Source organism: Porites lutea, chromosome 12 (genome assembly GCF_958299795.1).
Source record: "Porites lutea chromosome 12, jaPorLute2.1, whole genome shotgun sequence".
NCBI lineage: Eukaryota > Metazoa > Cnidaria > Anthozoa > Scleractinia > Poritidae > Porites > Porites lutea.
In genome coordinates this window covers 12,377,241-12,519,344 of record NC_133212.1, presented here as the reverse complement: position 1 = coordinate 12,519,344, position 142,104 = coordinate 12,377,241, and the positions used below count along the sequence as shown (strand labels likewise).

General features: G+C 39.3%; 10 protein-coding genes, 2 long non-coding RNA genes and 1 pseudogene across 14 annotated transcripts in view; 8 read left to right on the top strand and 5 right to left on the bottom strand.

Moving 5' to 3' along the window:
• Window positions 1-1,789: 1,789 nt before the first annotated feature.
• Window positions 1,790-13,217, bottom strand: LOC140921437 (ubiquitin-conjugating enzyme E2 U-like). Of its 2 annotated transcripts, none has more exons than XM_073371431.1 (8): window positions 13,104-13,217; window positions 12,851-12,937; window positions 11,497-11,581; window positions 9,891-9,983; window positions 9,220-9,317; window positions 7,711-7,837; window positions 6,221-6,622; window positions 1,790-3,283 (listed from the first exon to the last, which is right to left on the bottom strand). In XM_073371431.1, exons 2-8 carry the CDS (start codon window positions 12,917-12,919, stop codon window positions 3,147-3,149), a joined length of 1,011 nt encoding a protein of 336 aa, XP_073227532.1. In that variant the 5' UTR covers window positions 12,920-12,937; window positions 13,104-13,217; the 3' UTR covers window positions 1,790-3,146. The 2 variants fall into 2 exon arrangements, with proteins under 2 accessions (XP_073227532.1, XP_073227533.1); XM_073371432.1 differs by having other exon boundaries at window positions 12,851-12,934.
• A 2,029-nt stretch (window positions 13,218-15,246) lies between these two features.
• LOC140921499 (uncharacterized) lies at window positions 15,247-21,992 on the top strand. 2 transcript variants are annotated; one of them, XM_073371502.1, is made up of 7 exons: window positions 15,247-15,402; window positions 18,307-18,385; window positions 18,769-18,866; window positions 19,476-19,578; window positions 20,069-20,138; window positions 20,608-20,725; window positions 21,200-21,992. In XM_073371502.1, exons 2-7 carry the CDS (start codon window positions 18,310-18,312, stop codon window positions 21,320-21,322), a joined length of 588 nt encoding a protein of 195 aa, XP_073227603.1. In that variant the 5' UTR covers window positions 15,247-15,402; window positions 18,307-18,309; the 3' UTR covers window positions 21,323-21,992. The 2 variants fall into 2 exon arrangements, with proteins under 2 accessions (XP_073227603.1, XP_073227604.1); XM_073371503.1 differs by lacking the exon at window positions 15,247-15,402 and adding an exon at window positions 18,062-18,086.
• Window positions 21,993-24,244: 2,252 nt separating this feature from the next.
• On the top strand, window positions 24,245-37,970 carry LOC140921500 (uncharacterized). The gene is made up of 7 exons (XM_073371504.1): window positions 24,245-24,315; window positions 25,017-25,099; window positions 26,101-26,198; window positions 31,756-31,858; window positions 32,194-32,263; window positions 37,344-37,461; window positions 37,678-37,970. The coding sequence occupies exons 2-7, from the start codon at window positions 25,024-25,026 to the stop codon at window positions 37,831-37,833; spliced, it is 621 nt and encodes a 206-aa protein (XP_073227605.1). The 5' UTR covers window positions 24,245-24,315; window positions 25,017-25,023; the 3' UTR covers window positions 37,834-37,970.
• A 5,226-nt stretch (window positions 37,971-43,196) lies between these two features.
• LOC140953718 (uncharacterized) lies at window positions 43,197-45,863 on the bottom strand. The gene is made up of 3 exons (XM_073403120.1): window positions 45,714-45,863; window positions 44,903-44,977; window positions 43,197-43,393 (listed from the first exon to the last, which is right to left on the bottom strand). Exons 1-3 carry the CDS (start codon window positions 45,861-45,863, stop codon window positions 43,301-43,303), a joined length of 318 nt encoding a protein of 105 aa, XP_073259221.1. The 3' UTR covers window positions 43,197-43,300.
• A 531-nt stretch (window positions 45,864-46,394) lies between these two features.
• LOC140953716 (uncharacterized) lies at window positions 46,395-67,902 on the bottom strand. Its single transcript, XM_073403119.1, has 7 exons — window positions 67,611-67,902; window positions 57,462-57,763; window positions 55,001-55,204; window positions 54,348-54,445; window positions 51,195-51,237; window positions 47,819-47,938; window positions 46,395-46,539 (listed from the first exon to the last, which is right to left on the bottom strand). The coding sequence occupies exons 2-7, from the start codon at window positions 57,674-57,676 to the stop codon at window positions 46,395-46,397; spliced, it is 825 nt and encodes a 274-aa protein (XP_073259220.1). The 5' UTR covers window positions 57,677-57,763; window positions 67,611-67,902.
• On the top strand, window positions 64,188-65,420 carry LOC140922096 (uncharacterized). The gene is made up of 3 exons (XR_012164070.1): window positions 64,188-64,314; window positions 64,466-64,524; window positions 64,704-65,420. It is a non-coding gene; the product is annotated as an uncharacterized lncRNA (long non-coding RNA).
• Window positions 67,903-68,421: 519 nt separating the features above from the next.
• On the bottom strand, window positions 68,422-70,812 carry LOC140954005 (uncharacterized). Its single transcript, XR_012167478.1, has 3 exons — window positions 70,696-70,812; window positions 69,507-69,674; window positions 68,422-68,609 (listed from the first exon to the last, which is right to left on the bottom strand). It is a non-coding gene; the product is annotated as an uncharacterized lncRNA (long non-coding RNA).
• An 8,119-nt stretch (window positions 70,813-78,931) lies between these two features.
• On the top strand, window positions 78,932-79,735 carry LOC140953969 (uncharacterized; annotated as a pseudogene).
• Window positions 79,736-82,176: 2,441 nt separating this feature from the next.
• LOC140953715 (uncharacterized) lies at window positions 82,177-83,457 on the top strand. Its single transcript, XM_073403118.1, has 3 exons — window positions 82,177-82,272; window positions 82,324-82,437; window positions 83,143-83,457. The coding sequence occupies exons 1-3, from the start codon at window positions 82,177-82,179 to the stop codon at window positions 83,455-83,457; spliced, it is 525 nt and encodes a 174-aa protein (XP_073259219.1).
• Window positions 83,458-91,481: 8,024 nt separating this feature from the next.
• Window positions 91,482-104,497, top strand: LOC140921615 (beta-1,4-galactosyltransferase 6-like). The gene is made up of 7 exons (XM_073371620.1): window positions 91,482-91,983; window positions 93,540-93,652; window positions 96,990-97,106; window positions 99,904-100,091; window positions 101,859-101,981; window positions 102,201-102,302; window positions 103,922-104,497. The coding sequence occupies exons 1-7, from the start codon at window positions 91,515-91,517 to the stop codon at window positions 104,043-104,045; spliced, it is 1,236 nt and encodes a 411-aa protein (XP_073227721.1). The 5' UTR covers window positions 91,482-91,514; the 3' UTR covers window positions 104,046-104,497.
• Window positions 104,498-108,798: 4,301 nt separating this feature from the next.
• Window positions 108,799-112,085, top strand: LOC140921616 (radial spoke head 1 homolog). The gene is made up of 2 exons (XM_073371621.1): window positions 108,799-109,041; window positions 110,278-112,085. The coding sequence occupies exons 1-2, from the start codon at window positions 108,866-108,868 to the stop codon at window positions 110,756-110,758; spliced, it is 657 nt and encodes a 218-aa protein (XP_073227722.1). The 5' UTR covers window positions 108,799-108,865; the 3' UTR covers window positions 110,759-112,085.
• Window positions 112,086-116,683: 4,598 nt separating this feature from the next.
• On the top strand, window positions 116,684-117,754 carry LOC140921619 (uncharacterized). The gene has a single exon (XM_073371627.1). It carries the CDS (start codon window positions 116,684-116,686, stop codon window positions 117,752-117,754), a length of 1,071 nt encoding a protein of 356 aa, XP_073227728.1.
• Window positions 117,755-123,496: 5,742 nt separating this feature from the next.
• The window catches only part of LOC140953572 (dimethyladenosine transferase-like), a 25,504-nt gene continuing 6,896 nt past the window's right edge, over window positions 123,497-142,104 (bottom strand). Inside the window, exons 4-13 of the mRNA XM_073402986.1 lie at window positions 141,323-141,384; window positions 140,163-140,256; window positions 138,681-138,730; window positions 132,841-132,964; window positions 132,367-132,459; window positions 130,355-130,419; window positions 127,490-127,553; window positions 126,729-126,835; window positions 125,537-126,140; window positions 123,497-123,820 (exon numbers count right to left, since the gene is read on the bottom strand). Coding sequence (XP_073259087.1) covers window positions 126,098-126,140; window positions 126,729-126,835; window positions 127,490-127,553; window positions 130,355-130,419; window positions 132,367-132,459; window positions 132,841-132,964; window positions 138,681-138,730; window positions 140,163-140,256; window positions 141,323-141,384 — 702 coding nt within the window. The 3' untranslated portion in view covers window positions 123,497-123,820; window positions 125,537-126,097. The remainder of the gene's footprint in view (window positions 123,821-125,536; window positions 126,141-126,728; window positions 126,836-127,489; window positions 127,554-130,354; window positions 130,420-132,366; window positions 132,460-132,840; window positions 132,965-138,680; window positions 138,731-140,162; window positions 140,257-141,322; window positions 141,385-142,104) is intronic.

Here is a 142,104-nt window from a genome sequence, read left to right as displayed (position 1 = left end):
TATTCCAGTTTAATGGCCCTCTTGAAAAAGCTTTCAAACTAATCATCTCTGAAGTTAATTATTCTGTTGAATATAATACAAAACTAATTTTCGACGTCTTTAAGATTGTTTGTTTAAGGTTTAAGGCGTTAAAAGTTTCGCCGTTCATAAACAAGGCTCTGTACCTAACATGCAGGTGATATTTGTACTTTACCCCTGGCGCGCCCGTCTCAGTTCACGGTATTCTACCCTACTTTCTGCTGCCTCCAGTTCCACTGTGAAAAATGAGTTTCATGTTTTTCTATTCTCCTTTTCACCGGGCCTTCTTTTTTTAACCGGTGGGAAGACGGTTGATACATTTAACAGCCATTAAAGAAATACACTTTTTACAATTCTATTTCACGATCTAGTCATACTCTTTAACTCCTTATCACAGGAATTTAACATCCAAATAAGTTAGAACCTGCTATGCGCATAGCACGTTACCATAGTACATTACCAAACTCGAACGCCTGCAAAAACCTATAAAAAATCTATCTCTACATAAATCTGTTCTTTCACGTGTCTTTTTTCATGGTAATCAGTTCGACTCGACTTCCCTTGCAACTAACGCCTTTAGAGGGCATAGTTATGCCTCAGAGATCCTTCTTTACAACATAGTTTTGGTCCAAGCTTCAGTTCATTTCTAGTTATAATCTCACTTGGTTATGTCCCTTTTATTTCTGGACCTTTCATATATTGGCGGACATATTTTTGCAATCAAGCAAATGATATATCATAGCAGTTTCATATAAAGTGCATGTACGGTTTCAATCACTTACTTGAAAAAGCTGAAATGCCTCTCTATATACTCACCATTTCCACTCTGTGACACATTAACAAAACAGACGGCCGAAAATAGAAGAAATGGAATTGAAGTCGGCCAAACTTGCTGGAAACTTTGCAGCGCTATTAATAGTTACTGCTGTCATGACCATCTGTACGCACACATAGAACTGAAAACTCCTGCGCACTTTGTTCTAATATTAAATTCTGCCTAAAGTTTAATAATAGCTAAGAGTCCTCATCAACAACATCCTCAAAATGAGCGCCCCAGGATACTTGTTAAGTATTTTGTTTATTCCTGCTTTTTAACAAAAAGGAACAAAACATCTAATCACCAAGCCCAGGATGGAGATAATACAGCAAACTACAGCCAAAGTGAAAAATGACGACGTGTCATCAAAATTTTCATAGTTTTTTCGAATCACAGGGACGTGGGTATCTACCCAGTGTAATTCCGTAGATAATAAGCTCTGACATCAACAAAAAGAACAATTTAAGATTAGCCTGCATTGCAGGGCGCTTTGAGCCAAGCGAGGCGAAAGCGTCATTTGCGCGAAGCGTTAATTCTCCTAACCTACTTACACCTGAGGGGTCCGCTGTTAAAAGACAGGTTCAACAGATAATAAACACTTGCAAATGTCTTTCTTCAATTTGCCCTATTTTCGTTAACGATGAGTCCCCTTTCCTAACTAAGCTTTATGAAAATAATTGCAATAAGAAACTGGATCCCATTCTCTGATAAGCCTGTGATACTGACTGAGTCCGGATAGGGAGTAGGACAAACGCATTTATTTTATTGACTTAGTTAATAAGACGAATTTACCATAATGAAAGTACTTGTTCTTCTTCTTACTTCTGAGCGGATCCATTGCTAAACCCAAACCATTCTTTTCACTCACTCTTTTGGGTTATCTTAAATTAGACCACTCGTGAATGGTTTCACTAAAAGTGCCACAAATTTACAGTTATCACACGGGGGCGAACCTACGAAAAACGTGGTATTCAGTTTTAATTAAACTTGTAGAGATCAGAGTGATAAAACAGAACGTTAACGCGTATTGTCGCGTGGTGCTTTTCAACGTAAAGTAGTCCAGATCAAATAAGTGACTATTTTTGGTGCACATGCATCTCAAGTGCGTACTACATTAACTTAGGAAAGGAAAAATATAGTACTATAATCACAAATACTAAGGTACATATACTTTGCGGTTTATTTTCATGGGTATGACAACAGCATAGTAGGGGGGTCTTACAAGGAGGAAATTTCTTTTAAGTTTATCTTATGCTTTTACGTGCTAAGCTCAATTAGTTTATTATTATAATGCCAATGAACGTCAGAATTTCAAAGTTTTCTGCTAAATTTTAAATATTGTGTGAATATGTCGAGATTTGCTAATTGAAAAAGAAAAATACTCGACACTTTTATCCAGCGGGTGCTTTTTAACCATTTTTAACGATTTAAACTAATTGACTTCCTAGAAACAAAATGGCGAGTACCATTCTCACCTTTCAATGGTTTATGTGTTAACACAATTTGAAATTCAGTAAATTTAGATTTAATTGAAACTCATGCTGAGTTTCTTACGTTTGTTATGCAAAGAATTATTCTGCTTTATCCAAAATTGAAGGTAGGGGTAATGCCAATTTGCTCAATGGAAAAACTGGAATTGTTACAGGTGCTCGAAACAGAAAACTATTGAAGACCATAACATGCTGTTTAGCAAACATGGCCGAACGCTATCAACAAAATAACAGTTTCTCGCGATTTCACTGAACTCAAAGGCTGGTTAATTATTTTAAAAGAGAATGACCTTTCTGTTTCACGACCACCGCCAATTAAAAATAAAAGTCACATTTTTTACAGATTTTTGACATTATTTACCGCTGTATTTGAGTGGCTACAAATTTACTTTCCACGACTGAGTACATTGGAGAAAAATTCAACCGCAGCGCTGTAGCCTTCGAATGTTGAGTTAGTAAAATTGTTCTACTTAAAATAATCTTCTCTTATCTACACTTGACTGGAGACAAAAATACATATATATTACAATTTGCATCTATCGCTGTATGGTAAACACATTGCAATTCCAAGTACGGTGCATTGTGAGTGATAACCACAACGTATTTTAAAATACTTTACATTTTGTTGCTCTTTCTGAGTTGCTTGTGCGCCTGCCAGAAGAAACATCACTACAAGTGAAGTTTTTACGGTCTTTCTGTGGGTGGCGTGAGTGCGTTCATAGCCTCAACCAAGGCAATTGACTGAAAAGTGTGTTCAGCTGTACGCGCGCGTACAAAATGTTGTCTAACTAGTTACAATGTAAAGTTCACAACTGCTGTAGCTAAGGCAGGGTATTTGTCCACGCTAATAACTCTTCCACTTCGCGATCATGGGGTTCCAAATCTCTCGCGATTGTAGTTGACGGTGAGGGCGCATTGGTAATTGTTCTTGGTGTCGGGGAATCTACACTTGACAGGCCTGCAAAGTAACGCCAGAAAGATCAGGCGAAAAAAAATGAAGGAAAACACAACAACAACAATAGTAAACGATCTGAGCACAACAGAGACCGCACAATAAATCTCTCCCCAAAACGGGTACCTTAAGTTAATTGCTGAACTGTCATTGCTCGACTCAATACAAGACCGACTTGATGCAGGATAGAGCAGAGTCACTTAACTTTGAGGCAACATCACCGACTTTTGGTTTCTTAGTTTTCAAGAAAATCAGAATTTCTGCCTGAAGCATGTTTTAAATGTAAAGATCATCGCAATTATGGGTGCAACATTTGCAGTTGGCAAAATAAACCCTGATGGCTCCGATGAACTCGTAGAAATAACAGACTTGTCTTCAGTAAGGGAAGTAAACACACTGTGAATTGCTAAAGTGCGTTTTTGCGAAAAGTGCATTCATTAGAGAAAATCGCTAATCATAAACCCAGGAAGTCCGCTATATGGGTCGGCGATAAAACTGATCAATAAAGGGCGGGAGAAGCAAAGCAAAAAGGGACTACAACATCAACCGTACTAAGCAAAACAAAGATAAGTGGAGACCCTGAATTATGACCAACTGTAAACAAAAAGATACAAGAGCAAGATCTTTCCCTAGTAGAGAAATTTTGAAACCGGCGAGTTTGTATGTGTAATCCAATGGTAACGAGTGAAATAAGGAAATAATTTCACGCGCGTTTTGTCCAAATCCTAATAACTTTTCGAGCCTTTATGATTACCTATTAGTATCGTGGGTGACGAATTAAGTTAGCAGTCGTGAATTTTTGACATGTTTATCCTGGATCGTATCGATCGAGATAAGAACTCCACTCTCTCAAATGTTTAGACCTTAAATTTGGCTTAAGTTCAGAATTTTCAAAATTTTTCGACAAAATACCTGTTGGAATCCTTCTTGATGTACTCTTTCGTGTGTTGAGGTTTTCTGAAGCTTGTTTTTGTGCCCTGACATGTTCATTCACGGCATTTTAAAACTTCCTCGCCATCTTGACACTGAGACGTACGGAAGGTTGCCATTGCAATTTTTTTTAATTTCACAAGTGAAATTACAAATTAACGCTGTTATACTACTACATGAAAAATTTCTGCAACTTGATTGGCTTAGAGCAGTGGTATTTCAGCTTAATTTGAAATACCTACATGTGAAAATTACAAACCTTTTGCGGGTAGTAGTATAAAGAAATAATAGCATGATTTGTACGTGATATTTGGCATAAATACCACTTGTGATATTTCAAAATTGTCTCAAATTTCACTCGCCTAACGGCTCGTGAAATTTCGTATAACAATTTTGAAATCTCACTCATGGTATTTATGCCAAATATCACTACAAATCTCGCGCCAAAATTAAGGAGTAATTCGTCACCTATGATAATAGGCAAGCAATTGCCTGCGGTGTCGTTTGCAAGCCAATCGAACACAGGCAGTTAATAAAATTATGATCACAAAATGAGCTAGACTGCAAAACAGTCCGTATTTTTGCGTATTCATGTACGCGCGAGCAGTCAAACAAAAGGTCTGGAACGAGGCTGAAAACAGAGAGCGAGACCTGGGGAGAGACGCTTTTTTCCCCTCGCCTCACACGTTCGCGCTCGACGCTCGGCGCGCTTGGCGCACGCAAGACTCTTACGGCACGTTTTATCGATTTCTTTACTGATTTTGAGAAAAAAAGCTACTGCTTTGCAGTTTAAAAATGAGCCGGCATTCCGAATAAGGTCCATTCTTGTAGAAAAGCAGCACAATTAATTCTTTTCAGGTTGGTGTCACTCGTCCGTCGCTAGTGATAATATTCTGCATATTCATCTCAAATTTTGGCTTGATGATTGATAGTTGGAACCACACTGCAGGAGGCAATGGGTATCCCATTTCTCGACAACTTAGGTTGCAAGTAACTTCAATGCCTGACATTCGCTTTTAGTGCCAGGAACTTTTGAGGAATCTGCATGAAATAAACACGTTTTTGCCAGGTAGAGGCAGCCTCCTTTGGAGTAACCCAGAGGTTAGTGGTAGATAATTCATACTTGATAAACGAGAGAACGACATTGTACATTACGGAACGTTTTTAAAATAATAAAGCACTTTTTAACTCTAGAAATCCGCAACACTACAGGGTAACATTGTAACAGGAGGTGAGTGGCAATCCCCTGACAGGCAGCACTCCAACATAGTCACACGCCCAATAATATGATACCTCTACTAAGGGACGGACCATCAAAAAAGTTATGGGGGGGGGGAAGGGGAATTTTCGAGCTGCAGGAATTTTTTTGTATCAAATTCCTTGTATGATTTTTTTACGCCATAGCATGAATATTTCTTAGGGTTAATAGGCGTGCATGAATTTTTTTCCGTTTAATTTTCCCTTGCGCGAATATTTTTTTGTACTTCGCCCGCCCCCCCCCCCCCCCCATAAGTTTTCTAATGATCCGTCCCTAAAGAAATATAGCTTACACAATATTAACAATATTTCAATAACGTTCACAAGTACTTACAGTACCGCTTCAAGGTAAGTTAGCAGTCTGTTGCAAGTCTCGATTCTTTACATGATTCTCGATTCCTACGAGAGTTGAGAATCGAGAATCGAGTCAAGAACGAGTTTCCGGAGACAGAGAGGACAAAAGATTCACCCCTGACTGGTTTCTTGGCAACTTTACATTGACACCCAGCAACACTAGTGTCGCCCGAGCGGATTTATTTGTTACAAATGTAAAATTGAAGTTTTTCGAAATGTGTCTTCAAATATCAAGCTTGATTTGTACAGTGACTGTTACAGCTCGGTCATCGATTCATACAGGAATCAAGAATCGACTGCAGTACGGTAACTTACTTTTGAGCGGTACTGTAAAAGATACTAGAGATGCATGACAGTGCATACACCTGTACATTGACAAGAACGTAAAGACTCTAGCTTCACCTTGCTGTTTCGGAAGATAAATCTGCTTAAGTAGCTGAATTTTGGTGGACTTGAGCTCGGCTAGATCCTGCCCTGTTTTTCCACTGTCGAATTTGCCGTACATAATAGCGTTATGTTCACTAAGCTGTTTATGTATTTCTTCCTGAAGCTCTTGTTGTGGTAATCCAAAGTGTGTAGCTTGTAACTTTGAATCAGCTTTTAACACCTCACTCAGCGGATTAAACGCATCAGACACTGGTTTTGTTGTTGCAATTCCACTCCACATGGCATGATAGTCATCAAACGAGACTTGTCCAACTCCAGACACCTTTTTCCTCTCAGTTCTCTCGGGCCGCAGTTCATTAAGTTTGGGTGATATTCGAGTCACATCGATTTCATCCGCCGTGTGGGGTTTTAGGCCAGCTAGACAGGCGTAAAGTACAAACAAAACATAACGGCTGAATTAACAAATAGCCTCATTTTTGAAATTAAGACAGAAGGTACCTGTTGACCGATGCCAAATATAATTTTTATCAGAGTTTATCAACAACGCCTAACATTTTGCCTCCACTACCCGACCGAACACACACAAAACGCTTAGAGGAACGAATCGGTCAGTCTGCAGACAGGCCCATGATACACTTTCATCATAACATTATTTTATTTATAATAACATTTATTTATACCGCGCAAACCAACTATACAGTTTTCAAATGTAGAATTAGCATCGTTATGGTGAATATGAAAACACCACAGTCGGACGCGTAAACACGAAAAAAGCAACTACTGGAAAAAAAAGGGACCGTGTACCCCCAACCTATGCTATGGCCTCGTAACAATACCCTAGAACCGCGCAAAACTCGAACTCAGTTGCCGTTCCTTGCCGGCAAAATATTATTTATTTCATACAACACAAATCACTAGCCTCACCATCCCAGCGTTTCATTTGATCTGTTTAAACAAGCCTCTGAAATTGCACTAACTGGCACCTGGCAGCATTCAGATTCAAGAATATGTGCTAGGAGAGAAATCTGTTGTAAACTCCACATGGATTTTGCAATAGGGCTCGTGAATTCTATTCTTAACTTGCCCAAATAGCCTGTGAACAGGCTTTCTGTATGGGGAAAGGGTGAAAAAATCGCCAGGAGAGACAAGGGAAGGGTACCACCCTTTTTCTTCTCTCTCCTCGCGATTTTTCCACCCTATCCCAAAACAGAGAGCCTGTTCACAGGCTATGCCCAAAGGGCAAGTGAATTTTTGTGGCAAATTCAAATTACAGAAGAACTGTAATCAATGCTGCTTATCAAAATTTTTGGGGGGCTAGTTAAAGACTCTTGGGCTAGTACATACTACAGCCCGAATGGCAAGCTAAAACTGACTTTCTTTGCACCCTGCTGCACTTTTATTTTCTAACAATTCGTCTGCACTTATAATTATAGTTATATATATTGTACATCACACAAAAGAGTTCTACATATACTAAAATGTATCTTAAATTAATTATGTATTACCTTCCAGCCTCTTACTGGCAAGAACACAGTCCAACACTGTCTGTCTAAATCCACTGGGCGACGAGGCAAAAATACGAGCAGCACTGGCATTTACAGCATTCTCAAGAACGGGGTTTGGAAGAAGCATCTGAAACAAAGTTAAATTGAAAGTATACCGTGAAATGCATTTAAAAATATACATTGTTAAGGTTTCATATGACGTATGGCGTAAGATAAACAAGAAACAAGCTTCTACTACTATACACCAATTCTACTACTATACACCAGATCCGTTAGTAAATTAACAATACGATTAAAATGGTGATTTTCAAATGGCTTCATTTTACCCAGTCAAAATGACCAACTCTTTTTATATACTGTAGTTAATAAATGGATGTGATCAACCTACTTTACAATTGTTTGTACAAGTATAACAATATTATTATCATTACATTCATCATTGTAAGTCAGAAAGATCTGTTTTAGCCCTAAAAATGGGGCCGTTTCAGTGCTTAAAATACAGTCCTATTTTTGAGTCTCATTTGGCTCCCTGAGGGAGGGAGCTGATTTGGACCCAAGGGCTGAAATAGGCAGCAGCGTGGGCTGGAATAGGCTTTTGATAGGGCTGTTTGGCTTAAATTGTGTTCAAATGGCTCCAGGAGGGCCTGAATCAGACTTTGGCCTGCCAGGCTGAATTGGCACTATAGGGGCTGAAACAGATCTTTTTAATATTCAGTGCATTGATTTTCTTTCTGCAGTGCAATGAGGTATCCCATGATAAACACAATCACACTGATTAATTTTTCTACTGTGCAGTGCATTTATAAAGAGCAAATATAAACTATTTAACATGTACATATGGATTTCAAAGCAGTGGCATTGCTAGGAGATTCAAATTTACATACATAAATTTATAAGTGAAAAAATTTACTAGAATCAGATGTATATGTTACAGGTCAAAATTAAATTCAGGTTTAAATTTTTTACCCTGGGTTTGATTCTCAATTTTCTTTGTCTCCTAGCTCTACTTCATTAATAATTAGGGCTAGAGGAGACAAAGGAAATTTAGAGTCAAACTTGGTTGAAAAATTTTAACCTGAATTTAGATTTGACCTGTAACATAATATTTATGATACAAAACAGCCAAAAATACTGTTAGAGTTATACAGTGTACTCATCCATTTCCTCAAAATATCACAAATCTTACGTGCTCCCAAAATACACGCTTTGTAGCTCAAAAATCATTCAATAATTATATCTGAATCCTTATTTGTAATGCAACATTAAGTGACTTTCTTGTGGAAACACAATAAAGACAGACTGACTGACCAGATGGACAACTCAAATAATTTTATATGTATGTTTTGCTAACTAAGCTAAACATTATTTTCAGCACCAATACAGATTAACATTGATACTAATTTTCTCCCACAACATTGATAAAATTTGTCAGCATTTACATGTAAATATGCTAGAAATTTTACCCACTTTAGAAAACAAACTGCAGTAACAACATTCATGTCTGCCTACCTGGAGACTGAGTAGCATGTAGGGAATTGAGTAACATTCTTTCCAACAACTCAAGTCATCCAAAAAATCTGCACAAACCTGGCCTGTGTCTGGGTCAACTAAAAATTAAAAGACTGATATGAATGATAGAACAGCACTGAAAACTTACAGAATCACAAGTGTTACTATGGACATTGGTTCAAACAGATAGTTGAGGTGGGAATGTGCTGTAAAAGAGGCACCCATTAGTACAGGCACCATATGCATAATATTATTATTGTGGCAAACTCATGGGAATAAATAAAAATAGGTCAAAATGCCGTGTTTTGGAAAGAATCAAGATGAACCCGACCAACATTCTGTTTCAGTTGTGAGCACTTTTTAAGTTTATCCTAAAGTGTTTTTTGAGTAACTATAACAAAACAGAAAACATGTCCTTCATTTTGGAAGATCTTTGCAATTCTTGTATTGTACACTTCTTTTACCTTAAACAATACAAGCATGTACCAGCATATATAAATTTGCACAGTTGAAGCACTGCATGAACTTATACACAAAAGAACAAAATAAATTACCCTCACAACATGAATAATATTTATTATTATCTTTATGATACTGGATTAAAATAATTATTTTCAGGCATAAAACACTGCTTTGGTTTTTTTACATCAGAAACAAGCACATTAGCTCACCATTTGGATGGAAAGGGATTGTGTGAAAGAATATTTCTGGTGGCTGGCCATTATAATGCTCACTAAACTGAAGATACAACTTGAAAACACCACCTGTCAAACAGATCAGACACAGAGGCATTACATGTACTCTGGAGGGAAGCGGGACACTCTCATACAAATATACTTTAAGTACATTTTAAAGCACAAATTTATAAAGTATACTTTTAATTGTCTTTAAAAGTATACTTTAAATATACCGAATTCCTGTAAGGGTGGGTTATAGATACCTGTAGCCTGGTCTGCCCAATTTAATAAAATAATAATTACCACTTTATTTAAGTGTCAAAATGCCTAGCTTACACACAGTGTAAACTGATTGTGGGCACCTACCACCCCGGGCAAATTAGTTGGAACATTCAGTCAATTCCCCCCACTTCCCCCTTCACAAAGTTGAAAATCTCTCAAGCTTTCCAAAACTGCGCTTTTCAACAACACTGCATGGGGATGAGGGAACTGAATGTGCATGCCCCAGAACTGAAAGTGTTCCAAGTTTTTTTGACTGGATAGTAGTTACTTAACTACCCAAAAAAAACACGCACACAAACTCAGAAACCCTGCCCACCCCATTAATCAAGAGTTGCACAGGTGACAGTTCTTAGGAGGTTCTCAATGTCCACTTTTCTCACCTGGTTCTTAAAAGAAGCAAGTGTTTCAGAACTCTTAATATGTGCATACTTAGTTTGGATCATATTACAGGACCAATATGCAATGTACATGTACAGTACAGGCCACGGGCATTGCAGCATTACACGTGTGTTTCATGCGTGGAAATCTGCCATGTTGCACACAAATTCCAAATACACATGCAAAGATACACAAGAAAATACATGCAAATTAGGAAAATTTGCGTGAAAAACTTGTGTCCTACAGGTGGTTGTATTTATCCTGGGAATCCGAAAATTGTTTGAATTTCTCAGGTTATAACTTTGGTTGTTTAAGTTTAAAATTATTATTAGATGTATATACATTGTAGTAACTAAGGCATAAATTATTCTTGACTTTGTACATCATTATTGCTATCTCCTACAGCCTTCAGTTTTGCAGTGAGGGAGTTTAGCCCTATCAAGAAGTCCAATATGGTATGGTTTTTAAGGGTCTTGATCCTTAATCAGGGTATCATTAATGCCTTTGTTGCCAATTAGTGCCCGATGCGATCCTTACAAGAGTACACAATTGTATCAGGTAAAATTCAAGTGCCTACAGTGTTAACGCCCAGAGACACAAAAACAATTCATCTGTTCAAACTGAACTATCCCTTTAAAAGTGTATTAGGAAAGCAAATTTATGAAGGTTTATGTGTTGCCAATAAATTGGTAGTTTTTGCTTTTTTTCCTCAAAGAGGGTGTCACTTTTTGGAAGAGTAAAGGGTATCAACTTTAATTTGTCTCATCCCTAAATAAGGTCAGGGTTTAAGACCCTGGGCAGCACACAACTATTTGAAATAAAAATATTTATACCACCCCGGGCATGTACTTCACATGACTCTTTCAATCATGCTTTTATTTTTTCTGACTGATGACTGATGGAAATGAAAGCAAACCCAAAACTGTCACACACTACTCACCTTCCCACATTGTGTCCTTTGGACCCTTTATGGTACCTTCCCAAGTAAACATATTGTCCTCATTTAAAGGCCTTGCCTGTATCCCCTGATAATGTCAAAGGAAATAACTGTCATTCAGAGGACTCCAAACCTACCCTGTAATAACTCAAAGAACAGTGCTGATCAAGCAGTGGCATAACTGACAATGAAATACCAATAATCAGGGCTTCTGATAGGTCGCGGAAGATGAAGTCAAATTTCGCGGGATTTTTAGACACAAATTCGCAGAAAAATTGGCCAATTTTGCGGAAATTTTTTTTTCTCAAATCTGTGAATGTTTAACAACATTTTCTCAGCAGCTGCTAGTAAGTGCCTTAAGTATGGCACCTGAAACTTCTTTAAAAGCTTTATTTCTTTAGTTCTACAACTTAATTTCAAAAGAGCACAATGCTCCACAAAACGAGACAAAGAAGGATAAGAGGGCACCCTTGAAGTAAAGAGTTTTGACTCTGGACAGAAGAACATGTGCTATGAGGTCCATTTACATGGACAAGAGCACAGACAGCTTATGCATTGAGTCAGAATATTGTATATGGAATGGGGTTGAGGATGATCTGCATATATATCCCTTACAGTTAGTGTTCTGGATATATACCTTGATGCTTTGCATCTTGGTATATCCATCAATATTTACCTCCACTTCAGGGGATAGTTGCATGCTATCAGAAACTACATATGTATCATTGGTTAACTTCCCTTCCATTCAAATAATTTTGCTGTCCGTCAGCCTTGTCACAGACCAAGGATTTATGGCCAGGTTGGCATCTGAGTGTTCTGTGGATGCCCAGTTTTAGAAAAAAAAAAAAAAAACTTGACTTTTGAACCACTGGCCTTGGGAGTTGAGGTGGTTTAAGGTCAAGTCGCTCAAAGTTATACTTACACATATAGTTTCCTGGCTAAAACCCATATGGGTTTTTAAAGCCAGGAAGCTATTTAAAACTTTAATTGGATAACTTGACCGTAAACCACCTCACCTTCCACGGCCAGTACCCTGCGAGCAGAGTCTCCTTTGCTCTTCCTAGATAAGTCGGGAGACTCTGCTTGCAGGGTAACGACCAGCAGTTCAAAAGTCAAGTTATAAGTTCACAGTACATGAACATTACTTATTGCTTTCTTACAAGTGTTGGGTTAGTTTATTGTTGTAGGATAGATATCTTTACTTTTAGTTAATGAATATATTTAGAGGGTAACAATGAAATCCAGCTTAAAATTTTGGGATTCAAAATAAAGCTTTCGTTAATTTTAGGGGATTGGCTCTAAGTAAGGGACAAAATTAAGTGAAATGCACCGATACCTACACACACGATCAACTTACCCACGGAAGGTCTTCCCTTTGAAGCTTAAACCACTCTTTCTCCAGTAATAAATAAGCTCTTGAATGCATTCTTTTCAACTTTATCTACTGAAACGGATAAAATTAAAGTAAACTTTAAACAAACGAACAAAAATAACAGAGCTGAAGAGTCTGTCACAACGCGGCCATTATAGCTTAGAAATACAAAGCTTAAGCTTATTTAAAAATAATTGTCACCAAAATGATTTTCTAGTGTAAAATTAAAAGCTCTTACAAAATGAATTTAACTAATCTTGGCTCCTTTTGTCTTATTTTCCTCTATGAAAAAAAACATGCGAGTAAAAGTGTTCAAAACGGGCAACTCTTCCGCCATGTTGAATTTTTGCCTGACAGGCGCGGCTGCTCAATGTTCGTTGCCTAGCAACTGTAATCCAAAAATAGCTTGGACTCAAAGGAACACGATCATTGATTATGAAAACAAAAAAGTATAAACTTTAACTTTTATTCCACAAATAAATGAAGAAAAGAAAAGAAAAGAAAAGACTGCGAGCTGTCTCTCTTTTTCTTCAGATTTAGCAAGGAGAGTGCACGCGCGCGCGAGCGTTGAGCGCCCTCCCGTCTCCCGCCTTCAGTCACGCGCGTGGTCATTTACGGGTCTTGGGCGTTTTGCTTGACGGACCAAGAAAAAGAGAGACTGCTCGTAGTATATGTCCAATGTGAAAGGGTATTCTTACGCAAAGCTTTATTGCAAGAAACTAAGTAATCATTGCAGAAACCTACTGTGAAAACAGTTAGCACTACAAGAAGAACCTTGAATGAATGCGGGGTGACCGGGGTGATCTCAGCACAGCAAAATATAGTATCCACGGAAATCTCCTACCAGTTTTTAGCACCGAACGTTCCCGTTTTGAGGAGAAATAGAGCTACCGACTCCAGTACGTCTAACCTCCATTTTCCAGCTGCAATGAAAACTCTTGTATTTGGTAATTTATTCAAGCTTTTTTAGACTGCGAGCAGTCCGTCTTTTCTCAAGATCCGTCGAGTTCTCAGACATGGTGCGTTTAGCAAGGAGAACGCTTTAAGCCAAAAAGGGACTGGGACGAGACGAGAAATACTTTTCTTTTCTGATTGGTCAATTACGTCGCGATGTTATTGGTCGTCTGTCAGTTAAGCCATGATGTTATTGGCTATGAAGACTCGTAATCAGTAATTGTTCTCCAGTAGTTCTCTTGTAGTTAGTTTTGCTTGATCTCGTCAATAAGTCGTTTGTACGGTGCTGGTAACTGTTGGCTACGATTCAGTGACGTTTGTTTTAAGTTAGTAAGCCAGCTTTGATAGTAGGTCTGTAGATTACGTTATACATGTCGCAGAGTCCCAGTCAATTTGATATTTCGTCTTTAAATGGTGCTCAGCAATGTGATTGTTAGACTGTTCACAGTCCTCTTCGTAAGATCATCGAGATCGAGCACTTTGCGTTACAGGCTGCCATCTTGCATGAGTGTCAAAACTACTTAGGAGGCGGGGGCAGTTTAGGAGGAGGCGAGAAAAATAGCCAGAGCTATAATCCTCGACGTCCGCCCCCTCGGGGCATTTGAAAATCAAGATAGCCGTCACGGTAAGACGCTGTATATCTAAACGATCTCACGAAAAAATAGGGGACTGTGAACGGTCTATGTGATTGTTGGCGTCACCATTCCTCGTCGCTCGTTTGTGTGCTTAGGTTTCTGCCGGTTTCACCAATGTAAGAAGCCTGGCAGTCGCAGCATTTGATCTTGTACCGTCTTTGTCAATGGAACTTGGATTCTGGGTTCCAGACTTTAGTAGTAGGATTCCTGATTCCTCGAGCTGTATTCCGGATTCCAAAGTCCGGGATTCTGGATTCTTTCCCGGATTCCGGATTCCACAAGCAAACATTTCCGTAATTACGGATCCCAATTCATTTACATGGGGTGAAGAGTTGTTCATGAGCTGTAGTTTCAATCACGAAATAAACCAAAATCCTATATACAGAGAGATACCTTCCAGAGACAGAAAACTCGAGTAGACTGTCACGGTAGCTTCTCGGGGCTCTTTAAGACCAAAAGACCCTCTTAACGGTGTAAGGCCAAATAATGATAAATCTTGTACTACTCGTCGCTCGACTGATTTTGGGACACCTCTGAGACGTTTACCTGAATTCGAGCCACGCTCATTTACCTTAAAGGGGTGCCAGGTTTTAAAATTTGACAGCGGACACCCCAGAAATATTGAGGAGTTTTCCGCCGGATGAAAAGTAACGTTACTGTCCCTTAACTTTTGCTTCAAATCTTGGAATATTTTTCAGAGAATTTTACGACATCGTTTACCGGCCAGTCTGCACTTGTCACACAGTAGAATCTTTTCAATGCGTTCTTTCTTCAGAGTGGTACACTGTATTGCATGTTGTGCTCCCCCCGGGCGTTAAGACTTTCCACTGAAAAAACATCACGTGTTAAATGATCCTTTAATATCACTTTACATACAGGTCTGTACAGTTTTCATCGTTCATCACGAGCGAGCATTTCTTTACAGTTTTTTCCTGTCTTTATAACAAGGTAAGAAGCTCTTCTTTTGTTTTGTTTCGATACAATACTCACTGCATTTTGTGTGACACAGAATCTTCAACACACGACGATCGTGTTAACTAGATCTTTTCTTTGGTAGACTTTCAGTATATAATTACTTGGCATTTTTTAATTAACCACACAAAAGATATCCAGTGCAACCCACTCAGGGAAAAAAAAATCTCAACACCGGTATCTCACTGTGTAGGGCAGTTTTATGACTTTTCAGTTTTATCAGATATAGATTATGGACCTTGAATTATTTGACGCCACATGAAAGGCATTCAATACACAGGTCAGATGCATGGTCACGTACACGGGTTTGATTCCACGTAATGTAATGAACACGAACCTCCAGACGAGACAAAGACGAGACTAACTTCTCAGAAATACACGAAAAAACAACAAATTTTACATTGAATCATCGTTCTATGGGAACACTGTCCTTCCAGTGAGCCACCATAAAGAGCTTTTAAAAAGGCTTTTGATATACAGTTCAAATAAACCAGTCATTCATTAACGATAAGTAATTAACATTTTCATATAAGATAAATTCAAGAAATAAATAGGAGATTTGGGTTTGAAAAGAAGCCTTTTAAATTGAAATTACACTATGTCAAATTTATAGAAGAGCCTCTGAGCGCGCACGAGCGGAACCCCATACCTAACAGAAAAATAATGGAAACCCAGACGACGATCGAATAGTATCCCATAATGCACCTCGTTTCATGTTATATTATCACTTCGTACGTGACATCATGATCACTACTCTTCAGCACGGGCGTAATGAACATCGCAGTGCTCGATGTGTATGGTTTCCAAACATGTTTCGGTTCAGCAGCTTCTGCTTTTGAGAATATTGAATTAGCTGATATTCATTGTGCTTTAAAGAAGAATTTCAGGGTTACTTTGAAGGGTTACATATGTTTCACTGATGTGCCGACAACTACTTGTGCGCTCGGTCGCAACTACAAACACACTCCGGATTTCAAGAGACAGGGATTATCGAAGGATTTTCTTAGGTATGAAATGTTCGATTTCGGGATTTTTTTGGGTGGGAAAATTTTGGCAGTAATTTTTTGGGTAGCTTGCAGATTTAAGTAGGGATTTTTTTAGTATTAGAAACTAAAACTTTTGGTGCAGAGATTTTTTGGGGGTTTTGTTTGAAGCCCAAGCGATTTTTAGGGATTTTGTTTTTTGGCTTTTCCCCCATTCGAACATCCTTGTCACTTGAAATCCGGAGTCCTTTCCCCCCCCCCCCCCCCCTCCCCTTCCTTGGGCATTGCTTTCAGCCCTGACTAAATCAGCATATTAACATTTGAGCAAATATCTATATACTTTGACATTTTGGATGAGGGTTTGTGTGTCACCGCAATTGACCACTACGGAAAATACCATAACATACCATAATTTTCAGTTTATCTTGGGGCCATTCAGCCCAAGAGAAACTAAAGAAAATGCTTATGGAAAGTTTTGGGGGTGACAAACAAAGAACATTATGGTATGTTATGGTATTTTCTGTAGTGGTCAATTGTTTCAGTAAATGTATATCTTAACATTGAATTGAACAGCTGTTTCTTTCCTAATCATCCTCAGGAACCGGTGTCACTTGAGAGGGTGTTTAAGCAACGAAGACGGCGACGGCAACGAGAACGGCAAAAATGCAATTGGTTTGATATGCAAACTTTGCACGTGCTTCACGCCTTTTTTGTATTTTCTCTCACAAAAGGTGACAGCAAATTTTTCTCTGATGGTTATGTAACTAATTCTCTCCCCTCGTGTGAAAAGTCTCTCCTCAGGAGAAAGGAAGTGTTTTTTAGCTTTATTTTTAGATCAGTCCCGTCAAATGAAAACATCTGAAACATATTCACCTGGATAATCAGAAGGGCTAAAATGCAATATCAGACAGAAACAAAATTAAAACTTTATTAGAAAATTACTGCTATATAACAGCATTTTAAAATGCCAAAAGTTGACCCTGTCACTTTTTATAAAGGCAGAACGACATATTTTCTGGAATTTCCGGTTAGATCAAACTAGTCACGTTATAGTTTCTTCTTTCAAAAGCCTACCTTGGCTATTTTTGTTCACTGGTAGAAGTTACTATGCAGCCCCGACTAACAAATTGTCAGGTACCCCGTCGGACCAATGCACCGCCATTATGGGGTGTTGTTGACTATTGGACTGGACATCGTTTCTACACTAGTCCAATTCATACACGAAGTCACTCACAAAAAGAGCCTTTGATTAAGTAACGTTTTTGCTGCCGCCGCTGTCGTTGTTGCTTAAGCTCCCTGGCTGCAGGACTTACCAATGAGCAGGTTAAAAACTTTAAAATGGGCAAGGAATCACCAAAACCATAGTTAATTGTGTGGAATGGTTATGAAACCCGTCAGACTCCTTTGTTATATGTTTTTGTGGACCTGAAAGTGCACGACGTTCAAAAGAATTCCTATCATTTTGGTTGTATTGACCAATAAAAACGTTGCATTAATTTTTTCCGTAACAATTTGCCAACAGAAAACAAACGATTGTGCACTTTCAGGGTGCTTCCAACATAAACTGCAGCACTGTTGTTTTTATCATTGATGTTTGCCGCTTTTCATAACCAGTCTCCTCTAATAACTATGCCGAAACGCCGGGTATGAGTTAAAGAACGCTCAACGTCTTCCCATGTGAGAAGCATTTCAAATTAAGCTAAGAATACTTGCCTTTGAAAAACGGATTTTCGATCTTAAAACGGATTTTGATTTCCTTTCGGCAAATCCAGATTGTTGATGGGCTTATGGAAATTTTGACACCTGAAACTGGCCTTAATTTTTAGTTAAGAATGTCTGTGTATAAATGGGATGGGTTTTAAATTTATTTAAAGCATTTCGAAATTGTTTCCTAAAGGCCATGAACGTGATGATGCTGTGGGCTTTCTGCGGTTTGTTGGCTTTAACGAAGGCTCAGGAAATCTGTTACAATAGAGGTAATTACTCTTACTGGTATATTTTACTTACATTAGGCACGTCAAGTTTTGAATAAGGACACTTGTCAAATAAAAGTTTGCTGGTGTATTCAAAAACTGGGCACTAGTCAAGAAAAAAAATTCGAAATTTACCCCACCAAAGAAAGAATTTATTTAAGGAGGACGTTCTAGGTTAAATACAGCTTCAAAGTAACTGAGCATTTAAAATAAATAATGTATAATTATATGATAATATTCTACCCTAGTTTGTTTATTTTTCTTCGAAATTTCTGATCTCACGTTTATTTCATTCCTGCTAATGAAGGTTATTAAAGACATTTTATTATCACTGCTTCTTAGCATTTGTTCGATGACGTGATGCTACTCATGTTATTTCTCTTCAGATGGAGCGACGGTGATCGCAGTCAGTTTAATCAGGCCTAACACCAAACCTCCACCAGGGACAGAGACACCGATTAAAGGCACGATCAAGATGATTCAGGTTGAAAACTCAGTTTTTTCTTCTTAGCCTGCGTTTTCCTTGTCCTTTTCCTTTCCTCATAATGGAACGAGTGCCTTTCACCGTCTGTATCAGTTCAATGCGCGTCCTTTTAATCACTTTTCACCTGCATTCGCTACAAATGAAGTGCATTTTGTTTACAAAAAATATATGGAGACCGTACGCAATCCACACAAGAATTGCATACTACTTGGTCAAGTATTATTATTATTATCATCGTTATCAACGTCATCAACATCATCGTCAACGACCGCTTAGGTTGTTTATTCAACTGCGAGGATCATTTCCTCTTTCATCATCATCACCATCATTATCATCATCAACGTAATCACCATCATCAACATCAACCTCTACATCATCATGAACAACAACAACAACAACAACATCCTAATCAACAGAAACATCATCACCATTATCATCAACAATCATCAACAGCAGCAGCAATAGCGTAAACATCAACATCAACAACATCATAATCAGTATCATGTCTATCAGTTTATTGTCATCAAAATCAAAAACATCATCATGATCATTATCATTTCGGTGCTGTTGTCATAATCATCATTGTGGATTAATTCCTTTCCTTTGCAGAACTATGGTCGTCCTACCTCTATGCTAGTGCAGATAACAGGCCTTCCTCCCAATACGCCTCACGGTTTCCACATCCACGAGTTTGGAGACACTGTCACTGATGGTAGGCTTGAGTGATATTTCCAGCTAAATTTTGCTGCCCCAACATTACAACCTGCTTTACTTCGCTTTACTTTACTTGGTAACTTCAAGGTCACATCACATTTGACAATAAAGACGTTTCCCGACAAAAGTCTCTAAGGCTAAGAGTGTACCGTTGACCGTTCACTCAGATTTAATGACTGGTCCGTTGGGATCCACCTCGAAACACATTGACAATCTCTAAAATGTATGTTTTGGGTAATGTGTCCAGGCAACTTGATCAACATGTGAAATATGGTATTTCTGAACCAACAAATTACGGCTAGCATATAATATTTCTTTCGAAAACTGCCCAAGGCGGCAGTGCGAAAGATTAAAACTGGAATAATGACGAAATGCTTTAACTGGATGCAAGGGTAAAAATATAATTTCTTCATACAATAGAAACGCATTATCCCGTAGTCACATTTGAGTATAATAATTTGTATATATACATATATATATTTTTTCAGGATGTCAGAGTACCGGAGGTCATTACACTCCGTTTAACCACACCCACGGCTCGCCCACTGACCAAGTACGGTAAGGATTTTTAATGACAAGATTAACAGTAGGATATTTTAAATCCCAGTACTTTATGGCTTAGAAAGCAGAGAATACGCAAGGTTAAGCGCGAATAAAGATGATAAAGACGCTTCGGATCTGGAAAGGCAATCACTTCTTTCCTGGCTTGTTCTGCAAGTCCTACGTTTGCGATGCAAATTTAGGTAAGCCCTTACATGCTTCAAATTCACCAGTGTAAGTTCAATAAAAAAAACAATTCACCACTATTATTTCAACGAAAAAAACATAGCTGTTTGTAAACATCGCCTTGCTGTGTCTCTCTCCCTTCAATCGTAAGATGATGCCTAGCCTAGGTACCAACTCAGCAAACATAATACTGGGGCGTGTTAAATCAGGGAACAGATAAAGAAGGAGCATTTCTCTTTTTTCTATGTACGTAACTAAATAAAAGAAAGTGGAATTTTTAGGACATCTTCTTTTTTTGCAGCCATGTTGGTGACTTAGGAAACTTATACACAGACGAAGATGGTCGAATCGATGACGAAGTTGAGGACAATGTGGTTTCCCTCTTTGGACCTTATTCTGTCATTGGAAGAGCATTTGTGGTAAAGTAAAGAGTGCAACGGGACTCTGCAAAATGAAGATGTGGACGGCGGATAATAATAAATGAATAAATAATGAATAAGTGAATATATAAGATAAATAAATAAGAACGATATATAAATAAGATAAATATGAATAAAACTTAAGAAGTAAAGCATTTACATAACTTGATTAATACATTGAAGTCATTGAAGACATCTTCGGATTACAGACAGAAATCTTCGGAGACAGAGACAAACAGACCGGAAGGACATGTCGCCGACTGATATATTTATTTTTATTATTTTTAAATTTCTCAATTTCTCTTCAATTATGTTAATTTTTCATCGTATACAGTACATTTATTTATATTTATTTATTATTTCCCGCCGTCCGCATCCGCGTCTTACAGAGTCCCGAGTGTAACAGCACTTAGAATGTTTATTATCTTTGCCTTGTGTTACAGAATTTTAGACTTTCTGTCTTTTAATTTGTAGATTCACCAAAAAATAGACGACCTTGGGCGAGGAGAAGGGACAGCCAAGGCGGGGAGCTTAAAGACAGGAAACGCGGGAGCACGGCTAGGTTGCGGCGTTATTTTCCACGGAACGTTGAATTAGCCAATCAGAATAATTAAGCACTGAGATAACAGTGCGCTAACTTGTTACAAAATAACATCATTAAAGATAAACAAAGCATAACCGATGCAAATTAGGAATTTGGTAATTTGTACTTCACTTTTACAGTTTTGCTCAATGTTGCAACATTGTATGAAGCAATTGTTTAGAAATACCAATGGCCAACTGTTTGCAGTCTGTTTAGTGGTGTCCAGCGAAGCCGTTGTCAGTGTTAAGGTGGTGGATTTCCACTTTCGCGTAGATTTAGAGTCATGCACGTTTACGGCAAACAGCAAACCTGAGATTTCTCAAAATGGAAAATCAGCTGATAAAATCAGCTCAAAACATTTCTTATGGATAAAATTAACGTGAAACTACCAATGTTTTTGTAGAAGTAATTAACAGTAAACGACAAGCAAAAGGAAAACTTGGTTGCGTGACTCTAAATCTTTCTGATATAGAGGAAATCAAGGAAGTCTGGTCTCAACGTGAGATTTGACTTGGAATTTTTATTACTACTTAGTTTCGTACAGTACGGCATGTACGGCACTCCTCAGATAAAATTGCCAATTAGCAATTTTATGTGAGGAGTGCCGTACAGCAGCTGTTACTTATTTTGATGAATTTAGCGAATGCTGAATCGTAAAAACAATAAATGAATTGCATGAATCGACTGAGTCCAGGTGATGGAATGTTTATAGAGTGGTGGTGTTAAAGCGCCATCCAGATATCCGGAGCAAAATGTTAAGCTAATGAAAAAGGGAGGAATTCCTGCTCTCACCAATCAAGAATAAGTTCTACCGACAACGTACGTCCGGTTAGGTCAGTTGGAGAGCACCGGTCTGCCGACCGGCAGCCTCGCCCGGGGGGGGGGGGGGGGGGGGTGGCACTTGGGTATTTTTTGAGTGGCTATGTGCCGCCCGGGACTCCAAATTGGCACCCCGTTCTAAAAAAAATTTCCCCTTAAATTGATACCCCGTTCTAGAAATGGGCTAATTTTTTATACCCCGTTCTAGAATTCGCCCTAAAACTGATAGCCCGTTCTAGAAATGGGCTCGAGCCAAAATAGGCCCGCCCTCGCGGCGCTAAAACATAGGGTGCAACAAGAGTACAACAGTTTCCTTATTAACGCATTGAACCGTATTTTTAAAAGCAATCTGTCCTTGAATAATTCAAATGGCTGCTTACAAAACTGGAGCTTTCGTGCGTTCTAAATATTATACCCCGTTCTAGAAAACGTCTCTGATAGATACCCCGTTCTAAATCAGGAGCTTCAAAATCACGACCCCGTTGGGCGGCACATACCCGTATAGGTAAGTATGGGAGTAGCCTGGTGAGTTCAAACCCCGGCCTGACCAAAAACTAGGGTCATAAATAAAATAAATAAATAAACTGGTAAGATCTTGCTAGCTATGATTCAAGATCTTGTCTTAGTTGAGATGATCGCGCGTTATTAGCAGGTGACATTCAGCCGTCGGTCTTGTCTCCTGCATCCTTCTTTTATTAGTCAAATCGAAGGGGAAAAACAATTAAGAACCCACACTACTGAACAAAATGGGTCGGGGACGTTTCCGCGGTGGTGTGGTCTACCTTTCAAGCATCATGTTGCTGAACGGGTTACACAGTGGACTGAGGGCGGCTGTGCTGCTGACGTCCGAGCTATATATAACGTAAAGAGGACAGTCCTTTTGTCCTCTCCATGCACGACATTACATTTCATTCATTCATTCAAAATGAAGCTGATTTGGGAAAAGTTGCCATATGATTTGGGTCTGTAAAAGGTCCCCAAATTGCTGACAGATTAATTTTTTGGCTTTAAAAAGTCGAGAAAACGTTCTATTTTTGTGATTGATTCCTATTTAAAAGACAGTGCATTTACAGCAGTTAAAAGGGATGCAAAGTTCTAAACAAGATATGAGAAAGGGGTACCATTTGTCATAGAAGGTATACTCAAAGCCCATTATTACCCTGCGTACTTGATGGCGGATTGACCTGACTAAACAGTCCCGTCTAATGGTGAATTCTCTATATAGATCGTCCTGAATATTGAATGGGTGCAGTTTGTCTTGTAAGATTATTCTTTAACAAACTGCAGAATTATAATTAAAATAGGGCCGGAAAAAATAACATATATTCTGTCCGACGTCTGAAAACAAATAACGCCTGATAGTTCTGTTTACCTCAAACATAGTGTAAAAAGGCTGGTTTACGCGCTACCAGACTTGTAACGAGCTACACACACGAAAAATCAGGCCTGATTTTTATTTTGGGCTTTCCTTTAGACAGAGAGATAACACCGATAAATTATAACGGGTAAATTGGCTGCCACCGGGGACTATCGTGTTTTTACGGCCTTTATAGCATAAAATTATGAAATAAAAAAAGTGATTTTGCCTGGGAAGAATTTGTTTTCCACACCTTATCTACTGTGGCCAAAGGTGATTTCTTTTTATTAGGTGTACAAATAAAACTATTAACTCGATGTAAGATTTCAGATGTTGCTTCATTCTTGCGCTGTTTGCAAACTATTTTTTCTCTTAACTTCACCCAGCCCCACCCTTAAACGTCATATGGATCTCCCCAGTTTGATATAAATTATAAATTTATTAAATACAGCTACGCTTTTAGCCCTGGCTAAATCTTAATATCATTAGCTCGTAATAGCCAATGAAAGAAGCGGCGGCGTTTCGCCAAAACAGTCCGGCCCATACTGCAATTCGTCACTACGTACACCGACCCAGCCTCAAAATGTCCAATACGTCTGGGAAGTAAACTCTTTCGTCAATTATGTAGGCACTTTGCGTACCTAATTCCAATTGTTATGGAAATTTTTTGGGATTACCTTGCTTGTGGCATGTCATTATGTCTCTGTTTACTGGTCATTTTGTATTGTTTCATGCGTGTGAATAACTCAGCTGCGCGTGCAAACTATATGTCTGATTTCCCACTCTGGTCAAGAAACAGACATTCGTTTCTTGAGCTTCTGCTGTTTTGAAGTGAGTATTTCTTCGTTTGATGTATTTCACGGTCTGTTGGTGCCTTTTTTAAACGATTTAATTTTTACTTTAAAGTTGTATTCACCATTCAAGGAATGGCGTTATAAAGTGTTGTGCAAACCGGCCTTTAATTGATCGTGATCTTGGAACTCAAGCGTTTGTGAATGAACAAGGAAGAAAGAGCTCTAATGCCTCCAAACTTTTGTCTAGAAACGGATAGAGTGGTCGCTTCTCATTAGAACAAGCGAACGAAGTTGCAAGTCATAGTAAACTTCATTATTTTCTTGGTTAACATAACGTGTGACCGAATAACCGATTCTAATTTTGCCAGAGCGTTTTTGAAATGGCTCTAGAATTCAGCTACAAGCAAAACAAATGACACAATATTTCAGGATATAAAGTACTCCAAAAATAAAGTATTTCAAATTATAGCCTTCCAAATTAATTCCCTCGACTCGCATAAAATCTGGGCGGGCTGTGACAATATTCTTTTTTTAGTGCATTTTTATTTGCAAAGGTGGCCTATCCTGCAACTAGCATCTGACATTCTTCGACTTACTGAGCCTGCTAAGCAAACTACTTGACACATCCAATAGTGTTGACTATAAGCTGTTCCCTCTGAATGTCTGTTTTAAAAAGGAGTGTCAAAAAACAGAGATACTGGTTTTCACAGCTTATGATCAAACTTTATCATGTTTTAGATACAATATGCTATTGTTGTTGCTGTGTGCTTCGCTGACGGTAACAGCAGCTCGTTACGAGGAGACAATGTGGCGTAAAAGAGGTAACTCAGCTACAATTAATACATTTTGTTACTGTTGTAAAATAAGGGCCTGATTACATGGCGGGGGGGGGACCCCAGGTAGGTGAGGTAACCCGCTTTGCATGGCGGGTAACCCGTCTGTCCACATGATCTCTCATTTTATTTTGATTACGTTTACATGATAGGTGCAGGGTAACCCGCCGCATGTTACCTCACCTATCTGGGGTTCCCCACCTCCATATAAACAGGCCGTAAGTCATTTTGCATGGATTTGATTGCAGCATATGCATATAGCCACTGCATTTGCTCGGTGGAATTTTCTATCTTTGTCAAGCCTAAAAACAATTAAAATGCAGCGGCTACATGGGTATGCTGCAAATGAATACACAGTTCCTAGTTTCCTGGTCAACTTTTTTTACCAAACGCGTTAAGTCGTTAAAGAAAAACTATTTTGAAGATTGATCACTCCTTTCCTGGTCTGTTCACATTTAAATTTATGCTTTGTTCGTATCAAGAAATTGTCTATTGTACCGCAGCAAATATCTCAAAACGTAAGCCTTTTGTCCTAGGTGTTGCTGCCGAAACCACATCGAACAGTCTGTACCAGAAGCATATATATGTAGATTTAGCCACGGCTAAAAGCGTAGCTCTAGTTTATAAATTTATAGTTTAAATCAAACAATAAACTTGTAATCCACAAATCGGTTGACCAAGTATATGTATAGACGGAATACCATATAGAATGCTATTACAATAATCGATACATCATATTATTAGTGTATGAACTAATGTTTGTGTTGCTTAATTAAGTACTTTCTTATACCCCTGACATTTATAAGATGGTATTAAGCGAAGCGGCTTTACATGTATTATTCATGTGAACCTGTAGGCTGAGAGTAGTGTCAATCCAAGTTCCTAATTTCTAACGGCGGAAACAATGGGAACACGAGCCTTTCCAACTGTAAGACAGATTGTTTTCGAATTTGATTCTCCGCTTGTCTTGATACGTGTTGTTTGTTAAGATGTAGTCATGGCGACTGCAGTGAGTGCAATAATGCCTAACACCAAACCTCCTCCTGGTACTAAAACTCCCGTGGTGGGAACAGTCCGGATGAAGCAGGTATTTTTTTTTAAAGTCTACAAAAATAGTTTAGCTCATTTTCTGTGTATAGCCAAACCTGCATAATATAAAATTTTTACGTGGAACCCCATGTTGTACCCCTTTTGTCAATCTTCTATCTCTTGCATCTCAATGGAACGGGATCTGGAAGGAGGATCCAGATCCCGCATTCTCGCTCCTTTGTCAAGACAATCCCGCATGCCCAACATCTGTCATATGTATCCCAAAAACCGTTAAACACAAAATTCTTCCAAATTTGGTCATTAGTCACTGGTTTTGGTGAATTATGCGTGTGCTTTTAGCCAATCAGAATTGGGAAAAAATTTTGAATGAATAATAACATCTTTTAACTTTCCAAGTGCTTAATATAATATCTCGATACACAATGCATCCCCAGCCGTGGAAGAATGAGCCAATGTTACATAAACATTATTACAAATACGTTTATCGCATAAAAAAGGAAAAGAAAACGAAAAAATATATACAACAGAGAAAATAAAACAGCTAAGCCGAGAGTCGAACCTGGACCATCTGCACGGAAGGTCGGCTCCAGGACAGCAGCGCCACGCTGCCAAGGATAACAATGGATTTCGACCCCTTGTCCCTTCGAGCCTATCTTGTATAGCAAACACATCGCAGGGTCCGCCTTCTTGAAAATTTGTTGAATCAGCAGAAGGTAAGAAATTGCCTATTTTTTCGCAAATACCCTCATATTATCTTTTTATCGGTTTCTAGTATTAGTAGTTTGTCTTACAACGACCTATTTTAAAGATCTTTATAGACCATTTGACATAAACATGTTTTTAAACAAACTAAGTTAAAAAAAAAAACAAACTCATAATGATCAAGTACTATTAAAAGTGAATACGTAATGCGCTTTGAAAGAGAAAATCGCATACGTTACAGCAGCATGAAACTTGTGTTATTTTGCTGAAGAGATTTGAAAAGTAGAATATTGCCTCTTTTACTATATACTGTTTATGATGCTCATTCTTGCCATGGTTGATGTACAGGCCAGGCAATGGAAGAAAAAGCAATATTTTCTGTTCAGTACTGTGCAATCATCCCATCTAAGAAAACGACAGCGCCGACAACTTCCAAACTGGGGTAAATGTTTCTGTCATGTACAAGATGAGCCAGGGACGTTAACTGACTTTTCAGAAAAAAAAGTTGGCTGAGATTTCAATCATGAGCGAACAGAGAGATGTTATGTGGGCCGAGACGAAGGGTTTCTGGAGGAAGGGCCGAAGAGCAAGTATCACAGACGATGTTATGAAGTATACAATGATAAGGAGTGCTTAGGGGCAGCGTCGAAGTGTTTTCATCGAAGACCTTCTCGAAGATAATGACAGTTATGATTCTAACACCAAGCTTCGCCCAGCGAAACGTATTTTGATCTATTTTAAGGTCCCAGGCTATTTGCCAATGACACAAAACAATGCTTACGAAGAAAAAAGGAGCAAGTTTAAAAACGACAGCCACCGGGAGTGCTTCCTACTAAATTTTAAACTTAAAACAGTAAACTGATCCTTACGGCTGGAAGAGTGATAGAAAAAATAAAGAAAACAAAAACAAAGTAGTGAATTATATTTGGCCGATATTTCGGTTTACAGTACAAACCTTCAACGGGGGCTATAAAAGGAAAATGAATACAGATAAAAGATGAACGTTATGTAAGGACACCGAGATTCGAGATGACAGACGCCTTTTATTACCACTACAAGGCCGGTTAATGGCAATTAAAATTATCACAAATCATGTTGCGTTCACGGCCAGGGGCACTTGCAAAGTTGGAAGAGCAAAATTGTGAAGTCGAGGACGTAGCTAGCAAAGCTACAACAGGGCAATATTAGAGAATATGTTTACGATACATATACAGTCCTCAAAGAGGTACAGGCCCCTCGTAGGCTATCACAAGAAGGAGTGAATGCACCCAGTTACAGGTCCTCATAGTTGAAGAACCGTTTGAGTAAGTCTTTTGGGAACAGAATCTCTTAACACCAACCTCTGGATCGATCCCAATCACAGTTTACAATTCCCACGTTACTACTGGAGACGTCGTAATTGCCATAAGTTACTTGACACTTAATCAAATTGCCCCCAAAAATCAAAAATTACTGTCAATTTCAAAAGTTACCAGAAAGTTACTCCAAATAGTAAAAGTTGCCATAAAGTTGCCGAGGACCTTGTGGCTAAGGCTAGCCCCAGTCCATTTCACATTGGTGTGCATGATGGTATCGCGACTAATCCTGATACTGGTGCATATGCAAGATCAATTGATTTCGGATGAATGATGTGCCGGCAACCCATTGAAGAAAATCTTTTCACATCGGGGAGTGGTCACAGCCAGGTGATCCCAACATGAAGAGGTCTCAACATTAAACTGTAGCAAGGTGTTCTTTGTGAAAGTTCCATAGGCTGTTGCCAAGTTATCGACGCAAGCCCTACTGAGATCCCTACAGTGTACCCTCTTCTTCGTGAGAAATCCTTGCAAACTGCTGATCAGCTTGGCCAGGAAAATGTAATTATTGCCTTAGAACAAGCAAAGTACGCTAAAGCTCTTTAAGTCATCTGGCAAAAAGACGAAACGTTCCAGTGCCTCGTTGTTAGGATGGGCTCTTGTCACATAATTTTCTCAGGTCTTTCCTGGTGGCTATCGGTAAGCGCTTTGAAGATGTAGGTCTTGGAGTCATCGTTACGGAAAGTGGAATTGTTGGATCACGTTCTGTCTCAGCGATGCTAGAGGGCCGCTTCCATACAATCGCATATTAAAGGGAGGAAGGGCTTTCATTATAAGAACAGACAGAAATCCGTTTGCTAGATTTCTCGTTATTGGCCAAAGCAGACAAGTGGATCTAGTCAGTCGCTGGCCCACGAGCTAGGCCCAAAAGTCGCTGGGGCTGTTTGATGGCGCGCTTGTGAAAGCCAGCAAAGCGACTCTACCTAAATTTCGAGAGGATGGGGTAGAGGGTCTGCAGCGCTTGCTAGCCCAAATCATAGCAGTGATCATCGACCCGATGGGCATGCTTCAAACGGTGAGGAAGACATCAGAGAGATTCATAAAATTGTCAGAAATGATTTTCAAGTAAGAGAATACTAATGCAAGCAGGAGAAGCAAGAGGAGTTGACTTTGGTGGTGATCAGTACCTGGACATCTCGATCGAGAACATAGAAGGGGAAGGAAGAAGCAATTCCGGTCAACTAGCCGGCGCCATTGCTACCTCCTAACAATTCTGTCTACGCCAAGAAAAGAAGTACTCGTCATGCGGGAGCAACAGAGTGCGTCTTCTAAGGCTCCTTTAAAGCGAATGTTTGAAGGAAGACTATGCTAAAAGGATCAACAGTCGTTTAATGTATATTTTACCCATGGCAACCACTGCATCAAGCTTGTCGTCACAGATAGACCTATGACAGCAACTGCAGAAAAGGAACTGTATACCTACCAAGAGGAAGCTGATACAAGGATGTTCCTTCATGAGTCACACGCATCTTTACATGAACATCAAACGGTAACCATTGTCTCCACGGATACACATGTTAAAGAGTTTATATGTCACCACCAGTCAGCCACTCCTGCAGAGCTGACCTTGATAGGTGCAGCAAGAAAAAGATTGTGCTTTATAAGCGTTTCCCGACTGTGCGAGAAGCTGGGTCCCAGGGTATGCCTAGTCCTCCCCAGTTTGCACGCGCTAACAGGCTGTGACGCTCTGAGCTCATTTGCAGGTAAAGGCATGAAAAGGGCGTTTGAAATGGTCAGATGCGAAAGCCAGTTTATGAGCGAAAGTGTGGACGTTCTTGGAGAGAGTCTTCCCTTGAGAGAGCAGAGCATAACCAAATTGGAAGAAGTAGTTTGCAGATTATACAACGGTGATCAGTGCAAGCTGGTGCAGTTTCACCAACAAGTGCTGCCCTCCGATACCACTTTAAGCGAGCCTAACTACCAAGCGTTTCTCCGGAAGAAAGCCTTGCAGCTAAGAATTGACCAAGAACCAGTAAAACATGGATTTTGACTGAAGGAAGGACGCTTTGAGATCGTTTGGACAGACCTGTCGCCAGCTCCACAGGCCAAGATGGAATTAGTTTGCTGTGGGTGCTGCGTTACATGCCAATCGAGGCGATGCCCATGTGTTGGTAATTTCCTGCCTTCGATAAAAGCTTGTACTTGCTCTGATGAGTGCATGAACAATGCAACAGACCTCAAAGGTGGAGATGACGTTGTTGATGACGACGATGAGGGTGTAGACGAGCAAATAGGCACTGGCCTCAGGTATCTCTTGTTGTATTTCTTGTTGTAAGATACTGAAGTTTTCAATAAGTTTGGCATATCTTGAATTCTTTGCAACAGTGCGCAATACCAGTCAAAGTTATCGAGAAAATGTATTGCTAAATAACAGAATAAAACGCAGTTATCAAGAGAGTAAGCGTAACTTATTTCCAAAGTACTTTTTTCTTTTGTTCCTCTTCAGTGTAAACTTAGTTTGACCTTTAATACATACATAGAAAGTTAAATGGAAAAAAGTTCTTAAATCTGACTAGAGTCGCTTTAAGATCTTCTTTTCGTTAACAATTAATGGCCATTTTGCAAAAAAGAGGCAATTTCTTACCTTCTTTTAATTCACCAGTTTCTAAGATAGCGGACCCTGTCGTGAGGTTGTTATATGTCTGTAAACGCATAATGGAACAAGGGCTGGGGATGCATTGTGGTAGGAACAAATAAATGCTTTAAAAGGAGAAAAAACAAAAACAACTGACTTTTGGGTGATAACTGGGTTGTAACATCAAAGAAAAGCATTTTTAATTAACAAAATAGTGGAATGAGATTTATGTACGGTTTCCATAACAGTGGGTGCAAAGGCTGGTCACAAAATCATGGAAAGTATGAAATGTTACATAATATCAATTGTAAGTATATTTTTAAAAGGTTTTATTAAATTTGAACGAGTATTTCGTGATTTCTGTTAGAGTTTTTATATCATTTGTATTTACAAAGCAAAACGTATCCCCATACTCCCCTCATAAAAACCTTGCCCTATCTCCCTTTTAACTTGATACCAATTTTATAAGGTTTTAAGATGGGTGCTACGAAAATCCATTCTTTTGGGTCTTGGCTCTTGGACTAAAAGTAAGGTCCGCCAATTTACAGGCTCTCTTCTGGTTTTGCAAAACAGGAAACCTCTTCGTATGCTCTCATTTTTCTTCTCTTTCGAATAAAACTTCCTTCAATCATCACGCCATTGTCATATCCAGGGGCGTAGCCAGCTTTTCTACTAGTTGTAGGCCTGGCTGACTTTCATTTCCACATATCCTAAAATTGCACGCATGACTAGTACGCACTGACCTTGCCAACACTTTGAGCTCTTAAGTTTTTTAGCTCTCTCCAACAACGCACAAGCGGTAGAGTGATCAAACCGAAAATTTGTAGGCCAGGGCCTACAGGCCTGTGGGTTGGCTATGCCCCTAATATCAGCTGGTACTGCATTAACCAATCCTTAGGAAGGTAAAAATTTTAAATTATTTTTTACGAGAACGGCCGGTGATTCGTCTATATTTATCGTAGATATATGGTCAGAAAACTTTTTTTGCCGTAGAGATGTCAGGGCTTCCACCCAACTCAAATCATGGTTTCCATATCCACGAGTTTGGAGACATAATCACTGATGGTAGGCTTAATTAGCGTAGTTTTCTTGCTACTTCAGCGGTTACCATGTAACCATGAATACTTTGGCAGCTATCAACCAAGTAATGATAGCTTTATATCTTGATATTCAAAAGATAAATATAATACGGAAAAATTGTAACAATGACTTTCCTGTGCATGATTGCACTCAGGAACAAAACGATAGCTGAAGCTTTTCTTTCAACGTTCGACAATGCAAATGGCCGTCTCTGTCAAGAAAGATTGTTGACATCCAGAAATTTGGCCACCATGGTAAAGTGACGTCACACGTCTCCTCTCTATTGATGTGAGAATAACAAAATGATAATTATCTTCCAGGATGTCAGAGCACCGGAGGTCATTACAATCGCTTTAACCACACCCATGGAGCACCTACTGACACAATACGGTAACACCACTAGAAATACTTGTATTGCAGAACCTCGCGAAGCTCGGAGAATGTGAGCAATTAAATGCTAAGAATAGAGAGGCTGGAGTAAAATAGAGTAAATAGCAGGGTAACTAAGATATACTGCATCTCCTTGTGGTGGGAGCAAATTCAAACCCATTCCCCGGCATCTTGTCGCAGTGAGAATCGTTTAGGATGGTTAGCCAAAGTTGAATACGTCTTGTGTTTAGCGAGTTAACAATGCAAAATGATTTTCTCGCCTTTATGACCGGAAACTCAGGCCAAGTTATTCTGACTCTCGAAAAGATAAAAATATCATGTTGTTTTGGGTGTAAGTGGATGACTGGGAGGTAATATAGACTGGCATTTAATTTATTTGTGCTCACATGAAAGTTATCAGTTACAAATACAGGTAACTCCTGCCGTCTGCGATAGGTATGGTGAGGAGTGTCAGCAGTATGTGCCAAATGGCAGGAGTAATGTTGTAGTGAAAACAAATAGTGAATGCTCGTTATTGGAGGAAAGCTGTTATTTGTTATTGATCTACAACAATGACAGTTTGTGTAATCCTTTTTGTAGGTAATTATCTAGACAACTATTGTTTGTAACAAGTAAGGTGGAAACATTATTACTGAAATAATGATTACATGTAGCATTGTCATTGACGATGCACATCATGAGAATCATAAAAGTGATCTTGACCCACGACCATAAAAATGGGGGTGTTTATCGGAACAGAATGTCAGTGGAAAGTGCCAAATGAAGTATGTAAGTGTACATCATGGTTATTGGTGTAAGTGTAGCAAACAAACCTTCTTTGCAAGAGTGAATTGTACGAAATTAACATACTAGGTAAGAGGTGTTGAAGATGATCACTTTCTTAATTCTCATAATGTGTGAGTTTGTTCAGATAAGGTTGGCATATGCATCGGTGTGTGAAATTTTCTCTGTTTTATGTACAATTTTCCTGAGCCAGGAAAATTACAATTATATGTAGTGCTGTGGTGTCCTCTGACAAAGTGTCATCCAGTCACCTCGAGTGGTGTGACCATCTCTTCATCCCATCTTCTGCCTCAGGATTGTTTCCAGCCTGTCGAATGTTTTCCGATAGCGTAACAACTGCTTTAAAAAGACTATAAATTGAATGTCCATGCTGTGCCAGTAAAGAACTGGACTGGGATAGGAAAGCATAATTAGGCTCATCTCCAACAAGTATTAGATGTGTAAAATCTCCAATGATCCAGGCGGAAATCCCTCCAAGGGGTTTCTTAAGCTTTCCTGTTGCTGGTCGTCAACGCTTATCGACCCAAGCTAGTGTCCACTATCCAAGCATTGACATTTTATCTGTAATAAGATAGCACTTTCCAGAGAAAACGAAGTTACAAACGTTGTAATGTTGTTACTTGTAGGTCATTATATTTATTATTATTACGAAGTGGCAGCAGTAATGCCGAGTGTAAGGTATAATCCTCAATGTTGTACCCTACCTGAACCAGTGGTGTCTATGAGGATACATGTATCTCCAAGAAGGACCTTTTTTTGCACTAATCAGATATGACTTACCCGATCCTGCTGTCCCTGTAATGATCATATGCAGTGGTTCCAGGGGGTTGCACTATGTAGTAGTGACGAGTAGCAAGGATGTTGTAAGCAAGCATCTGTTGTCTATTCAGTTGCGCTAGATCAACAGGTTGTTGCTGTCGTCTGTTTAGAACACTTGGGTCCTCTAGAGCCTCGCTTCGGCGTTTTGTAATCCAGTTAGCAGATTGCCGTAGAAGAGCAGGCGGCATTGCTGTGGCAGTTTCTGTCCAGTCAAACTGCAAGTTTTCGTGAGATTGGCTTCCTTGTGAGACAGTGTCATCGTAGTGTTGATTGGAGGGACACAGCAGTATCCACTCCTCAGGTTCTTTTTCACGATGTGGCATTTCATTATCGTCCGAGAGGCATTTTTTCAGAGGCAAGAAATGCATGGTAGCACCGAATGTGATTTCCATCGCAATCGTCAACTCCATCCCATACGATATGGACTTCTCGGATCCAGACCAAGGCTTATATTTAATTGGAGCATGCTTTCAGTAATTACCATAATTCTTCCCTAAAGGATTTGGTGGGAAATTAGGAAAGGTCGTAATAATAACTTCCTGTTTACGGTGTTTGAGCTCCCCCTTACTGACATAGTAGGCAGAAGTAAATTTTACAAGATTAAGGGTACGAGTTTGATGTTTATTTGCTTACCAGTTAGTTCGAGTAGCATAGTGGTCAAGTACTGATGGATCTAATACTTTATCTCCCTGGTTTTCATCATCATCCTCTCCGGTACGAACCCTTCGACTTCCATCCAGTGAGACACAAAGAACGGAGTAAGAGCAAGAATACAAGGGTTTTCCAAGAAGCAGATGTGCAGTTTCTGGAGATCCCATGTCACGTTCTCCAGCAAATTGAATAATATCTCTTTGTAGTGCATTTGAAGCCATGTTTGTATTATTGAGCCTGTTCACACACACTGAGAATTTCAGATGCTGACTGTTATCGAGGTTCAGCTTTTGTTGCATACTTCGCCATGTACCAGATACATTGGTGAGTGTCAACAATGGCTTAAAGATGTACATTTGCTCTCCAGTGTTGTAGCATAACACGGTTTTGGGAGTTGATTCTTTCATCATTTCGCTTTGTGGTAAGTGTTACTTTAGCATGGGTGATTTCATCTACAATTAATTCACGGTCTTCTAGCTGTGGTCATGAGTTCAAAGTCGATTGAAGTTTCATTCTGACAATCTTTTGGAAAATTAAAGTGGCATGTTGGCTGCTGCCCAGGTTTAATTCTAATACAGTATGCTGTGCAACACTTTGTATGACGCTCGACTGAATTAACAAAGGCTTCGCATTATCAATATTTTAAAGTGATATTGCTGAGGGATATGGTGAGGGAACGGCCCAGTTCTCCTGTGGAAGTGCATCATTCATAGTTGTCACCAGCCAATCAGCATACGCGATTACAGTGGCTCGTGCTTGATGTGCTACTAGTATATGGGTTTGGACTTCGTTAGCCATCTGTTAGTAACTTGGATGTTCGTGGAGTCGTAAAATCTGCTCTAGCTTTCAGCCTTGGGCTGCTGTCTTAACAAGGCTGCAAAAGCCTGGGTTATTGGATAGCTTTGCACAACCATGCGCATAAATATTGCCATGTGCTTGCCACTCAAATCGAATCCATTTACATTCTGCATTTATTAAATGATCAAGCCAATGAGTACAAAATTCATCCAACATTGAAACAAAGTAAGCATCTGTAATGTGAGAATGATCAATGACAACCCTAATTCGAACAGAAGGAACTGCATTTTTTGGCTCTTGAAGAAGTCAGTTTAAATCTGACCAATAGTTATGGGAAACTCTAAAGTAAAGAAGAAAGTGGGAGCCCCTTTCTGTGTTATTAGCGCCTTAAGTACCTGGTAAAGCTGATACCAGTACTTCTTTGTGCCTTGTATTTTAGCAACGTAACGCTGGACACGTTTCATAAGCTGATTGGCTGACATTTGGCACATCATTTCTCGAATTTCCTCAGTTGTTAAGTTGGCATCTTCTGGGTTTTAAGTGAGAGAAATGCGAGCTTGCCACAACAACTGATGGCGTTGTTTTATGTTTAGGGCCCAATGTGGAAATCGTGGATGTGATGCAAATCGCCATGTAAAGGTTCCATTGGGTGATATGTCTGCATACTTGATTAAGTGTTCGAAGGTATCTGTTAAGGAAACTTCCCGAAAGTGTGTACTCTTTGTAGGGTCTATATCATTAGGAAATAGTGTTGGAAAAGCTATTGAGCAAAAACCTCTGTTCAAAATTCATTTAAAGGATCCCCCTCAATTGATGGAACGCCCGTATTGCATCCTGTTCACGCTGTTGACCCTATGTTCTTCTGCATCTTCTTGTACTGTGTCTTGATGTTCATTTGATTGTGGATCCTCTACTGTTGGGAGATTTGCAAGTACATCCATCGAAATTAAGTCGAAGCCTCTGTAACCGCAGATTTCGTTCCTCCTCAGTTTCGTTATTCAGTCGGTGCGCCTGGGCAGTTTTAGTCGTTGCAAGCGATGCTCGCGTCGTTGAGGGGTTTGGTTACTTAATGGCGCTGCATTTATTTAGATTATTTAAGTTTAATCTACGCCTACCTTGCCTTCCTCTGTCCCTCAGTTTCTTGCTGACGAGGCTGTCTTTGCTGGGCTAAGTGATGTTCTCGAGCTGCTCCGAGGTTTCTTGGGCTCTTCTTCGCTGCTCGCGCTAGGTTTTGGAACGTTAGAACGTTCTTGTGCGAGGCGTTGCCTGAGAAAATAGTCGCGATTCTGATTGGTTGACAGATGATGAATAAAGACGTGAGCATTTCATGAATAAAACATGATAGTGCACCACAGCATTTCCCATCATTCGCACTTGAATCAGTGTTGCCTGGTAACCCTAAAATGCACCCTAACGTCACCCTGGATGACGTAAACTGCGGACACCCAAGAGATATGCATTGGCATTGAAACACTGGCAACTCGGGTTTTTGCCTCGTTATGAGATCATCGCGCGATGCGCGGGCGACATAAATATATAAACCTCGCGATGCGAGGAAACATCCTCGTTCGAGTTGTCGATCAGCCATAGTACTGTTTATTAAGTTGTGTCATAGACGAAATCATCTTTTTTAGTGACCTTTTCCCCAACTGTCGTATTTCGGTCTTGCTCAGTGTGTATTAAGCTGTAAAGTGAATAGTTGACAAGAGCGCCTTGGAACGACCTCCAAAAATGTTACCGCTCGAGCCAGGGTTCTCTGATCTCACATCATGATCAATAACGCTCTTTTTAAAGAAACAATTGATGCACGCATTTTTGCCTCTCTCCTCCGCATAGGCTCTCGCTGGGTATCCCCGATTTTTTTTCTTTCTACACAGCCACCCTACAACATAAAAGAGGCCCCTGCGGAGAGGAGAACACAAGTTACTTTATTACAAAAGAAACGTACGGAATGACTTATAAGGATCAGTTAATCCTGGCTATTGAATAAGGGAGAATACACTGGCAACCATTCTTTGTTTCTCTTCAGGCACATTGGTGATTTGGGAAATCTATTTTCAGACGTAAACGGGCGAATAAGTAAACAGTTTATGGATGATAAGGTCTCCCTTTTTGGACCTCTTTCTGTCATTGGAAGAGCATTTGTGGTAAGATCAAAACAAGTACAGTTAGATGTTCCTGCCTTGGGCTTAGGGAGGTTGATTGTGAGAGACGCGAATCACGCAGGGAGCTGTGGCACGGGAGCCCTTAATCACTCGCTGCTTACTCTTCGTGTGCCAAAACTATTCTATCTCACTTCAGAAACAAAAATAACTACTGGGTTTAAGTGTTCTTTAGGCTAAAAGGTTTTTATTATTTTATAGATTCATCAAAAGAGAGATGATCTGGGACTCGGCACTGGCCCTGCGAGGAAAGAGAGCTTGATAACAGGGAATGCAGGCGCACGCTTGGGATGCGGTGTTATCTGTCACGCGGCTTGCAACATTAGTCCCGCTGGCTGCGCACTTTATAACAATTAATGATACACACGTGATCACTTTTTAAATTCAATTTATTGCCTATGAAAATACTAGTAGCGGGTAACTGTAACAACTTGAAAAATCCTGTTATTATTACCGTTACATTCTAAGTGATGTGATGTGACATTGAGAGTTGACCGAAGAATAAAAGGTCAAGAGTAAGAGTTAGGTCTTTCCCTGGGGGGGGGGGGGGGGGGGGTCTGGGGGGGTCTCCTGGGAATTCTTGGTGGGGGTATGCCGCCTGGCTCTCCAAATCATCATTACGTAGATTACAACAGCAACAAAGAAGATTTATTAAAATCCATTTGGAATTCGCATATTTTCCTTTCTTTCTTAATCATTTGGGATTGAAACGTAGTTCCCTCGAAAACACTACTCGAAATAGGCAACCAAGTCTATACCCGTTTTTAGACCAAAACGGGGCAAAACCCATACCCTTTGGGGCGGCACAGAGTTGTATGGCTTATAAAAGGGAGTACATCCCGGAGGTCTTTCTCTAGTTCGACAGTTTTAAAGTATTTGTGGAGGCCTCTTCAACTACAGAGTAAATAGTCTTTTTATTGCAGAGGTGCGCGAAAGCTAAGGTCTTATTTCTGAACTCCACTTTAAAGGCCCTAATTGTATTTAAGATGGGATAATGCCTGCGCTCCAACGGCTTCTTAAAAATAGTGACAGAACGCGCAGTTCTTAAGAACGGTGATCTCGAACGCGCACGCATAATTAGTAAGAAAAATGACCACTGTTCACGTACATGCATTGTGACTTCATTGCCAAGTGACATTTATTCCGATCGCCCAAAAAAATAATAAAGTTTAGTCCAAGTGTAATCCATGTGTCATAATCGTTTTACAATACAGTTCGATTTTTTTAAGTATAAGAAAGAGATTCAAAGATGGAGGGTGTGGCTATAAAAATAACTGGGTCGAGCCACCTTAAGCGTAGTCCAAGTACGCTAACTAATTCATTTATTTCATTGCAATTAGCAAAATGGTGATAGGTAAGCTCTTCGGACTCAGTAGCATGCTCACAGACCCCGAAAACTAAGAGGCGATCTGTTTCGCCATTACATATAACTATTGTTGAGAACTCAACAACCAGAACGACAGAAAAATGCGACAGCTAAAAGTGTATCCTACAAATAAATCCACTATCGAATCTACTACACATATCGAAGTTGATCTGTTTTTTATCATTATTTTTACATTGCAAAATGTAGTGATAATGTATTGGAACATCGATTTCCAATCTCTCTAAACATATCGTTTTTTAACTCCCAGTATACTATAAATGTAAGGAAAACTTTCAGACGGTAGTTTGTCGTTCATACGCTAGTTCATCGTTCATAAAAATAGACCTCTTTAGCTGGTATGTTTTGTTTCCCAATTCAGGTCATGTGATAATACTCTGGAGAACTGTTTCTTTCAAGTTGCGTCCTATTCACGTGCATATGTACGCACAATGTATGAAAAGACAAAGGTTCAAGTTAGCCTGAGACCTCTATTGGGAAAACAAAATATACCAGCTAAAGAGGTCTATTGAACCAGTGAATACTTATAATGATCGTTTTTTTTGGGGGGGGGGGGCGAGTGGGCTTCGTGGGAAGGTACTTGGGAGAGTGCAATAGGCAACATGCAGCACCACTGTTACAACTTTCTTCTCATATCAAGATACAGCATATTGCATCAGCCTTAGTGTCAGAGTATGAATGTAGGAAATCTTGCCTCTTAGTGCATGTTAAAGTATGATTTCATGAAACAGGGTTTGGAAGCCTGGAAATACAGTATCAGAAGAAGAGCAAGTTCAAGCAATAAAAATGTTAATCAAGCATAGGCAAAAATTGATTTCCAAATTAGGAGATGTTGCTAAGAAGAGGGCTTACTGAAATAACAGAGGTCTGATCTTATGAAAATAATGCGGTGTAAATTTATCCGGCTTAGTGAAAACGAAGGACCTACCTGTGCGTTGGTTTGAATATACGTGTTAGCATTTGGCATATTACGAGTTTCTCGTACCTTAAGAACGCTAGAAATGCGTCCACCATTTAGAAGTCCTCTCACTTACAGAAAGACGTTCCATACTGTTCTCAGGGACATACTTGCGTGGCCTTTCGGTCTTGGCTTAAAGGCTTTTTGCTTTTCTTCTGACAACGTTTTTTGAAATAACTGTATACACCTTATATAAAACCATGTACACCTAATATACACCTTACATACACCCATATTCACCTTATATACCCCCATCATATTACACGTTATATACACCCATATATATATACATAGTACAGCCATAGTCGCCTTCTATACCACAGCTTACTCACGTTATATACACCCATATACACCTTAATTATGCACACCCATATCGCCTTCTATACCACCCATATACGACTGATATACACCTTAAATATACCCATATTCACCTTATGTACACTCTTATACACCTTATATACACGTTATATACATCCATATACACCTTACATACCGCCATAAAAAACTTATATACAGCCATATACACGTTATATACACCTAATATACACCTTATATACACCCAATTCACCTTTTCTCCTCCCGTCATAATACACGTTATAAACAGCCATATACACCTTATATACAGCCATATACACTTTATATAGCTAAAGCTGGTGACGCTAGTGTGATTAATTAAGGTAACAGACTTGTTGTTTGCCTTCGCTTTTTGTAAAAAATAAACCAGGAAAACTGGTGTCCTCGCTCGTTGACTGTTTGCTGTTTGTTAATTTCGATTAATAAATTAAGCGATCCAAGTTTTTAGACCTACAGTAAAACAACAACACAACTAAGGAGAACTACAAACTGTGTTTGTAATATTGTTTTTCGTTTTGTTTATAGGTCAGTTGAGCATGCAGTTTTAGAAGTTTCGTTTCGTTTTTCCAAAGTGGCAGATAATTAAGACTTACCTGGATTTATAGAAAAATATATTTTTTTAGACAATTGTTTCTCTAGTAAATTCGCAAATTGCAAGTGTACGCACGGGACTAAATCAGAATATACACTTGAGAACTCGTTTGGTTTGTTCTGAGATAATTTATATCTCCATTGAAAAAATTCGTGATATATTTCTCTAAGATTTTTTAAGATTTATGTAGTGAAAAATTGCGGAAGAAAATATTAAGGCAACGGACAAATAGATATTTTAGTATTTTAAATTCGAGCGCGCCTAGTCAAAATATTAAAACTAGAACATCGTGTCGCCGTCTTTTCGAAAACTTTTTACCTTCTACGCCAACAGAAATATTAATATACCTTTGAGATCTCCTTTAATCTCGCAAGTTTAAATGTGTTTGTGCCGACCGTTTTATTTTAGTTGAAAAAATTTAAAGGTAAAAGCTATTTTTCCAGTCAGCGAGAGTGCATTTTTCCCACGTATGAAAAATTTGCGGAGGTAATTTCGGCTGGTTGATTCGGTAAATGTCAATCAATCAAAAAATTGGGCGGAAGAAGTTTGGTAGAAAGTTTGTATCAGGCTCTCTTTTCGTTTCGCCTTGCCCGCCGGAATGTCATTTTCAAAGCGAAACGAAAAGAGAGCCTGATCTCAGGTTAGACTGGTTGTCATCGATCGTGATTGAAACAATTCTAAATTTCGCAACTGTCTGTTAATATGGCTAAAACACTACTAGGCGGGGTTAACAAAGTCGAGCGCTAGCCTGTAAACAGACGTTGTTTTATTTTTCTTTTTTGTTCTTTTCGGCGCGCGCGGTTAAGATTTTTATAATAACAGCGTCAGTTTTACAATTTTTAAATTTAAATAAAAATTCTTCTTTCCCCACCACTACCCCCTTACGCTGGCGGTCAATAAATCCCCTGCGGTTTATATTTTATCACCCGCGTTCGACGAACTTTGAAGAGAAAATAGAGCGTCTGTACGTGAACAAGCTAGTCGAGCGCGGTCTTTTCAACTATTCTCCGGATAGGAACAGCCCGATCAAGACGTCATTGTATGGAGTATATGTGAGTTCTTTTTTGCCGTATTCCGGTCGAGAATTGCTTTGTTGATTCAAAATCATTTCCCTTAGAAGCGACTGGTATTTGAAAGAAAATTTTAACACATCGGACAGGTTCGGAGAGTTCAACCTTCTTCTGACAACCGGAGATGGCCAGCCTTCCTTCGTCACATTGGTTCAAAAGCAAGGCCAATTCAGCCTTAGATCAGTAGGTTTATCTTGGGACACATTAATTCTGGTTTTTATTATGACTTGCTTAATCGTAAGACTCCTTGAAGGTTAGCACAGTATTCGATTTTTTTTCCTTTAATTTATTTATTTCTGCCTCGAACATATCCGCGTCAAAACCTCCTAAATGCCCTCCAAATTTAATGTGACGCGCCCGGAAGTGATCGTACAGTGTTTAGGAAGAAACAGGCCCAGCACAACTTCCACTTCAGGCAATTTTGTTTTACAAAAAGTACCCTTATAAAGAAGTCGAAAAGCTCTATTAATTTCGTGCGACATTTTCTTGCTAAACAATGCAATGTGTTGAAAATTATAGACATCCGTGTGGCATAATACACGTACACACGTAGCGGCCAAATTGCTATATCTTTGATCTTTTTTCAACTGTTTTGCTTGTTGTCAACGTTTAAATGCTACATCACGATCCTGATTTTTTTCCTCGCTCTTTGACTTCGCGCCGCATTCCGCTTTCTAAACGCCTGGAACAGGCTAGAGCGAGTCGACCGCTTCCCCGATTATGAAAACCTATCCGATATGTGATTCTCCACTTTCCCCTTGCGCCAAAAGCCTTGTTAAACCATGGTTTACCAGGATGCAAGCCTGGTTGAACCAACCAGACTTTTCTGGTTGTCAAACCAGGCTTAACCAGACGTTAAACTAGTGCAGGCGTAGGATAAAATTCGCGGTAAAAAATAAGATTGGCGTTTTGCACATCGGGAAGTAAATATTGATAAGATGATCAACAGAATTTTAACGATCTACCAATTAATCATTTGTCTCCTTTCTCAGTATGTACCAAAACCCTCGGCCAGTAGTAAACTAAATCATTCGGGAATAGGCACACGAGTGTAATAAAAGGGAAGATAGTTTACAAACGAACCGCGGACTTCTTATCTTACGTAAGAAAATGCATTGTCTTTGGTTTGTAAAGCTCTCAACTAGTAAATTTTAAGCAGCCTTTAAGACCTGAATTAACTCTTTCAAGCTTCATGACGTACCTAATTAAGTCAGCTAATCACCACTTTTAGTAATATGAACAAATCCGTTCTGTGATACTTCCAAAGAAAACAAAAAAACACTCATGCAAGGTGTTACACGGTCAGTCAGTTCGGATTTGCTTAATCCAGTTTGACAAAATTAAATAAAGGTCAAACTTTATTATTATCTTGAAAAGTGAGGGCATATTGCCAACTGCGCCATCAAATTAACGGTTAAGTAAACAGTATAGTCATAGAGGGATATTAAAGTCAGTGATAACTGAAGTCAGTTGGACTTGACTGCAGGCAAAAGTTTCCTTTGATTCATCCATTCGTCGAACGTTCCTGTTGAGGTGTTCAGTATATTCACAAGAAGAAACTAAAGTAAAGAATAAGAAAGAAAAAAAGAAGAACCGTGATTCAAAGAAGTTTTGTCATGATCGTTTAGTGATACAATAAAATTATAACTTTGAATAATAATAGCAATAATAATAATAATAACAATAATAATAATAATGAGATAATGGTTCAGTTCTATATAACAATGGAGGTGGCTACTAGTGGTGGATATTAGTATACACTGAAACAGTGAGATACTTGAGCGCAGTGACCGAACGGCCGTCGCGTTTTCCGGCAGACAAATAAAATTGTGGAAGGCATTGCATTTGTCAAGTTAAGCTCTTAAGCGCGGGGAATTTTCTTCAAAAGGAGTCGTGATTCTTTTTGTGTCTGAAACCATTCTGTAAAAACCTATTAAATGTAGTTTTAAGCCTCGTTTTGTGAACATAACAAGAACTATAACAGCTAGTAAATAAAGAAACGCAAGACTCCAGTTGCATCAGACAAAAAAATTTTTCTCTGGTTTCATGGCTGAATTCACGTCAACGTTTCACCTGTTTAAACTTCCAAACCGAATTTCGTCACCTTCTTCATGTATTCCGGTAACAGCTTGTTTGATTATTTGTGAAGTTTCTTTGTTTTTTTCAGCAGTAAAGTACCGGAAAGCTATCATGCTCGTAACTTACACGAGTTTGGCGTCGCAGTAAATGGAGGTGAATCAGTGAATAGCACTGGATATCGGGAGGTTGATTAGCCAATCAGAGCGCGGAAAAACTCTATCCAATGGTTTAGTGTGTACTAATTAAACTACTACCCCATCATATCTCATATACAGGTGCGTGTTTCTTGAAGGTTTCCGACGGCTTGGATGCAACATACTGTAACTTGAAAAACAAAATTCTTTGCAAAAACTCTTGAGCTGTTAAAAAATGACCAAAAACTGGTCATGCTCTGTTTTCCGTCAGAGAATCATTTGCTTTTTTTTTTTAGATTTCCGACTATAAAAAAAGGAGACTGAGGAAATTTAGCTCAGCTTTGAACAAAATTGCAAACTTGCCATGATATAGCCCTTAAAGCAGAGGAACTCTTTCACCAGTGTCCACTTAATCCAAGTAAAAAGAAAAAAAAGGAAAGAAAAGTTGTCACGCACTCGAGCTCCTTTGCTGATATATGGAGGTATTAAAGATGTTTACTAGAGTAATAGTCGTGGTGAATCAACACAGTGAAAGCAACTACAAAATGAACTAGTAGGACTTGCGCCTCAGTTATTATCAGTCCATTTTATCCACTCCAAGGCAATGAAAGATTGATCGAATCACCCATGGATGACTGCTCTGAATTCTGAAAACTACATTTAAAAGCAGAAAGTTACTTCGTATTGAAGCTGGAGAAAAAGAGGCCTGCAATCAGGCCTGTACTGAATTGAATAATAATTAGTCGAGTTCTCGTTCGTATTGTACCCCCTCTAACGATTAAACATTAGCCTGACGGTGTAACTAGCTGCATAAAATCATTTATTCTCGGCCGAAATAAGTTAATGATCGCTGACCTTCAATGCATCCATCATTGGTAATGAGCATAGTTCATAGATTGGGAGGGACTGGACAACCAGACAAAGCTTAGCCTACAAAAAATAGAACAATGCAGGAGCCTGACAATGGTATTTGGTGTTGCAATCATCATTGGGCAAAATTGTGCTTCGTCATCGAGGTCCCATGAACACAAAATGGCGGACGGATCGGATCCTAGAAGGCGATGCGTGTCTCGTTGGCGCCAATCTTTTGACTATTGATGGCAGAGGATGGGTGAGGGTGGGTCATTTCACATTTAAACACGAAGAATGGAAATCGTCGACTCTACCAATATGAATATAAATAAACAAATAACCCTTTTGAAACGAGAAAAAAAGACAGGTATTATTTTTAACTGGGACATTTCCACATTGTACCCCAATCCAAATCCTTCAGCAACCAAAATTATTACATGACAGTATAACGTGACTAAATTGATCTAACTGGAACTTCCGAAAAATTATTACCCTCGTCCTGTATTTATTAAAATAGGACATTTCGTTTTGTTCAGTGGTGAAAATAAGTTTTTAATTAGGTGTGTTTTGTCTAATATTGCTTTAAAGCTATTCTGTCTATCCAGATTAATATGTTCGGCAGGGCAGCAGCCCAATGTACCCACATTTAGGGGGTCTTGTTTTCCACAGCTCTTACTTAATCATTTCGCAACTTGAGGAATTGTTGTACTTGAATATCACGCTTTGAGGTTTCTGTAAACGCCAAATAATTTTTGAATGTTTAGTTTAGTGATCGTAGAGTAGACCGCCTTAAATCTTACATATTAAAACAAACCTGGGCGAAAGGAATAGTTGTCACGTCGTCAATTGCAAATGGATACAACTTGCTAAACAAGCAAATCACTCCAATTTCTCTTTGAAGTCCAAGCTCTTGAGCCTCTCGTTCTAAATCTCCGAACCTGCATGCATAGTAGGCAATAAGCATAGTTAAGTGGAAGTAATTCATTTCTCTTCAGTGTCTCTTCATACTTCATAACAACGAAGTAGGCACTCAAAATGTCTTTAGAATAAGAAACCTTGAAAACTACCCACAATCGGCCACAAAATTGTTAAGACGTGGTCATTAAACTTTGGAGAACAAATCAATCCACACCCCTCCCCTCTCCCATCATTCAAAGTCACGGTGTTTGTCTGTTTGTTGTTTTCTACTGGTGGCTCGAACAACAGCATAACATTGCATGGACGGGGTGGGGGAGAGAAAGCGATAATTTCCCATTTTTAAAATTAGCAAAACTTAGAAGACCCTTAATTGCAAAGTGTCTCAACAAGAGCATGGCTCTTGGTCTCAACTAATTTTGTCGCCGATTCTATTTTTTTCTTCTAGCCTACTTTTGGCTATGGGAGGGAGCCTCATCGAGTTCACTTTTGGTAAATGGTGTTTGGCAGCTGATGTCAAAGCAAATCTAATCATCTAATGTTACGTCTAGATGCTAAAAATTATCTGCTGTATATTATCTCACCAGCGCGCTGTTTTCACATCTTCTTTGTCACAATCTTCACTGACATCCGTGCCAGCTTGCTGAACTCGCTTTAAATCCACTTTGTACAACGAAGACGGCTCTAAAACCAGTACTTTCCTCACAAATGATTCTCTCTCCTTCCTAGGAAAAAAAAGCATGAAATTTTGAAATACCTGGTCGACGGTTGTTGTATAGATCGTTTTTACTGACGCGATCAGCTACAATGCGAATTTGTTGAAAGTTGAAAAAAGTTTACATGAGGAAGAGTTCAATCCCAAGAGCATTTTTTTTCCTGTACTCTAATATGGACGCCGTGGCGTCGTGTCAAAACGGTCTTTCGCGTTGCATCCTTTTTTCAGTAGTGCGCATGAGCAACGGGGATTGTTGGTTTTGCCACGATGGATTAAAACTCTGTTGAGTTGCTTTACTGAATATTCTAGTTCAGTATGCCTCGTATAGTAATTACCATAGAGAGGGATTGTTTGGAACTTAAGAATCGTTTATCGATTCTTAGTTCTTAGCTTTAGGGTTATGTGAATTATAATTGGACATTTTTAGTTTTTAATTTTTAAAATAAACTAGGGTTGTTAACTAGTAAACTTGTTGATTAACTAAGCGTAAACTCTAGGATAAATAAGGTATCGTTGCCTCGTATCGAATCGTATCGGCCAGATTAGTCCCTTTATCTATCACAATTGAGATATTGGACGCTAATTAACTTTCCAGTTTAAACTTATAAAGGGAGTTGACGACTTATACGTTAAACCGCTTGTAAGACCCCTCCCCCAACCCCTCCTCCCGCCTCCGCCCTGTTTTAGGCTAGTATCTACTGGAAGCGAAAAATCATGCGATTATAAGCCCGCCACTGGATATAGACTCGCCGGTAGCTAATAGCTTAAATTGAATTTGATTTGTTATGACGTGTCGAACCTTGATTAAAAACCAAAAAAACAAAGCCTAATATAACAAAATAAAAACAAAACCTAATATAATAAGCACTGCTATGGCTTGTTTCGAAGCGCTTTTTCTTTCCCGGTTGTATAAGCGCCAATTGGATATAAAGCCCTTAGCCTGCAAATGTCTGACAAACTCAGAAAAACACGTGCCAAGAGTAATGACGTCGTTACTAATGTCATCTCCGCCAATCAGCATTTTGCATCGACTTTTTCGATGCAGATATTCAAATTCCAGAGATGTAGTTGCAAGCTCTCCTTCCCTTTCCCGCCCCGCCGCCAGGGCGCCCTAGAGTGTGCGCTTGCTAACAAGCTAGTGTAATATTATTATACTAAGAATTATTTATACTCTCGGAACATACCCTTTTAATTCATTAGTCCAATAATTCATTTAGCAGTTTCTTGCAATTGTCTCGCACATAGCAAATAAATCTATTAAAATTCTCAGCTTACGCTAATTTTCCTACCTGTTTAGTTTGTTGAGTTTGCTTCTGACTCGCTCAGCAGACTTGGTCTGGATCTTTTCAAACCCCTCACTCATCATGCCTGACAATGAGTTCTCTATTTTTGAAGGAGATTTCTTAACCCTGCGGGGTAATGAACGTAATCGGAGGCAGTCATATTTATTTTTAGCAAATTTAACCGTAACCCCATCATGACCTAAAAGTAAATCATTTTTCGCCCAATGTAACGAAATCCAGATTCCAGAAACCCTTGGATTCTAATTCCCTTACATGAGGCGACAATCCGCAACCTTGAAATAATATATCGATTTAGCCAGGACAAAAAGCAAAGCTCTCGATAATAATTATAGTTTGCTCAAACAAAATATAAGGTCGTGCAATGCTAAAGGTGATGTTAAACGGGACGATTCACAAAGACGATTTTTAGCGCAACACAGGTTTCAAATGTTAGAACAATATTACAGCTATGTAACAACAATGTTGTAACGCTGTGATGCGCTAAAGATCGTTGTTGCTCGTTCTGTGCGCGTTGAAGGTGATGTTACACGAGACGATTCGCAACGACGATTTTAAGCGCAACACAGCGTTGCAACATTGTTGCGACATTGTTTGGAATAGTTACAACATTGTTCCAACTTTGCAAGGATGTGTTGCGCTAAAATTCGTCGTTGCGAATTGTCCCGTGTAACATCACCCTAACATCACCTTAAGGTGCAAAGGCAAAGGGAACGGTGAAAAAACAACAATAGGTTTAATAACCAAAAAAAGAAACTTTGCATGTGCACTTTTTTTGGACATTTCTTTGCCGTTGCTTTGCACAACTACAACGTGAAACTTCCAGAAACGTCCTAGTTACACGCGGGTTTAAGGTGATGTTACACGAGATGATTCGTAACGACGATTTTTAGCGCAACACAACGCTGCAACATTGTTGCGACATTGTTTTGAATAGTTACAACATTTTTCCAACATTGCGAGGATGTGTTGCGCTAGAAATCGTCGTTGCGAATCGTCCCGTGTAACGTCACCTTTATGGAGGGACTGTCGTACGTGTTCTTGTCCACGATTTTTTTTCGCTGCCGCTCATTTTCACCTTGGAGGTCGCTCATTTTCTCACCGCTGATAAAAAACTTTAATGTTGTTCTTCCAACGAAAAATGTCTCTTTAAATTTTGTTTTTGATCTCTCGCTCTAGCCCTCTGTCGCTCTTTTTCTCGTTAAGAATCTAAGTTTAATAGTTTAGACAACACGAATATAGAAATAATTTCCGCTTTCCGTTTTCGTTTTGATTGACTCTTTAGTTGTCTCTGCTTCACAAGACGCTGGCGGCTATGCGATTTCCCGCCAAAATAGCCTCGAGTTGTAATGTTAAGTTCCAGAAAATATCCTCCCCCCCCCCCCCCCCACTCATTGAGGGCAACGGAAATTCCAAGGGGAGGGGGGGTCAAAAAGGAGGCAATTTCCGAGGGGTGGGGGTATTTTCAGGGGGTCTAGAATAGAATAGAAAAATTCTTTATTTAAACACGCTAAAATTCATCAGGAGTATAAAAAATTATAAATAAACCTAATTACCCTAAACAATATGCAAAACTGTCAAGAACTAACCTAACTAAGACCTGGTTTTCATGAGTGCCGTGTACACGTACACTACTTTAAAAATCAGAAATTTAGATGAGCCAACCGTTTAAATTGAGTTAAAGATTTAGCCTCTGTCATATCACAGGGTAGACTGTTCCAGAGAACTACTCCACTATAACTGAAGCTGCTCTTAATGAAGTTAGTTCGCGTGAACGGGACAATTACTTTGTTAACAGAGACCCTTAGGGAGTAGCGCGTTTCATATCGTTTAACAAATTTGGAGGATAAATATCCTGGAACAAGATCATTTAAAGACTTGTAAACCATTAGGGCTTTTTTCACTTGAAACTGAGTGCTCAAGTCTTTCCAAGTAAGTTGTCTAAATAAGCGGTTGGCATCAGCATCATATCTAGAAAAGGTTAGAACACGAGCAGCACGGTTCTGAAGCTACTGTAGCCTGTTAAACAAAGGTTTTCCACAATTACCCCACACAATATTACAATAATCGAATTGAGATTGAATGAGAGCGTTGTATATACAATGGACAGTAGGCCTTGGAACAAAATCTCTAATTCTTTTAATTTAATTGCTCCTATCCCGGAAGCGATCTTTTTAGATAATTTATCGATGTGCGTTTGCCACCGTGGATTTTCGTCAATAAATATTCCATGCAAGCGATTTTTCTATCGGAACATCATCAATCGAGAGCTCGGCTGGTTGGCTCGACAAAGTACTCAATTTTTGTCTTGATCCAATAAGCATAAATTCGGTTTTAGCAGTGTTCAAATTAACTTTGTTGGAAATAAGCCATTTGTTTAGATTAACTAAATCGTGATTCAAATTTAGCTGTGTTGAATTCACATCAACATCTGCATAAGTGGTGTGCGTGTCATCAGCATACATCCTAGGCTGGCATGAAGTTAGGAAGTTTGGCAAATCGTTGATGTAAATAAGAAATAAAAGGGGACCAAGAATTGTTCCCTTAGGTACCCCGCATTTATGTGAACAGATTCTAGAAAGGGAACCATTAACGAGACATCGTAGTGTACGATTTGTCAAATACGATCTAAACCAATCGAGACCAATTCCTTGTATTCCGTAAAGGTTCATTTTAGATAAAAGGATACCATGTTCAACAGTGTCAAATGCCTTTTTTAAATCAAGAAAAACCACAGCATTATTAACATTACCACGATCGATATTAAAAGCCCGGTCATGTGGAGTTTAGTTTGAATGTAAATGGTTCTTTTGCAGGTGACATTATTCGTGTAGTCAATAGTGTAAGGTATCCGTTCGCCTGTATGGTTAATTATTAGCTGAGAACGTCCCTGAGTTCATCAGACACCGTATTAACATAAATGGAAAGATTCTTCTCATTTTATCGAAAAAAATTATCTTTCGCATAAAAATATAGTGAAACAACTTTTTTACGGAAGTATCTTTTCCAGAGGGTACCCAACAAAGTTGAAAATTACCGAAATTCCAGGTGTGGGGGTCTAAAGCAAAGTGCCCTCCGTGGTGGGGGTGGGGGGGAGGGTTGGAGGTGGGGTATGGATATTTTTTGGGACTACACAGTTGGGTTGCCATGCATGATGATTTAGTTATTTTACATTGGTAAACCTGTGGCGCGGACGGACGGCTTACGGTCACGTGATTACCAAAATTTCTTGGATAGATAGATTACCCCATTTTCTTAGGTATGGGGCTACGCTCGCGCGCGCAAAGCGCGCCTATGGAGCTCCACTAAGACCTCATCGACCCGTGCGTGCCCATATTATTTATTACAATTAACATCTAGTCACCTTCTCTTGGTAAATGTGCCACTGTTTCCATTGTCTTTAGCATCTGCACAGGTTATGAAGAAAAAAGAAACATCAGCTTAATTGTTCTTTCAGGGCTATTATATTGAACTGTTTTTGGAAATCTATTCCAAGTCTACAAATGATCATCAAAAACGACTTAAATATCCTCTCTGAATGGTTTAGTAGCCAGTGCCAGTCTCTCAAATAGTAGCGAGAAGAAGGTCAAAGCCTAATAGCCCCCGAGGGTATATCGTATCAGTTTTAACGATCTTTGTATATCACTAACTTAGAGCCTGAACCAGGCTAACCTGGTAGTTATTGGGCTGCCTGTGGCAAAGCCCAATATAGTTCATAGTAGCGTGTATGTGGAGAAAAGACAAAATTGCGCACTCATACAAAGAGGGCGTTGCGTGTTCCGTCCCTCCCGCAATGGGACTATTACTTGACTTTTAGGGAAGGGGGGATAGTCACTTGCCGGGATAGGTACAAACAGCTTTGAAAATATTTCATAAGCTACTTTATCACGCAGCTAACAGACAACCTGCCCCGATGTCTCCAATTAGGATTCAGAATGTTGACTAAAATATCTTATTTGCACAAGAGTACATAATTTTTTCACTCAATTGTAGAAAATAATAACCTGTTTCAAATTTTAGGCTAAACAGGTTCTTTATAGAGGGGTCCTAACTGGCAAATTTTAGCCTATCGGTTTCTTAAAATCAAGTTTCTTAGTCGCAGGTTTTTGCCCCCTGCAGGGATTTCGCCCAGAGGGCGAAATCCCGAGGAGGCACTCAAGTAACTCGTGCGTATATTAAGGAAAGTACTAACAGTTAAAATATACAAGTCAGTATGCCAGGAAAAACTCTCTATTTGCTTCAACAGGGACCGCGAGGAATCGGTAGGTAATGATGATGTTGTCTATTAATAGCGCCCGCAAGTAACAGAGATGGTTAGGATGACGTAAAACAGAAAATCCCGAAGGGACCGCTTAGGTAGATTTCGTGATATTTATTGTACGGTCCATTTGGATACTCTTTAGCATTAAGTGTTATCAGCGTCATTCTGTAAAGAAACTGTTTTGAAAGTCATGGACCAAAAGACACTCGATGAAGTTATAAGGTCCGCACAACTGTGTATATATGAACACTTGGAGAGTTTGCCGGAACGAGTTCACAAATCTTTGATTGGAAACAATATGTTGCCAGACACTCTTTCTCTCTCTTTGGGGGAATAACTGCAAACAAGCAAGACGAGTGAGTCAACGGGTAGCTTATCACTAGCAGAACGATGGACGATTACAGGAATTTGCCGACAAACGAATTCGATGCTGACTTATTCCTAGCTCACAGATTTCCTTTTATAAAGGTTAAAGTAACAAAGACTAGAAAGCGGGAACCAGAATTCATAAAAGCTTTGAATTTCTAAGGCTTACTTTCCGGCAAATAAAATGAACTGTATGCAAAAAGTGAAGGAGAAATAGTGGAAACTTCCAACTTCTGAGTACAGTGAAACCTGTATTAAGCGGACACCCTTGGGGAATGCTGTAGTGTCCGCATACAGGGTGTCCGCCTAATACAGGTTTTGATAGAAAATGTCATATGAGGTGTCAAATGCCATTCAAATGAACAGTGGAAACGTTTAGAATATTCCCAGAGACTATGACGTTATACGTTTGCATTAATTTCTTTATTAAAGTGGACCAATAGACCTTTTTGCCGATACGGCGGCCATATTGAATTAATTTGATTTAAGGAGTATTATAGGATGCCCAGGGGGCATGAGCATATTCCGTTTGTATTTTCGAGCGCTTTTCGGGACATTTTTTCTTAAAGTTTTCTTAGAATAAGATTGTTATGGGAAAACAGATCCTTCTGCTGTGTTTCGATGTAATAATGAACGCCTTTTTTTCCGAGAAATATACAGTGAAAGGCCATATTTCTGATACTAAACTAGAAAAAGGCGATCATTATTACATCCAAACATGGCACAAGGATCTTTTTTCCCATTACAATCTTATTGTAAGAAAACTTTAAGAAAAAATGTCCCGAAAAGGGCGGAATAGGGTATGGTTTTTGAGGCTCTCAGTCCTTAAATAGGGTATCTTTTTTGACCCTTTTGTCTTATAACAAAAAGTAATAATAGTAAAGAAACAGTATTGAAAGATGTATCATGGTTATGATGGCATATTATTAAACTAGGCTTATTCTAGTATTTTATGCTTGATGCTATACATCCAATGTTACATAAAAGAAATAAAGTTTTCCTTTTCATGCTTTTAATAATTTTGTTTTTTCCTTGAATAGGGTGTCATTTTTCGGCTTTGGGCCTTAAAAAGGGTATCAGTATTCGTTTTCTTAGCCCTTAAATAGGGTTAGGGTTCACGAACCTTCGCTGCACACCCCTATCCAAAATTCGCGGGAGTAGCCCCCCCCGGACTGTACTGTGAAACTAACCAAATCAGTTCGTCGAATCACGTTTTTTAATGTAAAAATCGAAAAATTTGCGGGTGCAATCTTTCGCATTTCCGGCATCTGGCATGTTGGGTGGCGGAATTTTTAAAAATTACAAGTGTCCGTTTAATACAGGTGGTCAACAATAGAAATGACCATTTCAGGTACTTTTTAGGTGTCCGCGTCCGCTTAATACAGGTGACCGCTTAATAAAGGTTTTATGTAAAGTAAATAAGGGAAATAAATTTGGGGACTTCGGCTACTGTCCGCTTAATAGAGGGTGTCCGCTTAATACAGGTTTCACTGTAAATAGTTTCTTATGGTTTAGAATAAACCATTCTCGAAACTGCGAATGTTTTGATCAAAGCTGTGTAAATCGAACCGAAACAGTGTATGAAACATTGCGTTTGCTGTTTTTACTCTCCCCTATTGTATGGAATATGTGTGAAAATCTTCAATACGAATTGGTATATTTGAAAGAGCTACACAACGAGCAAGAATACTATTGACCGGAAATACACAAAGCGGGGGCAGCTCTAGTGTCAACTATTACTAGTTACTGTATTGTAAAAGTTGCAGTTGATTAGTTATATTCCTAAACAACCACACCCTTCCCCCGGGCTAAAGCCCCCTTCCTCCCCCCCCCCCCCCCCCCACCCACTCCTATTATAATTCATAAAACCTCTGCGGCTCAAGTTCTTACTTTTCTCAGATGTGGCCACTTGGTGCCACAGAGGTGTCTGCTCAACAGTTGCACCGTTCTGGGTTTGATTTACCAATGACTGCAGGATTCCATATCGTCTGAAAGCATAACCGATTCAAATTAGAACGTTGCTCGGAATTCTTAGAGCGGGAATGATATGCAAGTTCGCGGGCGAGCAGAGAGAATTTCGACCAGAAGAGAGAATGCTTTCGCCGACCAGCGGTCTTAAGGGGATGTTAATAGGATACCGAAATTACTTTCATTTCGGAAAGAGTTTCGTTCCGGAATGAAGTGCGAATAAGTTATATTCACGTGATTAAATAGACCGGCTTAGCTTAAGGCGTTCTCCCTCACGTGGTTTTCGCGCCAGATCAGCTACTCATGCGCTATTCATCCCAGACGGCACGATGTTTGATCTTCAGTCCAGATTAAAGTTCGTTTTGAGTTTACATGATACCGGAATGAAGTTGGCATAAGAACGAGCATTTCACTCCGATTGAAAACCTGAATGAACTCATTCCGGAGGGAATGAACGGAAATGAAATGTCGTTTTGGTATCATGTAAAAAAAAGATAGAGAAATATATAAAGAATGGAGTAAACTCAAACTTGAAAGTCACCTCGGTGTTGTGTATTAATAGCCCCTAGACGTACCGTTGTCTCATTCCACCAAAGGCCATCTTCCAGCCAGCTGTGTTTAGAAAACTTGTTCTTGTAACTCCACCTCTCGCACCAGCTTCATTAGCTGCACCACTGCGCGCCATTCCCGGCCATGGAGCCTGGGGATTAGAAGGTGGTTTTTCTCCGGCTTCCAGTAGGTCGTCCCAAGTTTCTATTTTGTCAGAAGTATCCCGTACCCTGCAACAAAAACATTACAGCTGAATTATATTACCCGGTCAATCAGTCACGTTATATATCAGCAGATATTATCAGCACTATTAAACTAAAGAACTTTTTAAAACCTTTTATAATCTTCGAAAATTTAAGATGGCTCTGTGACCTCGAGACATAATTGTTTTATTAATGTTTGCTTAAAAAGGTACAGTTGACTCTCTCTAAGAAGAACACCTTCGGGTCCCGGCACTAACTGTCCATCTTAGAGAGGTTTCCGGAGATTCGAGGTAACGTGGCTTTACCAGGAAAGCTGTACCTATTACCAATGAACACACGACCTCGTCTGCTTAAGTTGTTCCAAACAGATTATGACTGGAACATTGCAACAGGAAAGTGGAACTATTTTCTTATTGTGCAATCATGATCAAACGTTCATGACAAATATACGTTCACGGCTTCTTGTTCTAAACGCGTAACAGTATACCTTCAAACATTTTGCAATTTAGTGTCATGTACAGCACCTACTTTTCTGGTCTGAGGTGGTTTCCCACTATATAAAGCACTTCTCAATTGTCAGTTGATGGTTTGAAAAGCGTTCGTTGTCCGTCTTAGAGAGGTGTCCGTCTTATAGAGAGTATAGGTACAGTAAAATGACTGAAAAACGGCAGGAACCAACACTAGGTATCCGTCTCACAGAGGTTTCCTTTAAAGAGATCTTTGTATATCATTTGTAATGTCAATGGGGTTCGCTGAATCGTGTTTGAGTTATAAGCCATTAAAGATGAATTTACGATGTTTTGATGAGTTATAACAATTTAAGGCTATGGCTATTACAGTGGAAACTCGATTTAACGAAGTGCCAAAGGACAGGGGAAATTTTTTTCCTTATATCGAGCGTTCGTTATTATATATCGAACACCTCCATGATTTAACGAATTTTCGGGCGAATAGAGGGGAAGTTAATAATTAATTTACAAAATCCAGCATTTCCCGACCTGAAAAATTACTGTTATAATATTTCATTACCGAGCTATACATAGCTAAGGCAGTGGAAACTCAATAACAGGCAAAGAGCCCTTTTGTATGGCGTTTCAGCCTCGAGAAATTTCAAAACAATCTCTCCTAAAAATCAGCATTCGGACACAAGAAACTAAATATCGCAAAGCAAATACCTGGAGCTCGTACTTGGGCCCCATGCATCCATCCTTTAAACCAGGATATGATGAGTTAGCTTGCGAGCAAGCTCTCCGGGACGCTATGGCAGAGGGGTTGGAAAAGGAAGGAGAACTCAGTTGCAACTACGTCTCTGGGATTTGAACATCCGTATCGAAAAAGTCGATGCGAAATGCTTATTGGCTGGGATGACATTAGTAATGCCGTCATTAGCCTTGACACGTGTTTTTCAATGTTTGTTTACATTCGCGCTGATTGGCGGAAAACTGAGACAGCTCAGTAGAATTCAAATTCTAGAGACGTAGTGGGAAGGAGCGCCCCGGAGAGCTTGCGCCAAGGCTAATGATAAGACAAAATAAGCGTCATATATAATGAATAATGAAAGTATCCTCATATAGGAGGACAAACTTTTGGGGAAAAGTAATTTTAAAAAAAACTTTGGCTCAGTCAGTTGTACATAGGATGCCAAACTTGCCAAACCAGCTGTAGTACTCGTAAAGTCAATTCTGATGGTGAATGCGTAATCAAAGGAGGAGTAGATTACGCTTAAAGATGATGCTAAGAGATACATGAAATGGAGAGGTATTGAATTCAACCATTGGCAGAAGATCAACCAACCTGAAGAAGACTTATCAAACTGACCCTAGTAAATTCTTCCGATTAGCTCAACCCTCGCACGGAGGGGCCAAGCCAACCCCTAACGTGTCTTTACATTTCTTTTCACTTCTTGAACGACAACCTAACAGACAGACTTCAAATGCAGACCAGGTTATTTTAAGTGCTTGTTTGACGCAAAATGTCGAATTATGAAATTATCAATGGTTTTCTGTTAACATGGGAAAAAATGGGAGAGTTTAAGTTTAAAATTTACGTATGAATGACGTCGGCAAGTGTGACGTCATAATTTGACATTTTGATGCAAAATATGTGATAATTCAAGTTTATATTTTTTCAGGTTAAGGTGGATAAGAGGAAGAGTTAGAGCCAACAAAGTTACTGTAAATTAGCCAAAATTTCCACGAACCCGTTGGGGTGTGGTCTGGCCCCCCCGTGAGAACAGTCTTCGAACTGACTGATTGCAATAACGATGATCATTACAACTCCCTACCTTATTTTACGGACGACAAAGGAGGCTCTAGAGTCAATGGCACCAGTTCCTGTTATTCCGGTACGAAATAGCGACGAAGGTGAATCGCTGACAAAACTTCCACGGGTGTTCATGTGCGGTGACAAGTTATTGTCGTGTTCCATACGGGATCCTGGGACGTCGGTAGATGACCTCTGATTTCCGGTTCCGCGGGACTGAGGCTGAATGTGGCACATGTTTCGTGTATGCCTAAGAGGCCTTCCTTTTTGGTCTGTGAGGACCTCTGTTTTGAGTGCTTTTAGAAAGTCTCTTGATAAAGGAGCCTAGGAGCAAAAATTCAAAACGTCGATGTGGTCGTCGAGTGAAAATGAAAAAGCATTCATGCAGTTAAAAACGTCAACTAGCCTTTATGTTATATTCTGACAAACATACAATAATTTTATGCGAGCTTCAGCTCTTCCGGGCGTATATTTTTCGAACACAAACAAAATGTTTTTTCCGCTGTTATTCCAAGTAATTAGTCGCAGTTGTTTTCGTTTCACACCTGCCGCACCCACTATTGTGCATTCTGTTTTGCACTGATGTCCTGATTGGCCAGTTATTAGTATTTATACTCTCCGTTGTCTCTTGAGTACCATTCACGCTCGCGGTTCCATACAGTTTATTCAACTTTCTGGTTTACGCCTCCCGCCTCCTCCCGTTTATTACAGGTTTCGTCGTTGCTGTTATCTTTCAGGCCGTAGAGACGCTTCTGGCGACTTCTTTCGCTGTTTCAAATGCGGCAAATTTGGACACTGGGCCAAGGACTGTAGATCCATGTTCTGGCCGGGAAGTTACCAGTCCCCTAGCTACAATTCTTGCCCTGGAATCTCCTACAACAAGCCAACCGCAGGCCAATCAACTCAACCAAAGCAATGAAGATGACTTGGCGCAGGTAGATCAAATTACATAGAATTACGAACTTGAAAGCGGACATTCATTAAGTGTTAAGGGTAATCTGAAGAATAATTTAGGTTTCTGGAGATCTATAGGTGCTCCGGATTTTATTTTGTCTATTATTGAAAACGGCTACAGGCTGCCGTTCATCAGTTTTCCGTTGGCCGTAAAGCTAGGAAATAATAAGTCAGCTCGACTTCATGCTGATTTCGTGGACCAAGCCGTTCTTGAGCTTGTTAACTCTGGTCGGGTGCGTATCGTTGATGAGCAGCCCTTTGTTGTAAATCCCTTGTCAGTTTTTATACAGCCATGCGGTAAAAAGAGGTTAATTCTTGATTTGCGCCATGTCAATAAGTCATTAATTAAGCAAAGTGTTAAGTACGAGGACTGGAAAATTGCTATGGCTTATTTTGCGAAAGACGCGTACATGTTTTCCTTTGATTTAAAAAGCGGTTATCACCATATCGACATTGCGCATGAGCACCAAACTTTTCTGGGGTTTTCATGGCGGGCGTCTGATTCCGTTAATGAAGTATTTTATGTTTTCACTGTGCTCCCGTTCGGTCTTTCCTCTGCCCCTTATGTTTTCACAAAGGTTTTGAAGCCTTTAGAAAAGTATTGGAGAATACAGGGTCTTTGTATAGCCATCTTCTTGGACGATGGTTGGGCGATTGTTCAGGATAGAGAAAGTTGTCGCATTAAGGCCCTAGCTGTAAGGGGGGATTTGTATAACGCGGGTTTTGTCGTTAACGAAGACAAATCGGTATGGGAACCCACCCAAGTATTGGACTGGTTGGGTATAACCTGGAATTCTACACTGGGTACTTTAAAAATTGTAGAAAGAAGAATTCTTAAGATTATCAGTACAATTGATCATATTATTGAAGCCGATTTCAAAGTGTCTGCGCGAGAGTTGGCCTCCTTCACAGGTCAAATTATTTCTACCGGGCCTGTAGTTGGTAACATTGGCAGGATAATGACCAGACATTGTGTCTTGTCCACCTTGTGCAAAGATAACTGGGATTCTATATTCCGTCTCGACGATTACTGTAAGGAAGAACTGTATTTTTGGAAGGAAAATATGGTTAATATCAACTCTAGGTATTGCTTTGTAAGCAAAGATCCTAGTTATTTTGTATATTCGGATGCCAGTGCTACCGGAGGTGGAGCAATTATTGACTTTAACAATGATTTTGTGTGCCACAAAATGTGGTCGGAGAACGAGAGAGTTCAAAGTTCAACGTGGAGGGAGTTGTCTGTTATTGAGTTTTCATTGCAATCATTTGCCTCAGTGTTGGAAGGATCACACGTTAAGTGGTTTACTGATAGCCAAGCAGCTGCTAAGATCGTTGAAGTGGGCAGGATGAAATTAGGTTTGCATAAGATGGCCCGAAGGATTTTTGATATTTGTATTCGATCGGGGATTCATTAAGAAGTGCAATGGATCCCTCGCACTTCGAATCAGCAAGCTGATTATATAAGTCGTTTAATTGATACTGATGATTGGCAAATTACTGAAGAATTTTTTCTTTTTCTTGATGCATTACGAGCCGCAAGGTCGATTTTCGTGCACGCACCAGGGATCCTTAATTTCCATGGAGATACCCACAAACTGGACTCAAGTAACTACAAGGCGTTAGTCTTGACAGATTTCCTTGCGCACCTCAGGTGTCCACGTTAATCGCTTTCTGTCAGTTCATCTGTCAATAAACTCATTTTAAGACAGGACACAAATTTGCGTCAAATATCAGAGCTTGTCTTCTGTGCGCCGAATTTATACCATCGGAGCGAGATATTTTAACTCAGCTATGGTTCTCGTCAAAATCACTTAATGAAAATACTTGAATTCATGGTTGGTGTTAAAAAAGGGTCTTGGTGCAAGTCTTGGAAAAAAAGAAATATTTTTTTCGTTTCTTATGCGGAAGGCAAAATCTAGCGCTTTATGAAGGTCGAATTCGAACCCTCCAAAGTAATAATTATTCGGTACGTTACCTGGTAAGTTACATATTGTCGCCGAAATGGTTTCAAAAGTTCAACGTGAAGAGTTCTGGATGTTATTTCGCATTATGTCCGAAGGAAAGAAACTGTGTTCACCGATATAAGGTAAGAGAGACCTTTATTATTGAAAAGGTAGAGGAGCAGCTTGTTATGGCTCTCGCATGGGGAGTTCGAGCACATCGGTGAAGCCGGTTTGACGACACTGAGGAAAACTGAGGAAAATATTTACTTGCCTTTGGTATTGTGTATATCCTCGATCACTATACAATAACGCACAAATATTATAATTCAAAGGGCATTTACAACACGCGCCAAAAGAGCCGTGATCCCGCCAAAATGCTCCAACCATCTAACAGAGTGTAAAAAGGGGGCTGGTAGGCAACACACGACTTTTACCTCGTGCCAAAATGCTGCTTGTTCCAAAAATTGTTTTCTCTGGTGGGTATATTATATTCTGGGTTCTTCTCTTTCAATGAGTAAATGTGAATTTTGCCGCTTGTTTCATACTGAGAGGTCATGACACGCATATTGATTTTCTGCGGTTATTGTTTCTGGTCGGCATGATTTGTCCTCTGATGCAAGAGCACTTTCTTCGACATCTTTTGAAACGTAAATCTCTTCCTTTGCGGCTAAATAAGAGTTTTAGGTTGTTTAGTCTTCTCCAAAGTGCCTCCTGGATCTGAATAGCTAAAGGCGATATTCTTTTGTCCGTGAATGTGATGGTTTCCTTCAATTTATGTCACGCTGGGCCCAGCTAGTTTAGTATTTTCTGTACGATGTTAAATTTTCACCGAAAGTGATTTACAGATCCAAATTTCGAGGAATGGATTATAGGAACGCATTTTTTCAAGAGAGATTTTTTAAGTAAAAAGAACTCGGATCCTTAAATCGATCGTGTTTTAGCTAGCCAATTGCAATTTTCATATCCTGTGTTAGTTCGGATAATTCAGTAGGTTATTCTCTCCTCTCCCTCTTAGCTTACAGGCGGCGCGCCCAAGTTTAAGAGGTGAAGAGAGATTTTTTTCAGGGTAAAAAACTCGTAGCTTGAATCGATCATGTTTTACTATCTAGCCAATTGCAGTTTTCATGAGCTATGTTAGTTCGGATAATTCAGTAGGCTATTCTCTCCTCTCCCTCTTGGCTTACAGGCGGCACGCCCAAGTTTAAGAGGTGAAGAGAGATTTTTTAAGGTAAAAAACTCGTAGATTGAATCGCCATGTTTTAGCTAGCTAGCCAATTGCAGTTTTCATGCGCTGTGTTAGTTAAGATAATTCAGTAAATTTTTCTCTCCTCTCCCTCTTAGCTTACAGGCGGCACGCCCTAGTTTAAGAGGTGAAGAGAGATTTTTTAAGGTAAAAAACTCGTAGGTTGAATCGTCACGTTTTAGCTAGCTAGCCAATTACAGTTTTCATGCGCTATGTTAGTTTGGATAATTCAGTAAATTTTTCTCTCCTCTCCCTCTTAGCTTACAGGCGGCGCTCCCAAGCTTAAGAGGTAAAGAGCGATTTTTTTCAAGGGTAAAAAACTCGTAGCTTGAATCGATCATGTTTTACTACCTAGCCAATTGCAGTTTTCATGAGCTATGTTACTTTGGATAATTAGTGGATTATTCTCTCCTCTCCCTCTTGGCTTACAGGCGGCGCGCCCAAGTTTAAGAGGTGAAGAGAGATTTTTTTCAAGGGTAAAAACTCGTAGATTGAATCGTCATGTTTTAGCTAGCTAGCCAATTGCAGTTTTCATGCGCTGTGTTAGTTTAGATAATTCAGTAAATTTTTCTCTCTTCTCCCTCTTAGCTTACAGGCGGCGCGCCCAAGTTTAAGAGGTGAAGAGAGATTTTTTTCAAGGGCAAAAAAGCTCGTAGCCTGAATAGATCATGTTTTACTAGCTAGCCAATTGCAGTTTTCTTACGCTGTGTTAGTTTGGTTACTCTCTCCTCTCCCTCTTGGCTTCCAGGCGGCACGCCCAAGTTTAAGAGGTGAAGAGCGATTTATTTAAATTGAAACACTCGTAGCTTTAGTCCATCATGTTTTACTAGCTAGCCTATTGCAGTTTTTATACGCTGTGTTAGTTCGGATAATTCAGTAGGTTATTCTCTCCTCTCCCTCTTAGCTTACAGGCGGCACGCCCAAGTTTAAGAGGTGAAGAGAGATTTTTTTCAAGGGTAAAAAACTTGTAGCTTGAATCGATCATGTTTTACTACCTAGCCAATTGCAGTTTTCATGCGCTATGTTAGTTTGGATAATTCAGTGGATTATTCTCTCCTCTCCCTCTTGGCTTACAGGCGGCACGCCCAAGTTTAAGAGGTGAAGAGAGATTTTTTAAGGTAAAAAACTCGTAGATTGAATCGTCATGTTTTAGCTAGCTAGCCAATTGCAGTTTTCATGCGTTGTTAGTTTGGATAATTCAGTAATTTTTTTCTCTCCTCTCCCACTTAGCTTACAGGCGGCGCGCCCAAGTTTAAGAGGTGAAGAGAGATTTTTTTAAATTGAAACATTCGTAGTTTGAGTCGATCATGTTTTTCTACCTAGCCAATTGCAGTTTTTATACGCTGTGTTAGTTTGGTAAATCAGTAGATTATTCTCTCCTCTTCCTTTTGGCTTACAGGCGGCGCGCCCAAGTTTAAGAGGTGAAGGGAGATTTTCTTAAAGTGAATAGTACATAGCTAAAATCGCTCGTGTTTTAGCTAGTAAATTCAGCTTTTTTGCATTGCTTTAGTTTGTATAATTCGGTAGATTTTTCTCTCTTCTTCCTAATATAATGGCTTACAGGCAGCGCGCCCATTCTTAAGAAGCTTTGATAAAGTATAAAGTAAGTCACAGCTTGAATCGATCGTGTTTTAGCTAGTCGTTACAGAGTTGTTTTTTTTTGTTTATATTTTGTTTTTGTTAGTGTATATAATTCAGTAGATTTTTATTTTCTCTCCCTCTTAAGTCTTTAGCTCTTATGCGATGCGCCCAATCTTACAATCTCATCGTGGAGTTGGTTTCAAAAGCGAAATTTAGTAATTGTGATTTTTTTTCTGATCTACGGCTCTCAGTCTGGATAATATTCAGCGTGATGCCTGTGTTTGATGTACACCGGAAACCGGAAAAAAGCTAGTTTTGTCCGCGGGCGGCAATACTTTAATTTCGACAGTTTAAGGTAAAATATTAAGATAATGTCTAAATCATTCGTGAACTGTGATAGTTTTTTTTTTGCGTAAATATCTCTCTTCGATCAAATGTGACAATTAGGCCAGATTTATACTAGCGATGTAAAAATTTCCTCCGTCTATGTTGAAACCGAACAAACCTCGCGGGTATCCGCTTTGGCGGGTGATCTCCCTGAGAGATTATTGAGTTGTTGTTTTCATTGTTTATTCATCAAGTTCTCAGTTGTAATTATTTTTCGGTAATATTGTTCTTATTTATTGTTTATTGAGTGGGTCGGCTAAAATTAAAGACGAAGAGTGTAGCTCCAATGCAGAATTTTTGAAATCTATTTGATATTATGCTTTCGACAGTGCACGTGAATAGCAACTAGGTTGGGTGTCCACTCAAGATAAACTGGATTAAGTGTCGAAGATGAAAGATTGCTCAATAAAACGAACATTGTTGGCAGCTTTAAGATAGGCTCAGGGTCTCTTGATGTAATATAACCCTTGGTTCAAAACAATAGACTTGGCGCCTCGCCCTTCAGAAATATGCGAAGATTGCGACGTTGAACGTCGCAATCCCCCGAAAATCGAGCCTGCGGCTTGTAATGTCGGTGGGGCCCGCATAGTGTTGATTGGTTTGCCAGTTATTAGGGACTTTAAGATCCGAGACGCGACGTCTGTAAGACGCGACCGGAAGTAAATTTTCAAAGAGGAGACATGTTGCGCATGCTCACGCCGTCGTCCTGGTGTCACCAAGTCGCGTCGAGAACGTGGATTTTGCGAGTTTGACGTTCTGTACAAAACGTGAGTATATTTGTTCCTGTGCTTAAATTAAATGATGATATATTCCTCTAAACATGTAAAATCAGCACTCTACAATCATTGGACGTAATTTCTGGCGACATTTTAGATCGCAGAGATGAAAGGATTTTGATTATTTTCAAATTTCTTTCAGGTGTACGAAGCTTATAAAATGGCAGCGCCTTCGAATTCGATTTCGAGCAAGGCTTGCAAGTAAGTCACGAGCTAAAACTGCAAATAGTGAACGCAGGAGTCTTCTGGGTTCTCTTCTCTTCTCTTGTACCGTTGCAGTTCTCGATTTATTGCGTTCATCTGCCGCTAAAAGCCAATTTTAATCTGTATTATTTAATTTAATTTTATTAAACTGCGTGTGTTTTTATGCTTCCCTTTAGTTCAGTAATGTTTTGGACACATGATCATGAAGCCATTCTATGCAGAGAAGTCGTCAATGTAAATCCCTACACAACTAAGAAAGGGTCAACACAAAGAAGCAGTATGTGGGAAAAAATAGCGGACACCTTGAACAAATGCACTGTGCCGAAATTCAGGGTTGATAAGCGATCAGTCCGAGACCACGTGGGAATCCTTGTTTACAAGCATAAGAAGAAACTTCTAGCGGAGGAAAAAGCAACTGGTATAACTCCCGATGAGCCAACGGAACTAGAAAATCTATTGGATATAATCATCGCGTTGGAGGAAAGTGGCGAAGCGGAATTACAGGAAACACAGGGAAAACAGCTGGCAAAAAACTTCAATAAGATCGGGCTAAAGCGGAAGATGTTAGACTTAAAGCGATGGAGAAGCTGTCAGAGACGAATAAAAGAGGTTCATTAGCGGATGAAAGCGATGACAAACCGAAGCGTCAACGAAGAAGTGGAGGTGATGCTATCGAACAAAGCACAAACAAAGCATTTGTTGGACTTTCTTAAATGATGCCATTGCTATTTCTGCGAAAGAACTGCCGAAGAATACGTGAAGAATCACACTGATAAAGAGCGGTTTGCAGCCGCGTCGTCTTGCATCGTGACGGAGATCTTAACTTTACTTTTCGCGCGCAAACGACGGCGTTCTAGTTCCAGTCCTTAATCAGCCACCGCGTTCTAGAAGTCGTCGCGTCCCAGATCTTAAAGTCCCTATTATAATCACAAGCTCCCCAGATATTTTTCGAGGTTTTGGAACCCCAATACTTCGGGTGTTGATTTTTTCTTTCAGTCTCTTCGAGGAGAAAATTGCCTAGTAGTCCCTCCAGTTGGTATCGTCCCACGTGTATTGCATTATTTGAAATCTCAGCGGGCCGTTGGTACGCTCGTTGTACCTCTTTGGCCTTCGGCTCACTTTTGGCCTTTAATTACACACAAGTATAGTAGTTATCTTGTGGCTCACAGTATTCATATCGGGAATGAGGTTCTAACCCGCGGAAGAAACCTTAATTCGCTCTTAGGGTCTGATCTTTTCACAGGAAATATTATTGCCTTTAGATTGAAATTTACTGAGTAATTTATTGGATGGTGTGTCCATTAGCCTAATGATTATTCACATTTGGTGGCGCTGGCCAAAGCAATATGTTGTTTATCTATGTGGCACTGGCCTAATTAATAGTTTGTCATTTCATGTGGCGCTGTCTTTAACAGCGTATAGTTGATTTATGTGGCGCTGGCCCAATCAATGGTTTTTTGATTTACGGGACACTGGTCCATTCAATAGTCTATCGTCTTATGTGGCACTGGCCCCAACATTGATCGATTTTTATACGGATCTTTTTTGTTCTTTTATTATATATGTTTGTTCTTGTCTTTCCAGGTAATCTTATCAAGTAATTCCTGGAAAGGCTTTCAACAATTTTCTTCAATCAACGTTTATGAGGTTTTAGAAGTTATGTTGAAGTCCAGGGCGGATACAACTACTAAAGCCTACGTTCGCGTTATTAGAAAGTTTTTGGAGTGGTCTAAAGGTAGACATTTCAACATGCAGTTACCTTTTCCCCTCAGTGTTGTTTCCCTATAATTATTTGAAGTTCAGCAGTCTTGCACCTCTAGTTCCTCAGTAATTTTAGCCCATGCTGCCCTTAAATGGTTACATTCTTTTGTCCCTAGTTTGGATCGTAATCCTTTGGATAGTGAATTTTGCAGGAATATTATCGAATCTGCTAAACGCCAGAAATCACAGCCAGTAATGAAAAAGAAGCCTATTACCACAGAAATCATAAGGAGTATTTTAGATATTCATAACAAGAAAGATGCTAATTTAAAGAATCTTCGTATCGCTGCCTTATGCTCTTTAGCTTTTGTAGGATTTTTTCGTTACGACGAATTATGCAATATTGTTCCTAAGCATATTGAATTTCACAGCGATTATATAAGAATCTTTGTACCTCGTAGTAAGACAGATGTTTATAGGGAAGGGAATTTCGTCTTTATTAGTGCATCCAGGTCTAAGTACTGTCCTGTTGGTGTTTTACAACGGTATTTAGATTTATCTGGTATTGACTTATGTAGTTCTCTCCCTTTATTTAGACCGCTTGTTTTTCACCGTAGTAGTTCTAGCTATACTCTGAGAAGTGGAAAGATTTCTTATACTACTTGTAGAGATATCTTAAGGGATACCTTAAGTCAGCTGGGCCTCAACCCTAATGATTATGGTCTTCATAGTTTAAGATCCGGTGGTATTACATCTGCGGTACGTAATAGTAGTAACTCGATTCCAGAAAGACTTCTTAAAATACACGGTAGATGGAAATCTGATTCTGCCAAGGATATGTATGTTGAAGAAAGCCTTGAAAACAGGTTACAAGTAACTAAGTATTTAGGTTTGTAATGCATTATCGAGCTTATATTAATTTCTCCAAACAGTGGTGTGTAAAAAAAAAAAAACAAAAAAAAAAACAACAACAACAACAACAACAACTTTGTAATTTCTTTTTTCCGCAGTCCGCTCTGTATTAGTAACTATCTAATAATAAACTGTTTTGGATCTGCTTGCGCATCCTACCATATTTCTCGTGTGATTTGTTTGTATTACGGGAATTTAAGGGTAAAATGATTTACGTTCGTTTGAGCGAAGCGAATTAGAACGTAACATAAATCAGGTATTATACCATTCTTCCAAATGTCAGAAATATTTATTTTTCAAAATATTTTCCAGTTTTCAGACGGCTATTTTGTCTTCGGATTGGATGGTTGTGACCTCTTTCGCCATTTTGTGGAGTCCTCTTAATTAAAAACATGGGTTTCTATTATAAATAGGGGAAATATACCGTCGTCATGGTACCGATGGAATATTACCCCGGATGGGTCGCCTACCTTGGTTCGAAGGTCTCTCGTCCTGAGATGATAGATGTAACATAGTAAAGTGTAGATACAACTTAGTTTACCGCTGAAGTTACGCACATATCGATCGTGAACATCTCTAGAAAAAAAAAAACAAGAAAAAGAAAAAATTAACTAAGTCATGCAAGACTACTATACCCTTAAAACTGACTTTTGGATCTAATAATCGAATATATATGCCAGTTTGACCAGAAAAGGGGAAGAACCATTCACTGGGTGTAACTGCAGAGGGCCTCTACCAGTGGACGTTGTTTTTTGTCAAGCGTTTTCCTGAACAAAATCGTTGGTTAACGCTACTTGCGAGCTTGAGCAACCACAACAACGACAGTGGAAAGCCGAAATAATAAAAACTATATGAGAAAGTTTAAGAACATAGGACGTTATTTGAGCAACACACGTCAACTGGATGTGGGGTTTTTGCAATCTTGGAGCGAGAGTTTGCCAGTGTTTTTTTTTCGCAGATCGTTTCATTGAGAGAAAAGACACTAAAGAATACAAATTTGGTACCATCAAGATATTTTAAAATGGTAAAGGATTCACTTCAGGTTGACATGCATTACTCAAAAACGTCTTTGCTTAAGCTTTCTTATAATGAAACAAGAACAAAAACAACGACAAGCAAGTAAAGCACAATTTTCGGTAGAAATTGCTTATTACCATCTCACGATTAATGTTGACACGTGATGAGAATGGTTCCATAGTGCTATTGTTGCTTTTATATATATATAAAATAATGGGTTAGTTCATTATTATGTTATGAATTTATCTATAAACCAGCCTTTGATCAATGATCTCCTCCTCATGTTCAGGCTTAATTTCATTCGTTAAAGCAGGAATTAGTTCATCTCCAAGTAAAGGTGCATCCAAACGCTCAGATGGTCTCATCTTATTCAGTATCGTCTTTAGTTTATCTGCAGGCGATATAGCACACTCGGCCTGCTTTTGACTCGATTCTTTCATCGCTTCAATGTACTAAAACAAGAACAAAACTTTTAAAGGACAAATTATAATCATCTTTAAGGGAAAAATGTTAAATATAGTTCAACCTGCCCATGTGCGACCACCTCTCTTAAGCGATCACCTTCCATAAGCTGCCATCTATCCAAAAACATGGAAACTTTTCCTAGTCAAAGCCCTGTAATTATTTACCGTACATTCATTTGTACACTCATAACCTATCACAATACTAAAAGGCAGGAGATCAAGCAAGCTCAGTAGAGCTTTTAGACGATCTCCGCTTTATTCTAAGCAGAAAACGACCACCTCTAGTAAGCGACCGCTACCACCTTTGGGCGAGACGGTTTTGTAATTTTTAACCTATTGTAGGCGACCAACTGACCCGTGGTCTAATCTCTATGTTCACAATCAGTACCAGGCTTCCAAGAGTATACAGAACTTTCATAAGTGACAACGTAGAACCTCACATATAGAAACTGCATGTAAACAATCTTTGCATAAAAGCAGATGTCTTGGGACCTCTTCTCGAAAGAGACTCGCATAGTTTGATACTCGCAGGCAACCACCTAATCTTCGCACTTTGGGCGGTCGCTTACCGCAAGTTCGACTGTGACTGAATCCATGAAAGAGAGTCCTAGTCTTGGATTCTGGATTCTGCGGTGTGGATTCTGGATTCCCAGATTCTGTGCCAGTGGAACTTGGTTTCAGGATTACAGGCAGCAGGATTCATGATTCCTTAGAATGCGTTCCAGATTTCCAAAACCAAGGAATCCGGATTCAACAGCAAATATTGCTGGATTCCGGATTTTGTTAAGTAAAAACTTTCCGGATTCTGTAATCCGGATTCTCTTTCTGTAATGTTATGTAAAGCAATGATTTTGAGCAAAGATGAAAGAGGTTCATTTTTCTTACCATGAGCATGAAATCCTCCTTTTTAAGACATTCTTGAAACGTTTGACCCGCTCGCAAAGCCGATAATCTTCCCTGGTATTGAGAAAGCTTTGCTTTAATCTCACTCAATCCACCTTGATCTTGAAACAAGAAACACGCCCTCTTCTTTGATCCTTGTAATTTCTGTTTCTACAAAAGTGTAAACCAATAATTCAGAACAAAAAGGTTACCGTAAAATTCCGAAAATAACCCGCGGAGCTTATATTTTTCAAAGGCCCTTTTTGAGGGGCCTATATTCGGAGGGGCTTTTCTATGGAGGTAAATTTGCGTTTCAAAATCGATTGGGCTAGCCTTACAGTTGGAAAGAGATTTACCGTTTTTGCTTTGTTTTACTTTGTATTTGAGGGCAATTTCCAAGTACAAGCTCCCGGGGGGCTTATATTTGGAGGGGTGATTTAACGGAAGGTTCTTTGCGTTACGAGTTTGGGGGGCTTATATTTGGAAGGGCTTATTTTCGGAATTTTACGGTATTCTAATTATAAAAAGAGGAAATGTGCTTTTTATTATTGACCAATGAGGTAAACCAATTGTATAAAGTTTACTTCACTATTATCTTGTACACAGTTTAGTGTTTCAAAGTCATGACAAAAAATCATCCTTTTCAGATATTGAAAAACAACAACTGAACAACAAAAACAACAACATATTAAAATAAATAAAACCTCGTATTCTTAAATGGCCCCTTCTACATTTTCGAAGTAGATGATATAATCATTATTTATAATTTATTATTGAGTTTACTACATCAACAACAACAACAACAACAAAAACTACAAAAGAGATTATTTTTAAAAATCATAGAAGAATTGTATTTTCATCTTACCAAAGGCGTACGCTGAGTGAACTAACGCAACAGGACGAAAGAGGGGAGAAGACGGCAAACCTTGTGTGACAAGCGTGACAACAATTTTGTTTGAAAAAAGCTTCCGGCAATCTTCACTTTCTTTTAAATAGATCTTTTTTTGTAAAAGACTGGAAACAAAAAATTAATGCCAAGTGAAGATCACGTCAAAACAGATAGGCAACAGCCCTGTCACTTTTGCCACTCAAAAGCGTTTTGTCGTCCTCTTCTTCCTGCCGTCCTGTTTGCGATGTCGTAAAAACAATAACTTGCCATTACTTATAACAGAATTTGTGTTTCTCGCCCTACCTTCTGACTTATTACCACATGATCTTCGTCCTTCTTTTTCTCTTGTTCACAGAGATCAGCAGCAAGACTAGAATTTTTAAACTGAAACAATAACGAGATAACTCAGGATAACTACTCAGGGTTACAGGACATATTTTTCAAATGAAGGAATTTTTTAATTCCTCCATAAAAAAAGCTGTATGAGATGCTAATCAAGACATGACGAAATTTTGTTTGCAATGGTCAAGGGAGTTTTACAGAGAAAACAGGGATGTCAAGCAGTGCATGTGCATGTTCTGATAACAAAGTTTAATATATTTGGTTTTCAAATCAGGGACATCGTTGGATTTCTCGTGGTATATTAAATGCTTACATACAATATACCCTAGCTGATTCTGGAGAATAGAATGGTGAATTGGTTTAAATGAGAACGTCTTTTCAGATTTAAGGATGAGATAAATGTGAATATATAAGTAAAACAACTGTGTTTTTAAGCTTTTAACCTACCTTCTCAGGGCTCTGTTCGCCGCCGACTGTTTTCACTACGAGGTCTTTTACATCCAAACAAACATCTCCAACTGAAGCATACGGAACATGAGCCGGCGTATAAAATCCTCGAACACTCTGTTTTACATTACGATTGTACTTTTCTCGCCAATGGTCTTCCGGTAATTGCGATTTGAAATGACAACCGGTTCGAATTCGGACTTTTCGCTCGCCATGCGGCGCAACGAAAGGCGGTTGAAACTCAGATCGAAAATTTTGTTTCAAACATCGAACAATGTCTGCGTAAAGTTGGTTATCCGATTTTTGAAGCACGACCATGTTACAATTGCGCCAATATTTTCATTAAAAAAGGCGATGTGGTACAAACAGTAGTACAAGAACAAATGCGAACTAAAACTTTCAAAACTTACAGTTACCATAGGGACGTTTCATGACGAATTGTCGTGACGACACTTTCGAACACTTGGAACACTCTGCGCCTGCAGTGCAACCAGGAACCGAACGAGAATGAAAACCGACGTCGAAAACTGGTCGGGTGAAAAATAGAAAAGGAGAGCAGAAAGAAGAGGGCGGCAAAACGTTTGTTTATAACAAACGTAACAGGGCTATTACTTGCGCGTTTTCTCGTGATCCTCACTTGACGTTGTGTTCTTAGCGAAGCGCTGCGCGTGGGAGGAGTCCCATATTTAAGGAAATGTGGCAATCTACCCATCCGAGAAAATTTGGTAATCACGTGACCGTACACTGACCGCTTCCGAACGTCCGTCTGCACCACAGGCAATCAATCAACAGGTATGGCAACCCAAATGCAAGTTAAGGTTTTATTTGGAAAGAAATCACATGGCGGACCGGACTTTTAGAAAGAAAAAACAACAACAAAGTCGTGCCTTTTTCGGCGTTATTTTTTCTGTTTACACTAACGTGGATAACAGAGAAAGAGCCAGAGAAAGAGCTAGAGCGAGTTATTGAAAACAAAGGAGACGAATTTCGTAGGAAGAAAAACATGGAAATTCAAATAGCTCCGCTGCGGCCGCCACTGGCCGCCATGTTTCTTATTTCTTTATGAGGGTGACACCTAACAGTAACTGAACATTACTGATCAACTTGTGGCCCTCTAAAAATATAAAAACACAATTTATAAAAACTACATTAGCAATAAGTTATTATCTACAATAAAAATATTTCTAGAATTCGATAAAAATAAAAAACTATTAAAAACGAAGAGCATCTAATATCCATCTATTGTCATTAATTTATATGAAACCATCCCTTTTACTTCTGAGAATTTAAAACTATTTTCCATAATTCAGCCTCAAAGGATTTCAAAGACTTCTTTGTCTTCAGCGATCGGGGTAGAATGTTCCAGTCCTTTACATTTCTTACAGCAAAGGTGCGTCCTTCCCCCGAGATGATCCTGTGAAGAGGGCAAGATAAGTTCACATTACAATTTCTCGTGTTTCTTGAGTCAACACCGGAGTTTTTTCTTAGAGATGCCCTCAAATAGTCGGGTAACTGACAGCCATTTATCCTTTTAAAGACCAGTTCACAACGTTTAGTATACGCTTCATTATAAAAGGGAATCCAGCTTAGGTTGTTAAATAATGTTACTGTTCGACTTGTGCGTTGTGCTTCAAGAATAATACTTGCGCCCCGTTTTCAGAAGAACAGAAGGGGAGATCATTCGTATTTGGGAACCCCCCAGAAAAAACCACTGAAAGAAATTTAGAAGAATTCAGAAGCACCACTCAACATGCTCAAATCTGTTGGACAATGCTAGTTTGAGAGCATATAAAATATATGTGTCGATTCTACTGGGAGATAAAATTGTTTGCAGTCTCAATTTGTTCTAAGGCGCAAGTCTGTTGTTTCGGAAGTGTACATTTCAATTTACATGGAGAACGTTTTGTAACACTTTTATATTAATCCTTTTATAACGTGCTTGTACCAAAGCTAACTCAACTAATTTGAACAATGCCATAACAGTCATAACAGGTTAATTCTGAATTGTTAAACATAACTCTAGATAATTGAATCATTGTGAAACAGCGCCATCGCCTCTCCAGGAATGGTCAGCCTTTCTTGGCTCCACACTTAATCCGAATAAACAGTCTCGTCTGTCTCATCTTGAGTCTCATAATCCAATATTTTTTGTACGTGTCTCATCATCTGATTCATTTAGTCCAGCCTTACGGCAAGTTCACCTTGTACTTTAAACCAGGGTCCCCAGGGTCTTCTCGTTTTCCAATATGGCGGTGGAAAACGAGAAGACCCTGGGAACGATGTTGTTGTTTTTTCTTCTTTCTCCTTGACGTTGATGATGATTTTTTTTTGTGCAAAAAGTAACGAAATTTATCAGGAGTTATGAGGGGGAATCAGCTATATTTCCCCATGTTAAGCCCAAAATCCTCAGAATTCGGGGTTGGGCCTGGGGCTGAGGTGGAGATCTACCTTTTTAATTTAATTTTAATCCATGTTTTTTTTTTACTGCATACAATATAATAAATATACAGACACAGGTTAACAGCGGGGAAACACTAGAAGGGCAACCTCGTTCCCAGGGTTCTCTCCTACCTGTCCCTGGGAACGAGGTTGCAAGAAGGGAACGGAAGAACCGTACGGGCTAGTCCACCTAATTTAAAATTAGACTAGCAATAACCAAAGGTTACGGAGTGCGGGCGACAAACGTTTTTGTTCTATCGCTGTGCTTTGCGTAAGTTTCACGTGACAGATAGTCAAAACACGCGTGATCAGATTACGAGTGAAGCCTCCAAACGCTCAGGATCAAATTGCGTTCTGTACATTCCATTCAGTCTTAGTGGAGGTCCAATGCTGGCTACATACATGGGAGCATGCGTAATAACAACCTGGAGATTAGGATTGCCGGCTCCTCTTGTCGCCCGCATATTACATTATAACAAAGAAAGAAAGAGAAATTGTCAGAAAAAGTAACGCATATAAATTGATAATTGCCATGATTTCATGCCCAGGTTACATGTGGGCGATCAGGATCAAAGCCCCTTATCTTATTCTTATAAAAAGCTCTGCAATGTTTTTTGAAGAATGACAAGGCTAAGGTCTTCAGTTTTAAGGTATTAGGGTAATACGTTATTCCATAAATAAGAAATTCTACTTCAAAAAAACTTCAGTTCTAAGGTTGTAAGGCAATACCTTACTCCATAAATAAGGAATTCTATTAAAGAAAACTTCAGTTCTAAGGTAGTAGGGTAATACGTTATTCCATAAATAAGAAATTCTATTTAAAAAAAAAAAAACTTCAGTTCTAAGGTAGTAGGGTAGTACGTTATTTCATAAATAAGGAATTCGTATAAACATAACAACTTTCTTTAATTTTCCAGACATGTTTCGACGGTACATCCGTCATCTTCAGTGTTACATATTTTGAAATTGCCGTTGAATTTAAAGCGCGCGCGATCTTACAAAGTTCGTTACATTGCGTTGTCAATATTGCGTACTAAGACAACAAAAAAAAACTAAATGAGTGACGCTTAGTTCTTTACAGGGAGAGAGTCAGGTTACTGTGTTTTACCTGCTGGTTGAGATCGGGCTTCTCCCATTTTATAAACATGGATTCCTTAAGCTTCACTTGGTACTTAGAGTCCAGGATCTTGGTACTCAGAGTCCAGGATCTCGAAGCAATCCGGTGTGCAGGATGCTCTACAAAACTCTGAACTCTGCAGATGTTTAAAAACGTTCGAAGACATGTCTGAAAGTAAGTGCTCGCGCACTCGTGTGGAGAAGTGTCGGCTGGTTTCACCAACACAACAAGCATTACAACTTGCACACGAAAATTTATAGACCACACGTGAGCGTAGCCCCTCAGGGACAGCATCTTTCACATTAAAAAGATTTCTGACTTTGAAAGTAGTAAAGACTACCCTTAAATCAATAGGTTTACATAAGCGGTTAGCAAGTTTGCTAAATAAGGAATTCTATTTAAAAAAAAATTCAGTGCTATGATAGTAGGGTAGTAAGTTATTCCATAATATAAATAGGGAATTCTATTTAAAAACTTCAGTTTTGTGGTAGTAGGGTAATAAGTTATTCCATAAATAAGGAATTCTATTAAAAACGTTCCCTTGAAGAAGTCGGTTTTAACTAAATTTAATCTTAGTCTAGTAATTTTATTACTTGAGAATGACCTTAATTAGTATCATATCAGAGCAGAACTGAAAATGGAAGTCCAACGAGCAATTATAGTGACCACACTTGAGTCTGTAAAAAGTTACAAGGTCTCTGACTTCTCTTTGGTAAACTAACGGAAGTGGATCCAATCGTTTGAGCTTCTCATTGTAGCTTAGCTCGGACAGGAGAACCCTTGCTGCACGTCGTTGGACCCCTCCACTAACTTTACCATAGAGATCGGACCTCGGGCTCCAGATTTCAGAGGAATCATCATGGTGGGAACGCACACTAGGGCCGTGTAAAGTGATCTCAGTGTAGGTAAATATTGCTCACTTAGTATGCAGATGGTACGAGGTATAAATGCTAGCATCTTATTAGCTTTATTAACCTGTGCATTAATGTTTTCATTAAAACCGGGGTCACATGCAAGTTATTAGAACGCCAAGATCACGTTGAGTGTCAACTCTTATTAAGGTTTTAGTTCCCATGTTAAAATCATATGTAATTGGTTCGTGTTTTCTTGTTACCGAGCATAAAAAGCATTTTTCTGTGTTAAAGACCAGCTTCCATTCATTACTCCATTGAACTAGATTATCAATATCACTTTGCAATGATTCACATTCACTGACGGATCTTATAGTGCGAAAACACTTTTTCTTAAAAGAATGCTGTTTTAGGGTTAGAGTTAGGGTTAGGGTTGACACCCTAAGAAAATACATCCCAGTAAGCTTTATAGTTTTTTTTGTTGTTTTTGTTGTTTTTTTTTTTTCGTTCCTTTTTTCACCTGGTTCGTTTCATTGAAAGAGGTTAAATCCCTTTCCTTTTGGTATACTTTTATCTCCCGGATGGCGGCTGTGCCCTCATCCTTGCTAGCATAATCTTCTTGTGTATCCGGATTTTTCTAGCTTTATATGCTTAAATCAAATAAACGGCCACTCTTGAAACCAAATTCATCCCAAACTGGAATTGTCATTATTTAGTATCCCAGCAAACATTGCTCATCCAAAGCGAGACACCACCAACAGCAATTATTGCTGCTGGCGGAGCATGGGGAGGGGCCGGTGGGGGGGCTGGGTCCCCCATTAATTTTGGCAGGCACTGATTCACTATTGACTTGTCAATCTGCCAGTGATTTTAGCCAAAAATCGTCTCCTGAACTTTCTGTTGTACAAGGCTTCTATCTGTTCCAAGGTTTACTTTGTGTTGTCTTGCGAAGTGAAAACCAGCTTTCTTTGCTTATTGTCTAGTTCTGACGATCGATTTCATCCTGGGTGTTCTAGAATTGACTAACGGCAACTCCTTGCTTTTGATACTGAGTTGCTCCATCCCTTTCTCGGCTTGAGACTAGGGCGACCTAGTTTCTACCTTCCTGTTCTGTTTCTTCTATGTTTTCAATGTCATTCTCTGCAGCATCATCTCCCTTCTGCCGCCATCTTCACCACCTTGGGAAACCAGGCTTTACCTTTTGTCATTCATGTTAAATCCCCGCTTCTGTCCCCGCCTCCGAAAATGCGTTCGTGCTGTTAAATCCCCGCTCATAGCCCGGGTTAAACATGCAGATATTTTTTTAATCCCATCGCCCCCCCGGGGGCCAACACGTTGTTAACGTGCGTTAAATCCCGGCATTGGCCGTTTAAATCCCCGCTATCTCTCGCTATGCCCCGGGGGTCGGGGGGCCGGGTTTTCAATTAGCTGATGCATTAACCCTCTTTGCATGTAAGTGGAATGGCTTGATTCAGTTACGAAAAAGTGTTAGATCATCAGTCAGTTAATCCTATGCTGAAATCTCAAAACTTGACTACTTTCGGCTTTCAAGTTTATTCATGCTATTTGAACTATTTTCTTACTCTTGATCCAAAAAATCTACAAATATCTTTTCAAAGCATTTGCTTTGAATATTTTCGTGCTTTTTTCATTATAAGTAGAATACAACAGGATGGGAACACTTGCGAATCTCTGAGCCATAACTGAGTGGAAAATGTTTGTGAGCCGTGGTAATATATTTTATATGTTACAAAAATTGTATGTTATATTGGTTGATTTTTGAACTTGAGGTAGAACCACACCTAACTTTCTTTTATCAAGAATTACAAACAAGTGAAGATTGATATGCGACAATCTAAACCCGTCCACTAACAGATCCAGACAGCAAAGATTTGCAGCTGGTTCTCCCTCTCTTGAACTAACCAATTGCAGATCTGGTTTATGTAATCTTTAAAAAATGACTTCAGAGTCTATAAGGTAAATTTAAGCGCAGATTAACATGAACCACGATACATCAAGTGGCATCGTAGAGGGGTCATCACAAATCACTGATGATGGCCAAACCAACCATAATATGCATACAAAATAAAGGGAAAGCAAGCTAAATATAATACACAGTATAGTGGATAAATCAAATGGAGAATAAAAAAAAATGTCTTGCAATTCTGTGCCACCTTGATTTTGTTTTATTTGGGTCATTCATTTATTCATTTATTTATTTTTTTTTTGTCTTTTTTTTTCATATATTTTTTTTGTCTTTGCAGTACAGTATGACAGCCTTACTGTGATGCTCTTTTTGTTGTTGTTGTTTTTTGTTTTTTTCGTTGTTGTCATTTTAGTATTTTAAACGAATTAGATAAGTCTTAGATCATGTGTTTACCAGCCACATTTACTTTTGATACCTGCACGGCTTTGCTTGTTTGTTGCACATTATATTTCTCTGGGTTTAGCAGTGGAAAGGCAAATTTTTAGTATCTTACAAATTACTGATATTGAACAGTACTTTGCATTTGTTTTCATGCACGCAACTGAAACCAGCATACTTCTTAAGATTAATAAAACCTCAATTGAGTTAATTTAGTTATACTTGTTTAGAGATCTTTTGCCCTTTGAATTAAACACTCTTTTTCCTGTTAATGTTTTCCTGGCTAATGTGCAATATTTCTTTCTCTGACTATTTTTGGGAAAAAGCAACCAACCAAGACCAACCTCTTTTAAGAAGATTGCCGGGATCACGACATGATCTTTGTGTAAAAGTAGGTACGAAAATTAGACTTCAGAAATCCATATCACTTGACTTATACCAGCAAAAGCGAAGAAAGAAAATCGTAAAGCGAAAATAAAGCGCAAAATAAACATCTTCGAGATATGAGTCAAAGATTAGTGATGGTAGATGCGTTTAAACTGACGCCCAGTCTAACTTTATTGATCCTTTTCAAACACCAACAACCAACATTTTGGAAAGTTTCATTTTTTAAAAAAATCAACTTTGAATTAATGCTTTCTGTGATCAGATTAAACTCTGTTTGGCACACATCTCTACCTGTGTGCAAAGCAAAGGAGTCCTGAAAAACGAGAAATATCTCTTGTTACCATAGCAACGGATAGATCTTGATTGGCTAATATCAAATCCTGAGAGGAGTCACGTATTTGACGAAGTCCGTTCAATAGTGAACGTGAATGATAGCGCAGAGACAATATCCACACATTATCTGTACCGATATAACGATATACCTGTCATAAAAAGACAGTGAAGCAAAGTCTTTTTTTTCATTTGAGAGAATCTTAGAGCGAGGCATTAATACCTTCAAAGTTTTGCAGCTTATCTTGCCAGGGAGAAGCAATGAAGACGTGTTCATGCCTTGTTACTCTTTCCCTTGCTCTAGCTTTTGTGAACGCTTTCACCACTGAAGAACATGTCAAGAGATTCTTCCGTCCAGAACACAAGAGCATTATTGCCTGAAACGACAAGCTTAGAATTCCGAGACGAACCAGCTCTCTTAACATCTTCCCAGAATGACGAGTCGACAAAGTGCTTGGCTCATTGTGAGCCATCTTGTGAGAAGCTGGATATACCGGCACATTTAAGGGTAAGCAATCAGAAACAATGGTCATATTTTATGGCAATTCGCGAAACAAACTGCTCCTTAGGTTATTTCAATAGATTTACAGAGTCTTTTAGGCTGCAAAATACAACCCAGACTGCCGTATGAAAAACATCCATATCTTGTAGTTTTTTATCGCTTGTAAATTTTAATTTTGGAGTAAAAAGATGAATGATTCGAAGGACTGACCTTGCTTTTCTTGTCTAAATATAGTTGGAGGGAAGTTTTCACAAATTTGAGGACACGCCAATCAACTGCTTTTTGGGATCGACAGTGGTGTTCAAGAAGACTCCCAGATATCGATGCAAGTTCCTGGCACTCTATCAGTTCGACTGTTGTCGAGCCTGCAATGCTGTCTCTGCTAAATGCATGAAATCTGTTGGAAGTTATAGCGGTGGTCCCGAGTTCTGCTATCGTAACGCTTACAAGTGCATGTGTAAATGCTTGGAGAAGCATACCCCTTTAGAGAATTATTACCCCTGAACTTTTTTCTAACGGCTGTTCGTGCGTGGCGTCCACTTGTTCATTTATTTGTATTTGTATTCGAGCGTCAATAGCAAAAATATTGCACCCTTTCAAATGTAAGGTATAGGAAGAAATTACTCGCTTTTAAACACTCAGTTTATCGCTTTTCTCATTACATTATATTGTTATGTTTGAGTTTTATAATCATTTTTTATTACTTCTTACAATTAGAATTTGCTTACAGGCTTAATTGTAATGACAAAAGAAGTCGGGAAAATAAAAATCCCAAAATAAAATATTTCAACATTGTGTTTTATTCTGTATAATAGTAAATATAAGCTAATTATATATTTTTGAAAGTTTAAAAAGAGATTGACTACTGTGCCTATTAACTTGTGCATTTCAGGGCTGAAGGGCATTTAAAAATAATACCTCAAAGATGAAAGAAAGTGAACACTGAGACCAATTCTTACAATTGTTAGGTTGTTGCAAATTCCGATGGATAGTTAAGAGGATATCAATGGATGAACTGCATCTCTAGCGTAATTGTTACTGTCGTAATGGTATATGGATTCAAAAAGATGTCGCACCCCTTTTATTTTTTTGGTACGCAAATGTGCGATTAACATCTTTGCCCTATAGTAAGGGCCTGTTTACATGGAACTGGGGAACCCCAGGTAGGTGAGGTAACCCGCTTAGGTGGGGTAAAACAATAACCCTCCTTAACATGCAATCTTACAACCCCGCCATCCCGGGATGCACTTTCTCAAGATCATATTCAATGGTCGCTAAGCACGTAAACAAAGAAAAATGCTGGCAAAACACAAGTGTTTTGGCGATTAATGCTCTTCTACACTCACTTGCTACTCTTACTGCAACCTTCCGTGCTGTGGTTTTCTATCGTTACCTTTAATAATGATAAAAGTCACCGCCCAAGGCAATTTTGCGCGAGTTTGATGTATCACTACTCCGACCCCGGCTAGGTGGGGGTTACCCCACCTTGAGACCCCAGCTGTGAGGGTCACCCGGTCTGGCAGACCGACCTACCAGCCGCCCTACCCACGTGATCAAATTAAAATGAGAGATTAAATATGGACAGGCGGGTTACTTCACCTACCTGAGTTCCCCCATCTCAATGTAAACAGGCCATTACTCCTCCGTCTTTTATAAATTTGCGGCATATTTGCAAGGAGTTTTTTTTTCCTCCAGCGGAATAAAAAAAAACTGAATATCATATAAAAGCCAGCGACCTTTTAGCTTAAGCAGGTAAATATAATCTATAAATCCCCTGGCCCTTTGATGGCCCTTGCATTGAGAGGTAAACGCGATAAACTAGGAAAAGGTCCTTGGGGTAGCTATGGAAAGAGTGATATCTGGACAAGGAAAAGAATACTAGGGCGGGGGTACGTTTTCATGAGTTTAAAAAAAAGGGAAGCATTGAGCTTACGGAAAATGGATAACCGTTTTGGTTGTCAGTCTTCTACTTTACACTAACTTTTAAAACCCTAAAGCTGGTAAACTGTTTGACGCCATCAGGCTGAAAGAGGAAGGGTATTCAGATAAAATTACAGCTGTAGGTGATATTGTTTTCCTGCATTTGCATTTAGTTGCAGTTACAAAACCCTCGCCGAAAACGCAATACACAGGTAAAACCTATAACCAAAACTACTTGATTTAATGTATGGATCCGCTTTACATTACAGTGATAAATATTGTTCATGCTCTATTATATGGATTCTCTAAAGAACAATTGATAATATTTCAGTACATCCACCTGACTGGACTTTTCGATAACAATTCAATGACTGCAACCTTTCAGCGGAGTCTGAAATTTCAAGAATGTCCGCGCAAAGCCGGGAAAAGGTCAAACTTATCGATACATCTTACTGATAAATATTGAATTAATAGTCATTTTTCCGCAGCCCTAATATAGATCCTCTGATAATCTATTGATAAAAGCACTTAACTTTAACTTGACATACCACTCTTGAGTTAAGAGGCTGCACTTCCTGTTCCGACCTGGGACTACTTCTGTTGGCAAATACAATTAAGCACTTAGACATGATCACCAAAAAAAAAAAGCAAAAGGAACTGAAATGTTATAATTTTGCGTGGAATTTCAGTAGTGACGTATTTTGACGAAATGTAAGTAGAATTATGACTTGAGTGAAAATACTAGCTTTTGCTGATTTTCGCGTGTAAAACACGATCAAGTTGTAATTAAACCATGCAAGCGTTGCATTTTAGCCCTAAAGCCGACATAAAGTGAACACTTAAAACGCTACCAAATAAAATGGTTCAATTAAAATTCCAAGTATACGTGACTACGGCCTTAGAAGTAGCAATCTTTTCTAACTAGCAAATCACAAACAAAATGATAAGCATTTCATATTTTTCTTTTGTGATATAAGAGCTCTTTATACAAGCAAACACATTCAGTTCACGGCAATCTGGTGGCTTGGCACGTTGAAGCTAGCTATCTGCATCATTAACATTCATAGCTAAGATCAGGATTATGATGAAGTCATTTCTGATTATTTGTTTTCTAGTCCTTCCAACGGCCTTTCTCCAAACTCAAGGATATCTAACAGAGGATGCAGTTGACTGGTATAAGGCAAAAACAAACTTGGATGATGATCTTAGCTTGTGAGAAGATGAACCCAAGGAAATGATGGTGGACGCCCTGCTGGCACAAGAACAAGAAGATGACTATAGCAACTGCAGTTGTAAAGAAGAGTGTACTCAATTACACGTGAGCAGGCTCCCTCTTGTTGTTCGGGTAAGCATTCAAGGCCAAGATTTCCCTTAAGTTTTTAACAGCTTATAAACTTGACTTGACATACAGCATTGCAGAATGATGTACTGCTTAGACAGCACTATCTCGGAAAAACAGTTTCAACCTACCGGAGTGCATGCTTAAGGCACATAGAGCTTTATCCTTATTCTTAGTTTTTCCTTCTTTTTGCAATTGATGTCAGTTTTGCCTAGATCACAGTAACGCTCACCTGTTTATATTGCTTTTATTGTAAACTTTTTTGTTACGCTTATCAAACGAGCTGGGAACCGCGACCACCAGTTTGAATGACGACTTTGCAATTTCCCATTGCCGGTTTTTATCCCCCTGTAGGAAAAAACTTAAGAAATGGTTTTATCTCTATATTCATTGTATTTAATGGATTACAAGCAATTAAATGCAATCTTCTTTTAGTAAAAAATGGCAACACATGTCGTAAATAAAAAATTGCATGTAATAATAGAATTTCTACGCCAAAATGTAGATGTATACGAAACTCTTGTACGACTAAGAGGAGCCACTGTGGCTCAATTCTCGTTGGCAGACACCGTCCTCCCGTCGATAGCGACCTTTATTTTTTGGGAGGGTTCGCTGGTAAAAAAATCGACTGTTTAAAATAAATTTAAATGACATTTTCTGATGTAAAATTTACGTTTTTTTCTCTCTTTCTCTCCCTCTTTTTAATTCCAGGAAGAAGACAACTACCTAAGCTACGAAAATTTCCCGGTGTTGTCTCGAGATGCCGCCTCCATTATGCTCCCGGCTTCACCGCCATCCAAAAAGTATGTTTGCAAACAAACTTTTGACTGCTGCCGTGAATGTAACCACGCCTTCTACACGTGCATAAGCATGGCCGGGTACACATACGGTGCGTGCATGCGCGGAGCATACAAATGCATGTGCAACTGCATCGACCAGAAATCGTACTCGGAACTGCCTTACAAGCTTCCAACACTACCCGCTACTACAAAACCCATCGCCACTACAGCCACCGCGAAACCCTGAATATTGGTACTACAACGAGGCTCTATGTGAATGCGACTATTTGAACTTTAATTTTCTGCACGTACATTATAATAATTTCATTGTATTAATTATTTCTTTTGATAATAATAATTCGCTGGCTATAAAAACGTGCCGCCCCTATGCGAGAGCTATTCTCCTGAATGTTGACAGGAACTTTACACTACTTTTATTCTTGATTATTTTTTGTTTAATAATGCATATGAGCCGCTTCTTTGTTATCTTTTCTCTAAATTTTCGTTTAATGTATCACAAGACACTTTTTGACGAAGTGATAGGATTAGGGTACAGAACAACATTTGTCATTTATGTAACACAATTACCTGCAAAATCAATAAACTGGCTGATATATATTTAACTGCATGTTGTTCTGGTCATTATTTAAGTTGTCAACTTGCTTCCTTGCCATTTAAAACACAGGGGCAGAGAAGTTACCTGTGACCTTGGTTGTAGTTAAATTTTACGATTGATAGCTCCAATCGCCTTCTTTTATTTACTGCGGAGCATTGGATAACATTTTACCAGGTTTAATACACGGTCGTATGACGTTTTACTCGATTCTACAGTAAAACAAAGGCGATTCGCGGTATCAATTATAAAATTTAACAACAACCGATAAGGTCACAAATAACTTTTCTTCCTCTGCTTGCTCTGTCCAACTTTAACCGTTTCAGTAGGCTACGCTCCAAAAGTTCGTTTACACACTAACAACCATTCTATTAAAGGATCCAGTCTGAGTTCCTGAGCCTATCTTTATCTCGTTTACATTGTTGTTTAGTATATACTAAAACAGTGGATAGTGTTTTTCGTGCGCTCTGATTAGCTATCAGTGAATGTCCTGCACTATTCACTGATTCACATCCAGTTCCTCCGAGCGAGCGACGCCAAACTCGCGTAAGTTGCGAGCAAAATGCCTTCCCGGTTTGCTGCCGTAACAAACCAAGAAATTTCACAACTAATCAATCAAGCTATTCCTAAAGTACATGAAGAAGGTGACGAAGTTCGGTTTGGAAGTTTTAACAGGTAAAGCTTTGTCTTTTTGACTTGAATTTATCGATAAAACCGGTGAAAAGGGTTTTGTTGTTTACAAATTCAAATTAAGCTTAAGTCTTGCGTTACTTTATTTAGTTGACTTGTTCATAAAATAAGTTTAAAACTAAATTTAATAATCTTTTTTACAGAATGATTTTAAGTACAAAAAGGAATTCACAACTCCTTTTGAAGAAACTTCGCCGCAAGAGCTAAACAAACGCCTTCAAAAGTTTTATTTGTCGCCAAGAAAAAGCGACGACCACGGCCGTTCGGTCATCGCGAGCCAAAATTGTAATCGTTGGCAACAGTAAATGAGTTAAAAATCATCATTAGGGTCATTTATACGAGGAAAAATAAGACGCTTCTTACATAAGACGCATCTTAAATAAGACGCGAACTGTGCCATTTATACGAGCCGTGTCTTATCTGAGACGAGAACAGCTCGTATAAATGGTTCGCGTCTTATTTCTATTCTTGACTCGTTTTCATGTGAATGTTTCCCGTAGGAACGGCAATCCAACGTGGCGCGCCAAAAATTAACGCATGCGTACAATGCGTTCGTGTCTTATGTAATACGCGAAGGTCATTTATACGAAGTTTTTCTCGTCTTAGCTTATTCACCTCAGTGGGTGGCTACTAGCCACCTCCACTTCGGTGAATAATTGTTATTAATTTATTATCTTTAACTTTGACGAGAAACGTTTGCCGAGCCCTCTGGCTCTTTCCAACGTTACAGGAAGGGGCTTAAATGCAAATTAATAACTGTGCTGACAGGACAAACTATATATTATGGTGGCAAAAGAAGTCATAACGAGGGGTCAGTTTTACCAGAGGGGTACCTTCTATATGACTAGGGGGAGAGGACACCCGGTCGGGAAATTAGAATCAAACCCCTAAATGAGATCCACCTGGGCGTGTATTAAACTTTATTTGATCCCTAAAAGACAATTTACGTGCGATATGAAGTTTTCAAAGATCTCTTTCTCTCTCGCTCTCTTCTCTCTTTCGCTTTTTATTTCTTTTCTAAATATAAATACATCATAATATAAATATAAATATACTTTCAGTTCCTTAATTAAGCTTAATCTGCATGGGTAATCACTGATTGGCTTTCCGTCCTGAAATTAATTTCCACGTGATATCAAAAACTGCAATTAATTTTAGTCTCTATACGAAATGGCTTGATGTATGAGAACCAATCATAGAATTTGTGGCAGTACCCCTTGTATCGGCCTAGCTAGGGAGTTGTCCGGTTAAATTTAGGCCCATTGAGATACAAATATTTTACTTTCTACTGTTTTATTTTGTTTTGTTTTCATGCTGTCCTCTTCAACGTCATGGGGCGTAGCTAGTTTGCGGCAATGTTTTTTTTGCCATTTGAATCGTTCGACTCGTATGGAGATAGGAAACTTTGACAGGACGAGAATTCCACCAAGTTGAGTTAGCTTCGTGGTCGCTAATTTTGCTCCGCTGCTTTTGTTTTGGTAGCCATGGATCGATTCGTCACGTCTTTGTTTACTCAGCAGCTATTTGTCATCATATATTATAACAAAAGTCAACAGTACAGCAAGGTGCAAGTTGCTTTCCGCTTTAATAAGAAACAAAAATAGTACTGTGTACTTTTTTAACCGTTTTTCAACTTAAGATACTACTGATACTGTTCCGTGCAGCGGTAGTCGTATTGCTTTCACAAGTCCCATCCCACAATATAACTAATGGGAATCGTTTGCATTGAAATAAACTCTTTTTAGAAACAAAAAAATGTAGTCAACGGAACAAAACAATTAAGAAAACGTTGATACAGGCATACAGTCACTACTTTACAAAATTGAAATGGACATGTTTTCTTTTTTAAAATTTTATCCCACAGTACAGTGCCTTAGTCTAATTCTTTTTCACTTAAATTAGCATAAAACAATGGAAATGAACATCTTGAAAATTTATCAGGGTCAAAAAAGGCGTCAAGTGGTTGGGATTCGGTTATTTTAAAGCAATTATATTGTACATAGTTTTGCTTAACTTCGATACCGGTCTGAATCCATCCATTGACATTCATATATTCAGGCATTCCAAAATTTGCAAAATTAAAAGTTTTGCTAAACCTGTATTCTTTTTATTACAAGATTTTAACCGATGTGAATAGAGAAGAGGTCCAAAATGACGATTCGAGGGTATTTTTGCTAACTGTGTGTATATGGTTACTGAATTTGCTTCCACTTAATGGAAATAGTATAGCAAGTAAAAGCCTATCAACGAACAGCGACCTCCGAAGCTCATACCAACTTGAGGAAAATACTGAAGATAAGAGAGAAGCAATGCTTGATCTTGCGGCGAAACTTCAGAACACAGAGAGTACCTTACAACCAACTATTTCAACAACTGCTCCACCATGCAATTGTAGAAAATATTGTCCAGCTGCTAACAGCACCGAACTAGAGGTAATTAAGCTGTCGCCGTTTGTTTTTAATTTGGATGTGCAGCGTTGTATGATTAATACAAAGACAGTGGCTATATGACTTACTGACGAGCGATTTTATCAAGTCAGATCTTAAAGCTGATACATTTTTACTCTTCATTGCATTTCAGCGATGAATAAACAATCTCAACTTCGCCGCGTATAAGAATCGCCATTTTGATAAAACGGAATAATAACAATTTTATTGGCCATTTCGGAGTTGCGTAGGGAATTGGGGCGAGTTTCAAATTCAAACTAATCGATAAACTGTCACCACCATATAAAAGGTCATGTTAAGATTGGTTTTTTGAACAAGTTTGGTGCTCTAAGGTTGAACAGGGATCAAGTTATAACTCTTGAAACATGGTTAAAGATCCATACAAACCTCTGTTCAGTAATTTTGTGAAAGCGTCCCCCAAAACCATATAAACTCTTAATTTTTTTTACGATTTCTGTGATATTCCTTAAAAGGGGCAAACACAGTGGTTTTCGAATTAGTTCCTTCCAAGTAGTAGATGCATGACGAATTTTACAGTTTAAAAGAAAAATAAAAATTTTAAAGAGTTTATATGGTTTTGTGTGACGCTCAGTCACAAAACTATAGACGTTTGTATGGATCTTTAACCATGTTTCAAGAGTCATAACTTGATTCCTGTTCAATGTTAGAGCACCAAACTTGGTCAAATAACCAGTCTCAACATGATCTTTTATATGGTGGTGTCAGTTTATCGATCAGTTTAAATCTGAAACTCTACCCATTTCCCTACGCAACTCCGAAATGGCTAATAGATTACGTAGTACGAAATCCGGCTTTATCTAAAATAATTTAGGGGTCCAAAAAAATTCATCAAATTTATCATTTTTACATTTGCTTAAATTGTTTGTGGTAAAACTTCGTTCTCTTGTTTTTATTTAGGGTTTTTGTGATCTGGGATATTCCTCTAATCATTTACGAATGATATCAGTTTATCTGATTACTTTTTTATATATTTATTTAATTATTTCTTTATTATTTACAGCTTATTGTTATTTTTTTTTTTTGGCAGAAGCTTGTGTGGATTGAAAACAACCCTATTTTCTGTAAGAAAACTGGACAACTTGATATCGAGGAAAACACTTATTTAGCGTTCTGCTTTTTCGATTGCTGTCGGAAGTGCAACTTACGGTACCACAACTGCGGTTTAAACCCAGCTAATAATCACGCTCACTGCTTGGGCCAGGTTTATGGTTGTGCTTAAAAATGTTTGACGGAAAGTTCCATGAGCATATCGATAGAGGGATGGTGATATTTTAAAGAAGCTTTTTGAAGAACTGTTTGCTGATCAATGGATGTAGTGGATTACGGTAAAATTATAAATGGACCAAAAATTGTATTTCTAAGAAAAAGACTGAAAAATGCAAAAGGCCACGCACACGATGTTGGTGACCACCTTTTGGAAAAAATAGTCTTACGCCAGATTCACTCAGTGTTACAGTTCCGGCTTGAAAAGCGTATAAAAACCAGATTTTCTGCACGGTGCGGTGCAAGCGATCAATGTGCATGACAGCAAGTTCACAATTCTTCCATGAAGCTTCCATATGAAGAATTAAAGTCGTTGTCAACGAAATGTGGTCTAGTTAAAAGAGGCCATTTTGCCCTGCTTTAACCAAAAACCGTCAAATTTTGATCTCGCTTACTTCTGCAATAAAACTGCATTGATCAAAGTAGACAAAAAATTTGTACCAAAGTTTCTTTTAAGCTTTGATTGATAAAGGTTTATGGTTATTGCCGTATGACCAACAGGTTTTTAGCGTTAGAAATAGAACGTTATTTTTAAGGCAGTGGAGGCTCGATTATCGTTCTTTGTTATTTCTTGCCTTATTGGCCTCAAGCAAGAACCGTGTTCAGTTTATGAATTATAAGAGTCAGCGAAATATGAATTCCCGATGATTTTTTTTTTTTTTTCAGAAAAGTAGTGATACCTTTTGTTTGAAATTTTGACGGTTCTTTAATCCCTTTTTTACCATCGCGTCGGCCGGTTACCCTAAAAACAGGCTGTTTAAACTATGTTTAGAAACAGGTTTCCATTTCAAATACTTTTTAAATCGGGATAGTCAGTATTTTTCCTTTAAAATAAAGTGAAAATAGCATATTTAAATCTGGCTTGAAAGACTGATTTCATAGAGTCGTTTATTTTAAATCACCTTTAAAATTCAACTGGCCTGTTAAACGTGCGTTAAGCATATTTTAAGTCTTAAAGTCGTGGTCGTGGAGTTCCTATTAAAGTAGTGTTTAAACACTCTGGTTTATTTTACATGTAAAAACTATATTTTAAGACCCTGATTAAACTTTATTCTTTTCAAATCACAGTTTAAACAGAGATACTTGAAAAAGGTTTGGGTACTCGTGAGGGGCACCCAACAAGAATATAGTTCAAAACCACTTAAACATAGAATTGTTGAACGTATTTTTTTGAACGGTAGATATAGGCATATTTTAATCCCCTAAAAATTTTTCATCTGTTCGGATTTCTTACCTGAAAGTCTAGCGATGCGAATATTATAGGGATGAAAACTTACCTTTTCGAAAATTTCAGCCAGAAAAAAGGCTCCCGAAAACTCTAGGCGACCTTTTTAGGGTAAAAATCTTATTTCGTTTTGTTTGTACAGAGCTTGTTTCACTCATCTGATTTCTTCAAATTTGAGTTGCAGTCTCAGGTACTATGATCAGTTGGTTCACTTTGATAAAGAAATTAATGCAAACGTATATCGTCATTGTCTCTGGGAGTATTGTAAACGTTTCCACTGTTCATTTGAATGGCATTTGACACCTCATATGACGATATCTATCGAAACCTGTATTAGACGGACACCCTGTATTAAGTGGACACTACAGCATTCCCCGAGGGTGTCAGCCTAATACAGGTTTCACTGTATTTGCATATCTTAACGTCATAAACAGTGTAAGAGTTAGGGCTTGTTTTATTTTCGAAGAGTTAACGGTTATAACTTAAGAATGTTTGAAGGCCAATGCGAATAATAACCTCCTCTAACAAGCAGAAACGGATCGGTATAGACGGACAAAGAATATTTGAAAGCGAATACGTGTGGATTGGGCCAAGGGCTTTCTCGATTTTCTCGAGCACGTGTTATAATAAGGAGCTAAAAGGGACCTTACGATCCGACAACGGCGACGTCCGTGAAAAGGTCGCTGAAAAGTAGACATCGGATCATTTTAGACTTTTTCGCCATTATCCCAATTCGCCCTGTTACTTAAAAGAAGAAGATTTTGGCTGGAGCTGAAGAGAGGGGAACGCGCTCAAGTTCGGACAGAGATGGTAGAATTTATCGCCCTGCCTTTCCCGTTCGCAAGTAAACTTAAAATTTGGTCATTTCACGTCGTAGTTGAGAAGTAAAGGCAAAGAAATGTACAAAAAAGCGTGACGCACGTGCAGAGTTGTTTTTTTCCTCATTAAACCTATCGTTGTCTTTCGTTCCCGTCCTCGGGAGTTTCACGTTGTAGCTGACGACAAGGAAATGTACGAAAAAGCGTGATGCACGTGCAAAGTTGTTATTTTGGTTGTCTAAAAGCTATTGATTTTTTGCCGTTCTTGTTGTCGTCGTCGTCGTAGTTGCTAACGAAATAATCGTCCTTATGTTCTTACTCGTAGCCCCTCGATGTAAAAGGATAGAATTGATCAGATTATCGACCACTTTCACATTTCAGCGTTGGTAAAGGGTGATTGAGGCGTCCTTTTACCTAATAAGGAAATAAAGAAAATGTAATATCAAGTTTACTTAATAATAAGAACTTCGATGAAACTTGTGTGTAAAGTAGGTTAGAAGAAATGAGACTGTGCTGATATTATGGGTTATATACAGTCCTATTTCTCTGGATTTTATAATGTCAAGAATAATCGCTGTGCTATCTCGCTTTTGCTCCAGAAACAACAGATCGATTAGTACTGTTAACTAAATATTGCGAAAATGGTAAAAAAAAATTATTGGCAGAACACTGTTTCCTTTTTTTTTTATTTAAAGTACTCTAACTTTTAGCAATACAGGCTTTTACAAGACAGGTATACGTTATACACTTGTTATTTTTTGAATTGGTGCCCATTGGTGATATATCAGTTAAAACATAATAATTCAGCTGGGAAAACAAAAATGAATAGAAAATGAAAAATAAAATAAAATAAAACTAGAAAGAACGAAAATGAAGTAAAAAAAAAGTTAGTGTATGAATTCACTTTACAAACACGTGCGAAAACTATTGGCAGTGATGAAATTAACTGTTTAATCTATTGTGGGAAAAAAGAGAGGAGAAAAAAATAGATAGAAAGAAGAGAAAAAAATAATGATCAGAATCAGTTTGATTTAGCAATGTTTAAAGGTAGTGATTAATCAACGACATTCTTGATATGATATTTCAAGTTAACAAACACTATTCCATTAGACGTCAGTTGGCATTCTTTGCAACGATGAAATGTTGCTAGGTGTTCCAGTATACAATTTTATGCATTTTGATTTATGAAAGAAGATATGAAATAATTTTCTCGCTTTTATTTTTATCATGCCGGCGTTTAAAGCTGTTTACGGAATTTTGCTATTTGTGCTCGTTTTATACCTTCTTATATATGGCTTCATAGTTCGAAAGCTTTTCGTGGTAAAAATTTATTTCGAAACCGAAAAAAGGGACAATATTCTTTCACAAAAGGACTCTGCTTTTGATTCAACTCTGTCCGATAAACAGTTGTCTTCAGGCGTGGAGCTTTCTTCTTGGAATAAATCGTCACTGAGAAACTTGGTTGAACGCATCCCTGAAAGACTGGATAGTGCTAAAAGCGAAATTCTCTCATTTCTCCAAGATTTGGGAGTCAAAGTCAACGAAGCCGACATTTCTTCCAGCAAGAAACCGACGACTGCGCCTCCACCACAAGTCAATCCGAACGGTGCTTCTTTGCCGAATTTAATCAGGAAAATGGATAAACGTTTCAACTTTTCAGCAGATAAGCCTTGTCCTAAAAGTCATTTAAGCAAAGGTAAGCTTGTTGTCCGTATTTATTTCATTATAAGGGTCTACATCGACGAGACAAATTGCCGTCCTTAGCAGGGGGCAGTCCTGCGGATGTTTAGCTCTTTAAAAAGGTCCTCGGTTGTACTGACTGTTAATTATTCAGTCTATTATTACTAAACACCACCCAAACTCTGGTTTAAATTTCGTTTGTATACGGCCTATCAGCGGTGATACGCACAACACTGAATTAGCTTTGGCTGGGTGGCAAACCGTAACCAGCTGCAGCATCGAATAAAGTTTGTAGTAACAATTACACAATAATTGCGCCAAAAAAGAGGTAAAAATGATTTGATAAAAGTGTCATAACAAAAATAAAACAAAAAAAATCCTACAAGCTTTATGGACGTCTTAGTTATAAAATAAAAATGTTCATAAGTTAAAAATCATCGTTCATACAGCTGTCCATTAAATAATGAGAACGTCTAAAGTTTGTCAATAAAATTTCGATAATGTACAAGATTAAGTATCTGTATCCAAAATTCCTACAGATATCTAACCGCTCAGCTTGAATATTCTTATTATTCTTATTCTTCTTCTTATTATTATTATTATTATTATTATTATTATTGTTATTATTATTATTATCACGGTTTTTGTTGTTTAGTTTTCTGTAATTTAATATGTTTTTTGTGCTCCCCCTAGGCCTTCAAATGCTCTTTACGTACTAGTATGAATCCGTGTACTTCCAATACCCTAACAAATACCGAGCGAATATGAGTTTCACCAGTGCGAGGGTCATCCCAAGTCATCCACATCGTTTCTTAAAAATAACGGTGATTGAACTATTTTATGTTGCTCATGTTTGCACTAAACTCGGATCTATGTTTAGACAGTTTAATGACGGTTTTGAATCGAAGGTGACTATTTACCAGTTAAGGATTGAATAACATGGACTAACTTGTCACCTGCTTGGACAGCACGCGCTCATTAATATTCTGCAGAGTAACGATATCAATCTATTCAATCTAATCTATTCCAATTTCCAAAGTTTGTCAGTTGACACGCGAGTGAAATTAACCAGCATTTAGGCGTTATTATTTTTTTAAAGTGGTGGTCAGTTCAAATCTATTCTTTATTTACTTTCCATGAGAGGACCCTCTATCCTCCCCTGAAATGATCTGAGCTATTTAACAATTATCCCTTGAGCCCGAATGGGCTCTTCGTTAATAGACCATAAGGCTTTGTCTATTGACTCAGAGGCTATGAGGGCGAGAGGAATAATTGTTTTAGTAAAATCCAACTAGTTTGTCAAAAATATCGAGACAAAACAACTTTAGCTAGTTGAAACTAGAATTTAGTCCTTTTTTGCCGCCAAAAAGCCGGTGCTTTTCGCTATTAGTGGACTATAACATATAGCCTAGTAGTAACTCAACCAATCAGAACGCAGCATTGATAATAGACTGCTAGTGGGATTTTACTAATTTAGATTATGATGACCAATCGCAAATACACGCAAGAGTTCGATAACGAACTTAGCAAATTTTATTAATAATATTTACTTAATTACAATAATTCTTCTAGTTGGTTTGTTAGCTGTTCGAAATACTTCAGTAACGGTGGAAGAAGTGGCTAAAGAACTCGAGTTTGTGGTAAACGGTGGGCAGTGGAAACCAAACTGCCAGTCACGGAAACAGGTGCTAGTATTGATCGTAGTGTATCCTTTCTTTATCCAATTAATGTATAAATGGATTTCTTCTGGGAGAAAGGTCAGTTCATGTTTGTCTTTAGTTGTTGGGTCATTCAAAGGGCTGCATCTTAGATGACGGCCTGTGTGGTTTAGCAATCGAAGGTAGTTAGCGAAGAAATTGGGATGGTCACACTATGGGCTACATCTCGCCGGTTCCTTTCCTTTCACACTAGCCCTTTAAATGTTCGGCATCCACAGAAGTGCGAGCTTTGTTTTTTCGTTGGGGCTCCAGGCACAAAGTGTGCCTTGGAGGGGGGGGGGGGGTATTTTTTCACCCCATTTATGAACAAGACATCAAGCACGAAAATGTTCATTGCAATGTACTGTTTTGCGTTTGCTTATTATTCAATTACAACTAGCTACAATCATGGCCAAATTTATTCCAACAACGTTGTTTTTATAAATGGTTTAATTTCATCGTTTGTCTCACAGTGTAACTTTTATATTGATCGCCATGTTTTCGACCGCACACTGCAGGTCTTCATCAGGCGATAGTGTCGATTTACTGAGTCGAACTATTTGTACCACTGTGGTTTGTTAGTGATTGGTGCATCACAAACCTCGCTCATGGTTGGTGGGTTTCGATCCAAAGCATTGTTGGCACTGTGAGAGGAAGAAACTGATCCCTCAGAGGTCCGCTGCGGTGGAAATCGGTTGTCATGTTGGGGCTGATTGTAGGCATCCACGCCTGAGGAATCTCAATTCTACTGTCCCTGTTGATGTTGGCAGACATCTGACAAAGAACCCGCAACCGAAATGAGACCTACAGCGGTCCTACCATACATAAAAGGTTTAGCTGAACCACTTCGTCGTTGTCTACAACAGCATGGCGTACGATCTGTTTTCAAATCCGATACAACACTAAGATCGCACTTAGTGCGACCTAAGGATCCTGTGGATCTACGAAAACAAGATGGAGTAGTGTATAATGCGGCAAAGTATACATTGGCGAAACAGGAAGGTGCATGCATGAACGGATTAAGGAGCACGCTTGGGATATGCGGCTTTCACAAGCTCAAACTTCGGCCGTTTCTGAACACGCCAATAAGACCTCCGACCTGAGACCTGAGACCTGGCAATATCCGCTCTGGGTTAAGTTTATTCACCGAGACCCTCACTGGTTCTGTCGTAGAACTAAGGAGGCTATTTACATAAGACTTCACCCTAACAACATCAACTGGGACAGTGGAATTGAGATTCCTGAAGCGTGGATGCCTACAATCAGACTCAACCTGACAACCGATCTCCACCGCAGCCGACCGCTGAGCAGATCAGTTTCTTCCTCTCACAATGCCAACAATGCTTTGGATCGAAACCCACCAACCATGAACGAGGTTTGTGATACACCAATCACTAGCAACCACGGCGTTACAAATATTTCGACTCAGTAAATCGATACTATCGCCTGACGAAGACCTGCAGTGTGCGGTCGAAACGCCGCGATCATCAATCAAAGTGACAATCGTGAGACAAACGATAAAACTAAACCTATACTTAACGCTGTTGCGGCTTCTGTTTCGTGCTACACATCCTATGTATCACAGAAATTATCACAAATGTCCGTGCCAACTCTCGCGGGAAAGTTAAAGTTACGCTCACTGATGCATGCCAAAAAATTGCCTCTGAATAGCAAGGGAAACGCTAATTTCATTCCTCAAGGTTTAGGTAAATTATGATCAACGCTTTTTACTAAGCGATTTCCCCAAACAGCACCGTCAAACCTGAAAACCTTGGACTTCAATTCGGAAAAATTAAGGAATCCTATAATTCGAAATTTAAGATGCCAAAAAGCCACAACGTGTGTAACAGAGATTGGGCATTCATTTGATACCAAATGCATTGTACAATAAAAATCTGTATCTTGAACAACCATGTCTAGTTTACCAACCCTCCTGCTTTTAATGCTACCTAGCTATTGAGATAAATGTTGCTTCATACATCTTATTTCGATAAGGGGCACCCAACGAGAATATAGTTCAAAACTACTGATACATAGCATTGTTAAACGTATTTTAGTATTTAAACGGTAGATATAGGCATATTTTTATCCCCTAAAAATTTTTCATCTGTTCGGATTTCCTAGCTGAAAGTCTAATAATCCGAAAATTATAGGGATCAAAACTTACCTTTAAGAAAATTCCAGCCAGAAAAAAGGCTCCCCAAAATTCTAGGTGACCTTTTTAGAGTAAAAATCCGTTAAAAATAGGCAATTAGACCATTTTTTAGTTGTTCGAAAATCCTAGAGCGGCAGGCAAGCAAGAAATTTTACAACAAATGCTCCGAAAATTCTAGATCTCAAATCGTCTTGCGAACAGATATTTTCCGAAAATTGTCGTAGGGTGCCCCTGACATTATCCACGATGATTAAAAGGCCTGTGTCACGGCAGCCTAAGTTCATTTTGTTTAATTTTGCCAATTATTCGCCCTACGTTCGCCCTCAATCGCTATGGAACTTAAAGTATGCAAAGAAATTACATGAAAATGACAAAATCAGAGATCCGAGACGAACAAATATGTCTCCTGAGCATTATTTTTGAAGTTGCAAGCCGCAAGGATCAACTTTGAAAAACTGTTAGGCTGAGCAGTTTTCCAAAACCCTAATTCTAATCCGTTTCAATCTTCTTCAGTTTTGCCCATCCGTGGTATCTGTTGTTTCTATTATGTTATTTTAACCTTCCTTTAAAGTTTTAAGCGGTTATTTTAATTTATGTTTCTCTTAATTTAACGGGCATTTTGTAATTTCCTAATTGGGCTGAATTTCGTGTCACAGCTTCTTTAATATCTTTCATGACAAAGTTGTTTCTTATTGTTGCTTCCAGGGAATTAGCTCATATATATTTTTTCGGGCCTGCCTTTACGGAGCAGGAGTAATGTTGCACAGGTTATTATGACAAAACCCACAAGGTCTGAATTGCTTCATAGGAAGATCGACGTTGCTTTCACATTGGACTGTATCTTAAGTTACAACAAAATCTGTCGTTTCTTAAAGGCTGATCACAACCTCCTCTACTCGAGAAAAACCATTGCATTATTATTTTTTTTCTTCATTTTCTGTGCCTTGAGGAACTATAAAGTACTATGGTTTAATTCTTTTTGAAAGTCTAACATAAGAGTTCGTGATATAGATGAGATGGTAAATTTTTAAATTTTATCTTCTGAAAAGTGTGATTTTTATTTTCCCAACGAAAATCAACAATTTCAAATGCTCGGGGTTGCCCGATGTCAGGACAAGCTCCAGCTTGGTTTTTCCCAAGACTCAACTCATTCCTCTTTAATTTTATTAGGTCGCTATTGTTGTTCCTTTCCGGAACCGACATGAGCATCTTTACATCTTCTTACGTCATATGCATCAGTTCCTAAAATGGCAGCTGTTAGAATACAGAATTTTTGTAATTGAACAGGTGAGACTAGACTGTTCACAGTCCTCTATTTTTCCCTAAGATCATCGAGATGGAGCGCTTTGCGTTACGGGCTGCCATCTTGCGTGAGTGTCAAAACTACTTAGGGGGCGGGGGCGGTAATCCCCGACGCCCGCCCCCTTGGTACATTTGAAAATCAAGATAGCCGTGACGGTAAGACGCGGTATATCTAAACGATCTCACGAAAAAATAGGGGACTGTGAACAGTCTAAGGTGAGGCTGTTGGGAAATACATGTGCTAATAAGACTAGACTGCAAAAACCGAAAAAATACATATACACCTAATTACAATAACGTTGTCTTAGAAAAATTACAGAAGGAAAAAGCCAAATAGGAATTAAATAGGCTAATTAAGCCCAATCTCATGGTAGATTCATTTGCAGCCGTTGCAGTTCCCCGCTGAAATTTTCAGTTTTATTGTCTTTCAGCTTTAAAACAATAGCAAATTCCAACAGGTCCATGTGCGGATGCTGCAAGTAAATTCATTAGTCTTATTAGGCTTATTATTAATTCCTATTTCGCTTTTTCCTTCTTTTCATTTTTCTATGACAACGTTTTTGCAATTAGGTGTATATAGACCAGCTCTTTCTGAAATTGAGCTCCCCTTGAAATTATACTTTGCGTTTGACGCCAGGAGAACGCAGCCTAAGATGCACTAGAAACCTGGGGACAACCATTTTAAACAACGAAACTCAATTTTTGTTTTTTGGACCAACTAAACGGAAATACCATAAAACTCCGAAAATAAGCCCCTCCATGTATAAGCCCCCCAGAACTCGTAACGCAAAAAAAACACTGACTGTTAAATCGCCCCTCCGAATATAAGCCCCCAGAGGCTTGTACTTGGAAATTGCCCTGAAATACAAAGTAAAACAAAGCAATCACGGTACAGTAACATAGAAATTTTTGAATTTGTCAAGTAACTATTACGTGCGCCAAATGATGCAGTCAAATAGTGTCACAGTATCTGCTGTTTGTGTGGTTCACTCTTCACTCTTGGATTAGATTTCCTCGGTCCATATAGACAAAGAACTTACAAGCATATATTGCTGCGTTTTGGCAAGGTCTACGTCCTCAAGGCGAGTTTCAGTAAAACCTTTTAGCAAATTACTGACATAAATTTCCTTCCAACTATAAACTAGCCCAATCGATTTTTAGACGCAGATTTCTTTCCAAGAATAAGCCTAGACGATTTTGAAAATTTCCAAATTTCCCTCTTTATATAAGCCGCTCCAAACATAAGCCACTCACTGGACCTTTGAAAAATAAAAGCCCCGGGGCTTATTTTCGGAATTTTACGGTAGGTCATGAAGACCTTAAACATGAGAATTTCCCAATTTCCCTTGGCGAAACGCCTATTGAGGACTCACATTGGAAAGCAATTTACTGTCAAACCCATGTCCATGATTGCTCAATGAATCATTACAAACTTCTCCACTTTGACATTCAACTACAACCAAAATTTCAAAGGTAACATCCCCAACTAGAATTGGTTGTGTAATTTTTTACGGCTGTACGGTTTTATAACAAAAACTCAAAAGTGACCCATTCCTTCATTAAAACCGTTCTCTCCATAAACTCGTTTGATGGCCAAAAATTGGTCTGGAATTGACGTCTTAAACTCAACCTATCCGGTGTACTGTAGCACTTAAGGTGGCTCGATATAGTTTTTCAAGGTCAATACCTCCCAAGTTTGAGCGTAAGCTACGTCGCCATAAGCAAAGATTTGGAAAAATTGACACCATAGTTTTTATTCAGATAAAGATGAAAATTTGTTATGATCAGGGTTGCAATGACATCGGAGTTGTCATAGCAACGAAATGACGCCATTACCTATTTTACTTGCAACAGTATTTCTAGGCACTGGGAACTGTTCTTCCAAAATCGTTTACTGGAGCTTTTTCCCACAATAGCCGCCTCGATGTTCGTGAAGTTTAAGCGAAATCTGTAAGAGCGTTATCGAGATATTTTGGGAAGAAGTTTTTATGGTTAGAAATACGGTAAAAAATGGACAATCTTGATGTTCGACTGTTATCTGTACTAAACGAAGCGCTTTTGACATGTAATTTCACCTCATAGTAGTTTCAATCTTTTTAAAAACGTGTGTGAAAGATCATGGAGATACCTCCAGCCGATTGCCAGAAAGAAGGATTTGATTAGTATGTATCAAGGCACTCTTTTTAGCAGTAATGTAAACATTTCGGTCTACTTTAACAAATTAGCGAATAATTTTTAAACCGCTCGATAAATTTTTTAGAAAATTTAAGAATCTTGAGACTAACCGTCCTTTTATATGACCTCTTAGTTTCAAGATTACTGATATACTGTAAGGCAGTAAAATAAGGGCTTGAATTCGATAATATTTTGTCAAGAGTTTTGTGTTTACAAGTGATAGCCTCTCATTATTCAGGGGTATTGTCTCCAAAATTCATATTTTCGTGCACAACAATAGCTAGCATTTCTGCATATGTCAAATGCATTGTTAGTTACTGCTGTTCATGTGAAAATGAAACCTTGAGACAATACCCCTGAATAATCAGAGACTCTCACTTGTAAAGACAAAATTTCCGACAAAATATTAGCGAATTGTAGCCCTTATTTTACTGCCTTACAATATATCAATAATCTGGAAACTAAGAGGTCATATAAAAGGACAGTTTATAACAGTATTAAAAGCGAGTTCGACCCTATAATGATTCAATTTGGTTCTGAAGCCACGTTGTCGCTTAATTCCAGCGTCGTCCTTTCTTCATCCTATTATGGCTTCCTTTTTTCATAGGCTGATAACGAGCGTTTCAATCGTGGAATGCTGATGAACGTTGGTTTCAGTGAAGCAATGAAGGCGGGACACTTTAGTTGTGTGATCTTTCATGACGTAGATTTGTTACCCGAAGATGCCAGGAATGATTACGGCTGCCCGTCATCTCCACGACACATGTCCACTGCAGTGAGCAGTATGGAATACAAGTGAGTTATTGATTATATATACTACGCCGGTTAAAAGATTCCACGACAGGCATGCACAAACCAAATTTAATAAAGGTCATTTTGCAATAGAGAAGAGAAGCGATGACGTCACAAAACGAAATTATTTTGTGACTATGGGAGAAAAAACGAGATGAAAACTGTTGTCGCTGCGCTCACTCGTGAAAAATTTTTCAACACTCGAAGAGAAATTTCGTATCTCCGCGCGGCCATGTAATATCCTCTATTTCTCTCAATAATGGTGGCAATTGCGGCCCGACCTGAAAGGAAATGTGCCTTTTCCCTTCACAATTTAGGCACAGCGATGTTTTATTTCACTTTATTTCACAAATAAGAACGACTAGAGCTGAAAGTTTGAATTTGTCATTTTTGACAGAGAAGATACCCATTTTGCATATCCTCTATTGACAAATGGGACATACCCAGTATAAAAATGCTTCCCTGTGAATAAAATGAATAAATCACAAAACAGAACATTTCATAAAATGCACCTTTTGGGTCCTCATTGTTTGTAGCCCGAAATGACAGTTTTTCCTATCCTTTCATGCACTTAAACTAGTAAAATCCCTGCTCTTATATATACTGACCTGAAAAAGGTACATTTTCGGGTGGAGCCACCCCGAATTAAGGTCGAACGGAGTGACCTCCCCACCCCTAGGAGGAAGGAATTTTTGTACTTTTTCAATTTTAAATGCTCATCCTACGTTTTTTCTAATTTTTTTAGCCTCGAGGATTCAGGGCATTGACCTGAAAATCACAGACCAGATTTGAAATGAATTTTAAATGCATAGTTTACCTCAAGCGTTTTGTGAACAAGTTTAGTTATAAAGTTTCCGGGTCATTTAACAATTATTGTTTGAAATCGAGGTGAATAGTGGCTGCAAAAATTCCGGACCGAGGCGCGAAGCGGCGAGGTAAATATTCCTAAAGCCACTATTCACCGACATTGAAAAAAAATAATTGTTTTAGTATATACACACGAAGTGATCTCAACAAAATCAGAAAGGAAACCATTAGAAAGTACGATTTGATTGACGGATCAAATCACGCGAAAGTTTAAAAATACATCTTTGCAGAATTTTCAAAAATGGCAATTCACAAGTTTAGCACTTCGTAACAACTGCGTAATCGCTTAAATGGAACCGTTAAAAGTTTGAATTGTTTCCTTACCTGAGAAGAAAAGTAGAGCTTTGTTGTTTTCTGTTGACTCGCCAAGTTTATAGCCAAAAGGGTTTGTTCTGTCGTTCTTCGCATGAAGTGGTGACAAAAATGGTGGTTCGGTTGCTCGAGGTAAGACATCCTCTTCCTGTACCACTCTTTTTCTTGTTTACTTGAAACGTAGAATTTTCTTGCGCCAATTTTTCTTGTTAGGAAACGCCGAGTTCACGAAACTTCTACGCGAATAAACGGGAGTTGTAAACAATCCATCGAGAACAAAAACTCAGCTACAGTAAATGGAAAAACGCTGTTTATGAATCCTTCAAAGTATTTTCTTGCCTTAAAAAAAGTTAGCCCTAGGATTTTGTCTACTTTTAAAAGATCGTTCTCTAAGAAAATTGGAAAAACACCGAGCTTACACATTATCCACTCGCTAGGAGGTGAATATTGTTGAACGACAGCGAACCAATCAGATTACTTAAATCACCATGATCACTGAGTGTGTATATACTAATATGCAATATACATGCAGTTATCATGGCTTTCATAAAATTTATTCACTATTTTTATTCTTTTTTTTTTCCTAAAAAGATTGATTTACAAGACTTTGTTTGGTGGAGTAGAGGGTTTCTGGAGCGAGCATTTTCGTACAGTTAACGGCTTTCCCAACCGATTCTGGGGCTGGGGAGGTGAAGATGATGATTTGTTCGTCAGGTTTGTAAGAGGAGTAGTTAATTTGTTCACACGTCAGTTTTAAACACAAAATTAAGGAACACACCTTAACGTGGAAAGGTCTCTATTATTTATTTATCCTCTCTTGGCAATCTTTGTTATATATGTAAAATTGCCCTCCAATTATTATCTTTGCCATTGCTCTCGTCGAAACATAAAGGCTTACATACGTCTTTTGAACTTTATTTGTTTTGTAACTAGAATTACGGAGAAGCAACTTAGCCTCACACGGCCTGCTCAGATGATTGGTAGATACGCCATGTTAAGTCATTTGCACACAGAAGACGATAAAAACCCTCAAAGGTTAAAATAGTTTCCTGTTTTTATTATTATTATTATTATTATTATTATTATTATTTAGATTATTATTATTTAGATTATTATTATTATTATTATTATTTATTATTATTATTACAAGATTAAAAATTTAGTGAGCCCATTTACTGACCCGCAAATACAGTTTTCTCTTCACGCTCCTGGAATCATTTTCAACGGTTTAATAATATCTAACCCGTTCCAACTAACCTTTTTTAATGATTTCTTTTTTTCTGATTAGTATAAGTCAACATAAGACAGTATCGTTTTAAAAAAGAGCAGAAGAACGAAAAGGCAGGAATATAAATAACTTAAAACGTTCTTGTCAGTAGTAAAAGAATAGAATACATTGCCGTTTTACACAACTCAATATCAGTGAATATTCTATCTGCTTCCGTAAATTAAGCAATTATACTGTATATCCTGAAATGCCTTTAAGTTCAAAGGTCTACTTACAGCAATATGATTCAGGTTTTCCCGTTGTTCTTAAAATTTTATCACATTGCAGTTTTGAAGTTTGGATGTTGGCATTGCATGATGTGTAAGAGATAAACAGCTGGATTTCTTATGAATTTGACTGATGTTAACGGTTCGCGTCCAAAGAATAATTTAAAAACAAAATAAGATATTAAGTATTAGAAATTCTACGAAACACCTCATCTTACGTGCAATTACGATATAGCACCTTCTGATCCCAGTGCAGAAAGTGATTCTCACCCATCCAAGTTGTAGTACTGAATCAGTAGTAGTAGTAGTAGTAGTAGTAGTAGTAGTAGTAGTAGTAGTAGTAGTAGTAGTAGTAGTAGTAGTAGTAGTAGTAGTAGTAGTAGTAGTAGTAGCAGTAGCAGTAGCAGTAGCAACAGCTGCAGTAATGGTAGTAGTAGCTGCAGTTGTTGTTGTAGTTATACTCAAGTGGTTTAAGGCTCAAAGATGTGTTCTGAGGATATGAATAATTGGCAATATCTTTCGCTAGGAGACCTAGAACAAAATAAACTTTTCCCAAAAAGTAAATCTTGAGGTTTCCTTGTGCCTTAACGTTTAATTACTGTCACGTGATACATCACGTGACCAAAGATTGAAAATGAAGGAAATTGGCGAATTGGTGGCGACTAATTTACTTTGTTTCGATAAACAAATCGGTATTTCTAGAAGAGGATAAACATACCTAACTTTATACGTTTGGAATGAATGTACGCGAAGTTTAAAATTAAAGTTTTAAATAATTCAAGATTAAATTTGGGCATTCAAAATGATGGTTTCCCTCATAATTTTTTTATTGAAGCGCAATGGACGGACATTCCAAACGTGAAGTGTTAATATGAATTAGTAAAATGTTTTTTCCCGATTTCTTTTCTTAAACCGGGTACCAATTGGTCAATAATTTACGATTTTTAGCAAAATGGTCACGTGACATATCACCTGACTTATTAACACAATGTTTATTCTTTAAAATGTTAAGGACGATGAGTTCTTTATGTGTGCCAAATTTTGATTCAGCGCCATCACCTATGCCAACGTTATAGCCAATAATTCATTTTCCACAAGTCCCAGGCCTTAAACTACTTGAATACAAGATTGTTGCTTCACTATTTTTTTCTGTTACATAGGTTTGAAGAGTTGAGAGTCAGCGAAACGTTAATCGACGAGGACGGCTTAAATACGCTTACATACAGTGTACGTGACTATCAGGAAATGCCGTTGTACACAATGATATCCGTCTCGCTGAGATAACTTAGGATAGGAGCAGATTAAAAATAATTGCTCTGTCGGCAATTCAAAAACCAAACATAAAGTACGTTTGTCACGTTTGTCGTCATGATCAGTACGTAACAAGCAGCAGACATGAACATAACCAGAAAGATGATTCATTTATGTTGGAATTTAAGTGTGGAAAGTCAACGGACAGTGGGTCACAATGAACAGTTCAGGACTATCGGTCTCGAGACTGCAGTTCACTCAATATATTATTCAATAGATATGCGTTCACACTCGAAAACTGCCGATTTTTTTGTTATGTAACATCGAGTAAATAAAGTTGTTTTTTTTTTTAAATGTATTGTGAAGTAAATAAAGTTGGTATTGTCGACCGGCTTAAGCTTAACTTAATATTATATTTGACTTCATAACTATACTCCAGCCGCAGTCTTCTTCACGTTGAATTTTTGTTTCTTGGTCTGTTTTAATAAATTCAACCCTGTGCCATCGACTGTATCTTGCATTTCTTTCCTTGCAATCTTGAGGACACTGGAATCTAATTCAACTCGGTATATATACACGGCCATTATTATTTTAGAGTCCTCCAGATCGCTGCCATCTTTTGGCATAAGGGGTCGTGCTTGGTATAGGGGGTCGTACCTGGTAGAGTTATGTTCTGCCACTTTCGCAGTAATATTTCGTTCCTTATTACAAACTGCGCTTAAGTTAAAAGAAAAAAAAAAAAGAAGCAAAGAGCAATTTGTTCCTGTTAGTGTTTTGCTCTTATAGTTTTTTTTTTATCAATTAAAAGAACTGCATAATATCACCACTGAATTATGGTGATAATACCGCGTACGGACAACATCTAGTTTAAGTTGAACCTTTAACGAATGACTTATAAGTCCTCTCGATAATAATCAATAGTAATCTATTGCAATCGATAAATCAATCATTATTGATTTCTATCGGAAATCGATATTCCTCAATGCATGATTGATATCGTCTTCTATTGATTATTATCGATTATCGGTTTATCGATTAACTACATCTGGAGTCATATCCATACTGAATCGGGGTGCACTATGAAGACCTCTCAAGATCGTAAAACGGGAAACGACTTTTTTGGACGTTAATGCTCTTGTACTGTTACTTGCTGCAACTTTTCAATGCTGTGGCTTGTCACTTTAATGATAAAGGCAAATAGTTGTTCAAGTTGTTCAGTCGACGATTCAAATATGATGTAACACGAATCCGACCACAGCTTTAAGGCGGTTTACCCCAACTTGAAACGTTTATATGGCAATATATAATCAAATTAAAATGGAAGATTATATGGACTGGTAGGTTACCCCACCAAAGCGAGATACCTCTAATTCTAAACCTTAGTTTTTTATTTAATTGTCAAGAATTTAGATAGCAGTTTACGCCGGTTACCGTCAAGTCGAGCCATTAGCGACATTAAGCTTGTGTCACTGTAACCGTTGTAACAATTGTCAGGGGAGATTGCCTGCCATACGCAGCACAGTCAGCACCATGTAACCCACGTGTTCGGAACTGAAAGTTTATTTTCTGTTAGATTGTTCGGAAGTGTGGGAACTAGGCCCTAAGTTAGTCTTCAGGGACTCATACCCCCCTTTGGTTTTTTTCTTGCGTTGTGAATTTTTGTAGTTTGTTCATCATGTTTATGTTTCGTAAATAGAGATTTTATGCATCCTTATCCCCTTCTTAGGGTCGCCAGTGTTGTTGCATCTATTGGAAAGACATCTTCCTGGTATTTCGTACCTTTTAAAAGCTGTTTCAGTTTTAAATTTGAAGAAATATTTCTAGAACTTCACACTTGTTTACTTTTATCTTAAGTCACCGGCTACTTGATTTACGTCATAGTTACTTAATCTAAATCACATCTCCTTTCTTCCCGAAAGGCTTCCGAGAGAAGACTAGCTAAGACGAATGGAGGGCGGCAAATTTGATCGTTTTCTTTTTTTCTGACAATTTCTTAAAATAGTAGTAATCAAAGATTATGGTGATTCGACTTAGGGAATTACGCTTTCCTAATCAGGCCTTGATCAGCGAAATATGTAGAAAAGAAACTTTAGTTAAGACTTTACTCTACGAAATGTTTAAGAAAGAAGAGGATTTTAGCTATGCAGTTTTCTAAGCGAAAGTCGCACCACGAAATACAAAACACGCCGCGCGTGATGGTATTGAGACGTTATATTACTTGACATGCACGATTAATTATAACAACTAGAAATAAGCAAAGGTTACGGAGTGCGGGCAACAACGATTGAAGGTCAAAACGCTTTTGCTCCATCGCTGTGCTAGTGTGCTTTGCGTAAACTTCATGTGAGAGATAGTCAAAACACGATCAGATTGCGAGTGATAGAAGGTCCAAACGCGCGTGATCAAATTGCTTTCCGTGCATTCTATTCATTCTTAGTGGAAGTCCAAACTAATGCTGGTAACATATATGCGACGCATGCGTAATAACAATCTGGAGATTACGATTGCGGGCTCCTCTTGTCGCCCGCAATAACCTCTTTTGTCGATTTGCGATGTACAGACTGCTCGCGAAATCAAAGAACACCTAAGGATTCAACCTTGTGTTCAAATTGCAGAGGTTCTCGACGGACGAAAAAATGGATTTGCATAAATTTGCTCATTATATAAAGTGTATGCCTTATATAGCGTAAAATATAGGATTGTGTTGAACTGAATACTGACTAAAAAGAGTGAAACAGGGAAGATACATTAAACCAGCATCAACTCAGCGAACCCACTACTGTCTCATTACATTTCTACCCATCTGGACGTTCATTCAGTGACGTTTGTCTCAAGCAAACGGCGTGACTCACGAAAAGGCTTGGGAAGCTCACTTGATAAACAAGGAGGACAACAAGGACCCTCACCGAGTAAACAGACGTGATGAGGCATGCAGTGATCAAAGGTTAAAAAAGGTTAAAGGTTTGTTTATAGTGGAAAGTGCGATTTTCTTATCCAGCTAGTTTACAGGCAACACTCAAATAATTAGAAACAAATAATTCAAATTTAACATAACAGGGTTAGAATTCTTCACTGGCAGGAGGCAGCCACTTGGCTATTTCACAACAGTGGCCAGAGCGAGACTCGAACCTGGGACAGCGCCGGATTGCGAGTTCGATTCGCTGAACACTCGGCCACGCTGACTCCTATAAATATATGATATAACCTGATTTAAGCTATAAACTAGTCACCTATACCATCATTATCAGTTATTTTAGATTTTTAAACCTTTAAATATTTGTAACAAACCTCTCAATTTCCATATTAATCCAAAGCAATAGGGAACAGTGAAAGGATTTGTATCATAATATAATAATATTAATTTATATAGTGCTATTAGCTATAATCTTCCATAGCGCTTTAAATCCATTATTGGTAGTTTTAGCTTTTAGTTTTTACCTTAGAATATAAATTTAAAGAGCTAAAAAATATTAATACAGGTACAAGAAATAAAAGTTAAAAGTCTAAAATCTAAAAATGCCAACTGAAGATGGATTTACAGAGAATAAATATGTAGAAGTAAGACTTAAACCAGGCCAATGCAGTTCCCTTCACTCCGAAGCGATAAGAGTCGAGATATTAGTATTGCATGATCCACCGCATCAAATGCAGCTCGACTGTTTTTATGAAGAGAAAACAAGGAATCATTTCCTCTTCTATTAAAGTATTGCTGTTTCAGTTGCATGAATGAAATACTTTGTATGCAGATTGAAACACCTATGGTTGGTCATAACATGTTTCTTCAATTGAACAGCAGCAGACTTTTCAACCAGCTTAGAGCTACAACTTTGTAAACTGCCGAGATCAGCGGCTGGTTTCTTTAAAGTAGGTGAAAGCGGAGCAGTCTTTAGTGTTTCGGGCATAACACCAGTTGTTACTGACAAATTAACAGTCCTGGTGATAGCAGATAGGAGCGACCGAAAAGCAGCCCCTAAGAAATGATGTCGGCAGAGGATCAAGACCGAAAGATCGGACGCCATAGTCTTTTGTGCATCGCTTTTGTGGACTTGTTAAAAAAAATCGTTTGACAAGGTGAACCTTAAAATTCTCTTGAAAATCTCGGGCATATCTGGGTGTCCAGTAACAGTCATCAGGATCATGGAGAAACTACACACGGATGTACATACAAGACTCGTTGTTCGATGGTGAACTTGCAAGACTTTTTGATAACAACAATGGGCAGATTAAAGGGGTACGAGGGACCGCGGCAGCCCCTTTTTCTGTGAAAATTTATTATTATTATTATTATTTTCAAAGATTCTCAGAAAAATACATTATAAAAACTGGCAAGTGTACGGGTACCCCTTTCTGAATTTTTTGATCGCATCCGCCCCTCGGTGCGATATGTCAATCGGCTTGTTGACCGCGAATCGGTCGGTGGTGCCAAGATATACTCTTGAGTACACACATCCGAAAGCTGCGTTAGTATTGACTCCATGAGCTCCAAGGCCATGACAAATACATGCGCGAATTCCTTTCCGTAACGTAACTATTGTGGGCTTTTCAACAAAACTTGCCAGATAAAGAGGCTTAAAACAAAACTGGCTAAAGAATGACTTTTCAACAGTTGCAAAAGAAGGTTGCGTCCTAACACGACCCTTGATCTATTTTGGACCATTATGCAAATCTCTACATCTTTTAATTAAACATCCAACTTCCATATTTGCTTCCCCCAACCAATCAGCATATTCCGCATGTTTATATATAAGGCTAAAAAAATAAAAAAGGACATTACCCTAGAAACAGCACATAAATAGAGTTCGTTTCTTCGTTTCCTCGGCAGCCTGTTCGTACGATCTAGAGGGTTCACTGAAATGTCTTCAGATGAAGAGAGTTTGGATGAAGAAGGTGCGCCTTATCTTGGTGAATATGAAGGAGAAAGAAATGAAAGTGAAGAGCGTCATGGAAAAGGAAAAGCAAAGCTACCAAACGGTGACGAATATGAAGGTGAATATTTACACGGCAAGCGGCATGGACAAGGCACTTACAAGTAAGTTTGGCTATTAAATGTAGAAAACACCACCACGGTTGATAGACAATGTTTTCGTTCTACAGTAGAACCCCGCTCTACGGACACCCGCATATAACGAACAGTGTATATAAAGAGTTTCTCTAAAATTAACCCGCTTAATACGGACACCGCCGTTAATATGGACAACGGACATTTTCCTGTGTCCCGAGTCACGAACTCCCGCGAACACATCGTCAACCCCGCTTTACGGGGCTGTTTTTCTGCGCACCGCCTATGAATGAACATTTTACCAGTGAAAATCTAACAGAAACGGCGAATGACCTTTTAAAGGATCTGTCTCATATCCAGTCCAGTCTACCTGGCTCAGTCGCAGACTAAAACTGTCATTATAACGTACAGTAACGGATTCCATTGTCGTGTTTCACGAACAACACTTAAAATGTCATTTAGGTCCGAGACTGATAAATGATCGTGAGGTTTCTTTAGGATAATCGTGTTGTAGTCACAGTTAAAATGTAGTGAAGTTGTCTCCTTCTTCTTTACTGATTACGATGAAACATGTATCCGTGACCTTTTTTTGTGACAGCCCGCTTAATATGGACACCCGGTTAATATGTACACTTTGGTATGTCCTCTAGGTGCCCATATCAACCAGGTTCCATTGTATTTCTTCCTCCTCGAACAATAGAAGCAAAAGCTTTGCAAGTCATAGACAGTCAGCGACAAACAATTAAAAAGTTGTTTGTAACTAAAAGAACAAGAACAAAAGGACAAACATTCTTGTCACTCATCGTTAGACAAAAAGTTCATAAACTGCTAAGACAACCGCAATTCCAGTTTTATTCTTTTAAGAAGTTAAATAGTTCCTCGTCTAACCTGAGAATTGACGATTTCGGAGACGAAAGATATCAGTTCACATTTTGGAAGATGAACTGGCTATACAGATAAATTTAAACGGCGAATGACCTTTCAAAGATCTGTCTTATTTCCAGTCCAGTCCACGGACGGGCTCAGTCGCAAACTAAAACCGTCACATATAAATTTCAGTAACGGATTCCACAGTCGTGTCCTGAGAATTGACGATTTCGGAGCCGAGAGATATAAGTTCACATTTTGGAAGACAAACTGGCTATACAGATAAATTTATACCACAGGGCTATGATGTTCCATAAGCTGCGATATAGTTACCAACAGCGAGAGCTTGCGAAAGTCAGCAAAAAGGCTATCTCTCAGTCTTTAAAATGCATTTTTTAGGTTTCAAGGCGGAGGAAAATATACAGGAAGTTACATGAATGGGATTAAGCATGGAGAAGGTACCTTCGTCTACCCTGATGGCTCCAAATATGAAGGGTACTGGGTTAATGATGTGCGCCAAGGCCACGGAAAATACACGTACCCTAATGGAGACATTTACGAAGGGGAATGGGCTGAAAACCAGCGGCATGGCCATGGTGTATACAGTTATGCAGTTACCGGCTCAAAATACAGCGGGATGTGGGTACACGGAAAGATGGAGGACGCGGGAGAGTTGATTCATGCTAATCATCGTTTCGTCGGTTGCTTTCAACAAAATCAGCCTAAAGGTAAGGGCAAGTACATTTTTGACCACGGCTGTGAAATGCGTGGTACCTATGAACTTGCTGAAGTTGTCCTGGAGCCAGATAACGAGGAAGAAGAATCGGTTACTATTTTGGAGCCAAAATGGAGAATACAAGAACTAGTGTCTATTGATTAAACCGTCATAAGAATACGTTCATAGCGCGGAATAAGTATCCATAAAAGGTTGAAATTACTCTTGAAAAGAATCAACAATCACGAAAGTCTCAATATTCTAAAGAAAGCTGATGCTGTTTACATTCAAGATAGAGGTTTTAATAGTTTTGAAGATAATATCATAAAACTACCAGTTGACAAAACAAAATGGACTGATTTGTTGGCTAGAAACGGAGCTTTTAAACTTGATTTTGATTTGAATATTTGATTTCCTGTCCGGGAAGTTACTGGGAGTTTCGAAAAACAGGCCCCATAAGACGAGTTGTTTGAAGGGCAGACAACCCAGAGCAAGGGCTAGTTTGCATAAAAACTCAAATTAGATCAGCAGTTTATCCGGTATTAGAGATACACACCTCAGCGATATCGATCTCAATCCACCAAGTTCCTATAAACGAGGTACAATATAGTGCACAGCCTGCGTCCTTACAATTTTTCACTGACAAAATAAAAGCGTCATTTTTTGAGGTGTGAACGTATGGTCATGAGATCAACAAGCCAAAACTATACCGTTTCATTACTGGCAGGAGCTGAACACATCAGACTAACAAAATCGTAAGATAAATTCCACAAAGAAACAACAACAAAAATGGCTTGGCACAAAACTCAAACTTTTGCGTTTTATCTTAATTACTTTTAAAAGCTTTTTTTTCTTTTACACCTTTTCCTAATTTAGATCTTTGAACCGCTCGCTGCTTTTTATAATTTAAACCACATACTCAAAAAACTGAACTTCTGCATCCATGCACACAGGAATGACCTGTATGTATCTTCAATTAAATATTAATAAAACAAATTTCATAATTCACCTGATTTTTTTAAACTATTGCCCTTATTATGGGATATCAAACAAAACCTGGATCATGCAACAGAATTTTTGTATATTAAGGCTTTTCCCTGTATTCCCGAATAAACCAGAATTTATTGCTTTTAGTTACTACATACTGTAATTCATTACACCTCAAAAAAGTATTTCCTTTTTATGGCGATGCACCAAATCGATTTTAAATTCAGTGAGCTTAATGCCGCATGTGACTCTACGCTCGCAGTGCCCTCACGGATTTCTCTACAAACTTGATTCTGTTGACGAGTTCTCTGCAGTCGCTGCAAGCGTCTCTTCGTCATCTTCATTTTTGTCAGTGTCATGCCTTATTACATCCGGGAGATTTGGTTGTGATGTCTGTTCACAGGTGCTTTCACAGGAACACGATAAATCTGTTACATGATCATGTGCTGCGTCGGTGACGATTTCCTCAGAATTCTGTAAGCAAGACGTTATTTAGTGGTGCAGTTATTAAAGCCTGCGACACAGAGGTGATCTAACCCCGGCTAGTAACTTCTACAACGCAACGTCAAGATTCTTGTTCTGGACCGACAATGGACTCAATGGAGACCTTTTTACCGATACGGCGGCCATATTGAATTAATTCGATTTAAGGAGTATTATAGGATGCCCAGGTGGCATGAGCACATTTCGTTTGTATTTTCGAGCGCTTCTCGAGACATTTTTTTTTAAGTTTTCTTAGAATAAGATTGTAATGGGAAAAAAGATCCTTGTGCCGAGTTTTGATGTATATAATGATCGCCCTTTTCCCGAGAAATATACAGTGAAAGACCATATTTCTAATACTAAACTAGAAAAAGGCGATCATTATTACATCCAAACTGGCCTTTTGGTGAGTGTCGCCGCATCATTTGAAGCGTGTACTGGCTTTCGTGGCTACGTTCGTCTCTGGTGCTGTGGTTGTCTCTATCGTGGTCTTGGTCGGTAGTTTACTTGGTTGGTTCAAGCCTCGATTTTTTCGTAAGTTTTTACTCTTACTGTCTTTGACGGGTCGCCCGTCCCTTTTTTGGGCCCTGCCCATCAGGGCTTAACCCCGGGGGTTAGTTTCTTTGGGGTTTTCTCCTTTCTTTTTCTTTGTCATGCCGCGTCCTTCTATGCGGAGGACGGTTACTCTTGATGTTGGGCGGGTCCCTCAAGTCATCAATCGTCCCGAATTAGTACACATGCTCAAAGAGCGGTTTGGTTCTTGGAAACTGCTGGCAGTTCAATTCTTGCCGGGCCTTAAAGCCCAGCTTACTTTTGACTCTGAAGAGGCTCGTGTGATGATTGAGCGAAACACTGAAATTGATCTTGGTGGCCATCCATGCCGTGTAGTTGGGGGGGGTCCGAGGGGGGAAAATGTCCTCGTTTTTCACCTCCCCTACGAATTGGATAATGGGGCCGTTAAAGTGGCTTTGCAGCGATTTGGTCAGGTGCACTCTGTGCGTCACCAGCACCACCCGGACACTTCTATCCATACCGGGACGCGTATTGTGCACATGATTCGCGAGGCGCCTATTCCTAGGCATATTTATGTTGACGGTTGGTCAGGCAAGGTTTGGTACCGGGGGCAACCGGTTGAATGCGATATTTGTGCGGGGGGTCACGTTTCGCGCGTGTGCCCATTGCGTGGGAAATGTCGGTTTTGCAAAGAGGAGGGGCATTTTGCTCGAAATTGTCCTAATCGTGATCGTGATGATTGGGGGGAGGTCTCCACTGGTGGTCCCGCCCCTGCGAATGCTGGGGAGGGTCCCGCTACTTCGGCCGACCCCGCCCCTGCCGGTAGTGCTGGTATTGATTTGAGGGACAACCAGCTTGACGAACTGTCTAGTTCGGTTGCTCCCAGCTCGGCTCCTTCGTCTGACTCTTTGGATGGAGCTACGGTGGTGTCTCAGGTGGACTCTTTGGATGGTGCTACGGTGGTCTCCCAAGAACAGGCCCCGGTTAGCCAGAGTGTACTGGCGGAATTGAATGTACCAAATTTGTCTGATTCTGGTGACGCTCCAAATTCTAATGATTACATTGATTTAAGTAATAGTATTGATTTATTTAATGAACATAATGAAAGTAGTGTTGTTACTTTAAATAATAATGGAACTAGTTCTGCAAATAATAACATTAGTAATGAAAGTGAAATACATAGTAATGATTGTAGTGGTAATAATGGAAATAGTGAAAGCATTAAGCATAGTAATGATAGTAGTGGCAATAGTGGAAACAGTGAAAGTATTAATGTTACTTTACCTCGTAATGATGGTTTGGAAATACTTGATTGCTCTAGTGACAGTGACTCTGATGGTTCTGAAGACCCTGAAATCCGCAGCGATGCGTCCATCGCTTCCTTGGACGCTGATGGGTCCTCTCTTGACTCGGTCCACTTGGTTGATAACGAAGGTTTTGTTGTTCCGCTGCCTCAGCGGGCTCCCCGTTCTTCCAGGAAGCCCGCTGTTGTCATTTCACCTGGCAGGTCACGCTCTGTGTCGCCTGCCGTTGACGGTAGGAGCAGGTCTCCGCTTTCCTCTGGCAAGCACCCCTTGCCTCCTGTTGTGGGCCCTAGGCCTAAGTCTAGGAGGTCCTAGACTGCTCGCCACTCCCTTCTTTCCATTCAAGTTAAACGTTATATCAGTCAACGCCAACGGCCTGCGTGTGGCCGATAAGCGTGCTGGTTTCTTACAGTGGTTGCATTCTCTTCCTGTTGTCGTTGATGTTGTCTGTATCCAGGAATCTCATTGTGTTTCTCTGGCTGAATGTGATTTGTGGTTTCGTTCTTCTGGTTTTTTAAGTGTCGTTTCTCCTGGCTCCAAGAAATCTTGTGGTTGTGTTGTCCTCTTTCGTCCCACTCTGTCTTTGGTCCAATCTTGGGCGGATGAAGAGGGGCGTCTGTTGCAATGTGAGTTCTCTTTTCGTGACCAGTCCTTTCGTGTTATTTCGTTGTATGCTCCCAATCGCAACCCTGTAAGGAACCAGTTTCTAGAGCAACTGGCTGATGAGGTTGATCCCTCCATCCCTACACTTCTTTGCGGTGACTTTAACACGGTCTTCGACCGTAATCTTGATCGTTCTGGCTCTGACTCTTCTGACACCTGGAGAGAGAGTTCCGCCGCACTTGCGACTCTCTTCGAGTCTTGCTGTTGTATTGATGCCTGGAGGTATCTCCATCCTACCTCTGCTGGTTTCTCTTGGACCAGGCCGGACGGCTCCATATCTTCCCGTATCGACCTAATTGGTTGTCCTTATATCTGGGTGTCATCTATGTCCTCTTGTGATTTCGTTTCCTGTCCTTATTCTGATCATTGTGCTTTGTTGTTTTCTGTTTTTGTCCCTGGCATTGTGCCGTCCGGTCCTGGTCTTTGGAAGTTGAACGCATCTATCCTCAATGAGGACGATTATGTCCAACTTATTACTTCTTTCTGGGGTGTCTGGCGTACCAAAATGTCGACTTTTTCCAGCCTTGCCAAGTGGTGGGAGGCTGGTAAGCGAGAAATTCAGCGTATCACTCGGGAGTTTTGTGTCCGTCGGGCTAATGAGACCCGGGCTTCTAGAGACCTCTTGAGCCGTCTTGCCGATCACCTGAAATCGCGGTTTGATGAGGGTCTCATCTCGGCCTATGTGCCCTATCGCTCAGTTCTTAATCGTCTAGCTGAGTTGGATCTTGCTCAGGCTAGGGGTGCGCAGGTTCGCTCCCGGACCCGGTGGGTGGAGGAGGGTGAGTCTTCTTCCTCCTACTTCTGTCGTCTCGAAAAGAAGCGCTCTGCTGACAGATGGATTTCTGCTGTCCGCAACCCTAATGGTCGTATTGTGTCTGACCCGCAAGGTCTTTGTGATTCCTTTTCCTCCTTTTATTCTGATCTGTTTTCCGCCTCTCCTGTTGATCCTTCTGCTCAACAGTCCTTACTTGCTAACCTGTCTTCTGTTCTTCCTCCTGATCAGGCCGAGAAATGTGAGGGCTATTTGGATGTGGGAGAGTGTTACGAGGTTCTCGTGGGTATGGCCAAAAACAAGGCTCCTGGGTCTGATGGTCTGCCCATGGAGTTCTACGTTAAGTTCTGGGATGTACTCGGTCCTGATCTGGTTACTGTACTTAATTCTTGTTTTGACGCGGGTCTTCTCTCTTCCTCGCAACGTCGTGGGGTTATCTCTCTGTCTTTTAAGAAGGGTGATCGGCTCGACCCCCGCAATTGGCGTCCGATCTCTCTTCTTAATGTTGATTACAAACTGGCTGCTAGGGTTCTTGCTGGGCGTCTTCTTAAGGTCATTCATCTGGTTGTTGCGGATGACCAGACTTGTGGGGTCCCGGGGAGATACATTGGTGAAAATGTTGCTTTTTTGAGGGATGTTGTTCACTATGCCTCTTTCTCTGGGCAACCTGTTGCTATCCTTTCCCTCGATCAGGAAAAGGCCTTCGATAGAGTGGATTGGGGATTCATGCGCTCTACTCTTCTGTCTATGGGCTTCGGTCGTTCTTTCATTAAATGGGTGGACTTGTTTTATACTGAAGTGTCTAGTGCTGTGTCCGTCAATGGTTATCTGTCTTCTTTTTTCTCGCTGTCGAGAGGGGTACGCCAAGGCTGCCCTCTCTCCCCCCTTCTATATGTTCTTGTATCTGAAGTGCTGGCCGTCAACATCAGGGCCAACCCACGTATCGAAGGCCTGACCCTCCCCGGGTCCTCATCTCCTCTCTCGCCCATCTCACAATATGCGGATGACACGTCGCTAGTTGTTGTCTCGGATGCTTCTATTCGCGCCATCTTTGATGTATATGCCATCTACGAGAAAGGCTCGGGAGCCAAGCTTAATCAAAGCAAATCCAAAGGTCTCTGGTTGGGTGGTTGGGCTGGTAGGCTGGATCCTCCAGTTCCACTTGATTGGTCCTCGGTTAAGATCAAGACGCTGGGCGTGTTTGTCGGTCCTGGTGACCTCGATGAGGACAATTGGCTGCCCAGGATTGATGCTGTGGAAAAGGTCCTTTCTTCTTGGAGGCAGCGGTCCCTCTCCTTCAAGGGTAAGGCCTTGGTTATCAATGCCCTTGCTTTGTCTCGGGTCTGGTATGTGTCTTCACTAATTCACATGCCTGATTGGGTTGTTTCGAAATTGGTTCGACTGACCTTCCACTTTTTTTGGGGTGGTAAGCGCGATCTTGTCCGTCGACCTGTTGTTATTCAGCCCCCTGATCAGGGTGATTTCTCGGTGGTGGATGTCCAGCGGAAGGTTTCATCTCTTCTCGTTCAGTGGGTGAGGCGTTTTCTCTCATCCTACGCTAATTGGTCTCACTTCCTTACTTTCTGGTTCTTCTCTGTTTTCAACTGCTCTGTGCTTGATGTTTTTTCGCAGCCTTTTGCTTTCAGTCCTCTTGCCTTGCCTCCGTTTTATCAATCACTTTTGCTGGCTTGGCGCAGTGTCAATGGTTCCTTCTCGGTTCCTCGCTCCTGCCTTGTTATGGGCTCTTCATCATCTGAGCACGCCATGTCGGCAGTGAGCATGTCTGCTAAGTCTTGCTACTCGTACCTGTTGTCTGTTAGTCTGTCCCCACCGCACTGTGTTGCTAAATTTCGTCCCAGGTTTGGTGACCTCTACTGGCCGACCACCTGGAAATCGTTATCTCTCTTTCCGCTGGACCGCCCCGTCACTGACCTTAATTGGAAGATTGCGCATGGGGTGCTGTACACCGTGGACCGTCTCATCTCTTTTGGTTATGGCTTTGACCCTACCTGCTTTTGTTCTTCTCCTGTTGAGACCACTCCCCGTTTGTTTTATGAGTGTCCTCTGGCGCAAAGTGTCCTCTCGTGGCTCCAGTCCTTGATGTTTAAGTGTAGCCCTTCGTTGCCTTCTTTGTCGTTACGGCATGTTCTTTTTGGTTTCTCTCCGGATGAGCTGGTCTCTGTTCCGAGGATCTTTGTATACCTCTTGAATGTCTGTAAGTTTTTTATTTGGTTAGCTCGGAACGACTTTCGTTCTCGGGACACTCGTCCTGGGGCCATTGTTGTTATTAGTCAAGTAAAGGCCCGGGTGGCCTTCTACTTGCCGCTTTATTTTAAACGCTTCCGCTCTGCTCGTCGCAAACGTCACTTCTTGCGTCAGTGGTGTGCCAATGGTACCTTGGGCTCGGTTGGTGAGGCTGGCCTCTCAATCTCGTTGTAACTCTTTTCCCTTTCTTCTTTGTTCTTGCTTGAGTGAGTGTGTCTATGGTCCCTATGGTCGCCTTAGTTGGTTGTACTGTGGTTCCTTCTGCTGGATCTGCTGGTCTCCTTTGCTGGTCGTACTGGCCCCAGTCTTTGTTAGAGAGAGTGTGTCTGTGGTCCCTATGGTCGCCTTAGTTGGTTGCACTGTGGTTCCTTCTGCTGGATCTGCTGGTCTCCTTTGTTGGTCGTACTGGCCCCAGTCCTTGTTTGAGTGAGTGTGCTTGTGAATTTTAGTGCTCGTTTTAGTGAGTTTTCTTTGCCTTTTGCGGCGTTTGAGTGAGTATGTTTTTAGCTATGTTAGATAGTCTAGTGCCCGCGTCTTTTAACTTGTTCTGCTGTCCTGTACATGTTTGTCCTGTATTTGTTTTGTCCTGTACTGTGTATGTAGGGGTGGGGGTTCGATTCCCCCAGTCAGTTTCTGTACTGGTGTACTGCCCCGGTTTGCTGTGTGTGGTACTAGACTTTAAGTCTGGCGGCATTGCACCACCCTACTGGGGGCCGGCCATTCACTGTAAACACAAAAAACTATACCACTGATGTAAAAAATACTAACAAATCAAGGTGAAAAATAAATAAGAGACAATATAGCTGGCAACCTCGGAATGTTCACCGTGGCCTGGTTCTAGGCAAAGTCGCCAGACCGTCATCATGTAAGTACTTTATTGCTAGTTAAGAAAACTCTCACACCCCTAATGCGGATGAGTCAAAAAGACTAATACCAGTACCAAAGTACAAAAAACTGCTTACAACTCTCTTGTGCCATATCCTTCGTGAAATAAAATAGTGGAGCCAGCCACTATAACAGCAGGTATTCCTGTAAAGTAACGATAGATTTAATGTTTAGCTCGAAATTAAAAACGAAATTATTGTGAAAGTATTACCCCGCTAAAACTATACAGTGAAACCCCGCCTTACGGCCACCTCGGTAACGCAGTCACCTCGTTATTGCGTTCACTTTTTTTGGCCGCCGGCCAGTCTGTCTACTTTGAATTGAGTACAATTTCTTGCAAAAAAAACCCCTTATAATACGGTTTTTGGCCCATTGGTGACCGTATTAACGGGGTTCCACTGTATTTCCAACAGGAAATCAGCCTCTTGACTTCTTTAACATTCTCAGTTCTTCGGTACAGTCAAACCTCACCTTACGGCCACCTCGGTAAAACGGTCACCTCGTTATTACGGCCACTTTTTTTGGCCGCCGGACAAAACTGCCATACATAATAACTTGCAAAAAAACCCTCGTTAATATGGTCACCCGTTAATACTGCCAAATGTTTTTGGTCCTTTGGTGGCCGTATTGACAGGGTTCACCGTATACGGGGTGGGTGAGGGAACAGGGGCGGATCTAGGGGGAGGGTGCAGGGGGTGCGCACCCCCCCTGAGATGACCTGCGGTTTTCTAATACAACTGGTATTCTGCAAAAAAAAAAAAAAAAAAACTATGTGGTTTATTGGTGTTGAAGTAGAGCAAGAGACGAGTGTACCCCCTCCTAAAAAAAATCCTGGATCCGTCCCTGGGGAAGTAATTCGACGCAATAAACGCGAAATTTGTGGCGAGATCAAAAAAACGCTTGCAGTAGCGGGGGAGATACCGGCTCTAGATCCTTATTCTTCGCACAGCGAAACGAAGTGAAGTTTCTTATACACAAACTGTATTAACTCTCGAGTCAATTTTTAACCGCTCCAAATCTCAGTGGAACTCGAACTCTCAAGCAAATCAACTTCAAACTAGAGCATCCCGAGGCTTTTAAACATCAGGAAAAATCACTGAAACACTTACATAGAATCAAAAATCTACTAGTGAAACTTTTTTTATAGGTTAAATAACCTACATTTCAAACTTCAGAGTCAATTAAACACCAAACACCAATAATATATCATTATATGACGGCCGTCTTTTGGTATGACTTGAATTTTTTTTCTTTTTTGATACAACCACAGTCAATCGATCGAGTATTCTGAGAGCACTCACCCCAGCTGCATAGCAGGAAAACAGCTTTGTCCCTGGCAGGTCGACTCTTGCTCCGAAAGATTTTGACCAGCATCAAATAGAGAACGACTCCCTCAAGGGCCATCCAAGCAAATGATACCAGGAATAGATAGTGCATTGTAATGGCAATAGCTTTACAGACAATCTTTGAAAATATTAAAAGAAATGTGATTAAGAATAATATCCAGACTGAAATAAGTCAATCGTCATAAATGAATTCTCGTCCTAAGTTCAATCAGTCGAACACAAACGGTGTCTGCAGCAACAAGAAGTATATTCCAAGTGAACTCTGGAGCCGGGGTCGGACGTTTATTTATTTATCTGTCTTTTTTTGGGCCATTTAATCAACTGAATAGGATGACAGAAATGTAAAATATTCAAAATTTTTTCTCCGTATCTGTTGTGCGAATTTTCAGAACAGACCACAAAGTTACTTTTTCCCATTATTTTTGCCTAATGGGAAAATGGTAAACGAGAACACATCTTTGGGGCTCTCCATATAGAGCAACAGGACACTCAGACAGCACCCAGATCCCTTTGAATTCTAAAACTCTTCCTTAATCTTGAAGATGAGAATAAAAACATCAATAATTTTTTCCTTAACTTTTCTACGATTCATTTGTGTTTTTCCAAGCTCCAGGAAGCAATTCCGATAATTTTCAAAAGTCAAGAAATAAGTACTTGTTTATTATCTATCATCTTGCGATCAATACAGAACGCCTTTCCAACGGCTCTCTCACCTACGACTGCTTAAACGAGAGGACAGCAGTGACTACTACACAAGATAGTGTAGCAAAGACTGCAAGAGAAGTCTATATAGGAAGTTACCTTAATGTGTGTTGTCTTGCTAACACCAAACAAAAACAAAGTTTCCGCCAAAGCCAAAGATAGTGCTAGATTTGCGTGAACGAAATAACGCTGCCGTGTATTCCTAAACCTGAAAAATATAACATCATCTGGGCAATCGAATGAGTTCCTCGGATGATATCGTGAATTGGAAAGGGGAGCCTTTTAGCGCTGAATGATAGAACTCGATCGAATAGTAAGAAATAAATTTGGTCTCTTTATTATTGACTTACCTTAAAAAAGGTAAAGGTTAAAAAGGATAAACTCAGTGCCACGATGGAAATGCTGATGCCGATGTATGAGATGAGACTTAACGCAAAGGAGTGTTGCTTCTGGGAGGAAAGAAAGCAGAAAAACCTAAATATTTTTTTTTCAGTTTTTATTATAGTAGAGTACAATATAAACGATACTGGTAAGAGGGGATGGGGGTGGGAGGTCGGCTGATCCCAAGCCCCACTCGGCAGTCCACTGAGTGAATTTGTCTCTTGTTAGTCCCGAGTGACCTTCTTGGGTCATACTTGGGTCATTCGTGTAAATGGAAAAATAATTTGCCTCCTGTCATTTTGAATATGTTATTAGTCCCATTAGAAATCATGTTTGCTAGCTTTCCAACGCTCGTTTATCCTTTTTCCAGCTAAAATTTCGGTCTAGCTACCTTTGCCTATTTTTTTGTGCTTTCGCTGAACTGAAACCTCCTTCTGACATTCGAGTCTTTTGAAAATTGCATATTCTCATTCACCTTTCCAGTCGTAGTGACTAGTAATAGTGTAAAATTCTTTGAGCAATACTCACAACACTGTGAATTTTCCAGAATTTAATATAAAGACATTTTTTGTCAATTTTTCGTTCCTTGACTAGTACCTCGTGTCCCTAGGGCTTATTAAACTGCTCGATGCCAGCCACCATATAAGTATTTTTATTTAGTATGCAAGAATGACTACATAACTAAAAGGAAAACTGAACCACGAAGCAATGCTCTAGCCCAAGTATATAAGATAGATAACAGATTTTAGAAATAAAAAAGGAACCTGTTTCATTTATTCCAGGTTCTTGTATTAACGGTGTCTGTCAAGCTAATAAAATAATAGGTTCGTAAAACTTGAGCTTGGTTCTTAATTACGGTAGTACTGTATCACATACTTAAGGTTTTCTTTCTCTTTTTGTGTCTTTTTGTATCTAAGTATCTCAAACGGTCTTGTCAATGTTGCTATTGTTTGTTTCGGTTTATTTTTCATCCCTCCCCACAGGGGAAACTTCTGAGTGGGAGGCCAAGCTCGAAATTTTAGCATCGGCCAACATTAACATAGCCTGCGAACAGCAGACGCATTTCCGGTCGTCGCTTCACTCCCTTCTTCCTTCGCAGGGGGAGAAGCGACGACCGGAAATGCGTCTGCTGTTCGCAGGCTAACATTGACATAGCCTCCCACGCAGGCGATTTTAGGGGAGTTCGTATTTCGTCCCTCCCCATCGACAGAACCTTGTTTGAACTCCGCTTTTACCATTGAAAGGTAGCGACATGGCCCGTGACTCAAATTACTCACACTCGGGATGGGAGACAGTCTCTTGCTCCCGTTGTTTTCTTTCTCGGGTATTGATGTCAACGGGAGCAAGAGACTGTATCCCACCCCGAGTGTGAGTAATTTGAGTCTCGGGCCGTGTCGCTATCTTTCAACAGTAACGAGGAGTTCAAACCAAGGTTCTGTCGATGGCTCCAGACGGGAAAGGTTGCAGCGATTGACGACCTTTCATTCGCTCTCGGTGCAAGTCCTGCAAAGGTATCTTGAAGCAAGATCACGAATGGAAAGCAGAACTATCGCCTGTTTCCTAGACGGAATTTGGAGGCGACTGGAGCCGTTGGAGCGAATTTACGGCCGTTTTCCCATGGATCTGTCGGGCCGCTTCCCTGGAGTCCCCAACTAGTAGAGAGAAAACCGCTTACTATACAACCCATAAAAAGGCCATAAAAAGGCCATCAATCGCCCCATGGAACACCCAGGAGAGACGTAACACACATTTTATGTAAGGTAAGCTGTCTTTTATTGAAATCCTTTCATTTTCGTAGGTTACGGAAGCGATAGGTTTTTTTCTCATACAAATCCTTATATTTCGAAATCAATGTTACGCAACAATGCCGATGTTCGCCAATGCTCATATTTCGAGCTTGGGCTACCTGTGCTATAGAAGGAGCCAATGATTTAATGGTAAGCGACTGTATACCCGGCAATGCAGAGACACTTAACAGACACCAGCTTATACTTAATTGATATGGCCTTTTTTTTGGACACTCAGGGGAGAGCCCTTATTATTTTCTCTAAGTTACACCACCTTACTACAAACATCCGTTAATGTGGACAGCAGACACTTTTTTCTTGTCTAATCAACAGATTCTCAATTAAAGTGACCTCGGAGATACAGACAATTCATCTCCAGCTGGGTGTAACTTTTCCTTTTGCACGTTTCCCGTGCAAAGGAAAACTTGCGGTGGGATGGGGGGGGGGGGAGGGGGGGAGGGGGGGAGGGATGGAAACGAAGTGTAAGTCTATATCTCGCAAAAATTTCAAAGGGACCAAAGAAAAATGTTTAGATGTAACGGAAGGATGATTAAAGACGCCCTCTCCTTCGGTACAGAGGAACAAGGAGTTTGAGCACGAGATTATATCTTTCTTTGCACAGGGTACAGCATAAGGGACCGGTCATTACTAATGGAAGAAGAGGGAAAAACGAAATTGGTCTAGTACGGGTATTGAAATATATATATACATGGATACATGTACATGTAAACTGCGGTTAAACACTGAGTATTTACTTTACAGGGAACATTCAACAGCAACCTCGGTTTTACACAGCACCCTCGCCTATCATCCTGTCGTTTCACATGTAAACCTTACTTTATTCTTTGTTTAAATCATTATACGTGGAGAGATTTTACACTTAACGTTTCAGAATCACTGATCGCTCCCTAATACGACGCTTGAAAACTCCCCGAATGTTAACAATTTCTGACGTAGCTTGCATTTTATTACTAAAAAATACCCCAACTTTAAATTCCCCTTGTTTCAGTAAATTAATTTAATTTGATCTCAATTGATATAGGTAATTTGACCATATATTTAGTTGTAAAAAAACCACGGTCATTGCACGTCGTTGGACATGTATACACAAGCGTAGCTGGCTCTTGGGTCGGCTGTGGCTTAAGGTATCAGCCACCCTTCAGGACCGTCCGCGCGCGGATCGCTGTAGCGTTAGTTGTTTTTATAAAAACCCCTATAAACCATATATTTTTTAAAACCTTAATAATTCCAGATTATGGATTTGAACTAACAAAAACGATTTACTTAAATGTGTTTCGAAATTGGAACGCTTTGTGTAAAAGAACACGTCTCTATAAATCATGTTCCACTCCCGCCGGAAATAAACGGAAGAAAACAATTAACACCGCATTCGCTTCTTAACACGTTCCACTAACAAACCGTGTCTCAGATTTTTGACAAGTGCGTTTGTTTTTCTTTTATTAGCAAATGAAGTTGGGGAAGGCAATTAGTCAACACTCCCTGTGGAAAAAAAGCTCTAGCTTTAAAATGAAAAGGAGTATTAAAATTCGCAGACACGGTTTTGTAGAAGAGATATATAGCATCACCCTGGCCAAATTTTAGCCAAATTGATTGAAAGGCCGCCGAGTTGGAGTTCAAAACGTACGAGTCGATCGGCAAAATTTGCGTTCGGAGATAAAATAGAAAATACATTTTTGGCGGCATCCTACCTGGAATGAGATTATAACACCTAAATGTTTATTCTGATTGATATCAGAGAGGGATCAATTTTCTCTAACAATAGGACTTTGACAGGTAACATGTAACAGGAACAAACTTTCGCGGCAAGCAAGTGAACAGTTTAATTCTCCGTTGGAAAACTTCCACTCTTTTACACCACGAGAAGCACGGTTTAATTTTTTGTATGATCCGCCCAGGCGTTTTTGTTGATCGGCGCCAGGCCAAGGAAACTAAAAAACTTTGAAGCCGCCGAATGTCCACCACCGATTGCTCGAAGGCCAAGAACTGAGGCCCGGTTTATTTCAAACGCTCTGCTCTTCTCGGAAGAATTAAAAACAGAATTTGTCTTGTGCGACAGACAGCTTTCATTGTCGCACTGGATTCTCCAGGTAGAACCAAGTCCATGCTTAGTCGCTACATTTTCGATGACTTGGACTCTTCCCTGGCAACATCGACAAGATACAGACTCGTCCAGTTTTTCAAGCAGCTTTTCGCTCGATACGATAGCTCGACCGCTTATTGTTTTCCACGTTCCATCAGCAGATGGGGTCGATGAGCTTAATTGGCTTTCTTCATCTGGTTCTTCAAGCTGGATTTTGGAGCAGCTTGCACTCTCAGTAACTGCAGCATTTTTGCTTTTCTGAATATCCAACTCCTCGAGCTACTTCTCTTGCTGATAAAATGAGCCCTTATCGCTCTCTGCCAATTTTGCGGCCCATTCTTTGTCAAACTCGCTCTTCGATTTCTTTTTCGCTCTCGGCTTCGATGACGAAAACGGACACGACCTTTTCTTTTTTTTTTTTTGGCAGCATTTTTACCGAAGCAAACGCTAAATATCCACGGAAAATAATACTAACAACCCGAGGACAATTTGCACGTGTTGTGTCGAAGCACGAACTCAGTATTACGTTACTAGTTCACAGGCAAGTTAATTGATATATGACACGGGTATGACAGATCTTGTCAACGATCAATAAAGATAATTAACGAGAAAAAATCTTTTACCCCCGATATCTTTCGAGCGAAATAATATTTTCTTCCGATTTTTTTTTTTAAAGAAAGCTCTCAAGCATACCTATTTCAAAACGTTGAAACCTCAAATATGGAAAAATTGCAATTTTAAGGGTGGCTGATACCTTAATTTTAGTTTTAACTGAATTACTACTTCAACGGAAAAGGTTAAATTTGGTTCTTTATTTCCCGAGGAGGGCGGAGAGAAGGAAAAGAGCACATTTATTTATTACATTTAGGACAAACCAATACAGATGTAGGAGATAAAGTACCGCACACAGACAAACAACTACGACGGCCACACTAAGGCCTGCTTTGATGGTAGACAAATCAAATACTGTTCCGACCTCCAGTCGTTAATCTTAATAAAATGCTATCACCAAGCACTTCTCCCAAATATGGATAAATACAGCAGTAAAGAGTGTTCTACTGTGTTCTAGTTCAAGTGCTTATCCATAATCCTTTAACAAAGTACGATACTCACTGACTGAGTATTACATATAATTTTAAGAAGAATAAAAATAACAGGTTTACGGAGCACTGGAAAGACAAATAAAGCCATTTATTTGTATGTATAAGGTACACTGTTCACTTTAGCCTGACTGAAAGCAATTTCACGGCTATGGTAACTGATACACGCAGCGTTGTCGTACATAACCACAGCAAATGGCAATCATAAGATGGTATCACGTAAAGTGAATCCCGTTGGAATTGAAGAGGTGTAAAAGCCTGAAAATCAAAATGAAGCGTCATTTACTTAAATTATAAAACATTAAAAAACAACATATAAGAACAACGGTTTCTAGAATCATTCTACCCGAGGAAAAGAAGAAATAAGAGGAGAAACGGGCGGGAAGTGGGGAGGAAAAAAAGGAGGGGAGTGGACTTAAGAAAGGAAAGAGAGGGGGAGGGGAGGAAAGAGAAGAATTGGCAGGTAAAGAATGATGAAAATAATGTAAATTTGCATAAACGACAAAAAATAAGAGAAAAGAAAGAATGATAATTGTGTGGATTGCGGAGGGAAGGAAGTATGGCGAAGGGGAGTGAGTTACATACCTCCAATCTTGAGATGACCGAAAATGCCCATGAAAGTAAATACATGGGAAAAAAGCCAGTGCTATTCAATATATTTTTTGGCCTTACCCTGGAGAGGACAGTGACTTCGCAGTAGGTGGTACAAAAGTCGCATTCAGTTTGATGTGAGTTGAGGGAATTCTTCTGTCATATCATACGACTTTCTTTCTTGTACGTTTTGGTCATAAATAGATTATATCTAGTTTGTTGTTTATGTCTTAAAGGTCTCGTCATTGTACTCACCCAAGGAAATCGTCCATGTCCATCGTACGGGCGCGCATTTTGTCATAACCTCCTTCTGTTAACAGCTTTTGGACTTTTTCTTTGATATCAAAATCCGCATCAACCATCTAAAAGGATAGAATGAATTTTTTTTTCTTTAATACGAAGTTAATTTGCAAGTTTTTTAAACACGTTTACGACATACGATTCGCCACTTTGAAAGAAACTTACGTTCTCATCGTTTGGAAGCTTATATCTATAATTTGGAAGTGATTTCTGTGAAGGAATTTCGTAAGTTACGATTTGAAAAGGATATAATAAGAACGATAACAATTCCTTTATTTACCCTCTGGCCATTAATGAGGCAGAGAAAAGGACTGAAACAAATAATTTAAAGGCAACAATCAACGTGGTTAAGAATCCTAGTTGGTTGAAGACAAACCAGTTGGCTATTGACAAGCGTGGTCTAGGAGTTGAACTCTGGACTGCCGTGAACAAATCGAGCTAGCGATCATAGGGGAATGCTTGTTTAGTGAATTGCTCGTCCAGCGCTCTAATGCCTCCTTATAACCAGTTTGAAAGATAAACATTTTTTGAAAAACATTTTGGATTTCCGGTGCCATAAGTCTCTCTTACTATAGGCCCACCAGCCCTCTTCTAAAATAAAACAGTGGTAATTTTTCCTCTGCTAGAGCAAATGCATTAATGTGCAAGAAAAACCTTTTAAGTACAATGAAAAAAAAAAAATCGAACAATCAAGTTTACTCTTAGAAATTGCTTACTATATCGTTCAACGAGCAGTGAATCTTGTAGTTTTTCTCCAACATTTCTGTAACAGCTCTTGAACTGTTAACGAAAGAACAAATAATGTGATTACATGCTAATAGTGATTAAAATGAGCGCACCATTTACTGGACAATATTATTCATACAATATGACATGCTTGAATTAACAGCAGCAGCAAAGGTTTGTTTGTTTTCTACAGACCGTAATGCCTTAGAAATGATCCAGGTTATCAGGTACATGTATTATTTTATACCAGTCGATGTTTAAAAGAATCACCGTTGCTTTGCTTGTACTTCGAAACACTCCTCTCTTTAAGCCTGAGGCGCTCAATCTCATCAAAACTGCTTATCATTTATCCAAATCCTGTACTGTACGTCCCTTGTCAAGATTAGAGCTACAGATTTATGTATCCATGTCAATTATTGTATGTACAAATCTACAAATAAACTTTCAGCAGCAGCAACAACAACAACAAAACAATCACCAATGACAACATGAATTTTTTTCATTAATTCAGGATTTGGTTCTCGTACAATTTTTGCTATTTACTATTATAGTTGAAAACTAAACCAAAACAAGACACTATCGGAGCGTACACTTGGGCGTCATTGTATCACGCTTACGTGAGGACTTTTTGTGTCAAGCACGTGTAAGTGCCGCAAAAATGGGTGAACAAGAAGACGGGAAGCTAAAGTGGACGTTACTAAGTATGGTGATTTGCTTGAATTTTTCCTCGCAATTCCGAACGTAAACTGGCTCACCGAATAGCGAACGCGCACGACTACCAAGAAATGTTATGGACTGAGAGCAACCTCTCCATTCCCAGTGGCAAGCGAACGCGCGATTGAGCGGCGAAGACGTGAGGGGCGGAGGGAACTAAGAGCTCTCACATTCTTTCCCCGCACCTTGCTTCCGCATCTCCTTTCGTGTACCACTCGCAAGTGATTTCTCTCGATATCCCTTAAATGGAGAGCTTGCTAGCAGGCTGTGACGGTTTTCATTCTTCTGAGAGATAGTTGCATCGTCATAATGATGGCTCAGTCAATTGTCAAAGCGTACCCATTCCCCCAAAAGCATTTGTGAAGTGCTGATATCTCTTGGCTCTCGACATCAGAGCAAGAGCGGACAAAATTGCTCATACTCTTATCTGCAGCCAGACCCGTCAATTCTAATCACTTGCGAGATTATCTCCAGATATCGAAAGAAATCGTTCCGTTTCTAGCTTAAAAACCTTCCAAACTAAAAAGTATCTCTGTGTTGAATTAAAATGCTGAAAATGCTTATCGCCATAATTTTGTATAATGTTAAACACTGTCACACAGTCCTGTCCACTTTCATGACCCACACTTACGAGATGTCAATAACTCTTACAAAAATAGGAGTCCTCTAAGACAATATGAGGTTACTGGTGGTGAATAACAATAAAAACGGTGAAAAAAGAGTTCTCTACTCGTTTTTTACACTAGGCTTCAAAAAGAAAGAGTATATCAGTCTGATGTACTGATTAAAGATGTATAAGGCATGGGTAAGGCGGTAATTACGTTGATCATGAAATTGGCTAATGTTTTGTTTGATGTTGGGGTCAAAATTAAAATAAATAAATGATATTAACGAAAACGAAACACACAAATTATTCTGGCCCTTTCCATTGAAAAAGCTGTGATGTAAACGATAAATGTTCTCAAAGACTGACGGCTGCTCCGTGCAAGATACAAACACATTGATATTCTAACGATCACCTTTCCAATCCTATCAAAACCTTTCAAAACAACTCAATATTTGGAGAAAGATGTGCCTGGTAAAATGAGAAGAAAAGATAAAAAACTCAAAAGACTGTCCATCCTCGCCAAGATATCCAAACGCGTCACGTTGAACTAAATGGGAAAACGAGACTACAATATCCTAAGTCAGCGGTTAAAGTTGCGTCATAACTTGGAAGGTTGCCCAATTCATTTTTGGCCTACGGATGCGACACGACGAAAAATTCGTTCCACGCAGCATGCAAACAAAAATAAATCTTCAAAGCCCTTCCTCGATAATTTCAGAAGACCACAAATGATTGATCTTTGCCTTTTTTTGCTGCGAAGAAAGCGAAGTAACGCTTGTAGCCATTGTGGCCATCGTTGAATTAATAAAATCAAAAAGTCAAGATAGCGGCAAACCAGGTAATTTTCGCCACTTACTCCTTTTAAAATATTTATCGTTTCAATCATTTTTAATTCAACCAAGCGATTATTTTTGTCCCTTTTCTTCCATTTCCCGCACGAGGACCACTAGTGCACGATATTATAGCAAATTTTCACATTACAAACTACCTTGGGTCGCAGTGACACAATCGGCTAATCCCTCAATTTAGGGTGGGTTCCTTTGGGATGATCCGGATCAGGATCAGCGATCCGAGATCACTTGGATCATCGTAGATCAAATGAACCGATGAATCCTTGTCCAGAGTGGATTCATCGGTTCATTTGATCTACCATGATCCGAGTGATCTCGGATCACTGATCCTGATCGGGATCATCTCAAAGGAACGCACCCTTAGAGTCTCATCTGATCTGACGGGTCGCAGGTAAGTCGGTTCAAACTCCGGGCAAGCCAAAAATAACAATTATTTCTTCCTCGAAAAATTAAAAAAAAAATAAAAGAACTCAAAATGATCTCGAGGTATCACGAACTAATCCCGACATCACTTCGTCAAATAGCCGACTCAAACCGAAAACTCACGGACTTTGCGTGCCCAATCTTGTCGAAAAGAAGCAAGTTTAGGACATTCCTGAACGTGGTGAATCCTCTACTTGGCGCTCCGCCCAAGTAATAATGATTTCCTTAGAGCTGCAGCTAGCAAACAAGAGCCAACTCACCTAAAACAAGCATTTAGGGTTTTGTTCTTCCGTACAAAAGCAATTCTCACAAGACCATCCCATTCCTGTCAAAGGTAAACAGACTGATTATTATTATTATTGTTATTATTATTTAATTATTATTATTACTATTATTACTTAATAATCATAATAGTCATTTGTAATTGTGGCCAAGCAAGGGATTAAAATCCCTGAAGCACCGGGTCCAAACCACGGACCTTGGGAACCAAAGAGTTCACTTAATTGACAGAACCCTTCAAAGGATATGAGCTGTTCCCATAAGAGTAATTTTTTGCTCGTTGATGCTTGCTGTGCCTGGAATTTTGTAACGTACTTTTCCAACCGTTTTTGAATGACCCTAAGCTCAAAAAACAACAACTGGTATCATCTCTATTTTTATTTTCCACATTCTGGCTACTTCAATCTCTAGGTCTTTTCACTTAGACAGTTTCTCGACTGCCTTAACGGATGTATGTCGGTCCGTTTCTTGTTTACTTGATCAGTGACTATGATATCTGGTTTATTAGCCACTAGTTTCTCTATCGGTGTGAATTGATATATTCCACAAAATTGCTGCCTGTTCCTTTTCTGCAACAGTTTGTTATTATTATCATCGTTATTATTATCATTTAAATAACAAAAGTTAGAAGTGTTAAGCTAAAAGAATAAATACCAAGTAACAATTCAAACAAAATTCAGTCCTTAGGTGGTCTGCATGTACAGTAAAGAAAGAAATTCCGCGCTAGTTGGTATTTCTCCCAAAAAGACTCTAGTTAAGACTGAAAGTATATTATTATCATCTCCTAAAAAACCCTGTACAAGAAAGACATTTTTATAAACAAACCGTTTGTTTATGAAAATGTCTTTCTTGTTCAGTGTTCAATTGACTTTCTTTGCACCCTGCAAACGTAAAGAAAATTGGTAAAAAATATTCTTGTTATTGTCATATTGTAATGGTACTAACCGATCGGATTTGTATTATAGGATGGAAATGTGTAAAATCAATTTATAGAAGTAAGGTAGGCACATCTTTTCGAGAAAAATCCTGCTGTCATTACAACACGTAGATTGAAGACAAGATCAAACCATCATATTTATCCTGTATGTTCCTTTTATGATTTGTCATGTGATGATAGTTGCTCTTTAAAAATCTTGATAGACTTTGAGTGATGTTGCCATACACGAAGATCACACTTTTTTCATATTCTGGGACCACGATTTTGAGTTTCATTTTGTCCCTTTCTATTTTTCCCAGAGAATTTCAAAGATACTGGAGTTAACAAATTACACCTATTGTTTGGGAAATGACCCAGTCTTAAAATGGGATGGACCAGCAGAGGAATACAAAGAGACTTGAGCACATTTTATCAACTACTTACAAAACAAGACAAGGTTTAAAAAAATCTGTCAAAAGGAAACCCAGTTGAACGAAGCAGAATAAAAAACCAGTTGAACACAGGAATACCTGCTTGTGGTCTGAGCTAGATGATCAGAGCAACTTACACAATGCAATCAAGCTTTATTGACAAGGCCTTCTCGAGCAATGAAGCGACACTACAACCAGCGAATTATTGAAGTCGAGCATGGCTCCTTCAGCCCTGTCTCACCATATGGAGGGAATGGCAGATAAGCCGAACGATTTCTCACTGAACCAGCAGTTCAGCAGTTTTACGTGTAAGAGGCTCCAGAACAATTAAACATGAGTTGAACACTGACATTAGCGGGGCAGAAATCACAAATGTAATCGGAAAAGTGAAGTAGATGTAGGCACATTTTTTAAGCATTGCATAGAGTATTTTCAACCCCGGCCTAGGGCTTTTTATATTTTTCCCAAAATATAACAATTACATCAAGCTTTATTTTCTTTCATTTAATAGCAAATACACACGTACGATTTCTTAAAAAAATGTCTACAAGACAGACTGTATTTGGCTATGAAAAGAGAACTTACTGAATGATAACGCTACTAATTCTCTACTGATCACAAAATTTGTAGGAATTTGAAAACTTACCTTAAAATTAACAGGTGGTGGTGGATTTTTGGGTTCTATTCTGACCACACTGGATTCAACTTTTGGGGGAGGACGGAAGTTATTTTTGCCAACCTGTCAAGTTTCAATCATATGTTACTAAAAAGTTGATATAATTACATGTATGCTACTGTTTTTTTTTTTTTTGCATGATGCTAGAAGAATGTTTTTAGTATATAACTGCATGGAGAGACGTCCAGATTTATGCACATACACAAACAAAACATTACTGGTACTTATTAATTAATCTGTGATCTAGAGAGGATAAATCTGTTCAGCTGTCAACATCGATAAATCCATGACTTCTGATTGGCTACCCTCTAATCCTCCCAGGAATCAAAATTCTTATCTAGATCTAACATAACATACGAGGTATTAAAATGGATTATAGGGCTAATATGTGGTATGAACTATCGAGTCCTTTACCCTCTCTTGCACTGATTTAATAGAAGGTACCTTCATGAGGTGGTCGATCCTGGCGAGCAGCTGAGTATTGATTGACAGGCGACAATATAGTTTATCTCCAGGCTGAGCAATTAATCGCTGAGCAAATTCTCTCTGGAACATAAGAACTGCACACCTGCACATTTAAGAATGAAAGTCATTTCCAAAAAAAGTAATGTTACTTCATTATGTCAGTCTCACAGAGCTGAATGAACCAACTTTAATGTAAATATTTTTAAGTCTAGAGTTAGGAAATTTTTCAGTTATTTTTACGTAGCTTTTAGATTTCTGTATTTTCTGAAACTATTATTTTATTGTGTTTCTATATATTTTTAGGTGATCTGTTTTTATATGGGGTCTAGGACTCCTTTACAGTTCATCCTTTGGTTTTTTAATCCATAGATTGTAATAAATAAATAAATAAATAAACTTGGAAAGAAGAGAAGCTGCTAATCAGTACATACAGCTGTAATAGAGCAGCATCTTAACTAAAGACATAAACAGCTGGACATAATATTATAACAAGAACGGTAATAATAATAATAATAATAACAATAATAATAATAATAATAATAATAATAATAATAATAATAATGGATTTGCATAGTAAATTAAACTAGAATTGCGATCCCATGAGCCTAAATAAAATTTGATTAACTCTCAGCCAGGTGAGAATACGAGATGCAAAATTGATCCCAGAACAAAAACATGGCCATCTGAAAAAGCTCTTTAAAACATAAACGGGACCACCGGGAAGTTAATGCACCAAAATTCAGTTTCCCCAAAAGAAAGCCCTTTGGGTATTTATGGTTGGTAAGTTGCAACTTTCATTCTGTTGATAAAAAAGACAAAATAAAAAAGACACAAGACAGGCTTATGCAGTTTAGTGCATTGTACATTGGGGAAGAGAAGTACCCCAAGTACCAAACACCTAATAGTGCTAGTACAGAAAGCAATGACAGTAGTATGTTTGAGGCTATTGAACAGGTGTGCAGCTTCTGGGCGGATCTGTGGGAGAAGAGTGGGACTGGTAACAAGAATGCGAAATGGCTTCTGAACCCAACACGATAGTAACCTACTGGTGGAAGCTTGCACATGTACTCCATTGGGGTGTAACACAAGCTTTCTTGTCCATCTCTGAGAGAAACATGGATAATCTCACTTGGTTCGCAGAGGGTAAAACCAGGCTCATCCCTAAACCAGGAGAGTTCTTGAATGAGAACCAGTGACGATAACATGTCTAAATAACACCCATAAGTGCTTTATCTGTACAACTTGTCTCCTGGAACCCCATGGACAATCATCTTGGTGAGTTTTACTTGATGGAGCGTGGTCAAAGAGGCGCCAAAGAAGGATGCAGATAATCTAATGATTGACAGAATGGTCACCATGAACTGTCAGAGAGGAAAGCCAAACGTGAGTACGGCCAGGGTGGGTGTGAAGAAAGCTTATGATTCCATGGCTAATATTATGGAATTCCACCGCTTCCCCTACTGGTATTGTAGAGTGATAAGACAAGTAGTCCCCAGTTAGAACACCAAGTTAATGGCTGTCACTATGGTAGAAATGGGGTCTCCCATACTATTAGATTCAATAGGGGTCTTCCTCAAGGTGACGCCTACTGTCCTCGTCTCTGCGCTGTACTAAAATCCAGTTGCCAGGTCTCTTTCTGCAACTCAGGGTATAGGTTATTCAGACCAATAAGCACCAATATAACCCACCTGCTGTTTATGGACGATCTTAACGTGTACAGAACTGTATGCTTCATCTGCAGCCAAGCTGATCACAGTTTTAAGATCTACTAACTCTGCAATGCAGGACATGGTTACATTAATAGGCCCCCATAGGTCAGGTTCGACCATAGGTAGATCCGTCCAGGCTGTCAGCTCGGCTTGAGCAGTGTCGCCTGTGATTAAACAGGCGAATCTGAGAGACAGTCTGTCGAAGAGGTCGTTTCTGTGTGTGGTTTCAGGTCTGGTGGTGGGATACTTTCTACGATCTCGCCCAGCTTTAGCTGTTTGTGGAGAGTGTTTCTCCAAGTTCCACGGTCAGAGGAGAGTAGGCAGCCTTGTTTTATATCGCTGCATATTTCAAAAGGCTCAGATGAACCTCCGTTGAACTGCACTGTTCCCTTCATGTTGGACAGGAAGGATTCGATCAAGCTGTGTAGTTTTAGGGGGACCTAATCTTTCGGAGTGCTTTGAAGATGCCGTCTCTACTGACAAGGTCAAAGGCCATGGTAAGGTCAATGAAGGCAACATATAGTGGCATCTGCTGCTCTCTGCACTTCTCTTGGAGTTGATTGAGAGAAAAGACCATGTCTACTATAGAACCTTTGGCTCGGAAGCCACACTGTGATTCGGGGAAGATGCGCTCAGCCACCTTCTGCAAGCGGATCAGAAGGACTCAAGCAAAGGTTTTACCAATGACGCTGAGAAGGGAAATGCCTATGTAGTTGTTGCAGTCAATTCCTTCACCCTTGTTTTTGTATAAAGTGACGACCTTGGCATCCGTCATGTCCTGTGGTACTGCTCCCTCTTTCCAGCACTGACAGAGAATTTCATGTAAAGGCTGCAGTAGGGTGGTCCTGCAGTGCTTGATGAGGTCTGGGGGGATGCCATCACTGCCTGATTTCTTGCCAGAGGCTAAGCTGTATATGGCCTTGCTGAGCTCCTCCACGGTCGGTTCTGCATCTAGCTCTTTCATGAATGGTAGGCATTCGTTGGCATAAAGTGCTGTGGGCAACACGATGTCCTCTCTGGAGTAGAGGTGGGAGTAATGTTTCTCCCATTTCTGTCCCGCAGTGGCCAAACCAGAATCAGATCCAGTTGGTGCCAGTGCCTTGAATGCCAGTGTCTCCAAGAGACTTTGTGCTGAGGTTTTGTCTCGAAGTAGGAGTTAGTGATGCAAAGGTTGTGGAAAGCACAGAGCTTAAGCAGTCGCTGACTGACGATTTTCATTCATTTTCCCTACTCCAAACTGGAACCCCGAGAGGTGCAACGTCATAAATGTCAGGAGAGAATCACTAGTGCATCACACAACAGATCTCAGGCAGGATCAAATGGCAGTTGTTGACAAGTTTGAAGGCGATTTCTACCTACAAGTTTCAAGGAGTATGTGAAAGACTGTGTTGCAGGATGAAAAGCAGACTCCTGAGCTTGCGGCAAAGGCTTATCTACAAGGGATGTCGGTAGTTTGCAGTTGTCCTATTTCCGGTGTCAACCGTGTTAAAACTCCTAACCAGTTTGCTCTTCCCGTGCTTTATTTACCTACTTGATGTTGACCCAGCACTGGCCCATCACTGAGCTTAGATCAATGTACAGAGAGGTGAAAAAGATCATTCTTGAGAGTGGAGGCAAACACCCACTCAGCTCGACGGTTGAATTGCACCTGTCAAGAGACCAGCATGGTTTGTACAACTTCAGACATACAAATTTCAACTACTTCTCAAGGATTTTTTCAAGGACAAATAATAGTTTTCAACGACTAAGATTTATTTAATAAATCGGCATTCTTTAACCCCCTTTTGAACACCTCATGCATGGCTAAAACACGTCATGGAGTCATTTACGATTTTAACTTCTTCTGCTATGGTTGATCACGTTATTTTATACTTTACGCAACAACACTTTGCAAAATGACTGGCAATTGCATCTGAGGTACAGAAATAGCATTCGAAATAACGGAGCAGAAATAAAATATTGTTTATGCACAAAAATGTTTTTACGTTATCAGTGAGTTTTACAGCTTCTTACACCAAGGATGAGCCAACTTTTCAGCGGCAAAAAAATCTAATTTTACACAAAATTGTGTCGGGCGTAGACAAGGTAGTGAATTTCGAGGACTTTTTAATACCTAATATTTATTAAAGAAATTAATTACTTTTCAAGGACTTTAACCGAATTCAAGGATTTTCAAGACGACTACTAAAATTCAAGACCTTTTCAAGATTGTACGAACCATGGACAAGGGAGGGCAGGGGTTGCGATCAGTTGAGCAGGAATTGAAACTCACAAAAATTAAGTAAAACTGTATCAGAACCTAGACCCCTCCATGATGGCCGCTAAAAGGTTGAAGAGAAAGTGGCCGAGAAATGACCTTCATTGCTAATTGCTGAAGCACATAAATTCGCAGAGGACCTGGGGGCAAGTCTAATCTTTAAGCATCCAGACCCATCGTGTAATTCGCACGAGGGTTCAGAGAAAGTGGCTGAAGGAACAAAGGAAAAAGCACACCGGCAGAAAGCTGAAATGGATAAGTTTCAAGAAAACATCAAGGCAGAAAAGTGGAGAATGATTTGCAGAACGACAACACTCATCTCATTTCCCTATTCTGTTAGCAGGCCTTAGCAAATTCAAGTTTTTCTCTTTAGGTTATGTTATAGATAACATGGTAGACAGTTCAGTGTGTATTGATCAGAGTTACAAACACAATTAATAGGAGGATTGCTTAAGGGCTCACAAACACAAGCAACATTTTTTTTTGGTTGATGTCATCAGCGTGCACAAGGAGATATGAAGCAACTCACCTTATTTAATTTGGTTAGGAAAATATTCTACTATAGTGATGTTATAATTGCTGTTTGTGAATGTCATGAGCAAAAGCTGAGATTTGAGTACTATTTCAAAAACGAGTGGGATGGTTACATCAGGTTACCAAACGCCATAAAACATTTGAAACCACGACGCCGCAGGCCGAGTGATTTCATTATTGTTTTCGAGTTCCTGGAAATTACTTCTCCAACGAAGAAAATTAGTAGAAATTATCATTTTAATACTTTTTCTTAATTCAAACACATTTTATTTGAGTTGTGAACCTGTAACCTACTTGGTACCCACTGGTGTGTGATTACATTATTTCATTTGCATTCAATGCTGTTTGTGACTTCTGAGCAGACACTTTGCTTCACAATACACATGGTAGAGTGCAGATTTGGATGTCCTAAGACTTGCGAAGAAGAAGAAACGTGTGTGGCCAGCGTTATACGTATGTCTACCCGATATAAAACAAAAAGGGCGGCTGGGATTTTTGATGATTGGCGAAGAGCTCGATTTCGTAAAGTTGCAACGTTGAAACCGGGTGGTCTCTTCAAACATTATGATCTGCACAAAGCTGAGTCCTTGGAAGTTTCGTTAGTTAAAAAAGATGCTTTAAGCCTTCATTTATTTAAGAAGTTGCCAAACCATCAAAGGAAAGATATCCAGCCAAAACGTTACACCATATTGTGTGCGGAATACGCCGTTTCATCGTGAGAAAGAATGAGAAGTAGGATTTTAATCCTCTCGATGCTTTGGGCAAAAGACGCAGTGGTGTTGCTTTATATGGCATTTGTCATTATTCATTTTGATGCGTTGATAAGGTTACACTCAAAGGTAGCAGTAAATAAGCTTCCTCTAAAGTGTATTGCAACTCTATGATTAAATTAAGTTTTTCATCTTCATACGTTGCTCTTGCTGTATGAATATGCAGATTAAGAAACAATTCACACATGGGTTTGAAATCGTTTCTAAACAGGTATGGTCTTCAACTCGTTTTTCATTGGGTTTCTAAACTCATCCACCTGACCAGAAAGAGGCGTTCTGGTTGGGTGACAATTCATGAATAATATATTTTTTTATTACTGAGTTTGAGAACACAATTTTAAGACCTTAGTATCGTGACAACTAAAGCGTGAATACCTCTGCCTAAGAATCAACTAAGAAAGACAGACCACCATGACCAATTGGGGCCTATGAGGAAACTTGAGTCGATCCATTCAAGGATTCAATGAAACAGTCATCAATAGTGCCTCATTACTGTAATCTGTTAGCAAGGGCCTGGTAAAACGGTACAAACCAATAAACAGCCATTACCTGAAGAAAGGTCTATGAAGAAGAAGCTTGAAAACAAATGGGGATGAAATCTGTGAACACAAGAACATGATAACAACAAAATTAGTGGTATTTTGAATAAAGGAAATCATTTTTCTTAACACCAAGACACTAAGTGTTTGCGAGAAACCCTTGGCTGCAGGTTTTATACTAAAATACAATTATTAAGTGCCGACAATTAACTAAAGAACTGGCTACTTCAAGTTTCGAGCTGCCCACTTTTCAGGAAAATCATAAAGGTAAGAAAGTGAAAGCCTGAATTATCAGTGATGCAGACTTGCTAAGTCTCACGACGTATCTCACGTTCTCATGAGTTGGCAACTGATTTCTCACACTTTCTCGAAAATTCCAACTCAGAAAAAAATTTTGGCGCTGTAGGGTTCGTGTCCAAGTTAGGTATCGATAGATAGCCAACTCAATCCAAGGAAAACCTTTCGCAGTCACGTTTGATTACATTCTTTTAGCCTACCGCGACTTGCCGCTGCCACCAAATGCGCAGACTTACTGTTTCTCATGTTTCAAGATGGCCGCCAGCAAAACGTAGAAATTACAAAACCTACATCGTAAAATTGATTGTGATGTTTACAGCTCCAGCTTTAACCCATAATCCCCGCTGGAAGTCCTTCCACTTGGAAATTTGGGACATCTCACTACTTTATACCCATTTCTCACTACTTTTTCTAGCTCTAGGTTCAGAATCTCATTTGTTTTTGCCTTTTGGGGGTTGACAAGTTTTTGAATGCCATGGAAAAGTTCGTACTCACACAAGCAATAAACAAACAACGTTCTTGCTCAGTTTTTTTCTTACAGCACAATAAAATTTAACTGTTGTATAAATAGCTTAAGCTTATTACATTTCAGCTATCGACCACAGTTGACTACCGATGAGTCGCAGTCTTGCCAACTCCAACCCCGCGCTAACAGTAAAATGCATGCACTATTTAGGCTATTTAGGCTCTGTTTTGTCGTTCTGATTTATAATCTAGATGCATCACTCCATTTTCACTTGACATTTCTACAATTATATTCAATGTGATTAATATGTTCACCGTACAGTTAAAACTGTTTTTTTTTTCCTTATGTCCTGCCATTTGCTTTAAGTTCCCGATAACTAAAATTCCTGATACCTCAAAGCTCTGTTCAATTTCCCTTGAAGGTTCGAGTTATTGCCTGGGAGTCGACTGTACATCTCAACATGTGCCTCCGACTCAATGAAAAAGCTTATAATCATTTGAACGTGAACATGGTTTTCAGTTTTATTGAGTTAGATGTCTCAAACATTTCAAAAGTGTTATGCTTGGCTTCTTTTATCTTGCTTAATAACTAACACGACAAGTGTGGCACTTGATACAAACACTCTTGTAGGTCTGGAGGGTGTTGACATCATAAACAGACTTATACTGAGATACAAGTGGTATGTTTTGTCTATGCCTGTAGATGTATTATAAATAAATCACTCCTTACTTGATAAGGGAGATTTGCTACACACACATCAAAATATGGCAAATCTGTCTTGAGTACATCACCAACCATTACATGGAGTTTGCTTGCCTGAGGTCTATGGCAGAACAAAGTCATGTTAGATGCTAAAATAACAAAGAAAAAACGGTTTTCTCTCTCTATATATAAAGCCTTTATATAGAGAGAAAACGTTTACATAAAAACCCATAAAACGGCCATAAATCGGCCCGTGGACCACACAGGAGAGACGTAACACACATTTTAAGTAAGGTAAGCTGTTTTTTATTGAAATCCTTTCATTTTCGTAGGTTACAGAGGTGATACATGTAGGTTTTTTTTTCTTATACAAATCCTTATATTTTGAATGTTACGCAACAATGCCGATGCTCGCCGATGCTCATATTTCCAGCTTGGGCTACCTGTGGTTTTACAAGTCACCTTTTACTGTGAAACTCACAAAACCGTGAACACCAGAAATATTCATGGAATGTTTTTGTGTTGCGAAGAGAAAGCCAGTAAGGCATGAGAAGCCTAAACCACAAACAGCAAGAATAGTTAGTTTGTGGTTTTGTGGTTTGCTCACATGTCTTGAACTTCATTGTGATTGGTCACTACACAATTAACTTTCCTGAAATTTTTCAGCCATTCACGGCTTTCTGCGTTTGACAGTAAAGATGTTAACTGGGTCAGTTGATTTAACAGTATCACTCATGCCATTTCAAAGGTTTGCCCCTGGGTAATAGAAGGATCGCTGACCAACAGCTCCATGGCATCTCGAAATGTTCAGCTGACTACTCTGTCTCGTACTTCTCATGCAAATTTGACTTGGTCAGCTAAATTTCTCGGCCAACTAATAAGGAACAAGATTGATTATACATGTACAATTAAACATCATTACAGCGTTGTTCAAGTAAACTTTGTCACTAACAGGTAGCCAGCTTAAGGATTTATTCCCTGTGAAGTGTGATCAAACTTTTTTGAGACTAAGTACAATTCGTGCTGCAAAGTTCTGGGAAAACTGTAGTTTCTTATGTTGCACTTAAGGGTATTTGACCAGACAGATAACAATAAGGCAATAATAAAGTTTGCTGAAAACAAGAGAACTTAACAGGAGCAGTATTGTGATGTTATCAAGTAAAATAATGTTTAAGGAATTCACTTACGTTCCTTGAACTCTCTTCTGCAGCTCAGCGACCATCCGAGGATCAACTTCACAAGCAATAACCTAATAGATAATGATCACACTGTATCTTTAATGATCTGAATAATACAGCAAAACCTCAGAAGACACCCTCAGGGATTGCTCTGGTGTCCACTTAATACAGGTGTCCACCTTATACAGGTTTTGATAGAGAATACTATATGAGTAGTCAAATAACATTCAAATGAACAATGAAAACATTTGGAATACTCCCACAGTGAGTGACAATAATAATTTTAATAACATATATTATAATTATGTTTACACTAATTTCTTTATTTCAGTGGCCCAATAAATATACAAAATACTAAATGGAGATTGCACCTCAAAATTTAAGAGATAAAATGAGTAAAATAAGCTCTATACAAACAAATGAAATGAAATGAGATAATAGTACTGTAAACTGGTCAACAGGTTAATGTGAGCACGCATGACATTGTCACTCAGTGCCTTCCTCGTAACTGTTGAAAAGATAAACTCACCAACAAAGCATTGTTTTACTGTACACTAGCCTTTAAAGTTTTGTGAATGTGTACGTGTATATAGTATTTCATTCTCCTTGAGTATTTGACAGTGTTAACAATAATTACAGCACGTGTATGTTTTAATGCAAATTATTACATCGTTTGTCAAGTACCTCCTTACTATTGACAAATTTGTGAGTGGAAATCTTAAAATTTTACGGGTGGCTTATTTAATGAAGGCTAAATTAGACTGTGGTTTAGGAAATCTTTGGACCTCCAA

Excerpts from the sequence above, each read along its gene's own strand:
- LOC140921615 (XM_073371620.1), top strand. The coding sequence starts at position 91,515 with ATGCCGGCGTTTAAAGCTGTTTACGGAATTTTGCTATTTGTGCTCGTT. Across the intron at positions 97,107-99,903 it reads GAATTTTTGTAATTGAACAG|GCTGATAACGAGCGTTTCAA; the intron begins GTGAGACTAGAC and ends CTTTTTTCATAG. Across the intron at positions 102,303-103,921 it reads GACGATAAAAACCCTCAAAG|GTTTGAAGAGTTGAGAGTCA; the intron begins GTTAAAATAGTT and ends TCTGTTACATAG.
- LOC140921619 (XM_073371627.1), top strand. The coding sequence starts at position 116,684 with ATGCCTGATTGGGTTGTTTCGAAATTGGTTCGACTGACCTTCCACTTT.
- LOC140921500 (XM_073371504.1), top strand. The coding sequence starts at position 25,024 with ATGCTATTGTTGTTGCTGTGTGCTTCGCTGACGGTAACAGCAGCTCGT. Across the intron at positions 26,199-31,755 it reads GAACAGTCCGGATGAAGCAG|ATATATGGTCAGAAAACTTT; the intron begins GTATTTTTTTTT and ends TATTTATCGTAG. Across the intron at positions 31,859-32,193 it reads TGGAGACATAATCACTGATG|GATGTCAGAGCACCGGAGGT; the intron begins GTAGGCTTAATT and ends ATTATCTTCCAG.
- LOC140953716 (XM_073403119.1), bottom strand. The coding sequence starts at position 57,676 with ATGTGCCACATTCAGCCTCAGTCCCGCGGAACCGGAAATCAGAGGTCA. Across the intron at positions 54,446-55,000 it reads TTTGGTGGAATGAGACAACG|ACGATATGGAATCCTGCAGT; the intron begins GTACGTCTAGGG and ends TTATGCTTTCAG. Across the intron at positions 46,540-47,818 it reads AAACTCAACAAACTAAACAG|GAAGGAGAGAGAATCATTTG; the intron begins GTAGGAAAATTA and ends TTTTTTTCCTAG.
- LOC140921499 (XM_073371502.1), top strand. The coding sequence starts at position 18,310 with ATGAACGTGATGATGCTGTGGGCTTTCTGCGGTTTGTTGGCTTTAACG. Across the intron at positions 20,139-20,607 it reads TCGCCCACTGACCAAGTACG|CCATGTTGGTGACTTAGGAA; the intron begins GTAAGGATTTTT and ends CTTTTTTTGCAG. Across the intron at positions 20,726-21,199 it reads TCATTGGAAGAGCATTTGTG|ATTCACCAAAAAATAGACGA; the intron begins GTAAAGTAAAGA and ends TTTAATTTGTAG.
- LOC140921437 (XM_073371431.1), bottom strand. The coding sequence starts at position 12,919 with ATGCATTCAAGAGCTTATTTATTACTGGAGAAAGAGTGGTTTAAGCTT. Across the intron at positions 11,582-12,850 it reads AAAGGGAAGACCTTCCGTGG|GGGATACAGGCAAGGCCTTT; the intron begins GTAAGTTGATCG and ends TGACATTATCAG. Across the intron at positions 3,284-6,220 it reads TTATCTTCCGAAACAGCAAG|GCCTGTCAAGTGTAGATTCC; the intron begins GTGAAGCTAGAG and ends GTTACTTTGCAG.
- LOC140953718 (XM_073403120.1), bottom strand. The coding sequence starts at position 45,863 with ATGCTTATTGCCTACTATGCATGCAGGTTCGGAGATTTAGAACGAGAG. Across the intron at positions 44,978-45,713 it reads CAACTATTCCTTTCGCCCAG|GCTAAGCTTTGTCTGGTTGT; the intron begins GTTTGTTTTAAT and ends TATTTTTTGTAG. Across the intron at positions 43,394-44,902 it reads CAATGATGGATGCATTGAAG|TTTCTTCTTGTGAATATACT; the intron begins GTCAGCGATCAT and ends TCTTTACTTTAG.
- LOC140921616 (XM_073371621.1), top strand. The coding sequence starts at position 108,866 with ATGTCTTCAGATGAAGAGAGTTTGGATGAAGAAGGTGCGCCTTATCTT. Across the intron at positions 109,042-110,277 it reads CATGGACAAGGCACTTACAA|GTTTCAAGGCGGAGGAAAAT; the intron begins GTAAGTTTGGCT and ends TGCATTTTTTAG.
- LOC140953715 (XM_073403118.1), top strand. The coding sequence starts at position 82,177 with ATGAAGTCATTTCTGATTATTTGTTTTCTAGTCCTTCCAACGGCCTTT. Across the intron at positions 82,273-82,323 it reads ATGCAGTTGACTGGTATAAG|GAAATGATGGTGGACGCCCT; the intron begins GCAAAAACAAAC and ends GATGAACCCAAG. Across the intron at positions 82,438-83,142 it reads GGCTCCCTCTTGTTGTTCGG|GAAGAAGACAACTACCTAAG; the intron begins GTAAGCATTCAA and ends TTTTAATTCCAG.